This window comes from Gasterosteus aculeatus, chromosome 20 (genome assembly GCF_964276395.1).
Source record: "Gasterosteus aculeatus chromosome 20, fGasAcu3.hap1.1, whole genome shotgun sequence".
NCBI lineage: Eukaryota > Metazoa > Chordata > Actinopteri > Perciformes > Gasterosteidae > Gasterosteus > Gasterosteus aculeatus.
Window position 1 is genome coordinate 16,438,470 of NC_135707.1, and position 143,565 is coordinate 16,582,034.

The 143,565-nt window shown below is 43.2% G+C and overlaps 5 protein-coding genes and 1 long non-coding RNA gene across 16 annotated transcripts; 3 read left to right on the forward strand and 3 right to left on the reverse strand.

The window, feature by feature from the left end:
* Positions 1-17,979: 17,979 nt before the first annotated feature.
* On the reverse strand, positions 17,980-24,966 carry gdf6a (growth differentiation factor 6a). Of its 2 annotated transcripts, none has more exons than XM_078094186.1 (2): positions 24,452-24,966; positions 17,980-20,401 (listed from the first exon to the last, which is right to left on the reverse strand). In XM_078094186.1, the coding sequence occupies exons 1-2, from the start codon at positions 24,810-24,812 to the stop codon at positions 19,401-19,403; spliced, it is 1,362 nt and encodes a 453-aa protein (XP_077950312.1). In that variant the 5' UTR covers positions 24,813-24,966; the 3' UTR covers positions 17,980-19,400. The 2 variants fall into 2 exon arrangements, with proteins under 2 accessions (XP_077950312.1, XP_077950313.1); XM_078094187.1 differs by having other exon boundaries at positions 17,980-20,338; positions 24,452-24,958.
* Positions 24,967-27,028: 2,062 nt separating this feature from the next.
* On the forward strand, positions 27,029-36,910 carry sybu (syntabulin (syntaxin-interacting)). Of its 7 annotated transcripts, none has more exons than XM_040165031.2 (8): positions 27,029-27,322; positions 31,004-31,050; positions 31,243-31,429; positions 31,762-31,962; positions 33,005-33,104; positions 33,189-33,332; positions 34,597-34,752; positions 35,058-36,910. In XM_040165031.2, exons 2-8 carry the CDS (start codon positions 31,027-31,029, stop codon positions 36,247-36,249), a joined length of 2,004 nt encoding a protein of 667 aa, XP_040020965.2. In that variant the 5' UTR covers positions 27,029-27,322; positions 31,004-31,026; the 3' UTR covers positions 36,250-36,910. The 7 variants fall into 7 exon arrangements, with proteins under 7 accessions (XP_040020965.2, XP_040020966.2, XP_077951539.1 ...); XM_040165032.2 differs by having other exon boundaries at positions 27,108-27,322; positions 31,816-31,962; XM_078095413.1 differs by having other exon boundaries at positions 27,171-27,322; positions 34,600-34,752.
* Positions 36,911-39,497: 2,587 nt separating this feature from the next.
* On the reverse strand, positions 39,498-44,689 carry ebag9 (estrogen receptor binding site associated antigen 9). Of its 2 annotated transcripts, none has more exons than XM_040165034.2 (7): positions 44,304-44,689; positions 43,645-43,739; positions 43,163-43,244; positions 42,831-42,986; positions 42,143-42,253; positions 41,475-41,566; positions 39,498-40,885 (listed from the first exon to the last, which is right to left on the reverse strand). In XM_040165034.2, the coding sequence occupies exons 2-7, from the start codon at positions 43,725-43,727 to the stop codon at positions 40,768-40,770; spliced, it is 642 nt and encodes a 213-aa protein (XP_040020968.1). In that variant the 5' UTR covers positions 43,728-43,739; positions 44,304-44,689; the 3' UTR covers positions 39,498-40,767. The 2 variants fall into 2 exon arrangements, with proteins under 2 accessions (XP_040020968.1, XP_040020969.1); XM_040165035.2 differs by having other exon boundaries at positions 44,284-44,689.
* A 692-nt stretch (positions 44,690-45,381) lies between these two features.
* On the forward strand, positions 45,382-53,131 carry ttk (ttk protein kinase). Its single transcript, XM_040166205.2, has 25 exons — positions 45,382-45,552; positions 46,039-46,126; positions 46,223-46,445; positions 46,572-46,678; positions 46,769-46,912; positions 47,027-47,141; positions 47,225-47,306; positions 47,492-47,607; positions 47,890-47,977; positions 48,087-48,195; positions 48,295-48,517; positions 48,928-49,034; positions 49,284-49,427; positions 49,507-49,679; positions 49,841-49,986; positions 50,106-50,232; positions 50,410-50,502; positions 50,586-50,743; positions 50,863-51,014; positions 51,134-51,258; positions 51,529-51,603; positions 51,698-51,874; positions 52,498-52,594; positions 52,685-52,770; positions 52,854-53,131. The coding sequence occupies exons 2-25, from the start codon at positions 46,039-46,041 to the stop codon at positions 52,920-52,922; spliced, it is 3,024 nt and encodes a 1,007-aa protein (XP_040022139.2). The 5' UTR covers positions 45,382-45,552; the 3' UTR covers positions 52,923-53,131.
* A 3,103-nt stretch (positions 53,132-56,234) lies between these two features.
* On the forward strand, positions 56,235-105,110 carry bckdhb (branched chain keto acid dehydrogenase E1 subunit beta). Of its 3 annotated transcripts, none has more exons than XM_040165625.2 (11): positions 56,235-56,468; positions 57,312-57,389; positions 58,499-58,567; positions 62,071-62,204; positions 63,413-63,568; positions 65,173-65,281; positions 67,672-67,769; positions 69,345-69,455; positions 98,019-98,105; positions 102,957-103,115; positions 104,688-105,110. In XM_040165625.2, the coding sequence occupies exons 1-10, from the start codon at positions 56,279-56,281 to the stop codon at positions 103,095-103,097; spliced, it is 1,173 nt and encodes a 390-aa protein (XP_040021559.1). In that variant the 5' UTR covers positions 56,235-56,278; the 3' UTR covers positions 103,098-103,115; positions 104,688-105,110. The 3 variants fall into 3 exon arrangements, with proteins under 3 accessions (XP_040021559.1, XP_040021557.1, XP_040021558.1); XM_040165623.2 differs by having other exon boundaries at positions 102,957-103,106; XM_040165624.2 differs by having other exon boundaries at positions 102,957-103,106; positions 104,625-104,770.
* On the reverse strand, positions 60,101-60,496 carry LOC144389750 (uncharacterized). The gene is made up of 2 exons (XR_013453900.1): positions 60,386-60,496; positions 60,101-60,140 (listed from the first exon to the last, which is right to left on the reverse strand). It is a non-coding gene; the product is annotated as an uncharacterized LOC144389750 (long non-coding RNA).
* Positions 105,111-143,565: the final 38,455 nt, after the last annotated feature.

Genomic DNA, 143,565 nt, shown 5'->3' on the forward strand with positions numbered 1-143,565 from the left:
CTCCCGCAGCAAACATTGGCGGAGGATAATTAGAAGGCAAGATCTTGTCATGCAATGCGTCTACTCAATTCCTGTGATATCCCTGAGAAGCTTCAAGCAGCCCACCCTATAATCCAAAGCTTAGCCAAAGGACACTACAGAGGAAGAGGACAGCATAGGAAAGAGACAGACACAACGAGAGAGTTCACAACGTCAGCAGTAAATCATGACTAGAAGAGGATTTTGTCTCATGTTTTGACACACAATTACATAGTTACACCTCAATCACCACAGAAAATAGAGCATACGGCTCTATGTATGCTCTATAATGCTGGGCATTATATTAAGTCAATATTTAACAGGAAGATACAAACCAAAAATGTGTTCAGTGCATGACTCATATTGCCCGGGGCAGTGTGGGTGTATAAACTTTATTAGGAGCCCTGTAAACCCGGGGCACCCTTTGATTATTAATTACCCAAAAAGAAGCCATCTATTACTGAAACCACGTCATCCTGCTGTTGGCGGAGAAGCCAGCCAGTGATTCAGAATGGTGAAGCACAGGAAACAGCTCTGGCAAATTACACTGAGGGCAGAAGGAGAGTGAAGCGGAGAAAAACATTGTTGAGCCTGCAGGAGCACAGAATGAGTGAAGTGGTGACATAGAATAATATCCATTGCAAAATAAAAAGGCCCAGAATGATACAAAAACGCAGATGTGTTATGAATACTATTGTAGCGTTGTCCTGTCATTTAAAATAATACCACTGTAATAAATGCTGGTGTTTGGTAAAAACCAAACCTGCCTCATGTAAAAGCACAATAAGTAGTTTTGAGGATATATTCCTCTTTTTGTTACATATTTGCATTCATAGATTTTCTTTTATGCTATAGAGGTTTTTACATGTTTGCATATATTTGTTATTTTATGTTTTAATATTTTTCATAGCTGTTTATGTATTTCATGTTTCTGGTTCTCTTTTTATACATTACTGTCAAGGGTAGGAACAATGCATTTTTTTGTATGTATGTATGTGACAAATAATAAGAAAGTAAAATAAATGTCACTTAAATGATCAGTTGACACCTGCAGTACTTTTGTATGAGAACAAATAAAGAAAAAAATAGCCCCGTTCACTTCTGGTTTGATCTAGAACTTTTCAACCTCAGTCGATTCATTAGCACTTTCCCTGAGTAGCTGCATCCGCTCCGTCTGCCTGGAGATTTATGCCTGAAAGTGCAAAAGACAGCGAGGGAAAGCACTCTCTGATTTCAGACTCTCTTTTTTCTTTTTCCTTTCCGCTTCCTCCTCGCAGACCCAATCCCACCTCCTCTACCCTCCTACTGCCGCCCATAACGGCACTGATCTATGAAAACATACAAACATGACACTGAGCCTATGATAAACACCAGGTCTGTATTTGGGGAGTGGAGGAAATTGACTCCAGTTCAGGATGTGACCACTACCTCTGCCCAGATCAATCATACTCCAACAGACCTGCGTGTGGGGGGCAACCATATCAGAACAGGGGGGTTGGGTGGCGTACACACACATACACACACACACACACAATAGACACACTCACACAACAAAAGCCCTGGACATTTCTGTGCAGTACAATGCGCACATGGGCACAGCACACACAAAGTTAAGTCCCCCCGGCAGGCAGGTAAAGAATGAGCCCGCTGCAACTGGATTCCAGGGCAGCGGTGCTGGGTTTACACTTTCAACTCCCCCTGCCTTATCTCTCAGATTAGCTCGATAAGAGAATTATGAAGCCAGACGGACATCTAAAGCTTCCTGGGGGGTCAACGGTGTGATGAGAGACAGCCCGCGAGGGGAGACCGCCGCCTCTGAACCGCTTAACTCTCCCACAACATATGAGCGCACACGTGCACTTACGTGCACAGACCCCGACCCCGGGGCTCAACTTTTTCATTGCTCCATCATCCCTCCTGCCCTTTATCGGAAAGAGAAGGAGCGGGAAAGAAAGGAGGAGGGAAGAAAAGGACGGGGCTCAGTACAGATAGCCTTGCTTCTGCAACTTCCTTCCTGTGCATTCCAGGTTTTGTGAGCCTCTTTCAAGGACAAAGAGCTGAAACTCACTTCCCTCCTTCTTCTGAAGATTCTGAGGAAAAAAAATGAGAGTTCCTCCACGAGTCGCAGGAAGCAGCAAGAGTGATAAATTATGGTGGTCAGGAAGTCACCTGGTCACAGGAGCAACTCAGCACTGTGCAGGTACGAACATCTGGTCATGAAATGTGTTCATGAACATGAACAGTGGGGGTGAAATATTCCTACAGGTGTTTAAAATAGACATATATATGTATATATAATGCAATTATTTAATTGTAATTTGAAATTATAATTTGCAAAATTCCAACTTCTGAAAAATTCAGCCCAAATCTCAAAACTATTGGATGGCAGCCCTCTTGTGCTACTAACAAGTTGTAAAAATGAAAGAAATGTCAATAACTGTTCAATCTGAGGACAACATGGAGAATTATATTTACCATATGTTGGATGCTGTTCCCTACCACCTAGCACTAAAAACAAGTCTAGGGATTTGCTGTTAGCAGAAGGGAATGTGTGCCCTCACCAATCACACATCGTCCCCAAACCCAACACGATTCCAGACCCTAAAACCCTTTAAAGGAGCAACAAGCACTGCACCAACCGCGCCCCAAACCTGTACGCGTTTCCCTCGCATCCAGAGAGAAACAGCAAATTCTCGGCGTCCCTCCATCCCATGATTCATCCTCCAGCGCTGTCATCTGTGACCGGTGACGCGCCGTGCTGCCATAATGAAACCTTTTTGCGGGGACTGCAGCTGCGCCGACACTTCTAATCTAATCCCGAGCTCTGGTATCCTCTTCACCTATGAACCGCGCAAAAATGCCCCTACGGACCCCTTAATGCAGACGCCGTTCACACTCGTGCCCTCACCCTTGGCTGCAACCAGCCAGCCTCTCATGCCATGTTAATTTAATCCTAAAACACTTCCTATGGCAGCCTGTTAATGTCAGGGTAGATTTCCTCCGCCTGCTGGGTAACCCAGAAAAGAGCACCACCCTGCCACTTTGCCAGGAACCTTCCTCGGTTTAGTCCTTCCCAACAAACAGCAAATATGCTTCAAAAACCAATAAACCCACCTCTGATATTTATTAGGCCGTGATTCAAGTATTCCCCGCCTACTCGGCCAAATGGAGACGCACACGCATGCGAGTATATGCACACACTCATACACACAAACACACGCAGGCGGTCACACGCCTTTCGTCAGCTGCAGACGTATTAGTAATTCTAATGAGGAGCAGGAGATTAAAGGGTTGCGTTGTCTTGGGTGTTACACTACACGTCGAGCTCTACCAGGGGGACCAGAGGTCAAGAAGAGGAACACGGATGAAGGAAGTTGAGAACATTTCTTGATTAAAGGCCTCTGTAACATCTAACCTTTGACAGACTCGTCGGTGCTCCGACAGCATATGCTGCCCGGCCCAGGTCGACGGGTTTGTTCCTGCTAAAGAAAAGAGGATAAAGGATCATATTCTGGGACTCGGACTTGGTGATCATAAATATTCTGAGGAGTATGTGATGCACTTACATCAAACACGTATTGAAAAGGTAGAACGCTGAGGCTGGATTCTAAAAATGCTGACCGAGATATCGAAAACAAAACAGTTCCCATGCTAAAAACAACTTTATGGGGCGCATCTCCACCTTTTCCTCTCATTCATTCATTCAAGCCACTGTTTCCTCAAGTCCCCTGACCTTACAACTGCCTCACCCCCACCCAGCAGTTTGCTTATCAATCCTCCCTCAGCTCCGTCATCAATCTCCCAGTGAAAATCTCCTTGTTTCTGCCAGTTGTTTCCTCGACTGCCCGCGTATTTGCTAAGACCCCGCAAAGGCTCCCCCTTTCCTGCCGAGTGAGTCGAAGGCTAATAAAACTGTCTTGGTCAGTCATAAGACACCAAGGGGGAGAGCGAGAGGGAGGGGAGGAGGGTGGGGTTGCTGGGGGGGTAGCAGGGTCACGGCTCAGAACAGCCTCAGTCGGACCTTACTGGCTCAGCCGAGGGGAGGTTCTCGCTTTTTAGACCTCCAAACCTTGAGGATGATAAATGGCATTTAAAGGAGACAGTAAAACACAACCATTGCATAAAGTCATCAGTTAAACTTAATTACAAAATATATGGGGGTTTGATTGAATGGGTCTCAGGGGAGTGATCGGGGAGAGAAGCTGCAGGCCGGCCGTAGAAAGTCGCCCGACGAGCGGCCACATATTCCCTTGAAGTGGAACCTGGTCTGTGTAAAGGACGTCAGTGATGATTCATCCTGGGCCGCCATTAAAGCAAACGTTGGTCACCACCACACCATGCCTTCCTTAAGAAGAAACCTGAAAACATCCAGGCAATTCATTTAAAATCATGTTCTTAGACTCCCAAGAGCAACATCCTACGCTTGTTTGTAAGAACCAGTGTGAGAATGACTGTACCTGCTTCTTCAACATCAACCCAATCAACTGCAAAATGTGGTCCAGTAACATGCAATTTACAGACCTAACACATTTCATCAGGTATCAGTGTAGGATCTCATTCCCCAGACAAGAACCTTGAAAAAAAACACAGAATTAGAAAATTCTGCCAAACCACCGATTACAATCAGTAACTGACTTTTCTAAACTAATTTGTTCCTGACTGTTATCTGGTGTTTTAAATTGCAAATCAGGTGACTTTTAAGTTTTGGCGTGCGGGACATAAACATAATGAACAATCTAATGAAGCTTTGAAGTTGATTGAAAATCTGGATTCATTGTTTCCTTGTAATGCACACGAGGCCAATATTGTTCAATTATCATAAATAAAGTGACCAATGTGTATAACTTTATAGCACTTAATCACAAGTGTGTTTGGTAAACCTGGGGAACAAGAGATTGTTTATTAACAGCCATTCATCATATATACATATGGCAAACATGGCAGCAGTGCCATAGAGATTAGAATGCATGCTTTATGTAAGTTACCACGTCTGGTTTTCCTTGTAGGTGTGTAGGTGTGTGTGTGTGTGTGTGTGTGTGTGTGTGTGTGTGTGTGTGTGTGTGTGTGTGTGTGTGTGTGTGTGTGTGTGTGTGTGTGTGTTTCGGCAGACCTGTTACGTTTCTGTCTGAGGACTTTGTTACTGCTTCTGAGTGTTGGGGTGCAGCCGTGCATGCAATCAGTCTGGTTTTAAATATTTTTTTAAATGTTGGACCTCCTATAACTCAAAAAAACACAATCACATATTCCCCAAAACGCACACACACATAAATGCAAAGACGTTTGTACATAATTTCAAGCAAAATGATTCATGCCTCTTTCTTATTGAACACGATTTGTTTCTCCTGCTGCTCTGACGGTCCCTGACATCGTCATGTTTGAAGTCAGAGTAAAAGTGACTGAAAGTCTATTCTCTGTTTGCCATGTTGTAAAGTACAAATCACTTTGAAAGGGAAATGCTACAAGAGAGAAGAATTAGAAGTGTGCGGGGGGAGGTGGTGGAGGTTGGGGAGGTGGTGGGGGTTTGGGGGGCGGTTGGGGGGGCGGAGTGGGCCGGGCCGCTGCTGGTTGTTGCGATGGTGGTGTATAAATCTTGGTGGGGTTTTGCAGGGAAGGAAACTCTTATGCTGAGGAACAAGAAGCACATGTAGTGAGCAAGCTACCAGGAAATTGGTATAGTCCTGTATGATTTTATAGGGATCTTGGGCATGCCCTTCACATTAATTAGGATGTGGAGTGCTGGGGTATTTTTTACAGGAAACTAAGTATGGAACCCCTGCTGTCTGCCTCGGGGCTCCTGAGTCTAAAAAGGACTCTGTAACCAAAGTAAAGCAGGATAATGCAGGTCATATGCACACAAACACGATGCCACACACACCAACAGGCACAAACACACATGCACACCGAAACACAGTCCATGCACGCAGGAGAGAAACAAAAGAGAAGAGAAGCATTGGAGGTTTTGGATACTGTTGAAATGTCAAGTAAATTATTAATTTTCTAACAGCAAGCATTTATTGTTATAGCAAGTTTGTGAAACTCCACAAGCCCGCAGTGGCAACAAATACTTTCATTTGGGTTTGCTTATTTTATAGTCTTTTTTTTTTTATTCTGTTGACATTGTGGGGGCTATGTTTGCCGAGCCACATTGTGTGAACAAAACTATGATCGACACAAGCCGAACTTATTCTAAAGCAGAAACACTTACGGCAGATCTGCATTCCCCTTCTTTTCCTTTTGCCTCGCATTTAGCCCAGCGTGTGTGTAAGTGTGTGAGTGCTGACTGCCCACTAGCAGACTCCTCTACGCTGCCCACCCAGGTAGTTCTTCAAAAGTACACCGTGGTAACTTCATCCTCTGTCTACTCAAATATGGTACTGCTGAAATGCCTAAACGAAGACCAAAGGGAACTCTACAATATGCACCCAAATTGCATCCTGCACACCGACCTATGTGCATACGTATAGATCCACGTACAATGTTTTCTGTCGTCATTAACAACACTTGTTATTTCCACCAATAACCACAGATGTCAACAGCTCGACCAGGAATACAATCTTAATGATTAGAGCTGCCAGGTGAAAGAATCGTGTGGTGCACTGGAATTATTCAAAGTGATAAGTGAAATGACTGCAGCCTCTGTAGGCAACAGAACTATTGGGTTAGGGTTAGGGTGATACGTAGCTTTTTTGCATTTTAAATGACTCAATCTTTGGTTTCACACAGGAAACAAATATCTGACTCCTAAGTAACAGTCCTGTGTTTACCGACCTGTTCCCTCCAACCTCCATACATTGATCTGATCAATACAAATGTATGTTGAACAACCTGGGAATTTATGAATCCATAAAGATGATTTTAACTTGTTATGTTAACAGCCTAATGTGCTGTTCGTTGTTGTGGTCATTTCCCCCTATTTCTGTACAACCTAACAACTAAATTGTAACTCCAACTGAAAGTAAATCTAAAAAAAACAGATTTTATGACATACAAACATAAGATTTTATGAAATGATTTTTCTGACTTGTTTCGTTGAATTTGTGCAGTGACATTCTCTTTTTATCCTTTAGGATTTCCGTCTTGTGTTATTTTATTATTGGACACGGCTTGAATTATTCAACCTCCTTTGTTGCTTAAACTTACTAAACAATATTTTGAGGCTGAATTTCAAAATAAGATACGCATATTTAGCATCATAGCTGCATAAATTCCTACAAAAAAACAATGCACCATTGGTGCCCACCATGGTAATTATACTCGACAAGAGTCATCTGATGTTAAACTAGATAACTAAATGCTTATTAATTCAGCAAAAACTGAAGGGAGATTGTACCACTCCTAATCCTCTAAATACTTTGCTAATGCTTTTATTCCTGACCATTTGCAGTCCCAGACCAGAAGTAAGACCTGCAATTGCAGGGGAGTGTGTAGCACAGTCCGAGGGACAAGCTGTGTCTAAACGTCTCGATGTATGTTTACACAATCTAATGCACAAGTTCAAAGGTGAAGGGGAAAAGGCCTTTTAATGTTTCCGGGTTTATTTATTCAGCCTAGTGTCTGGCTAAGAACTAACTCCCTCCCACCCTCCCATCAGGCCCTCCTACAACGGTTCCCACCTCGAATGACATGGTGAAGTTTGCGATATGATTGGTGACGAGCACAATGTGGTCTGTGTGAGAGAGAGCAAAAAAAAAAAGGAAGGAGCTGTAACTTCCATCCACATGTTTTCCAAGGCAAGTTAAGTACACACAGTAGTATATAAGGGCGATAAATCAGCAACAGTCCTGCTCATTTCTACAGAGGGACAAGGGAGGTGTGTGTGTGTGTGTGTGTGTGTGTGTGTGTGTGTGTGTGTGTGTGTGTGTGTGTGTGTGTGTGTGTGTGTGTGTGTGTGTGTGCCTGTGTGTGTGTGTGTGTGTGTGTGTGTGTGTGTGTGCCTGTGTGTGTGTGTGTGTTTCTGTGAGTGTGGGGGGCCAATGTTATCAATTTCAAATAGCTCATGTAATTGTCTTTACAAGCAAAGGTCCCTTGCTTCAATGATAACTTGTTTCATTTTGTCGAGAGAAGTGAAATCTGAATTTTCCGTGGAAACTTGTGTAAAAAAAGAAAGAATCTGCAGCTCTCATTCTGAGCAGATGTTCAAACTACTATTAAATGGGCACATGCACACGCACACACAATAAAAAATTGCGTCAGGTAGGTAGACGCACTGTGCCAAACTTTAACTGTTGTTCCGTTGAGCAGTCAATCATGAACAGTTGAGCCATTTTATTTGGCCAACTCGCTGTTCGTGGAAAGTGTTGGCACTCCGGCCAGAGGCTCATAAAATTGACATGTCTGTAAATTCATAAATTTATTGACACAAATTAATAGATGCAAGGCCTTTCCCTGCTTTTTCACTACATTCTCAACCATTCGGACAGTTTTTGGAAGAGGTTCCCAAGTCCAAAGGAAGTGCTTTTTCTTCTTATTTCTTTTTTTTTTTTCTTCTTTAAAAAAAAAAAGCAAGTTTGAAAATGTTTTAGTAGAATGTCGTGGCCAGACTAAACAGAAAACAGAAAAGTTTACTGTGCACAGATGCACTCAAGTTCAGTTTGAGTCCAAGAACTCAAGCCAAAGAGTCATGGCTGACTGTATATTATGGCTATCAGGGGGCTCTCTTCTTCAGACAAGGACAAACCATTACATTATGCAGGGGAGAGAATATTTTTTGAGTGGGACAGTTTGATGTTGTCAATGTTGCTTTCTGTGTTTCTATGTGTTTCCCACAGTCTGGTTACATGCAGGTGAACTCTAAACTCAAAAAGTGTTTCAATGGATGTGAGGGAATTTTCTAATCTCTGGTGACTTCATGTATATATGTATGTAACCTATTTCATTTGTGCACCTGCTCGCATTAGCTTTAACAGCTTAAAATATCTGGTTCATGAGTTTTATAGGAGAACTTTTAATAAAAATTATTTTGTTCTGAAGACACGCTTCAACACTGTTTGTGGCCTCAGAGATACAATGGATCCCGTTCTCTTGGTTTTCATTGTTTTTATGAAGCATGACCAACTGTTTTGATTTATGTTATTGAACTTTGGAAAGCGTGTATTTGAAATATGTTTTGAATCAAACATAGGTTATGTGCCAGGTCATGCAGATGAAAAATAGCCCTTTGGCCAACTCTGGAACATTTACAGCAATATTTTTATCATCGTGCACTGTCCCATATCAAATAAATCAATAAATACTAAAATATGGGCATTCAAACCAGACAATTACTGGTCAATCGTATATTTGTATACATTCAGCAATATGCAAGCTCGAACTTTTCAGTACTTGTTGAGTATGAGTTGCTTGAAGAAAAATGAAACATTATCAACAGAAAAAATATATTAAAAAATGTTTATAAGAACAAAAGTACGGCACGACCCAAACCAATGGAGACGCTCCATGTCCACAAAACGTGAGGATTAGTAAGCAGTAAGTAAGTACGCATTTTTTATATCACAGATGGGCAATGACGAAAAAATGCACGCTGCCCCCCCCCCCTCCTCGCTCCATGGGCCGGGCACGGGACACCCTGCTGGCCACAGACAGCATTGCCTCTGGGGGGGGGGGGCAGGTGAGGAGCGGGCTTTTGCCGATCAGCCTGGCTGGAAACCAGGAATGCCCTCCTCCTCTTCCTCCTGCACCTCCTCCTCCTCCGCCTCGTCCTCCTCCTCCTCCTCTTCCTCCTCCTCCTCCCTCCCTAATGGATCACACCAACCTCACCGGGACATCTGTGACCGCACCATCCCCAGAGTAGGAGAAGACTGCCACCAACTCCCCCCGTAGTTCAGAGGATTATGAGCGCAAATGCGTTGCATCTGTGCGCTCTCTGCGCACGCCAGACTGCTGCTTCTACAAATGCTAAATGTAATGATAGGCGGATGCTTGTTTCCAGAGGATGAAGCTTAATGCGGACAGCACCGATGTTTCCGATTTGCAAACAAAACAAGACACTCGTGGTATTCATCTTTTACACCACATCTGGCTTTTGTCTTTATAAACTATTGGCGCAATTTGAATGGCTTCATAGACAAGTGAATGGCACTCTGTCATGAAACTGTATCCATCAATGCGTGCGCTTGTTACGGTATTTTTTATTTTAAAAAGCTGAAAAGATGTTTCACTACTGTTCTGGTATTTTCATGATTTGATTTTTATGAGAGCATATTTCTTCCTCCCTTTTCCGTTTTGCTTCTTTGCCTCGGTTTACATTCTCTCCTCTTCTCCGGAGTTCAGCTGGATGCGCTCCGTTTTCTCCTCAAGCACTTTATGACTCTCTAACAGCATGAGACACAAAACACTTGAGCAGAGCCGGAGGAGACGACGGGACGGGACTGTCAAACAGGGACACAATGCCTTGGAGGGAGGATGAGGAGAGGAGGGATGGAGGCATGCATGGAGAGCGCGCGCGTTGCTGTGCGCGCGCCTGCAGCCGACATTTTGCAGCCTGATGACCGAGCGTTTCGACTTCATCGTTTCAATTTTCACAGGAAGCATGCAATCTGGCTTTTCAGAGGACACGTGGTGGTAAATGTACCTGCTCGGCCCGGTTGTGCTCCAATTTGACGTTGATGAGCTACATCTCACATGTTTAATGGTTCACAGCCCTGCAGCATCTGTTCAATGTCCGTCTGATGGTGGATATGCACCGTTAGGGCCAGTGAGTCCACAAGTGACAGGGGTGGATGGGATAGTCCGCCCCAGATTAATCGGAATTCAGTGCAAGAACCCCTGCAATCCTAGAAGTCTGGCTCTTAATTCAGACTTTTTGGAACTCCTCTGAAGTAGACAAAGGGGTACTTTGCAAAAGCATCTGGATCCGGTGGCGGAGCCGGGCCGAGCAGCGGAGTGCACGCTCCCATCCACAGCCCCTCCAACCACCACCCTCGTCTGTTTATCATAGGATCTCCAACACGCAATCAAACATGAAAGGATGAGTGCTCGCAAGAGCCTTTTTAGATTTTGTGGAAATGTGACATCTCTGGAAACATTTAGCCTGTCATAGCTGCTGCTGCTCTTCAAAGAGTGCAGAGAGGAGTAGATTAATGTCACTTCTGTAACAAACCTTCTTCCTGTCTGTCCTTTCCTACTAAACACACCGACTCTACAGTAACCATTCACAGAGAGTTCTGACTAATACTAATAAGGCAGCAAATCATGTAAAGATGCGTGTGTATATCAACATTGTGCCGGCTGAGATTTCAAACTGATAAGCCTCTGAGCTTAATTGTCATATCACAAAATGCTTTTCCAACCATTCAAATGCTCTGAGAAGGTTCTCATCAGACAGTGAGGCCTATAAGGAGGAGAGTGGAAATGAGACGGACTGGGGAGAAACCATAGGAAGAACTTTTAGTTTACACACTGTTTGCGGACATTCTTGTTATATAGGGATAGAATATGAGTTTTAGTTTTACTTTCACGTGGTTTGAGGCCGCACAACTTTATTGATTGAATTGAAATATTTAGACATCCTCGTATTCAACAAACCAAATGATGGTTTGATTTAAACCAAAGGATGTGAGAGTGGCAAAACACATATACTAAAACACATTTTAGTATTTTAGTTTTACTGTGTCACCATCAGACATTGACATGGGAAAATCTCAAATAGCAGCCCATGATGTTTTTTTTCTTATTCATTGGATGAGTGTAATTCCCCAAAAGATCCTGATCTATCTTGAGCGGAATCCCTTTGCCGCCACCAGCCAACAAAAAAAAAAACACATTTTGATTCTTGGCTTGGTGAGAAAAGTAACAGAATTCCACGTAAGACACTTTTTAACCAGTAGACTCACACAAGCAGTGTGTTGTTCTCACAACATCTGTATTTTTGAAAAACGCTGCGGACTGCCCTTGATTTGAATTCTCTTGATGAACACGTTTGCCCATCAAATGTACCTGAAATAGGTAGTGGGTCATTTTTTTTAATGAGAAAGCTCGTGGTCGGTCAGAGCTCAGATGAAGAGTGTAAATCAGGCAGCAGATCCAGACCAGGAGGTAAAGTGCTTCTACTAATAGACACACTATAAGAAAGACGAAAGGGGGAGAAAGAGAGAGAGAAAATAGCGGGCAGAGAGGGTCAAACAGAAAGAAAGGAATGCTGTTTACTCATTGCACTCGTCCATAAGAGGACTCCATCTCAACAGTCAGTCAGCCGGACGTTGCCTTGAGTTCAGCAACACATCCAGACAACGGCCCCCACTTCTATTACCCAATACCCCCCCAACTCTAAACCGCCACCACTTTACCAACACAAAAAGATGCGGCCCGGCACTTTCCTTTTCACCCTAGCATGCAACTGCCCCCTCCCCACCCAACACACACACACACACACCCCTGGCCTCCCCCTTTCCCACCTTTGTATCAGTTGAAAGGCGTATGGTTACTGCCATCCGATTCCTCTCGACTGAAAGTGCCTTTCACTTTAGCGCAGTTCACAAAGGGGTCAGACTACGGCAAACAGAAATATTGTGTGAGAGCTCACTTTTTCGGCCTGAGCTGAGAGATGTGAGAGACACGCAAGACTAAAGGAGAGAGGGTCCCCGATAAAGTTACATCTGGTCAAACAAACCTCACTCCATCCCTCATGCCAGAGCGAGAGAATTTACGTCGCCGTGAATAAAGAGCGGTATTCAAGCGAATTGACAGGGGCCGACAGCGGACATGGTCGCCCACATCATTCATTTCCCGACGCGGCTCAAACCAGCTGCAGAAGTTTGCTGTTTGGAGCCACAACAGTGGGTTTCTACAAAATAGTCAAACAACGAGACAAGGGGCAACTTGTCCGAGGCGAGCGTCACAATGAGAAAGTCAATCATTCTTGGGCAGGTAGGGCTGATAGGAGCGAGGTGTCAGAGATGTCACAGTGGTCGGTGTGTGCGACATGATGAAGCAGCGTTTCATCACAAACCCCCGGGTTCTTTGGGCTATCTCGTTCTCTCCAGCTATCTTTGTGCTCCTCAGGTAAATCATTAACAATCGGTGTTCTACTGTTGACCTTGTTTGTTAAAATGACTTGTACCAAAAAAACTCTCGACAGTTTGTGCACGGAATGAAAAATGTTTGTGAAACAAACACAGACCTACTCCTGTTTTACCAAGCCAGTCATTGAATAAGTTGAGCTCTTTGAAGCTTTGCTTTTTCTAGCCCACTGTCCCGGTATTGTTAACCTTAATAATGTAGCCATGAGTTGAGCATTCATTTTCAGTCCGCAGCCCTGTAATTAGGCTGCCTATTCAGCCACCAATTTATGGCTGATATTTTTCTTGGCCCAAAAGCCATCAAGCTTAAGTTTTGATTTCCAAACGAGGACTCTGGGTAACCACACAAAAACAGCCTCTGGAAGGAAGCCGCGCAGCCCAACAGTCTTCAGCACTTCAAACACTCTACTGACAGCTAAACGATATTAATTCTGAAAAGCTAACTGTTGTTTATTGTGCCCTTTATCATTGTCCCTTTTAGGAGGATAACATTGGTTGAGAAAGTGTCAGACTCAGTTTTACTCGAGGCCAGTCGCTCTCCCCGAAGCCCTGGGGCACTTCGAGGAGATCTTCCTCCAGCAACCCCCCCACTTCGTGTAACAGACTCACGGCCTGGAAGTGTGCCTGGTTCCGCTGGGCCATCAAACATTTATTCATCACATAAGCTGCTGCCAACGGCCTCACTCACAGACGTGGGCACTCCAGTGAAGTGAAGTGAGGGCAGGTCAGGCTTGTCATGTAAAAGATAATGCAGTGAAGTTATGTGCATTTCTGCTCTAGGTGTGTGTGTGTGTGTGTGTGTGTGTGTGTGTGTGTGTGTGTGTGTGTGTGTGTGTGTGTGTGTGTGTGTGTGTGTGTGTGTGTGTGTGTCTGAATCTTTGTGTGTATTAGGGAATGTGGTGGAGAGAGGGGGTTTTTTTTACCCCTGAATGGAAGGCACCATGAATCTGTCCCTCATGGGGAAGACAAAACGAAAATGGCCCCGTCATAAAACATCTGTAATGGCTCCATCCACCACCAACACATAATGGGGCAATTACCAAGAAGGGGGCTGGGACAGCATGAAGCCGTTAGCTCTCTTTGGTACACCACACAATGCTTTGGAGTATGTGTTTGTGTCTCACATGCATATGCTTGGGTGGATCCGTTTTTCCGGATCATTGAACCACTCCGTCCATTCTGCACACCGACAGACGGGCACATCTAATCTGAAATTGCATTATTGATGCTTGATCTTTTGCACCGGGCCCTGCGTCTTCCACACCTTGTAATCAAGCACAATTGAGGTTAACTGTACGGCACGGCTGAAACGCTAGACAGGTAAGCCGCAGCCTCTGGTGATTAATGTAGTGTGGTAGTGTTCTGGGCTCTGACCTTTTGAGATAGGCCAGGCACCATTTTTAAGTGAAAGCTCTGCCTCTGCCGAGCTGTGGAGTTGTCCATCAAGTCCTCCTGCAATCCGCAGCCCTCCACCCCAACGTCATTCCTCCTTCTCAAGTCAGATCCTTGTCCTGCTGCCTCATTGCCCCCAACCCATGTTTGTTTACATGTCTCGCTTTACAATAAAGAACCGAAACCTAATTTTACCAGCCAGGTCCCTCTTCGGATTTGGGAAAAGCTTAATGGACATTGATTGAGGCCACTGAGATTCTTGGTTTTCCTCACCTTAGAGCCGATTCCTGTCTTTCCCTTTGACACTACGAGGCAAAGCGTTCCCTTGAGTCCTAATTTGTCCTCCTACGGGTCGGGTGTTCAGACCGGCGAATACCATTGTCTGGCCCCTGTTGGTCAACGACCCTCCCTCTCCTCTCCACAAGCCTTCGCGGATGTGAATGGGCAGCGAGGTCATGTCCTCGCCTTGCTCCCAAACACAAGCATTGTCAGAGTTGGCTGAGCAAATTTACTTTTGACTCGAGCTCATTCAGACCTTCACACAAACACACAAAAAGATGAACTGTGAGCATACAAAAAGACAAGCTTCCTTTCTGCGCAGATTTGCAGGAGAATCCCAAGGTGTACTTGTTAATCAGGGACAGCGAGGACCCGGGTCACCATCTGTAACATAGACCAGGGGCAGTAAATGGATGAGGAGAGGTGAAAGGGCAGCCTCAGACATTCCTTTAGAAAATAAACAGAACAAAAGCAGGCTTCTCTAGACAGATATTCCAAGTAGATCTATCAAGTTGACTTTCGTCTTTGCTGTTTTTCCAAGTTTATAAGCGCATTCAAAAGCATGTTTTCCCAATTACAAAATGCAACTTACGGTTGTGTTGTATGGGAAGAAAGCAAAATGGCTTCATCGTCCCTCTTCAAGCGCCCAGTTGGGAGTGAGTATAATGCAATTAGCAGGTTATCTGTGGTGAAGTGGAGGTGTCCGCTCCCTTCCGGTTCCCATATGGTCTGTTGGAGGGAGGGATGACTTTCTGTGGGAGCACAGAGGAAGAGACGGGCAGATGCCCTGTGAGAGGAAACACCCTGATCCTTTGTTACCCTATGGCTTTATTATCTGCCTCTGCTTAAACAGCAGCTGCCAAGTGCAACCAACCGCCACCCTGTCGAACATTCGGAAAGGTATCTTTAAAAAACATTCTACAAAACACATCTCTGATTTTTTTTAATATGATTTTGAAAATTGGACCTCAGAAAAAAAAGAAAAAAGGCAGTGACCTCTGGCATCACGGCACAAGCAAGTGTATTTAATGTTTGGGGCCGCCCCTGCCTTTGTGTTGAAGCCAGTGGTTCAATGAAAGGCGGCAGGAAGGGTCACTTCAGGCATCTGCTGCTCTCCTGCACCACTCATCTGTCCATCTGTGTATGGTGCTGCCCTTCTGTCCACTCATACGTGCAAACGTACAGAAGGAGAGACACTCCTTAATGTTGCATGTGAATGCATACAGTATGAGCTGTAGACACGCACGTGTGTTTTTATACTGCATCTGTTCAACGCAAAGAAGCACCACGTTGGATTGGCCCGTGTACTTGGCCGGAGGAAGGTGTCAAGCTTTATTACGAAGGGAACTGCAGTATCTGCAAACCATAACGGTGGGAACTAGAAGAAACCGGAGAAGGAGGGACCCCTCTAGAGGCAAAAAAATAAAAGAATCTGTGAGGAGAGAAACAGTCAATGAAAAACAAATAAGATCTTGCTGGACTGTATCAGTAGCAGTTTGAAAGCCAGCCTTGGCAGCGGCCAAGGCTTCTTTTTTCTCTACCTTCTCTACATTTAAATATACATTCAACGAATCAAAACGCAAGATGTAAGACTTGCGATAACTTCTCTAATGGTCCTTAATGCAGGTTAAACAAATTTCTGCATGCTTAGAGATCTTCGCCTTCTGAAAAATCAGTGTGATTTATGCCTTCCCCGCCGCTGATGAGGACATCACTGATAACGGAGCGGTTAAGTGGGAGGAACAGTCGTGCCGCCATACAAGCCAAGGCGTTCTACATCTAGGAGAGGCTCCTGGGACCTTCCTCTCGGAGCAACACCTAGTAGATCTTCACTCATGCTGCCTTGCTGATATCCAAAGAGGAGCCTCCACGCACAGATGTGGGGTGTCAGGACTATTTGTGTTTCTGAAGAAAAGGGGCCGTCTCTTTGCCAACTTCGGTCTGCTTAGACTAATATATTAGAGCCAAGTTTCAAATAAACACAACTCTCTGCTTTTGCTCTCTCTGCCTCGGCGCGGAGCGGAGGGACAATAAGGCGGTTGTGATGAAGAACTTTATAGGAACATTTAACTTGAGAGTGAAGGATTGAAGCGCGTAAACAAAGCATTCCTTTCCCTTTCATCACCATTTAACTGTTCCCTTCACATTTGGTCTCACCTCCAGGCCAGTGCCTACCAGACCGGGGAACTTGTCAAATAAATATAAATCAGCAAGGAAAAGGTTTATCCCACAAGATACACGAAGCTGCTTAAAAATGCAGCCTACGTTGCGCAATGTTACAGTATTTCTGATCCAACCTCTGAAGTGGTGCAGAATATCTGCCATGGTGCACTCGTGAGAAGCAGGCATAACGTGGCTCGCAACAGCACCCCGGCAGTGGTGCTCCAGACACGTAGCCTGGAGGGCAATTTGGTTGGACCCAGGGGAATGGTCGTTGTGTCAGTCATTTTTGGCGGCCGCTAAAGAGTGCACTTAGCATCCTCAGTTTCCCCCTTAGCAAGCATGTGGGGAGTGACATGATACTGTACAAGAGCCTGCACAACATATAACATTTCAAAGCTACTTCCTAATTGTTTCCAGGCCAAGGTCGATAGACGATATGAAAGCAATCCTTTCTTTCAAATCTTTTTCTTTTTTCATCCACAGATTGGGAAACATTAAAGTGTTAAGTAAACTTGACCCAGGCAGGGTAATTCATTGGGAAATAGGTGGGGTTTGTACATTTGCTCCCATATCAATGACAGTCAGTCAGTGGTTTCCTTCCACTGGGATGGTCACCATATGTTTATATGGCGCAATCCCCAGTCATCCACTGAATGATGACATTTGTTGTCTATTATGAGAAACTTACAAAGGGGAAGCATAGATTAGCGTTCTCACCTGAAGGCAAAGGTATATGTGCTCCATATGCGCTTAAGACATTCTATAGGGAATTATGGTGTAAGGGTTGATGAAACCTTAGATTAGTATTGGTATAACCTTAAATAACATTTTTCCTGAAAGGCTGCTCCGTATCATTTTAAAAACACAGATTTTGAAATTGTGTTTGTAAGTCAAGCGTGTGTAATCATCCAGGAAGAAAAGAAATATGATAACGTTTATTTTATTTTGACCGACATGATGTATTTATAAATCAATTGATAAAAAGACAACTTTTTGGCCTCTTTCCATCATGAAGAAACAAAGATATTTCTGTGCTTTCTGGTCGGCCTCTGCACTTCTGCACTCAATGTATGAAATGAATGCGGAAAAAAGAACTGCATGGATCATCAGAGGCTGCAGACTTTGTTTTGAATTTTATTTGTACAGTAATGGTGTGGAATATTATTCAGTAATATATGTGTATAAATGATCTTATATATCATTGTAAAAGCTCTTTACACTCTAACTGAATGCACCTCAAAACTCAGATCCTATATGCAATTATGAGGTAGACATTAATAATGGTATTTTCCATCCTCTGCAAAAATATTGAATACACCTTAAATTATTCTTATCAATGTAAGAAATATATGATTATCATGGAACTCTGTACATCACAAATAATAAAATAATTATAGAATAGAAATCATACCGATTTGAGTGCATTTTGTATATTTACAAGAAATGCATTTTTCTCATTTCTTCATTCGTTGCACTTTGTAAAGTTTTCGACTGTACAAATATTTACAGCTTAAACAAAGTAATGAACAGCAGTGCATTGAAAGCTAATGTGCATTTAAATATCGTCTCGTTGGCGAGTCTTTTGTTTTTCTTAAATGTTCGTCGTCAGTGAAGACAAACTCTCTCGGTGACCGACTGCGTGTCCTGGGCGCAGGCAGTTGCGGAAGTGCATTTCGTAAAGATGCAAAAGTTCGCCTCAGTTATGTGTGCTTTTTCTTGTTCTTCTTCTTGTTGTTCTTCTTCTTCCTCCTCTTCTTCTTTCTTTTTTTTTAACAAGAGGGCCCCAGTCTGGCACAAGGTTGGTGTCCTTTCTGTCCACTGGTCTCCAGGTTTAAAAAAAAAAGGAATCTCTTGAAGGCATTACCGCCACCACCTTTTCTCCTCTCCTGAGTCCAGTACGTGTGCGCGTGTGTGCGTGTGTGCGTGCGTGCGTGCGCGATGTTTGGTGGATTAGACGTTCACCCCCCCTTGATTCGGACAACAGGGCACTGGTTCTGGCCTGTAATGACTCCAGCTGGACGGTGGCAATTACGGCCTGGCTGCACATACCCAAAAGGAGTCCGGCCCGGCTGGCGTGCACGATCACACGGCAGAGCTGCAACAAAGCCCACTGTCCCGGCACGAACAGGTGCGCGGACGGACTCGATGTGCCCGCATCCTCTCGCCTTGTAGGAATCCAGCCCCCCTCCCCCCCCCCCCCCCCCCCCCCCCCTCCTCGTACCACCTCGCCGGGGCGAACAAAAAAAGAAAAGCCTGTTTGACGATCGATGACTCCTTGCGTGGACGGGACCGAAGGACTAACACGTTAAGGCAGAGAGTGTGAATTGGTGTGACTGTAATAGTCTGAATAAAGAGCAGGCATCGCCTCCGTGTGCGTCCCTTTAAGACGCAAAGAAGAGGCGCGTCACGAGGTCAAGAATGTCACACCTGCGAGGGCCGCACGTCTTCAATCTGGGACCCGTCGAGGCTCATCTTTGATTTTTGTTTTGTTTTTTAAAGTTGTTGTTTTGTGTTGCTCGTGCATCCGGACCGCTACCTGCACCCGCACTGCTCCACCACCATGTCCTCGTACTGTTTGTACACCACGTTGTTGCCGGAGTCTATGTACAGGATGCTGATGGGGCTGAGTTTGGTGGGGACGCAGCAGCTGGGCGGGGTGCTGTTGGGGTCCATGGAGTTCATGAGCGTCTGTATGATGGCGTGGTTGGTCGGCTCGAGGTGCGACCTCAGGGGGAAGTCGCACACCCCCTCGCAGTGGTACGCCTCGTAATCCAAGGGCGCGATGATCCAGTCGTCCCAGCCCAGCTCCTTGAAATTCACGTGCAGCGCCTTTTTGCTGCACCTAGATTTGGACTTCTTCCCGTGCCTCTTGCCGTGCCGGTTGCCCAGCGCGGTCCTCCGCCGCCGCCGGGGACCCTCCCCTTTGGCCCCCTTCAGCGATACCCCGTCCTCCTCTGTGGCCCCTGCCGCCTTCGCTGCCGCCCCCTCCTCCTTCTCGCCCGTCGTCCTCCGCGACTTTATCTTCTCCTTCATCTCATTGAACAGGTTCTCCCTCTTCTTGGAGCGCGTGTAGGCCACCAGGATGGCCTTCTCCTGCTGGGACCGGCCGCTCCGGTCCAGCCCCAGCTGCCTCAGGTCCACCTCGGTGTCCGACTTGCGCAGAGTGACGCGGAGCTGGAAGCAGAGCTGGTTGCCCTGCTGGAAGTGTTGCTGCTGCTGATGCTGATGCTGATGATGATGGGGGTGGTGGTAATGATGCTGGTTCGCTTTGAACATGTCCCAGGCGTCCAACACTTCCCAGCCGGCCTTGGTGGAGTCCAGCGGGTCCAGGGACCGGGAGTCCAGCAATCTGTCCGAGCTGCAGGGGTAGAGCTGGATGTCGTAGAGGCCCGTCGTCTGCGAGGAGGTCTGCAGATTCCCGGGCGCTCTCCTAAATATCCTTAATTCCGCCCCGACCAGCTCCTCTTTGTCTGAAAGGGTTGAGACATCAAACAGATACTTTTGTCTTCGCAGAGGAGAGTGCAAAAGATCGTCTGCAAGGATAAAAGCAGAAAATAATTGCAGTCAGATTCACTTAGGGTGTACAATGTTCAGAAAGGGTGGGGGGAGGGAGGGGGGGGAGGGCGCATTCTCCCACAGAGGCATCTCTCTCTCTCTCTCTGTCTGTCTGTCTGTCTGTCTGTTTCTCTCTCTCTCTGCCTCTTGTTCTTCAAGTATTCACCCTGAATTCTCCTGAAACAAACTACAGCTGACGTGCTTTAATTTAGGATTCGAATATTTGTTAAAAAAAAAAACCAAATCCTGCTCTCTAATTCATTTAACTCCATTCAAGCAGAACTATCTTAATAATAATAACACAATATATTGCTTAATGTTAAAGGAACAATTGACAATAACATGCTTTACACTCATAATTTCATTCCATGCACATTTTTTGCAGTTGAACAGGTTGAGAATGTTTTGTGACGCAAGTACACGAGGCTTCATGTTGTACACAGGGTCTATCCTTTTATGTTTTATCCACCTGTTATTCCAAGGCGTAAATTCTTTTTTTCCTATTGCAGTACCAATAATCCAATAAAATCTAGTTGAAATGTAACGCCACGCCACTTTTAATCAAGGCCAGGACCTTTTAATGAAAACGGCTCTGCTTTCATTCCGCTCGATGACAGATTGATTACTTGATTCAAGCTCTTTGACATTGGAAGTAAAATGTTCCTTCTGCACGCTCTAAAACGCTCGTAAGAAGCAGTTAGAACATCAACAAAAAAAAATGCAATGAGTATTCTGTGGTAGTGTCGGGAGGCGAGGAGAGAAGCAGGGGCCGAGTGGTGGGGAGGCCCCTGGGTGCTGCCAGACATAACGGGCCAAAGGCGACATACTGTACTCAACCGAACAATACACAATTAATGCATTATTCCCTGCCGGAGACCCAGGAGGCCTGCAAATATCCCATTAATGAGATTAGAACAAACACCGTGGGACAATGCGTGAAAACGCCTCTCCGTTAAAGAAGAGAGATTTTTAAATGTTCTTTTTAGAGATGTTTTAGATAAATAATTTATATTTGGCGTGTGCTGTTGTGCATATTAAGCCGTAGCTTATTGAAATATTGACACATTAAAAATGTTCTTAGTTTCGATCTAATATCACCCATAAGAATATTTATATTTTTTTGGATTATCTTCTGTTTAGGTTGTTCTCACGTAACGGAAACAATTTGGCAAATAGTTTATATTTCCTTCTTTTTTCCGATATTTTAATTGAGATGTAGAACCCGTGACAGAACTTATTTATCAAAATAAATCTCATAAAACAAACACTTGGTTTATTTAATTTTTAGTTGCGATATCATTCATTTTAAATGTCATATTTTCCACTTATAAAAATAAACAGCTTTCAATCCTAAAATCTGAATCAAATTGCTTGTTGAGATGAATGATTCTTGCCAAATGAAATCATTGATTGTTTCCGTTTCTATCTCAAATTCAAACAAACAAAGATTGCCTACATTTAAGAACTATTGTCATATAAGTTGTAAAATCTGCTTTAAAGGGATATTTAAGTATATTTGTTAGTTTCCCTTCGTGAATCTTGCCAAGTCAAACCATAAAAGCAGATTGGAACCGTGTGCTCGTTTCAGTGACTTCGCGCGTATGGTCTGCATTAGGATTCTTTCTTTTTTTTTATAAGACCTCAAACAAATCGAATGCAAGTTCACCAAACAATTAACAGTTGTGAATTCCCAACTTCCCCATTAAAGCACTTCCCCTCTTATATTTCCTCTCATCCTGCCAACGTCAACATTCCCCTTAAAACGCGCCTGCACGGACGGACTGAGTGACTGCACATACTGTTGGAACCATTGAGAGATATTCGTGTTGACAGTTAAAAAAATGTCGAGGGTTTTCTTAATTTCATTACTATGTAAAAAGCCAATTTTTTCCATTACGCGTGAGATGCTTGACGGTGGATAATTGGGGGGGGGGGGGGGGGGGCTTTATTGCATGGTTAGAACGGCATCCTGTGCACTTTAGTTTGACCTTGTTGCTTGAATTTGATCCAATGCAAAACATATTTTGTCATCTATGCCTCTGTTTTGAGAGAGAGAGCGAGAGAGAGAGGGGGCGATGGGGGGGGGGGGGGGGGGGTGGAGGGGAGGCCGGGTCCTTTAATGAGTTACCCCCAAGTGCCAAAACGAGTTTTCGAATGTGGGTTATTATTTTCTAATCGTGCCTTTTTCTGAACCTCGAGAAACATCCCACCTGGGTTCAGGTCATATACCTTCATACGGGCGAGAGCCCAAGAAGCCGTAGATCACTTTGTGAAACCCGTTTCTGCTTGGATAAACAACGCGTAAAGGACGTAGAACCTGTTACTTTACGCGTCAAAAGCGGCCCCGTATGGATTTATTCCCTGAATGAAATAAGCAGGGGTCTGCAGGTTAATGCAAAGTAACATTTTAGGGATGCTGTGAGGAATTCCGCCAGAAACCAAAGGCAGTTAAGCTGAAAAAACAAGAAGGAAAAAAATAATTTTCCGTGATTAAAGGGGCGCTCGCAAAGGGAGGTTCAACAGTAAAAAAAAAAAAGAGAAAAAAGAAAAAGAGAAAGAAAACACCTCACAGTGGAGGAAGTGCTCTTTCATTTTTCGCTCCTCATCTCTTTTTTTTGGTGATGTGCCCACCGTGGCCGAGCTGGGTCGTTATGGAAGAATAGACAGTGTTGGATATGTTATGACATGAACACTCAATTAGATCACCGAGTTCAAATACTCCAATCAGCCGTTCAATGGCAAGCAGCTCTCTGAGGGTCCAGCTCGGGGTCAGAGCCAGTGACACATCACATCAGAATCATGGGAGAAAGTGAGGCATTTTCCTATCACATCCGCTCACACTGCAAAAAAAAAAAATGGCCACACGGACGAGCCTTTTATCTTCATAATTAGTCCTTTAACTCTTTTCCCCCGTCTCAAAAAGAGCGTGTGAAAAAACACAACGTATTATATTTCAATGAGGTTTTTTTTTAAAGCAAAACGCATTAAATATTGAAATCAACTGTTATAATTTCCAAGCATTTCCTTGTCTTGAAAAAGAAGTCGATTTGCTGAGCAGACTACTTCCATGTATGTAGCTATCAACGGGGTTTACGCAGCAGACTCTGGACCAAATAAGTTGATGATGGATATTTTTTGCAGGGCACATTCTCGGAGCGTGAGGGGGGTTAGTGGGGAAAGGGGGGGGGGGGGGCGCAAACAAAGATATATTTTATTTCTCCTACAAAGATTAACTCGGTTTATGTCCCTTTGTGTTCATAAGATGTTTGCTCTCGCAGGCCGGTCGAATCACCTGGTTACAACATGTTAAACTGGCCCAAACACCTGCTTCTCACACCAACAAGCTCTGCCTTGGCCCCCCGGCTCCCTTTGTCAGCACAAGTTGGCCAAACTGGGCAGCATAATGTCCACTGACTGGATTTTCAGAGGAGTTTGGGGAGGTTAGCCCCTGCTCGTAATTTCAAAAGTCAAAAAAAAATGTTTTCAATGTTTGCGTGTAGTGATTCATTTAAAAAAAAATCGGATATGAAACAACCACTGAAGTGAAAAAAGCTGCTTCTCTGTATTCACGTGGAGGGAGCGGAGTCGTTTTTGCTGCCGTTTGCTGACAGTGATTTACTGCCTTCGTTTAGATAGCGCCTTCATTAGTGTTTTACTGTCGTGTAACCCAGAGGTTATTTAAGTGTAATATAAGTTAATACTTGGGGAAAGATACCGGTTCCGTCAGCTGTTCGGTCAATTTAACCCAACACAATCACATAACTACTGAATGTGCAACATACAATCCTGCAGCTTTCTGACGTTTCTTTTGAAAAACGTGTTAATATTTCTTATGGGTGTTTGTAACTATTCGCTTGATTTAAATCGTGCGTAAAAACCGCCGCCGCGGGCTTCTGTTTCTGTACTATGCACGTCTGTCATTTTAAGCCACATTTCACGAAGGGGAATATTACACCAGTCTTTTGAGAAAACCCCGCGTCACTGAATTATGCAAGAACGGGCAGAGCCGGCAACGGACTGAAACCAACCTGTTCCTCTGTCCACAAAACTTGTTATGGTGTTGGCAGATTTAGAGGAGCGGAAAAAGCTTGCGTTTAGTCCGAGCTTCTCTGCAGCCGAGTATGTCCTGTATATGGAGAGCATGTATTCATGGGGCACAATAGCGTCCTTTAGGTCGTCCTTGTGATGGCCCACGACCGGGTGCGTAGACGCGAGGATGTCTTTTAGGATCTTGGATGACCTTTGTCCGTCCCGATGAGAGATCCGGGCCCCCCGGACTCTCCTCGGCGCAGAGGGGGAGATGATAGCAGCAGACTGGAAACACGGTATATTCCCAAGGAAAGAAAGGAGCAGCCCCAAATAGAGCGTTAAGAGTCTTGATGCGTCCATGGCTGAATGAGTCCCAGGAAGATAGAAACTCCCGCTCAGTAAAGTTGGATTCGAGGGGCAGCCGCAGTTGGGGAGGGGTGTTTCGCGTAAAGGGTTGGAGAAGTGCTGCTTTTGCGCCCTCCAGTCGCATCAGAAGAAGTGCGTTTTGCGCTCTGGACTGCACAGAAGAGCGGAGGCTGTCGGGCTGAGGGAAACACGCCCACACGGTCGGTCGGTGCAGGAGTTCTCAAACGATTTCATGTCACAGACGCGCTCGAGAGCCAACGGACACAGACACTTTAGTCCATGTGGGAAAGTTATTGTTGGAGGTGGAGGTTTAGCAGCCACTTGCTAATCTCATCTAAACTTTCCAGATAGTTGAGGTTTTCTTTTTTTTGATGACAATAGATGTGGACAACTAGTACTAGATAAAGCAATGCAATTAAACTGCTCCTTCCTTGGAAAGATATTTTAGAGAAATGGTTAAGACAACAATTCGTATACTTCTGAGCTGCAGATACTTCCACTACTGCAGCGGTCCAAAGTTTACCAAAGTAGATGCGGGTCCAAAACAAAGAGTTAACGTCCTTATCACAGGTACGAAAGTGTATAGCGACACGTCAAATCAGATTAGATAAGATTTACGCGCAGATAAACTGAAAAGATGCACACATCGTGTCTTGGGTGATCATAAAGCAATGGCATTATTTTTGAAGAAATATACATTATTTAAATGGATTTAACAGTAATGAGTAACAAGCAATGAGGAATTTAAGGAATGATTATGTGTGGGGCGGATAGCATTTTAAGAGGAGAAGGATAATAAACGGAAGGGAAAAGGTCTGCATTTTATTTATTTATTATCACTTCGATGTAATCACAATACCCCCCCCTCACACACACACACACACACCACACAACACTCGCACACAAACTATTTATTTTTAATGTTGAGTCACTCGAAATCACCAAACATGTTTTAAATTACACGGGTGACCTCTAGCGGACATTAGTAGTTATTACAACCCAATGTCCAAATGCTACGTTCACGTCCTCCAAGACAATCTGCCTGTGTGTACGAGCCTCTAATGTTTGTTTCACAGCAGTGAAAACATGCTAGTTAAATACACATATAGAGAATATAACAACGACTTACAAGGTTGTCAAACAAAAAGTCAAAATAATGTGCAATGAAGTCAAGGTGACGGTTGTTTAACTTCTGTTAAACATCTGTTAAACAACCAGTTCTGCCAATGGCAGAAAACATCAAGTTGGAACATGTTATCTCCATGTTACCTGAAAGTGTCATCAAAGCAAGCGAACACGTGCCACCACCCATCAGATTTGTACTTTCCTAATGTCCTAATGATGAATCGATGATGTTTTTGTCTGACTCTTTGAAGCAACCGGAGCTCACCATGTCAAACATACATCTTGTACCACGTGCAGTTACTTGCCATATTACAAAGGCACGTGTTCACGTGTGTTTAATCTGCTCCGGAACAATTGAACCGGCGAACGGTATACGGTGGACGGGGGAGGGGGGTGCGCCAAAGTTGGTACCCCCAACTGCGGGCCGGATATGGCCCGCGGGCCGGAGTTTGAGACCCCCTGCTCTACTCCTTAAAAACAGCTGTGAGTTGCAGTAATACAAGCCATAGTGATGGGGGTCTTATGTCAATCCATGCAGAACCCAGTCTAACTTACTTTTAATGGTGGATGTCTCTGCAGACACTATGTTCACGTCTGTTCAAAATGCTGTACACAGAGATCCATGGCACCACGTGCTTCCTTAGGACTATGGTGACTGACAATCTACCACTGCATTCCCAAACTCATTCATTATTAATGTTTACTTTACAGAATGGGTACGTGTCACCGCGATAAATTTGCATTTAATGCGCATGCGCTGAACGGGAGTATCGCGCGCCTCCAGGATTTCAGCACCACGGAGAGCAAACACGCGCATCACTGTATACATAGTTAGACCCCCTGCGTACGTTCAACACAAACTATATGAAACATGGTTGCATCTGACATCACATTACGTCACTCAGTCAAAATAATAACATTTAAGAAATACGACATTCCACAAATCTAGAGCCGTTACGACAAACATTCGGTATAATATGAAATTAGGACATTTTCATGTCACGTGTGTCATGTGGAAACATAGATATTTCGCTTTCTATGAAGTGTTTCCATTGCATGTTGATCACATGCCAGGTTGCCATATAAACACGTCGCGTGCGTTGCAGCCTGCGTACCAGCCCGTGGGCTGTGAGTGGTTGAGTCGAGCCTCTCGCGTTATGTAACGCGCTCGGGATGGTACGGTCGTGTCGCGCGTGCACCGTCAGTGGTCTCGCTTCCTGTCCAATTGCGTGAGTCCTCAGTGTGCACGCAGCTCTCTCCCCCAGCGAGCAGCAGATCGGAGGCTGCCACCGCCGGAGCACCAGCAGCGGAACGACCCCTTTGTGCTTCACCGACTGACGCGCGTCTCCTCTGCAAGGAAAACACCGTCACACATCCAGGCAAGCATGGCAATCTTTTCAAGATCATTTCAAAGCAACTCATCATCACCGTTGGTCGAAAAAATCGAAGAAAATAAAATAAACTATTGGAAGGGTGGGAGGAGGTGGGGTGAATGTTGTTTTGAAGTTCAAGAACGATTCTTTCGTCGAATCAACCACACACACCAGCATCCATGTTTTGGGTGAAATGAGGACGCGTGACGTATGAAGTTGGATGTTTACGGCATCTTCATTGCTCAGAATCACAAGTCAAATTCGAATGCCTTTTTTTTCTATAGAGGGGAAGAAACAAACATTCCCAGCAGCGTCATCGTCAGATGAAACAAAACCAAATTCCCCATCGTTGCATGCACCATAGTAGAATACAACAGTAAGTTATTTCAAGGCAGGGCGGAAGAAAACGCTTCATTGTAAGAGGATGTCAAGAGTGGGAAGTCAGATCCGGCTTATATTTTAAAATGGCTTTGAAGTGAGCTGTGGAAAAGAAAAGGGAGAGATGTAAACATGTGGGAGGGGCTTTTCAATAGAGGACTGTGTCTTTGTTTGGTTTGATATCAATTTAGTTCGTTATTTTAAATTTTCACGTTAAATCTGAAATATTAGGAGAGCGTTATGTATTTGTAAATGGGTGCTAAAACAGAGAATTGATGCCATAGAAGTTTGTCATCTTGTCAACAGTCGTCTTTTTTTGTATGATTGAAAAACTAATAAACATCTAAGACTCCAATCGAATCAGTGTTGGAATTGGCTTCAATAAGATTTATGCTCCCTAGGATGATCACTGAAAATCAATGATCATCACAATGATGACGCAATCTCAAGTGATGCAAACAATGTGCTCAAAAGAATGAAATCGGTCCATTTTCAGAGAACAGGTTTCCTTTGTTTGGAAATAGATGGTAAGTTAAGATCACACAGCATCGAATGTCGTCATCGCTGAAATTACACAATTTAACAGATGGACTGAGGGGGTTGATATCAAAAACGAATAAACAGCTTTCACATTAGTGAGTTATCAACATTAAAAAGCTCAAAGACTGGGATGGATTTAGGGAATTCATCATTCACGCCCACGCCATGCTGTTTTGAGAGCAGACCATCTGGATATGGGAAACGGCCTCAGCGGAGGCTTAAAGACTTGTTTACCCGTCATGTACGCATGATGTCAGCATCCCACCCGCTTTATCCGCCTTCCCCCGTCCATCTACTTCCTGATCCAGCCACTTTTACCCGTGGTTGAGTTTTTGGAGTGAGTGTGTATCGCAGGTAGATGGGAGGACTTATGTCATGCTCAAGTGAGCTGAAAATCCGGTGTTTGCAAGTTAGATAATGCTTAGCCCGTCGCCCAGTGGGGAGCCAATCAACGTGGTCTGGAGTCATGCAGAGAATCTGGGTGCATAATCCTTCTATACATGGGCTAGTTGTGGACAAGAAAAATTGGCAAAAAAATGCCCCCAAAGCTCAGATAAAAACCAATTATTAATTACAGTGCATGGGCAGGCGTCTGTATCCAAATACCTGACAGGGTGTGATGTTACAAGCTGCCGCCCGTGGACAGTCTGATTTCTGACGTATGATTCTTCATGTTCCAATGAAGCCTCATGCATTTCCTGCAAAGTGTGCATGCATGGATTTATAAAAATCACTTCCTAAAATAGAAAAATGTCACTCTCCCCTCATGTTTAACATGTTTATTTAATTATGTCAGCCCGTGATCGTTCATTAGCTTTCTACCAGCGCACATAATCCTGAATAACTCTTTGGAAGAATTATTTTGACAACCAGCATCGTGTCCTTTTTAGAACCTGTTGTCTGCACTGTTTGTTTCTTTTCTTTAGGCTGCAAACGCTGGCTCAAGGACACAATGTTCACGCTGAAAAACACTGTGCAGCTGAATGGCAAACACCCCCACATCACTCCGCTACATTCTATTATTTTTCTTAGTGAAGGACAGCGTCTCCGGATGCGTAGAAGAAGGCTTCACTGTTCGCAGATTTGCACAAAATAAATCCCATGTAGCTGGATTTGTTTTTTGGAGCTCTTCGCCCTCGGTTGCTAAGGCTGTTGCTAGGGCACGGCTGTGGTTGCTCTGCCCTGCTTGGTGCCTATAATCTGATGCTGCTGTGCCAGTGCTTCAGGCAGCCGTGCAATGCCACAGTGTGATGATGCTGTCGATGCCTGAAAATAAAAATGAAACTGCGGGCAAGGTGTTCTTGGCCACACAGCACGCAAATCTATTTTCAAGGCTGATGAAAAAAAAACAGGTTTGAGTTTGACTCCCAGGAGTCTCTGATCTATTTTTGCAATCCTCTTTTTGAGGATTTAGCACAAGTCTCCTGCTTATATTGGGTCAGGTGTATCATTATGTTAGAACATTGTTCCAGATAATCAAGGAAAAATGTTTAAAAAGTAAACCATCTGGATGAAGCAAGTGCTCGGGTTCACCCATGCGGCTGCAGCACACGGGCCTTGGGGTCAATTACATCATTCCCTATGAAAACCCCCCCATATGTATGCTCTTACGCAACTGACCCCTTTAGGCAGTGACGCTGAGAGAAAATCAAAAGACGAAAGGACGTGAACTGATTGTATGAAGTTTATTCAAGCGTGAGGGCAATTCTGCATTATTTAGCTTCAAAGCATTAATAAAATATAGTTATTCCTTGTTTAAATGTGCATTTACAAAAAGTTTGGACTAGAATTCCAAACTACTCTTGTCTCATTCTGTGACCTTTCTTCTTTGTAAGAGAGTATCCTTTTATATTGCTTTATTTCCTTATATATCTCAATGATAGAAGCACTTGCAGCCCCACAGTTTGGGCTCAGAGGGAGAGTTAGTGCGGTGCGCTGACATCTAACACCTTTCATCTAATACTGTCCTGCATTTAATCATGTGAATCCAAGATGACTTTGACAAAAAGCAAATCTAGAACATGTGCATTAGTCTCTTGCACTGTTTTTAGCCACACTCATGGCATCATAGGTATATGGAAATCCATTGACCCAAATCTTTGGTCCAGACAGAACATCTCAGTAACTTGAGCTATTAGCTTTTATCACTCTAGAACGTCAACGAAATCACCGTATTCAGGAATATACCTCAAAATATACATATGGATCGATTGCATTTGTGGGTTTTTTTGTTGACACATGTCAACAACTAACCAACTATGTGCAAAGGTGATGACTTTCAACCAGCCTCAGCTGATTGACTATTATTAGCATTATAACAAGCCAAACTAAATATTAACTGCTAAAGGTTAAAATTCTAGCATTATCATCAATGAGAGCATGCCGTCATTAGCATTTAGCTCATTGCACCACTAGCATTGCTACTGACATGTTATCTCATATCTGTTAACATTTGTTAGATGCATCTATCTTCAGTCGCCTGTTTGAGAGTATCGTTCTGATTCAAAAAGGTGCATGGCTGTTTGTTTTGAGGGTCAACGTGTATAATTTCTCCTGCGTCTTTTATAGCTGGTTCCGGGCTTCTTGTGCCATCTGTACCAGGCAAGGTGTGTGTGTGTGTGTGTGTGTGTGTGTGTGTGTGATCTGGTGGAGAGAGTTCAGACAGAGGGCTCTTGTCTGCAAAGGGTTTGAGCGCCACGTCAAAACGCTGACGCATACGCACAGAAAAAGCACCTTTGCTGATACTCTCCCTCGTTTTTCATTTCACAGAGGAAAAGACTGAGTGAAGCACAATGGGACCGTTCCAAGAATATGAGGTAAGTCTCATCAATTACCCCTAGTCACTGGTTTCTGTATGTTGAATGCTATTTTTTAAAAGCAATGCAATAAAAAAAATGGCCGGCCCAACTATTTGAACAAAATCCAGTCTTTTAAAAATATGCCATCCTAAAAAAAGAAGGTGCACCGAGTGAAGGTGGGTGGCTTCATGCTGATGTTGCTTCGAGCAGGAAAAGAAGTCGCCGGAGAAAGGAAGCCCGCGCAGCCGCATCCCGCGTTTGGTTCTCCATCCCTTCAGACCAAAGGACAAAGGTTCGCCTCTGTCTGACTCACCGTTCTCAGAGGAGGAAGGGAAGGAGTGTGACATCAGCTCAGACCATTCCAAAAGGACCATCAGCACCAACAGCTTTTGCTCTGGTAAGAAGTTTGGCTCCGGTCTGAGGACACCAAATTGGTTTGATAGGATCGTGTTACCTAAAATGTCTTTCCTGAGTAAATTAACTTTCCATGCATGCTCGATTATACGACTACTTTTATGTTCACCTCTTTCACAAATCTTTGCAAATGTGCATGTGTGTGCGTCGGTGTGTGATCACTGTTAAAACCCACCACCCACCAAGTACTCAACAACTTTCTTAAATTGAACAGCTGTAATCAGTCAGATAGCACCCTGACTGCCTGTATTGGCTGCCTGCCCCGCCGCACTGCCGTTCTTGGCTATTACTGTCTGTGTTGCCTGTCTACAATAGATGACACCGGCTGCCCCACTAGTCAGTCTGTGTCCCCCTCCAAAACCCCGTCAGGCTCAGAGCAGAGTGCCCACGGCTCGCCCGCACTGCCGGAGCGCAAGACCAAGGTGAAGAGGGTGCGCGTGGTGGACGAGCGCAGCGGCGAAACACGCAGCGCCCCGAAGCACAAGAGGGAGCTGAGGTCGGCCATGAAGGCCAGAGGTAAAGGAGAACACACAAAAAAGCAGAACGAGTATCAGGATTTGAACCTGTCATTGGGCCAGCACCACCATGGTCTGACACTATGGAGATGCTGCAGGGAATAGTGAAGGGAAACACAAACAGTGCGGTTTTTATCTCAAAATCTTCCCCCTGTTAATTCGAGGCGGGAACCAGGAAACTGCTTGAACACGAGTCAAAATGAGGAGGACAGCTGATTGGTTGAAGGGACAGTTTGGGAGCTTAGCCAATTAGGCTGATTAGCAGGTGGTTAGTTCACTGGTTCAACGCGCACAGACCAGTAGACGACTCACAAGTGGTGGTGCAACACGTGGTTTTTGAAATATTTCCTTTGTCACAGTAATTCCCGGACACAGTATTATGGTTTTGTTTGAAGGTAAAAGATGCTGCTCAGGTACAGCTTTGAATTTCTTCTTAAATCATTTCTGCACATCATTCAGAATAGCTGGAAATAGGCTTCTGTATTGTGCCGTGGCCTCATGCCCTCACACACTGACTGTTAATGGCTGATTTTGCAGCGTAAATGGTGTTTGTATTTAATGTGAGCTGGTTTAACCGTATGTCCTCCTCTTGTAAGGTTATATATTAGCGGTTCAGGCCATCCAAAAGCTGCTGAGGTTGTGTGTGTGTGTGTGTGTGTGTGTCAGGCTGTGCTATCTAGTTGCTTCCTTCATGAGAGTGAAATGGTTGAATTGCAGTTCAGAGGCAATGAAACGAGTCCCGCTTTAATCGAGACTTGACTGTAACAGAGCTGGATGGAAATTAAAAAAAAGAGTAAATGATGATTAAGAAAAATCGCATTAGTGTTCATGTTAGGCCACTGCCACACCTCCAAGCAGGCCCCTTCTTTGCTTCATGCATGTTTAGATACCTGAGTCACACCAGACCAGGTGATGTAGCTGGAAAAATGTGTTGATCTGTTTTAATTTCTCATGAATTCCACTTTTCATTTAAAGACTCTACATCCCATTTTCTAAATGGTCTCTTTGTACTAAAACACTGGTGGTTCTCTTTTTTTTTTTAGGTAGTGAGGCCGACTTCAGCTCCTCAGGCAGCACAGGCAGCCTGAAGACCAAGGAGAGCCTGGCCTCTGTCTCAGCTGGGAGGAAAGCTCCTTCGCGCAGGTTTGAGCTTCCTCCATATGGTCTGCTAGAATAAGGCACACTTTATAACTTTAAACATCATCTCAAATGCTTTCTTTTATCCAGTCGCAGACCACTCCCTGTGTTCAGACCCCCTGGCAGCCCGGCGGCTAACCGCGGTGCAGAGCTCTACGCTCCCTACAGGACTCCTCCCAGAGCTGCCTCCTCCACCACCAACAGCAGCAGCTGCAACTCCAGCCCCACCTCCAGGTATACCAAGCCCATATCACCTTATTAATGCTCTGAGTCGGTATCCTGGCTTTTAGAGTGGACTCCTGGTCATGTATAACCTTCCCACATTTCTCCAATTTTTTGTTGCATCCATTTCAAATGCAACATCGACTAGATGATGGAGAAACAAAGATTTTGGAGACCTGAGAGATTTGGGCTGTGGTGAATACGTGGGTGGCTGGTTTAAGCTTGGATCGTTATCATTTCCTCTTCCAGCTGTATAGGATTATATCGCTCATGATCTGGCTGTAGTTGGGATTAATTTAGATTTAATAGAGAAAATGTCTGAATGTTACCCAGGCATTGACCTTACAGACTGCATTGGTTTCGTAACAGTTGGCGGGGAGAACACAGTCATAAATATTAAAAAAATGGTAGAATAGCCTGCAACTAAAAACCCACATGGATTTCTGACATGGTGCTCTAGGCCTTGTATTTGAAGGTTTTCTACTTTGGTTTGGCAGCAGCGCCACCCTGCATGCGGTTCAACCTAAACTTCTTCCCTCAGCAGCATAAACGACAAAACCTTCAACTCACAGCTGAGTTTTTAAGCAGCGGTGAAATCTGCCCTCTTCTGATTACAGCTCCAATAACGGCATGCTAGCCCTCCACTTGGATGCTCGCAGCTGTCATGTGACCTCTTTTCTTCTGGCATGCTACAGTCTCCTGGTCTGTTTCTATTCCTGGCAGGGATGCAGGGACTCGAGTATCCCAGGTTGCTAGGATATCGTGCTGCTCAAAGAGGGGCTTACATGCTGCTTTGCATATTGTGCAAATCCACCCACACATCCTCTATCGAAAAGAAAGACGCAACTTGTAATTTCTGATAAGATTAAACACAGATCAAGGAATGCCATGGCCAATTTAAATGCTAATGATAGCATCTGATTTGGGGTTCTTTTTATTTATTTTTATTTTTTTAAGTAAGGTGAAGTCTTTCCTTGGCAACTGTGCTTGTACATTTGGATAAACCTGTATTCCCCCCCCGCCCCCCTTCTCCTACATGCAAGTAATCCTGTGTCAGACACTAATTCCAGGCTTCAGGGAGTATCTGCCCAGATAGCACTCTTTCGGACAGACAACTTAACTGTCTGCAGTGAGCGATTTTACTTCGAGCCAAATTGGGGGTCTTTTTCTGCAGAGACGTCAAAATGTCCGGTTGGAGAACTGACTGGGGAAGACATTTGTTTCAAAAGACGTAAACGTTGCCTTTAATCAGCCAAATGGTCTTTTTCACCAACAGAAGAGTGAACCCGGGCCGTTTCCACTCCTGCGGGGATAACCATGGCATCAGACCGCCGAACCCCGAGCAGTATCTCACCCCGCTACAGCAGAAGGAAGTGGCCATCAGACACCTGAAGACCAAACTGTTGGAGTCTGAGAACACAGTCCGGGACAGGTCAGTTCAGATTTAGCAGCACAGAAGATTATTTATTATTAATTTTCTTTCCTGTCTACATACAGCAAGTTACTAGTACACCATACGATACTTTTTCCTGATACATTGTATGAAACATTCTTTGTACGTAAAACATTATTTTGTAAACTGAATTGCTTTCCCTCAGTTAGATGAAACGGTCAATAACTTCACTAACTTCCAGCTGAATCAAATCTCCAACTCCCGGCACTTTTTTTCTTTTTTTCTTTTTTTTTAAACATCAAAATATTTGTTAATTTTCTGTGGACGTTATCTTCCCTCATTAGAGAAACTGAGGTCGGGGAGCTAAAGTCTCAGCTTGGCAGAATGAGGGAAGACTGGATCGAAGAAGAGTGTCACCGGGTGGAGGCTCAGTTGTCTCTCAAAGAGGCTCGCAAAGAGATCAAGCAGCTGCGCCAGGTGGTGGAAACGATGAAGAGCAGCCTGATGGAGAAGGATAAAGGAATACAGAAGTATTTCATCGACATCAACATCCAAAACAGGAAGTTGGAGTCCCTGCTGCAAAGCATGGAGCTGGCCCAGAGCGGCACTAGCCTCCAAGACGACAACACCTTGGACTGCATCTGCGACGGCCCCGGCCCCTGTGGGAAGAAGATGGTCGGGGATGAGGAGGGTGGACTGGAGCTGGGAACCCAGGGGGCGGAGGCGATGGCGGACAGCGGGCTGCTGGCAAACGACGAGATGGCCAACAGAGCGGACATTTTGGAGCAGGTCTTCATGTCCACTGCTGTGGATTTTAGTCAGGACTGCAGCGGCAAGCTGATTGCGGGGACAGCGGAGTCTGTGCCTGGGGAGTCGGCGCTGTCAGAAGAGGGGCGGTTGATTGAGGAATCCATCGCGCCCCCACCGGCTCTACCAAACAACATGGCTTCCATCACCATATCCATGAGCGCACCCTCCCAGCAGGACACTGAGGACAAAGGAATGCAGACAGACATGTTGCCCGTGGGGCCAGACTTGCAGGCCGTGCTCTTCCAGCTGCTCAAGTTCCATGGAGCAACAGGGGGGGAAGCGGCTCTGTCAGCCTGCAGCGGTCTCCCGATCCCGCCAGACTCTCCCTCCGCCAATGCCGCCATCCCCGACTCGAAACCCCACCGACCCAGCATTCTCGCTCCTGATCCCCCGCAGAGCCCCGACGACTCTGCCGATTCCGGCCTGGGCTGCTCGGAACCTGCAGTGAGCCGACGGTTCATGGAAGAGCTGGATTTCAGCGTCGGCGAGGAGGAACCCGGTGTGTCTCCGCGGCTGGATGTGGACGGCAAGCGTTACTGGAGCAACAGCTTCCTGGTGGACCTGGTTGCCGTGGCAGCCCCTGTGCTGCCCACGGTGGCTTGGCTGTACTCGCGGCACGGCGTGGACGGGAGTGCTCCAGTGTACAACATCTCAGCTCTCATCAGGGGCTGTTGCATCGTGGGATTGCACTCTCTCCGTCACGTCACTCGCAGGCCGGATGCGTGAAGGCCTTCACCCCGCATGCACGCGCCTGACCTCTAACTTAAAAGCACTTAAGCATCTGTTTCAGGAGTATTTTGCAAGATCTCTTGCGGGTGTTTTTTTTCTTTTTGTTAAACACACTTAAGTTTGTCTCTGCACGCACTTTGCACTGTGCTGTTACCATGGATTGAAGCAAAATGGTGACAAGAAAGGCTTTATTTATAAACGGGGTTATTTATGTATTTATAATTGACCTGTAGAAACTGATCATCTGGGTAGATGGTTTTGTGTTATTGTCGTGTGGTGTCCCTTACCAGTGTTTATAAAAATTAATTTTCTAAAAATTATAGTTTTGGGGGGGGGGTGAAAGATTGAATGTTTCTATTTGATAGGTTTGATATGTCCAGTGTGGAGTTTTTTTTTTTCTTTTTTTTTTTTTTTCTTCGTTCAAAAAGAAACCTTCAGCCAAAGCTTTAATGTGAGTTCACTGCGTTTCGTGAAGTGTATTTTATTTTCCCTGCTTGGAGTAGAGCTTTATTTGGCGCAGCCTGTGCATTGTTAGAAATAAAGCAATGCTTAAGAGCAATTGACACTTGTTATGTGCCTGAACTATGTGCAATACTGGTAATTTACATCAAATGTACTTGTATATTTATTATTAAAGCATGATAAAATCCTGGCAAAACATTGTGAAATCTTTTTGTGGTGTACCTAATAAGGGGGGCGGGGGGGTGACTAAATGGGAACAATTGATGAAACTTTGGCTTGTGTAAAAATGCAAGCAAAGATGAGCAGAGGAAATGTTGTTGTTTTTTCCCCATTTGCACAAGATGTTCACATGAAATAATAAAGGGGAAATTACTGCCTCTGTAACTGAGTGCAACCAAGCAGTGTTCTCATGACTGCTCGGCTGATGTAAAAGCTTTCCCGGCCTCTGCAGACTTCCCTTGGGTTGTGCAGTTGACAATGAAGTGCATTAGATCCACTTAACTGGGATCTCTCAGAAGCCGTAAAAATGTCATCTGTGCCTGTTTTATAGCAGTAAAAACTGGGTCAGGGCACATGTTTGCCTAGAAGAACCGTCTGTAATTGCATAACATTTTTACCCATTTTTCCCTGGAAATGGGGAAAAAATAAAGCTGATTAAGTCCAAAAGAACTTGACGTCTTTGCCAGGATTACTCCATGTCCCCTCTGCCATATGGTGATGTGTCTTAAATTGCATAAGCAGGACCTCTCGATTCATAAAGCATCCGACTAGTAAGTGATTAGATTCTGTAATCGCCAAACAACGTAGACTGCATGCTGGATTAAAAAGAGTGGGAAGCAATGGTTAAATCCAACCGGGTGACAATTAGTTAGCCATTTAGCTCATCTCTTTTTCAAAACTAAGGATGTGCATTAAACGTTTTTGAAAGTGGGTTATTCTCAGAGGATTTGGTCAGGCAGTTTCTCCTAACTGATGAGAGTGATGGAAGACAGGAGATGTTTGGAGAGCAAATTTCTTGCATTGAAAACAAAAGTTTAAGTAAAAATATATTAACTGAGAATACATTTTGTTAGTTTTGCTTATCACACAACCGCTGTGTAAATACACATGTATTAAAACGTAAATCGTATAAGACATAAGAAAAGTCAATTGTATAAGTTGATTGGTGATCCCTCAGACTAAATCCCATTGCGTCTACTCATTCTACTGCTTGTGTGCTTTTCTTTGTCAACAGGAAATACGGGCCAATAGATTGTTCTGTTATTTTTTCAAATGTCACGTCGTCTCGAATGCAATTCTCACCAATGACGCACGCGCGTACAACGTCAATCGGGTGCAGTACCGTTTTCAGCCACAATGACGTGCCATTGGACTGGTGGCGCTCTTTGTCGATAGATGGACAGGTAAATAGAAAGATACATGGACGCAAGTAGTCATCATTTCCTTGACACACACTCACCCGCACACGGACAAAAACTATTTTAAGTGTTGAGAGGATAGCATGATATGCAACATTGTTTGTTGTAGTGTGACCTTTTAAGGACGAAGAACTATTAAGGGTTTATGATAGGAAAAGGGGACACATAAATCCGTTAAAACAAGTGCCTATGTTTTAACCTTATAAGACCACCACCCTTTTGATAATATAATCAGACATATTATGGAGTACATAGAAAAGAGATGCTCTGTAGTTTTACCTCGGTTTAACCACGGTATTATAAGAGACGCACCTAAATATGTGCAGGTGTCCTTTGTTTTTCTTATTTTATATGTGCGTGACATCTAAAACTGTAAAATGCTAAATATATATGTTGGTGTTGCGATATGTTTGTGTAATGTTATGGACAGAAGTGACTGCGGGGAGATGTGATGCTTAGTGTTTGCTTCTGCTGCTCCTGCGTTGACGGGCGAAGCGCGACCCGAATCCTGAGTGTCATCCACTTCTCAGGAGTTCTACTGGGAGATCTCGCGAGAAGTGTTTCCCCTTACGAGAGGTTGAAGGAAAACACCGCCCGTCCCGTCCGAACTCAAATCGCAAGTTTTTGAAAGCCAAAGTTTTTGTTTTGCAGCCAAAAATGGTAGTTTCTTAAGCAAAACATGTTATATTTTTTAAATATATTTTTACTTACAAACTTGATGTTTGCCGTAATGCAAGAAATTTAGTCTCAATGTTTTTTTGTTTGCATAATAAAGAGACAAACATACCTTTAAACAACATCCCATCTATCCTCATGCTCATTTTTGTGTACCAAATTTTCACGGCACACCACCAAAATATTCCAGTGACAGACTGATATCAGTGGAGCCACATTTAGTACAGCTAATAAAAAGATACACATCCTTATGATGTACCAAAAGCAAAGTTCAATAATTTAATATGTCCGTTTTCTAGAATACTTCATCTTGTGTTTCCCAAATTGCACATGGCAGCAGACTCAAGACCAACCAGGTTTCACCTCTAAGAGGTATGAATCAAATCAATTTATTAAAAACCTTTGTAGGACCAATACAGCAAGTGTACAATCTGCCAAATCCTTCTGGATTAATTTAATGTATGTACCTTGTTTTTTCTTAATCATGACAGTTATTTTAACAAGAAGTCTTACACATGAATGAGAAATAAAATGGGCGAGAAACGAGTGATTCTCTGACTCATTTTTGGGAAAATGTCCAAGCAGAACAACCCACAGCTTTTCTCGATGAAGAATGAAATAAAGTTTGACAAACTTAAAAACTTAACTTAAAAAATACACCTGCTTCAAAATAAAGCTGATAACGCAATCGTTATTTCATCATTTTAATTGCAACAGAGTATGTTATCATTTCATTCCTCGATAACAACCTATCAATTAGCTCACAAAAAATGTACTCTTGGTTACCTCATCCAGTCCGTTTTCAGGTAACAGAACAGAGATGTGTGTATCCCGTCTGTAGATTTCAATTAATTAAAAAAAGCCTTTTTCACCATCTAATGTTTCAATGACAAAAGCTCCCCTATTGGAAATGGTGCAGATGTTTTTCCAACACTGATTGGTTAATTCAACATGACAATGCATTGCGGGATGCTCGGTGCTGAGCCCATTTCATCTTATCGAGCACGTTCTTATCCAACAGGTTGGAGATGACACTGTGATGGGGATACGGGTGTATGCAGTGAGACTAACAACCATTAAGGAGCAACGCAATATTACCATTCCCTTAAAAAAAATGAACGCCCTGATAACAGAAGTAGTTCCTTCAAAGTCACAAGCTGACAGAGGAGGAGAATGAATGGCAGATCAATAGCCATGTGATTACCATAGGAACCCACAGCTAACATTCACGGTTGGGCTAGATTCTAGTCTATGGTCATTCATCCTTACATATAATTAAAATCGTCAGCAGTCATTTCATAAGAGGTTTTACAGTGTAGGAAGGGCTGCACAGGAAAGGGGGCTAGTGAAAAATATCAAGCATTATTCATTAGAGAGAAAAAAAGATTTAGACAATGGATATAAAAGCACAACAATCAAGCAAACCAAGGGATGTCACTGGTAGACAGTGATGCTTGAAATTAATAAAACTCCTTTGTGATTATAAATAAGACAAAAAAATGGAAATATACTCCCTTGTAGGGTTTCAAAAATGTTGGTACCTATTTATTTACAAATGTTCCTGGAAAAAAAACCAAATTGCTTGTGTTCTACGTTACCCGAGAGACAGACAGATCTAAATCTAAATGGTACCCTCTAATGCCGCATCTGACCTTTAACCTCAGATGAACTAGATCCCAAAGACACAGCTCCCTCGCAGAGCACAATGACCTCGGCACATGAATAGGGAGTACAAGAGCATTATCTGGCTTCGACAATGATGCGTTTCAAGCCGCTGCAGCTGGAAAATGGACTAAAATGACTGCTGGTGGAAACCGGGGGAAGTAGGACAGATTGCTGACTGATAAGTAGTGAAGTAATCCTGTTTGGTATGTTGACTTCAAAGACAGAGTGACAATTGATTCAGTGTCCTTGCCCCCTCCCATTCCTTTGGCTCAAAAACCGAGCATCTCTGAAAAGGTTACGAAAGCTTGACGGCGATCTTCTGCTCCTTCTTCGTCAGCCTCTGAACATCTTTCTCCATCTTCTTCCTTTGCTGCTCCATGGACCGCTTTTCCCTCTCTGCCATCTTCTGTTGCCTGCGGGATAGAGCAAAGGGCGAATGTACGTCTGCAAGCAATGTCACTAAGCCCCACGTCACCAGAAGTGAGGCCCGCTGGCAGAGGGCACAGCGGGATCTCACTCCGCGCTGTGTGGTTTTGTCAGCCTACACGGCCCCCTGCTGGCCAGTAGGTGGACCTACACCCCGCCGACACCAAACGGAGAGGGACTTTACGCTATTATCGCCATCATTAGAAAGGTGGTGACGACGCCTATTTAAAGTGTTTTTTAAAACAATACAAAAGGAGAAGAGGAGCCCATGTCCTGTGTGTTATGGTACGCTGATACCAATAATATATGTTTGCAGACTGCTTTATATGAGTGATTAATAGTTATATTATAGTTATATCTCCTCTGTCTTACATACAGTACCAGTCAAAAGACAAGTGTACAAACTTTTGACTGGTACTGTACAAAACAAACAAATGATGCAACTGTTCCTTTAACTGACTGGTACATTATTAATGATAAAAAAAAAAAAAGTAAAATATGAAAATACCTTGACAAAGTGGTATTAGTGCATGTAAACGCACCGCGTATCGGCACAAAAACTTCTCGAAATATTACCTGAGCACCACCTCTGCCTCCCATGCAGCTTCCGATCCATCCTCCCAGGCGTTGGAGTTCTCCTGCCAGGTATCCATTTCTCCCAGCTCAGCCTGCACAGAAGCGTTTACACGTATGTCCACGACTACCGCACTTCTATTACACATCCGTAGCTTTCTGAATCAAGCCCAAACCAAGTGTGTCCTAACCAAACCATTGTTTTGGAGGTCTCCTCTAGCTTTACTGGCGATGAACTGTATGGAGAAAAATCTAAATCTTCTACTTGTTTTCAATCTAATATCCTGATTTAGTGAAATACCCCTTAAAACACCAAAAAAAAGGTGCAAACGCGCAAACATGACAGAGACAAGTTAGTGATTGTTCTACTTTAAATGTGTATGTCTTAACACATCTGTCAAGATTTAGTTGCTCATAAAAATAAAAGGATATTTAAATATCATGTCCATTAAATAAGTAACCTACGTTTTTATTTATTTTAAAGGTCTGACTTGTTGTTTACTACTGCCTGGAAAATATCTTTAAATGAGCAACAGAGTGAATAGAAAGTGACTCGATGCTCTTTACTGGAGGCGCTCAGTCACTTTGACTAATAACCATAATTTATTGTTGGATGTTTTGCCAACAGAGAACCTTCCTGAGGCTTCTTGTGGTATAAAGCTGTAACTTACCGAAGGTGGATTGAAGGACATCATATCCTGAGAGGCTGCCAGCCTGCTGGAGAAACCTGCTGAGCCGTCAGGTACCAGGTAGTTTAAAGGTTCCCTTTTCTTCAGCACTATCTACAACGGAGACAAGGGAGACAGCGGCTAAAACATAAACAGAAGCACGATGTGACAGATTGCAATCCCACTCAGATTCATTGAATACATCGGCTAAACAAATTACAATGTTAATAGGTGTGATTGCAAGTACATTATATCATGTCCTTGTATGTTCATATTATATAATGTATTGTTATTATATCTCTAGAAGCAACAAGTGAGGACAAGTTTCAAATAAATAAATTATCCATGATTTCATTTAATCCATTGTTGCAGGATCATCTACGTTTACCATTTACTTGTTTAGTGATGGGGTTTTTTAACAATTCCATCTTGGGAAATGTATTTGCTGCTTAGCAGTGTCTTACAGGTCACGCCTGAAGCCAAAACCAACTCCACCAAAAACATAAAATGAAGACACTTCTGAAATAAAAATGTCACGGTGAGAAAGAACATGCACATGCAATGTTTCAAACAGACAACGTGGCAAATGTAGGGAGCGTGGTTGTTGTGTTCAAGCTATTGAAGCTACAGTTGGTGATTCATTTTGAGTTGTTTGGGTAAGACTGGACATTGTCACTGTGTGTGGACGCACCTTCTGTGTTTTCCTGATGGTGGGGGTCATGTCTTTGAAGTAGTCGGGCTCTCCGTCCATCTCGTTGCCAGTAGGAGAAACATTTCCGTTGCCACCTTCAATCTTAATGCTCGTGGGAGCCTCTTCATCCCAAGAGCTCCATTCTTCGATCTCTGGCTGTGCAGAATAGACAAAAAAAAACACTAAGTAAAATGTGATGAGTGTTAATGTGCGAATCCATGAAAGTCTCCATGCAATTTCTGTCGAATGATTATATCTGTGGTTTGCATTGCCTCAATATTGAACAATAGGCCCTGGACTTCTAGGGGCAAGTTGACGGACATAATACTGACCTGCTTTGGTACAGAGGATGAGAAATCCACCGTTGTCGGAAGAGTTATTTGATCACCGCTGAGCTTGCGACCCCTTCCGCTCCTGAAGGTCGAAATGAACTAATTTAACCAATTTAACAGCAGACCAAACCAGACAACTTTAGTGTAGCAAGATTGATAAAGTGACAGGGATTTCAATTCTGCTAACTTAACGTTGAGCATGAATTCTCATGTTTCATTCCATTTGTCAACCATGTACGTGAACCACAAATGATGTACAGAGTTTGTGTACTAAACATTCAAGTTAATTAAAAAATAAAACAGCTATTCAACTGTGTTTCAGATGTGTGTGACAATAATTAGTGTATCCTGTTAATTGTTCAAAAGGCATTCCGTTAAAAGGGTTTTCAGGCATCTTTAAGTTTGACATGAATGCGCATTAGCAAGATGATCATAGAAAAAAGAATAGTGTGCATCAGGAGTACGTGTTCAGTTGTTCTCACCTGCATATCAACCTTTTAAAGAAGGAAAGTATGGTGGATAGACACGTGCAGATCTTGAAAAGGCGGAACTGAGTGATGGCCATGATGAAACGGAGCTGTTGGGAGATGAGAGAGAAAATATTAGCATTTGGATTCTAAATAATAACCAGGACTTGTTAAGCGCCAGAGAACCAGGGTGTGTAGTAAGGCAAGCTTTCAGTACCGTTGGCCCGATTACCGTGCAGGTTAGCACAACATTTAAAACAGTTTGCTAAGAATCGGTCCTTCAAAATAAATCAATTGGCGAAATGAACATTCATTGACGTATCAACAAACGTGGCATTCTTAATCTGGAGAGCCGTGACATTAGCATCTTATTTAAATGCTGCTGGCGGGCAAACAGATACGCTTAGCTAGCAAGTGGACTGTACGTAAGTGTTAACGATAGATGACTTTGAACATGGTTAACACGATTTATTGACGCTATATTGACAAGATACGCGATTGTCACCGTACAACAAAGGGCAGACCGGAGGTTAAGGTTAAGATAGAAGACAATTTCTTCCAGCAATAATGCTAAATAGCACAATAGCTGCCACGTTATAGCTTAACAATAGATGTTTGCATCAACGTTGGATTAGCCAAAATACAAACGCGCACCTTGCAAATGGTCAACGCACCGTATACAGAGCAGCTGCTTTCTTCTTGTATGGCAGAAGAGGCAAGCTCGTGTATTTGCTAAACGTAGCTCGCTAGCGTAGCACACAGAAAAACATCATGTTTCGAATTCCTTAAATGGATTAAGTAAAACAACACATCGGCAGAGATTAATTATATCCCTGTCATTTTAAAGCCATGCATGTAACAGCTGTACACTCCAATGCGGTTTCATGACAAAACTCCTAAATTCGTGTCGTCTCTGATCTGTGTCCCACGGCTGCCATCTTTGAGTGGGGAGGAGCAGGAACCAAGGAAACCAGAACAGGGAAGTGCAGCGTGCATCCGCTGCGTTCAGGTACTGTCGGAAAGCGAGCCTTCCACTCTCCTTAACCGGTAAACCGATTACATTTGTGTCTCGTTTAACGTTCCGTATTCTCGTGTATTTAATACAATTAATTGTCCGAATGGCTGTTAGAATAAATATAGAAATTATAGTGTTATTGAAAAATGATGAATGTGATAATTATCAATAATAGTAATACTTTTGTTATTGTTGTTAATACAATTCGATTGAAATCAGAATTATGGAGGGAGATTAAATACAAATCAAAGCAAAGGTTACTCTTGTCATTTTTTTAATCAAAAACAAAATGACACTTCTGAAATACAAAACCTGAAGAAACGATGGTGTTCTCTAAATATACTCTAAATAGGCAGAGAGCCTTCACATCTTCCGCCGCAAACTAAAGACACACCCCTTCAGACTCTACCTCGACTAAAAGACTAACAGATTGTAGCACTTAAATTGTACTTATAACGCCACTCATCTATAGAAAATTATAAATTGGCTTATTTGAGGAAAATGCACTTTCTTGTTTCTTGTTCTTTCTTCTGAGTTTGTACCCCTATGGTTGAATGCACTTATTGTAAGACGCTTTGGATAAAAGCGTCAGCTAAATGATATGTAATGTAGTGTAAATATTATAGAAGGCATTCTGATGGTTAATTGTAAACGATTTATTGCACATATTAACATGACTGTATGGAAAGTTGTAAAGGGGATGCTCAAAATGTGGCACAGCGAGATGCCTTCGTGGCCGAATGCTGAATGCTAGTTCTGGTTTGTAAACATAACCGGTGCTGACGTCACTAAAAACTATCCAATCAACACGCGACTGGTACGGAAGTGGCATATTTGAAAACTTTCAGTTGACGCGATCCTTTTCGTGCTCTATTACGTATAACTGGATTAATGATATAAAAATCAAGGTGAGATATTTTAGAATAATGTTTCTTTAACGTCAATGCAAACGTTTAATGCATGTTTCTTTATACTTATTGGCTTTGTGTGGTGGAGCAAAGTCGCTTCCTCCGAACACGCTAATCGAACAAAAGCGTTGACAAGTAGCTAGCTAGCTAGTTAGCTGGCCGAGCTAACGTTAATTCAGACTGTAAACACTAATACGTTCGGTAGATCTTGGTCTAATAATATAACGTTATCTTGAATATGTCAGTGGATTCCTTCCTCCCTTCGCAGCTCTCATAAATACAATCTTTCTTTCAAGTTAGTGAACGTTAATAAATAAACCGTCGTCAAAGCTTCACGTCATTGTGATAACGTGAAGTTTATTTATTTTAGTTCTCTTGACGTTACTCCATCAACCACCTCCTGGCTGATAACCTCAAAAGTTCTAATAGTTTTACAGGCTTGTCTTGTTGGAGGAAGTTCTATTAAATGTTGCTAATTCATTGCAGATGGAAGAAGAGGAGCACACCGACAGGAAGCAGCAGCTGGCCATGCTTTATCAAAAGATCAATAAAATTAAACAGTATTTCGATGAAGGTAATGAGTAGTCCCGCCACTGTGAGCGCCATATACACCAGTATCCATAGTTACATTATTCTTAAAGTAATAACACCACCTCTGCATTTGTTACAGATGACACGGACCAAATTAACCATGTTATCGACTCTAACTCGCCCGAATACTGCCTCTCCTATTTAATGGACCTGGAGAAGAAAGGGGATCCTCACCTAAATCATAACCACCTCAACAGACTTATTGACTTTCATACCAGAGTGTTCTCCAACATGCCGCTGGGAAAACACTGTCAGAATGAGAGCTACGCCAGGCTGCTGGTCAGATTTGCAGAGCTGAAAGCGTGAGTAACCAAGTTATTACTTCATTATAAAATACCCTTTATTCTCCTTCTGCTTTTAATTCAGTATTAATCACTAGATTGAGTAGGACAGATTGTTCACACATTTAACACCCTGTTTTTGAATAGAATTCAAGATGTCAATGAGGCGGAAGCCAACTTCAACGTGGCAAGATCTCACAGCCAGAACTTTGCATTTGTGCACATCGCACATGCACAGTTTGAACATTCTCAAGGTAGGTTCGGTTGTTGGTATTGTACATATGAGTACATTCTCATAAGAGGTTATTTGGGGTATTGCAGTGTCTGCTATGTCATCTGACCAGGCAACACAAAGAGGGCCATTCACATAGTGCAGAATGCCATAGAACTGGGCGCCAAACCCAAGGAGCTGCTCGAGGCGGCCTTGCAAAGCATGCAGTCGGGGAAACCCCATTTCTTCTTTTCAGAGGATAAGGAAAATGTACTTCGTGAGTCTTTTTTTTAATTCCAAGGAATTGTTTGTGATACTGTTAACGTGTAATATTATCAAATGTCAACATGATTTTTTGTCTTCTGATTTTATTGTGGTTTCTCCTTGACAGAGTCGTCGAACAGTGATCCGCACAGTTCTGTCAAAAAGCGCTCTGTGTTCCAAAAAGTGTGCAGAACATCGGACGGCAGCAGTGATTTGCAGCTCTCCAGTATTTTTGGTTCAGGGTAGGAATAAAACGTCCCTTTCAATTATTTAATATGATAGTTTGATCTAGGAAATATTCAATCTTTTGAATTCTGGCCTGCAGGCCAGAGCCTCTGGGTAGATCATCAGATGAACAACTATCGGGCTGGAGATCTGAATCTCACTGCAAGAGAGTACTTGGCATGGTGAGAGTTGCAGTTTCATCCTACTTGTTTTCACACCTGCTTTTCTTTGTGATTCTTTTACTCTTTTTTTCTTTTTTTTTCTTTTTTTTTTTACCATTTCTCTTATTCTTTCAAAGATTCTATGACATGAACTATGAAATAGCCCTTGAACTTTTGAGGTGGCATTCTGTACTTTTGTATTGCAGCCGGGGAGAGTTCCTGTTGTACGTTTCCCCATCCCAGAAAAAGATGATGATGACGACGACATTAATGAGAAGCCCTCAAAGAGAAACGATTCATCAATCCACACACGCTTGTCCAGGTAATTCTTCATATCAACATTTGTTTCTTTTTTTCTCTTAACGTAGTTTCCAGTGTTTCCCCGGGGTATACAGCTTTTGGCGGGGCGTTCTTTAATATAGCCAGCAGTGGCCCACTCATCTTGTTGGAAAAATAATATAATAATAAAAATATTATAGAATTATAGTATAGAATTCTTGGAGAAACACAATATTGTAGATAGCAAAATCTAGATTCTGAAATATTATATCAAAGGCGTACTTTCATGTGTTGCTGATGCTTCATTTGTTTAATTCTCCCACAGGCAGACATCTGGTTCTAACGCAAACCTGGCGTTCGGGCTGTCCTCTACAAAGAAAAAAGATGTCGATGTAGATCGATTGTACCATCGAGTGAGTAGAAAAGGGGAGCCGCGGAGGTTTGGGTCGAGCTACGTCAGAATAGTCAGAACCATGAGTTAAAGAAGCCAAGTGTCACGTGGTTGTGTCACTGTGTTCTCAGCCGCCAGCTGTCAGTCCACCGCATTGCCCTTGGGAGGAGCAGGCCGCCGTGGACTCCACCACCGCGCTCCTCAACACGCACGACGCAAGGGACGCCCCGAGAATGGAGGGTACGAGACTGCCTGTCGCGTGCCGTCACGTCTTTCACTGCCCTGGGAACAACGTGCATTTGGGGTTTTGCCGGTGACGTTCCGTTTCTCCCCTCGCAGATGTGACGTTCACCTTCGACCAGGTCGTCAACACAAATTCCCCGGAGTCGTGTTGGACGTATCTGATGAACCTGGAGAAAAGAGGCAGCCCCCACACAGACATGAACCTGCTGAATAAGCTCATGGACTGTTATTCTAAAATCTTCTCCAGGCTGCCGATAAGGCAGTTCAGCAAAAATGCCAGCTATGCCAGAATACTGGTCCGATATGCAGAACTCAGGGGGTGAGTTTCACTGCATTCTCTATCCATGTGTGCATCTTTAGTACTTAAAATGTACAGTAAAACCTTTTTTTAAGCTCAGCCTTTACTTTTAGTTATGTATTTAATTTGGAAAAACCATTGTTGTAAACAGTTTTATGGGAGTTTTTTCACACTACTACTGTTCTGCAATTCAATGGAGATAAGGCCAACAATATTATTTAATTAATTCCCCAGTCCAAATGTGGCGTGGTGTTGTTATAGAACATGAATAGACTGGTGCTCCTGTATGATATTAATCAAATGTTACCATCGTCATGCATCGTGTGTGAAAGCATGTGTGACTGTTCTTGCTTCTCTGAGATAAAATCAGTACATACAGCCCTCCAACCGTCTCCAAAAAGTGTTTGAAGATTTCTTTTATTCTCTTGCAGGATTGAGGATCCAGATGAAGCCCAGGACCACTTCATAGTTGCAAGATCCAACTGTAAAGGCTTTGCCTTTGTCCACATAGCACATGCACAGTTTGAGGTTTCGCAAGGTAAAATAGCTTTGTATTTTAGTTTCTATAAATATCATCTGACTGATGAATACAGCTAAAAAATACTATATTATTTATAGATAGAGGCAGGGTTACTTTTGGCACATTCAGATTGAGAACTTCAAAACAAACGACTTGATTGTACAGATGTGTCTTACATGCTCTGACTTTATTTTAGAGAGCCTGACTGTTCATTTCACTGATTAAACATAGGAAATTACAATTTCTTTTTCTTTCTATCCTTTTAAGGTAATGTTATCAAAGCAACTTCCATTCTGCACAAAGCCCAGGCCTTAAACGCCCGGCCCGCACAGCTGCTGGAGATGGCCGTACGTAACCTGAAGGCTGGAGAGAAACAGCTTGTAGTCACCAGGGAGGAGGAGCCTCCCACAGGTAGAGATTAACCGAGGAGAGCTGTTGAAGCACTTAGTTGGAGATGGTCCGTCACTGAAATCGTTTTTTTTTCTTTTAGATTGGCAAACCGTTGCCGCAGTGAGTGCTTCTACTGGCGGGAGGAACCAGGAGCTGCAGCTCCCTGCTCGGGTCCCCGTGCGCCGGTCAACTGAGCAGCCGAAAGCTGCCAGCAAGGAGCCGGCATCCGAGTGGAAGATGCCAGCTGTCACCAACCGGCACGTTTCCCCAGAGGTGTGAGGACATCCGTTAGTAGTAGTTAGTTAGTAATGTACAATGTTTCATAAGCTGCTTTCTCAATGTCCGATTTGAGGACTGATTACTACGTTCCCCTTTTCTGTCAGTATTTTTTATATTAGTGCTGATCAGATGGTTCAAAATCCTTTTCCTCCCAGGATAAGCAAACTACACCTCCTGAGCCCAGACCCGGCCCCTTTATGCTGGAGCCCCTTCCTACTCCATCCCTCAACCCTCCTTCAAGAATGAACCCACAGTCGGTCTGTCAGACTCCCAACGGCTACAGGAACCGCTGTGCTAGCAGGTATTTTCTTGACTGTAGTCAGTGGGCATTTTATTTGCTTTATCTATCTTCTTCACGTGCTGCTTTTTTACAATGAAACAATTGTGAGCATTAACACCCCTTCCACCCCCTCCCCGAAGCTTTATTACCCCTGTTGTAAAGAGAGGCCCTGAGGTGCCCTCCTCTGCGGTAGCAGCGCACAGAGCTGCACCCGTTCAGCAGCCGTGCACGCCGCTCAACCAAGCGTCGGGCTTCCAAACCCCACAGGTACGTCATGTTCTCTCCCCGCTTCTGCTCTCCTCTTGGATACTGAATCCGTGTTTTAGACCCGCAGCACATGCTGCACGGGTACATTGGGGTTTTTTCTTCTTCTTTTTTTCTCATGTGACTACATTGGCAGTAAGTTATTAGGCTGCAATAACTTTTGTTTTAATTCAATTCCAGTCGTCCTTCTCTGCGTTGTCAAATGAAACTATTACCATCAAGGGAAAGCAGTTCTTCATACTTAAGATGATTGGACGTGGCGGGTCTAGCAAGGTAAAAACATCGGTTGGAAACTCCTGTTAAAGGGATCATAGACGTGGCTTTTTGTCATCAGCGAGCGTTGTGTTCTGTTTCAGGTCTATCAGGTCCTCGATCACAAAAAGCAGCTGTTCGCTGTGAAATACGTCGACCTCGAGGAGGCTGACGCTCAGACAATAGAAAGCTACAAAAATGAGATTGTGCATCTGAATCGCTTGCAGCAGTACAGCGATCAAATCATCAAGCTGTACGACTAGTAAGCACATTGGTTTCTGAAGCCATCGTCGCGTCCCCTTCAAACTGATTAGAAGTACTTTTTGTATACGAAATGAAGAATGATAGCAGGTTGAATGACCATAACCGATGTGTTTACAGTGAAATAACCACCAGCTACATCTACATGCTGATGGAGTGCGGTAACTTGGATCTGAACACTTGGCTGCGAAACCGCAAGACTGTGAATCCGCTGGAGAGGAAGTTCTACTGGAAGAACATGCTGGAGGCCGTCGACACCATCCACAAACACGGTCCGCCTCTTTTCCTCCCACTCACTGCGGCTCCCTCGGTCTCAGGGCTGTCTGCTCAGATGAACTTCATTTCCAACAAGTCCGATTGTCCTAAATGTCCTCCGTGTGTCCTCGTGCAGGGATCGTCCACAGTGACTTGAAGCCAGCAAATTTTGTCATTGTCAATGCTTCGCTGAAGTTGATTGACTTTGGCATCGCCAACAGAATCCAGCCAGACGTCACGAGCATCATGAAGGATTCACAGGTACGTGAACGATGTTGCGTTAACGTGCAGCACCAAGGACGACAATGTTGGTGCTTTGATGAAAAACAGAAACCCCAGAGTAAGTGCTTGAAATGCATTGATCTACACTTCACCATTGCTAAATGAAAGTAAGTTTCACAGCCAGTGGACATGCAGAGCACAGCCCCTCTCATGAAAGTGCCACAACCAAACCAGATGTTCTGAAATGTGGGAAGAAGAAACCAATGGTCCTGTACACCTAAGGCTATTTTCTTTCTTTTTTAAACACAGGTTGGAACCTTGAACTACATGCCCCCCGAGGCCATCAAAGACACCTCATCCCAGGCAGGGAAAGCCCGCTCAAAGGTACCGAGCCCACCCAGGGGGATAAACATGCAGAGCTGTCATTTCTGGTTGCAGAGCTGTTTGTGAAGACGGTCTCTCTTCGTTTCTCCCAAAGATCAGTCCCAAAGGTGACGTGTGGTCCCTCGGCTGCATCCTGTACTGCATGACTTATGGGAAAACTCCGTTCCAAAGCATCGTCAATCAGATTGCCAAGCTGCACGCCATCATCGACCCTTCTCATGGGATGGAATTCCCTGACATCGCCGAGAAGGATTTGCTGGATGTGTTGAAGGTGCGAGACCATGACTGAACTGTATTAGTGTAGAATGATTTTGCCATGATGGAGGCTCTCGTGCTGGTAGAAAACCTTAATTATTACTTGGTCTATAAATGTGTGTCGGGTATTTTAACTCTTAATTATATTTATGTAGTACCGTTTGAGTGTTGCAAAATGTTTTTTGCAAAAAAACTACAGTGTTGAACAGCGCTACTTCAGGATGACCAGCAAACGGTTTGATGGTCTGTTGTTTCGGCCCGGTGCCAGCGTCTCTCGGTTAGACGCCATCTTACTTACAGCCGTTCAGTCTCAGCTTCATAATGTGTATTCACGCTTTGGCAGCAGAACGGGCGAATTTTTTGCCGAAAGTTGAAATATTTCTACTTTGGTGAAAAGGCGATTTACTCGCTTTGCTTTTTCGCGTCCTGCGCACCGCCCATTGAAAATGTGCTTCCTCCGCAACCAGTTACGTGTCTGCATTGACTTTGCGTGGAATCTACTTGTGTGAATGCTTCGCTTTTGGTATGAACGCAGCATTACAGGTTTAACTAAGATATTAACGTCCACATCCGTTTAAAATGTGGCTACTTTTGAAGTGGTGTGAACTACTAATCCGTTTTTCCGTCGGGTTCTTGCAGAGGTGCTTGGTACGAAACCCACGAGAGCGAATCTCTATCGCAGAGCTGCTGGAGCATCCATACCTGCAGCTGAAGAACCAAACAACACCTGGACCAGGTACACACACGCACATCAAACTGTATACTTGGAAGCCAGCCTTGCGGTTCACCACCTGATGCTTAGCCGTACTCTCCTCACATCTCTCAGAACGTTGCAGTAACGGTGATCTCCAGAGGATCCTAACAGACCTCGCAGCCCTGCAGTCTCCAAAGAGCATCGTCCGAGCTGCTAATGTAAGATTTACGAGGGACAACGTTCGACTTTGACTCGATTCAGGAGTTTCTTAAATAGTAACTCTGCCTTCTGCTCTTCACAGAATCTGGCCAGAATGTGCAGCAGCGGCAGGAAGTTGGATGTTGCAGAGTGCGCAAAGCCATCCACCTAATTGTCCTGGATTGTTATTTACATTATTCCCTTTCTCTTTTTTAACTCCTTAACCACTTCAGTGGAGTAACAGTATTTTCTGTAGAATTTACAAGTCTATTTTTTGTGGCTTTTGAAACAAAATTATTAGATTTCTTCATTTTACTCTAATCCTCTGATAATAAATGTAAGCATACAGCATAGTCAAATAAAAGTACTGTATTCTTAGGACTTGTGGATCTGTTTCAAAATGTTGTGTTTATCAAGATATTATCTAAAAAAAAAAATTATTGTCAATAAGTAAATTTTGTAGTGCTTTGATTTTTGTATTAAATCCTTTCTACAGGCCTCTAGTGACAATAATAGAAATTGAAGATCTCATTTAAGTTTCATAGCATCCTTGACTTCCCCCTGAAATTTGTGCATTTAAATCGTTTTGAGGATATCATTTTCCCGAACTGTTAGATTGGAAAGGCAATAGGGGATCATTTTTTCTATTTTCACATGTTTTTTTCTTATAATGGAATTAAAATGGATAATGCCATCCTCTTAGAGCTTCTGATTAATCCAGTTCTCAAATATATTGCCGCAAAGGATGATAAACTAAATATTAAAGCTGCAAGCAACGCTGGACGGGCCTCGCTATTCCGCACGTCGGGGGACTGGCCGGACGCTAGAAACAAAAACTCCTGTGGCCGTGGGACAGAGTGTCCGACAGTCAGTCGTTGTTAACCGTGTGGAGAGACGCAAAATGGCATACGTTACCAAACCTTTTCTTAAATCTCTCTCACCAGCCTTCTAATCAATTTCAGATGGTATTTAAAAAGGAAGCGATCAATAGTTACATGATAATTCCACTTAAGGCAGAGAGTACACATCCCCACGGTGTCACTCAGCGATAACCAGGACATTCTGATGTACTTTTCCAAAATGAAAGCCTCTCGAAATACCATATATGAACCAATTTCCTTCAAATTCTCAATCACGAGACTACTTTTGGTCAATTTCAGTTTAGAATTAAAAGAAAACTATCAATAGTTACATTATCATTTCACTTCAGACGGATAGTAAACATCCCCAAGGTGTCACTCAGCGATAAACAGGACATTCTGATGTACTTTTCCAAAATAAAAGCCTCTCAAAATACCATACATGAGCCAAAATATCAAAAGACTACATCTGGTCAATTTCAGATTAGATTTAAAAGAAAACAATGAATAGTTACACAGTAATTCCACTTCAGGGAGAGAGTACACCTCCCCAAGGTGTCACTCAGTGATAACCAGGACATTCATATATACAATTTTAGAAAATTAAAGCCTCTCGAAATGCCACCTTTGTTTTTTACTGGATACTAGAAAATTTGACTTCCTGCTACCAGTATGTGACGCTTTGACTTGATTGAACTTTACATCTCTTCAGGCCAAGAGTCTCATCAAACATGTGTAAATTGAAAAGAATCCGATGATGTGGAGTAAAGTTACAATGATTTAGTTGTTCTTGGCGAAGGACCAATTTTGCCAATGCACCCTCTCGCCACAGATTATCGGATTCTTATAATATTCAAAGTGAAGCATTATCACGGTCTTACCTCCCTGCTGAGAAATTTTGAGAGGGATCAGATTGACCTTTGAAGAGCATAACCTGTGAGGAGCAGGGTGTAAAAAAATAAATACATTCATCTTCCTGTTGTCACCAGGTGGGTTAAAAATGATCATATGGATGTCTACAGGGTGAGAAGTTCATGCTATATGAGAAATATGGAGCAGATTAGATAAAGTATGGTCGAGTTAAAACCACTTCAATTTTCATGGCGAATGGTGTTTTTTTGAAAACGCTCCCTACACACACAGTTTGGAATTTCTTCCTGCAAAATGCAATTTTTAGAGCCTAGGTCCTCAAGATCACACTGCACGAATTTGAAAAGAATCGAGTTTAATCCCTGGGAGAGTTTGGTCTTTTACACCGTAGGAAATCATTAGGCAAAAGGCAGATTTTCAATGATTAATTGCAGCGCTACCTATTCTTCAAATATTCTCAAAAAAAAAGGGTCTGTTCAGGGGTTCAATGTTCACATGTGTTACAAGTTTGGTGAGGGCAGGCCAAATCATTTGGAAGTTATGAGTCTTGCCAGATTAAGCCACACCCCTTGCGAAGTTCAGTACCCCATATCTTCTCAGGACAATGAGATATCAACATGATCTGGTGTGGTGTGGTGGGGGGATAGTGACCCAATAATGATCCACAGAAAATGTCATGACAATCGGACAAAATGATCAGTTCTGATATGCATGCCAAATTTAACAACTTTTTGAATATGATAAAAGGCCTCAAAAGGGGAAAATTCCTTAGAGAAAATAATAATTCCATGAAATACAATAGGTTCCTCTACGACTAGACTAGTCGTAGCGAGGACCCTAATTATATGCTCAAAGGAATGTGATATGATACTGTTTATTCAGTTATTCAGGTTTATTTTCTTTAGAAAATTAGATTAATTGAATTCTATTATATATTTTTTTTATCCTTCACTTTTTTGTCTTTCAAATGTTAACGTACTCTTGTAAATAACAAACCCTAAAGGGAACGTTTTCTCCGGGTTGAATGTCAATGTGTTGCAATGTCCTTAAGGGGTCTTCCAAGGAACTAGAAAAATATTTTGTTTCATATTAATTTTCCTTCCAAGCAAAGCTGTTATATAAACACGTGTATAGTATTTGGACCCTTGCAAAGCTCTTGGATTTAGAGTGAAAGGTGGTGGTGACGCTGCCATGTCTATGTAAATACCCAATATTTAAAATGCTGCTCGACCGTGACGTCATTTGGTCGTCGCTATTAGCGTGTGCTGTGACGCTTACACCGCCCTCCCTTTCGACCAATCATAACCTCCGCATGCAGACTGGCTGCCACCGAGAAAGAGAAACAGGAAGTCTCACTCTGCCACTATTCTAAGGTATCAGAGAGTGCCGTCCTTCCGTTTCTTCCTAGACTTCTTGTTGATTTTCTCAACACAAGATAAAAGCGATGTATAACACCATTCCACGCAAAAATTACGTTTCAAACATATACTTACATAGCCCGTAAAAACGTTTTTTTTAAGTCGCAAATAAGCATAACAGGGGTTTCCTGTCCGTGCGACATCCTCTCTCCTTGAACCCCCCAAAAGATGTTGACGGTATAAAAAAATATCTATTTTTTTTCACCCTTTGCTGAAACTATATTATGGAAATTAACTCTAGAGTAGTGATGGAAAACCTGCATTTCATGTGTGAAAAAAAAGATCAATCGTGGGATTACAGCTCGATAGAAAGTGTGATCTCCTCGCACGAATACACGATCTTCGCGCTTTGCCCTTCCTGGATAACTGTAACAACAGCGATGGCGGCTGCTGCACGGTTCTTCGTCCGTGGTGCCCGCTCCAAACTTCCCATCTCTGGCGTTGTCCCCGGTCCTCGGAGCTCCTTTGCTGCCGCTCTGCTCAAGTTGTCCCCGGGCTCCAGCTCCCGGACACAACGGAGACATGCAGCGCACTTTACCTTCCAGGCTGACCCCGAGCCGACGCAGTACGGTGAGTGGCTGGTTAGCAGGCTAACGATAGCTAGCGTTAATAGTTAACTTACATTAACAGGAAACAATTGTGTAGCACATGTACACAACTGTTAGAAAGTAAAGTGACTCACCAGCATTGGCAGCAGCTTCTTTTTAGTCGAACCGAAAGGGGTTGTAATTGCGACAGCTGTTCAGCTGTCACGTCATCACGCCGTATGACAAATGCTTTTTATTTTAAGTTGTGTACTAAGTTAATGTTACAGTAAGTTCCCTTTTTAATCTGTATTTTAGGCTTTAATTGTCCTCAATCGTCACACCTGTGTAACCTGCACGTTAGACCGCGGCTGTCTCCAAACTAGTCGTGATGTCACACACAAATCCTCACGTTTGAGGCGAGTAACTTTCTCCTTGATGAACGTGAAAACATCCTTCTGCTGCTGATTGTTTATAACAATATAAGCTCCAAACACGACGCATGCTGCCCCAGTAATGCGGATCAACTGTGGCTGATGTGAACGCCAAAAGTATTTCCTAATCCGAGACGGTCCCACGAGCTCATTGTTTCTGCCCTCAGCTCAGTCAACCAGGATGTTGGCACCCAATAAAGAGTCATTGTTACTGGTTCCAGTAGAACAACCTGCAGGGAGGATCTCATGTTCCGGTTTTACGTCAAACGGATTCTTTGATTGGAGGCAGTTTGTCAACTTTCCTCACCGTGGTTTCTTTTCCTGCAGCAACCGATATGTCGCTCAAATGTTTGTTCGACGGTGTACTTTTTAGTCTAATTGCATAAGAATGAATTGTTGCTTGTGTTGAGTCTTTTGTTTCATTCATTCTTTTTTTTTTTTTTACAAACTTTTAGGCCCCACAACGAAGATGAACATGTTCCAGTCGGTTACAAGCGCTTTGGACCACACTCTGGCCAGTGACCCAACAGCAGGTACGTTTTATAGCTTTCATTAGTTGGCCATCTGCAAAGGGTCAACCTCATTTGACCTCATCTATCATCACGCTGTATTTTGAAATTGCTTTTAAATCGTCCTCTTAACCTTGTAAGACTAGACATGAAGTGTTGCACCGCAGTATGTAGCAGTTCACATTTGAAGGATTTAAAGCGATATTGTCACTAATGGAGGGTATATTATATTACTTTAAAGCCATTTTGCATTGCAATTACACTTCATAATGATGTTGTCGTCATGCTGTTAGAATCTGCAGTTCTACATATAATATTATTAAACAACAGACTATTAATGTTATCGTATGACACCAATGTAACAATATGAACGCTGTAAAACAACTTCAGTAGTTGAGGGTTTGTTGCTGTATATAATGAGGTGTTCTTTTGGATGCCTCATCTGGACGTCTTTCGACAGCATCCTGATGTTGTCAGAGACTGATGGTTTCTTCATACGCAGGTTTACCCCTGTTGTATACGCAGTGGACCATCACCTGTTCTTTAGACCATCTCCGTGATGGAAACGATCCCTTTTTCAACCTCCCGTGGCAGTCGTCGATGGCCCTCATGTGGCGAGACATTTTTCTTTTTTCTCAAAGCCTTTTTAAAACAAATGTAACTAATAGTGCAACCTTTACGGGATGTAGCACTAGATATTTTTCCCATTCCTTGAATTTAACAGGAACGTTCGTTTCTCTTTATGGATCTTCGAAATCACTGCTAAAATATATGTTTTTGTGCCACACATCATACGTCTAGACATATAGGACAGGACACGTATATGGTATTATTGACAATTATGCGAATTGAACACTCATTCATGCATTCATAATGTTCAGGCTGGTCCTTTACACAGTTGTCTTAACTGAGGAGCGTTTCATGAGTCCTTTGTGGCAAGCTTGCACAATACCGCCGTATGAAGGGGAACAATGTGTTATGAGTTCTTCATGAAGGGTAGACTTGTATGTCTATCTCCTCTCTTTGTATGATCATAATTTTCTTTATTTAGTCAGTTGTGACTTTTAATCTTGACTTACTTATTCTGACACACCTTGACTCCCTGTGTTGTGTGTGTGTGTGTTTCCCTGCAGTCATCTTTGGGGAAGATGTTGCCTTCGGGGGAGTGTTCCGATGCACAGTGGGTCTGCGAGACAAATACGGTAAGATGTTCCTCTTCTGTCCGCATCGAACCACGTACCCACAAGGTGGCAGCAGAGGACTGTGAATCTCGCCACCTCCTGTCTTGCAAGGTCATATTACTGCTCAGTGTTCACCTAGAGGACCAGAAGGATCCCTTTGCACTCATTTTGTAGCAGCCGGACAAGCGACACATGAACGAGCTGATAAAGAATGTCAGTAGCTTCTTGTCTTAAATAGTGTATCAGGCCCCTCAAACTAGCTTGCACATATCAAGCGGTCCTTTTAATATGCCCCATGTCCACAGGTAGCAGTCGTAGCACGCATTGGCTTATTAAGGATAAATCAGAATTGGCGCATGTGTCCGCTAAAGAGCAGCTGGATACAGCAGTGCAGACGTGCCAGAGATGAGTTTGTTTCGTTGAAAGGCCTTTTTATCAGCAGACATTTTCACTTGTCATAGTAGCAACGGCACAGGCGCTACTTTTAGATGTGACAATGGCTCCGATCTATTCAAGTGGCCCGAGTTAGCGGTGACATTGAGTCACCACCTCGCCACCGGGACCCTGAAGCCCAAGCAGCCAAATGGCATTTGGCCGTATGTGCTGTGCCTTTCCCATCGTAACATGTTAAAATGCCTCCTGTGAAAAATATGTACGGGGATTTATCTGCTTTGAGAGAGATCTGCAGCCACCGTCCGTTCCATTAGTGGCTTATATGCCCTCCTGGTTTTAGTAGCTGAGGCTTTTCGCTTCTAAATAAACTGACGCTTTATTCTAGTTCTGGATAGGGATGCACTGACACCAATTTTTTCAGACCAAGGACTGAGAATATGAGTACTTTTAGAACAGGTTTTCATTTTCACCAGATGTTCCTCACTTTCTGAGTTTTACAAATGAAATTGAAAACACAATGCTGTTGCCAACATTTTAACATTGATTTATCCCGGCAAAAAACAAATAGTAGCTCTTTGTTAATTATGAACCGCTGCCGTCAGGAAAAAGTGAAAATAAGAAATAAAGGTCTCTTTTGAGAGCTGTGCAAAGCTCAAAGTGGAGGCATGTCTCAGAAAGAATAACACCGGCCCACTTTAAGGGCGCCTGAGGTGGCGTTGTTGCTAACGTCTCTAATAACTCCCTACACTTTAATCATCAGGTGACGGACAAGCAAGACACGGAACTTGTCTTGGTCTCCTCACAGGACTTGAAGAGTAGTCTCATTTATTGCGCGTACACACACACACACACACCCACCCCTGTGGGGGTGTATTAGTAGTAGTAGTAGTAGTAGTAACCTGCAGCTGTCAATAAATACTGGCTGATTCCTGTTTGTGCATCAGGTAAAAGTTCCAGCTGGGAGGCTTATGGGGCTCGAGTGACGAGAGGTTGTGGTCACGTTGACGAAGTGGTATCTGATGCGGTCGTCTCGGACGTAGTCTTTGAACCCAACGCGGGTGCTGGTCTATCACTAACTATGCCGCCCTCGGTATATGCGCTCCGATACACCTTGGCAGTTAGACGAACTCTTTTCTGACATCACGACTCTGAAGACAATGGTCCGTTGTCCACAGGTTTATTGACATGAGAAAGAGTAAAACTAAAACACACAAAAGACATAATAAATACAAATGAAGTGCATTGTCTTCGACCGCTACTTTATATATTTATGCTTATTTACTTTGTTATTTATTAAGTCATATGGACTTTAATGACAGCCATAGCAGTGCAGTTACCAACCCGAATGACTCAATAGGCCATGTGCACAAAAATATCCAAACTAAACATTGTCACAAAAATAATCACCTGAGATGATAATGGACAATAAAACAAATCAATACGTACCAACGATGCTATCAAAAAGGTATAGGATGCAGGCAGACTCAACTGAATTGAAAAGCTACCAATACAAACAGCAGTTCTGAGCCATATTCTTCATCGACTTCCTGGTTCCTGTCACCTGACAAATTACAGCACATTTCCTGTTTTCAAAATAAAACATAGCATTGATTTAACGTTTGTGACAAAACACTAACTCTGCAGTTCAGTCGGCCAATGAAAAGTAAATCTTCTGGGAGCCGAAAGGACGGGCGTCATGGCAACAGCATTAAGCTATTTTCCGTCTGCAGCAGGTTATGTTTCAAGATCGATGCAGAGTAGAATTGATGAGTTTTTAACCAAAGTGTTGGTAACTAATTTCCTGTGGATTTATTAAAAAAGCTATTACATTTCGACCCAAATCATTTTCTTTTTTACAGTAAATCTGGAAACAACCAATTTGCAAAATTCAGATCCTCTAAAAGCTGGTGGAATAAAGGGAGTACAGAAACTCTGCTTTGTTCTTGTATTGTTTAACAAGGTGCACAAGTAGGATTACCTACATGTCAGCAGGTTGACGTTTCCTATTTTGAGTTCATCTCTATTTCTTCCTTTTCAATAACATGCCTTTTTGTTTTCATTGACGTCAGGAGTGTTGACCTTTTTACAGAGAGGGATCATTATTTTCCATCTCATCTTTGCGCACAGCGACTGGAGCAAATCTGTTTACATCCCTCTCTCGATTGAAAGGGACGGCGCACACCTTTGCCGCTCACCATCATTATCCACAGCAGAGGTTAATGCCGGGTGAACCTTGAATGGCTTTTCACGAGGCGGACGCATTCTCCTCGCTGACAATGGAAACAACGAGCGCATGTGTGTGTGCGTCCACTAAAAGCAACGTTGGCACACAGCCCTGGCTATAAAGTGTACCCTAACATTTACAACTATTAAAATGTCTATTCTAGACCAGCGTCGACCCAAGGTGCATGTGGTCACACGTGGTGTTATTGGTATACAGGTTTTTCTCTAATTCAGTTTCCATAGAAACTTATTTGGGATGCTTTTTTTTTCTTTTTTTTTTACATTCAGGTGACTTTTAATAATTATTTTTAGAATCCTATTAAGTGCATAGGATACGTTTGACTTTCCCACTTTTCGTTCTGGGTGAAGGAATCTTGTTTACAAAATGTTGCTTGAATAATTCCCAAAACGTTTCTGGAAACTATATATAGCATTGCTTTGGTGACCCACAGAATCTGTTTCACAGAAGCTGTATTTTTGAGGCAGAGCACAGGATTATGATCACTTTATTGTTCATGCATCTGAGGGTTTGGGTTGCTGATCAAACTCTGAGTGAGGGCAGAGTTGCACTGCTGAGAAGACCAAATCTTCCCAGGAGAACTGAAAAAGACTGGATTAGCAAATGAGATGCAAGCAAAAAATAACAACTCTCGACCAAAATTTAGAGTCCCACTCTTGCGGCTCCTCTTTAGATTACAGGGTGGAGGACGTTGGATGTTGTGTGTGCGCATCATGGTTCGCTACAGCTGATGAGGAGTCATCATTGGTCACTCCATTTGTTTTAGGGCTGTATGGCATTTTAAGGATGGTGTTCTTTGCAATGTCTGTAAGTGTGCTGCCCGGTTCTGTTTCAACTCTGTTCTCCCTCATCCAGTAGCCACTTCAACTGTTTTCCTCCTCTCCCCCAGGTAAGGACCGAGTCTTCAACACGCCCCTCTGTGAGCAGGGGATTGTGGGATTCGGCATCGGTGCGGCTGTTGCTGGTGCCACAGCAATTGCAGAGATCCAGTTTGCCGACTACATCTACCCGGCCTTTGACCAGGTACTTCGGGAGATTTTCTTCTTTTTGTTCATCTCTCGCTTTGTCCATCACATGTCCGTGCTAACAAACTGTGGAAGGTGATTTCTTGGAGCCAGAGGTGACGTCTTTCAATGTCCGCAGTCCAAACATTGAGGATCATTACTTGAGACGATGACGGAACAAGTTCCTCACATCCACATATTCTTTCACATCTGGGAGAGAGACAAACTATGTTCAATGAGCAACGGTTTTAAGTCGTCTAATTTTGTCAGTGTCGCACACAGAACTGTGACGAGAAGTCTCCTAGACATTGTTACACGCTGCAAAGAAACACCTGGAAACAGAAACCGTAATTTACAGCCGTTTTATACTTGTGTAAATATAGATGTGGTCCAGGAAGAAGCGATCCCTCTTTTCCTTTGTTGAAGGGCTGGAAAGTACGCTGACCCAACTCCTGCTACAGCCGGCCTTGTGCATCAAAAAGCTTCTTCGTCAAAGCCTGGAACCAATATGAAGGAGCCTATAAAAACCTCACATTATTCCTCAAAATCACCACATTCAAAGTAGAACATACTCAAAGGAGCTTTGATGTACACATCCCGTTGGCGTTCTCCAAAGCATGATGACCACTGCATTGGCAAAAATAAAGATACGAGTCACTAATGGAGAAACCTACGTGGGGTAAAAACACTGAACAAATTTGCAACAAAATCAACATTGTTTTTACAGTCTCCCATGATAGATGATCGCACACCTGAGTGTCAAAACAATTCCTATAAAATAAGTGCGTATGGCTGGTCAACACACATGAGTCAAGACATTAAGCGACTGAACCACATATTTCAAACTCGCGGGGCAAATCCGGCCCGCCGGGGCGTCTAGTGGGTCCCGAAGCCACTGCAGCCCGCCGGATGACTTTACCCAGTAAATAACATGATTATGTAATACCTCTTTGGTGTGCATCCATGTGACTCGTACGAGAACAGCTGTCTTTAAAAGTAATACGGTTTGTAAAAGCTTTAAGAGTATTCACAGGTGTGTCGTTATTCATTAAAACAATAGAAAGTCCTTTTGCTCAACCGATTTGCGATCGCCTAACGCGTCGTACTCTTTTGAACCTTGTAATGTTTACAACACAGCTGTCCCACGAGGACCCGTAACGTTTTCCTCCTCCTGTCAACTAATAACCTGCGGTTGTGTTAACCTCAATTCCATTGGTCTCTCTCCAGATTGTAAACGAGGCAGCCAAGTACCGCTACCGGTCCGGCAACTTGTTTGACTGCGGCAGCCTCACCATCCGGGCGCCGTGGGGCTGCGTCGGCCACGGGTCGCTTTACCACTCGCAGAGCCCCGAGGCCTTCTTCGCTCACTGCCCCGGCATCAAGGTCAGCCCCGGGGTTCATCGCTGGTGCTCCTCTGTGTGTTTGATTCATTTTTACAGATCCGGTCTTGACGTCTTGGCCCAGCACTTGTGAAAGAATGTATTCCAGGAGAACATCTGGACGGCCACGTCTGATTACATTTGTGAAGCGCAGTTCCAATTGGACCATCATTATAGTCATGCTAATACAACCACAATACTGAACGTTACTCCAGAGTAAATACAGAATAAGGAAAATAAACACTTGTCGCCTAATGTTTGCAGAAAGGCAACTTATCCCGGTCAGTTTTAATGATTCTACTCGTTGACCTTTGGATGAATTTGCTTTGTTGCGAAGCTCAAAGTGTGTCATTTAATATGTTGAGTGATTCTCTTGCAACCTTATCATTTACAAACAAATGCAGGCACAACAATTATATTTCAAAGTATTGCATTACTTATTGGATCCTGCATCATACAATTATTTCAGAGGGAGACAAAACAAAACCACTATCTGATCGTTCTTCACATCAAGTCTCCCCAATAAATGTTGCTCCTGCTCTCTGATCAAAAATACTTAAGTTCCTGTGTTTTGGGTGGAAAAGCACCGTGGCTTCAATGCTATTCACAAAAACCTTCAAAGAATATTCTGGCAACAACAGTAGCTTCCAGGTTCAACAAATCTAATCTAGAGACAACCTATCGTGTCTGTTTTCACTTGGTAAGGGAAGCACAGCTGTGTTCTGCTCGACCTCGACAAAGTCAAAGATCCTATAAACAAACTCTGGGATTTGCCGATTTCCCTTTTCTTTACGAGGTAACAAGCTAAAAGGACTCGAATGAGCGGAACAAAGACAGTTAGTGACAGATCACCATGGAGACAACGGAGTTGTGCAAAATTGTTGTGGCAACTGTAGAACATAAATGTCCAGTAACATAAATACAGCGTTATCTGAACTATGCTCAACACTAAACACACATGCCTCAGGCTCGTTGGAGTCCAGGGGGAGGATGCTACTTTGATTTTGTGAGAGAACAAAAAAAAAAAAAAAAAAGTGGAAAATGACTCCCTTGGACACAGACGTAACGATTTGATGAAGTTTGCTGCTCAAAGATTGTAATTCCCTTCTAAAAATAAAAGCGGAACAAAAAACAATCATACGTGTAACCGTCATTAAAGTGTCTGACGCGGCGCAGAGCAGAAATGACTGTGGTTTACAGCTCTGGTCCATCCGCTGTGAGCAACCACCGCTGAGAGCAATAAACATGTTGTCTGGCAGCAAATGTCAGGCTGATGAATGTTAATATTTGTGCAAACAAGCATCTCCGTTTGCTCCCACTTAGAGTCCGTCTCACCACCCGGTCTTACAGGCTCGATTCAGCTTTGGCCCGATTTGGATCTAAATCCCTTTTTTTTAATTTTTTTTTTTTTTAAAAGAGGTTTAACATACAGAGACAGCGCCAGAGAGACCCACGTTGATATGAAGGGTTGAGCCTGAGTGCATTAAGCAGTTTGGTCTTAAAGGTGGGAATTACAGGAAATGAAATGTGAACAAGTTTAAATATTGTAAACTTATGACCTGCATGGCAGTGTTTGATTGTTGGCATTGTATCGGATGTGCCCTTCAGGTGGTAATACCTCGTAGTCCGGTGCAGGCGAAGGGACTGCTCCTCTCCTGCATCGCTGACCAGAACCCCTGCATATTCTTTGAGCCCAAGATCCTGTACAGAGCTGCAGGTAAGCAAACGGGAATCAAATTTAACCTCGGTGCAGTTGTTGGTCAAATTACACCGCTGCAATTTGAAGAGCTGTGAAACTTGAGTTTCTCGACAAAGAACAGCATGAAAGCAGCTCAAGTATTGTAGCAGAGACACGCTCCCGGCTTTCTTGGAAAGCCGGCGTTCCTCGGTGGACTTTGATCTGTTTGCGCGGCCCTCTTGAAATGCTCCCCCGCGCAGTGTGAGGCAGGAAAACCATCGATACGTCCGACTGCAGACCATGCCAGCAGCATCAGCGGGACGCCGCCTGTGAAGCAGATGACCCAAATGGGCTGTGAAGTGTTGACGGTGCCCGACTCGATCCTGGCACAGCGCTTCGGGCAGGCTGCAAAAGGGCGCCCAGACGTGGTGATGAACTCATAACCGCTGTCGGTAGTTGTTGCAAATTGTGCTGTCTTGGCAACGGGGTGTTTGATACGGAATGTCTGGGCCTAATTTGGAAATGACGGGCGAACTAGAGTGAATTGGAAATACCAGGTTCAAGGCAAAATCTGTTTCAGTTATGGCACTATGATCATTGTCAACGGCATCTGTCATGTCACCGTGCAGTCTAGATATTGAAACCACTCCTCGGCACAAAGGGATTTCCTTATAAGTCAAAAGGCCACAGCCACACCCCCCAAACGTTGCACCTGCAAGCAAATACTAATTGCTGTGAGTTTGTTGGAATAAAGACCGAAGCTTGATGTGAGTATTTTATTAATATTTGTAATACCTCACAGCGGCAGTGGACTAATACACTGACTAATCTGCTGAAGCTGTATGATGCAGAGAAGTGGAAACCAATGAGGTGACATTTTATTGGTAAATGTGCAGCGCTGTGTCATTGTCATTGTGTACGATAATATGAGACCAGGATGATGCCGGAGTCCGACGTGGTTCAACGAGGAAGCAAAGAGCGGGTGTGAGTTCTTGGCTGATGTTTCGTTCGTATTGGCGCTCAATGGATTTGGATCTCCCTTGATTAGCCTCTCGGGAAGTGAAAAGATAGTACAAGAGTAATGGATTGTATGTAAGAGACTGTTACATGCCAGTTAATTTATTGCAGCGTAGACAGAACATACCACTCAACATGTGGTCATCATTTCTTTTGTTTCGTTGTTTCGTTTCTGTATATGTTCTGTATTTGAAAGATTTGTGTTCTGAAAGCGGCATGATAAATCGCTTGTTGGGGGGGGGGGGGGGGGTGGCGTTTCAGGAGTTACTTTGATATTTTATAAAGGGCCTCTTGTGCCAGGTCCACATGCCTCTAATGATCTACCTCGTTTATGAAGTCATGCTCCTAGTCACAGCGGCCTCTCTCATCTTGCAGGAGAGGATAAAAAGCACACATTTGTCTCATCAAGGCCACACTGTTTTGCAGCGCCCAAGGTTCCACTTATTAAACGGTAACCTAGTTGTCATAATTCAATTTTGAATATTCCGCTAAATGCCATTATTCCACCCCGAGGGCCTATTTTCTGTATGGTCTGCAAGCTTAGATCCGGACTTGAGCCCTTGATGTTGTTTTAATATAGTCCGTAGCATCTGCAAGGTTTTCTTTACGGCCTCTGGAGTCATTCAAGGTTTCCAGAAAGTTCTCAAACCGCAGAGTCTCCCTGGAGTACCATTTACACTGCTTAATTGTAAATTTGACTTCATGCATCGCCATGTAGGAATGCCACAGTCCTTTTTTTAGATCCCTTTATAGAACACTTATTAGATCCCATGTTCAGTGTGTTTTTGCAGCCATAATGGTGAGCGAGATTCAAAGATGGTTAAAACGTCACTTTCAGTGACAATGTGCTGTTGTGCGCTGATGGGCTGCATGTTCAGAAGTGATGGCTGTTTGAGTTCATGATACGTTTTTGCATGGTAATTTTTTCCATGACCGGGCTTCGGTTTTCCAAGACATAGTTGCTATTATTGAAACGGTATACTCGCGTGCACTTTGTCTTGGACTTTGGATCAAAGAGAGGTTTGCTGCAAGCCCTCCACCGCCCCCTCCCTCTTTGGAGGGACGCCCCGTCTATGTGGCCACTTTTCTGATTGATACCCCATTGCACCGATGTTCTGTTGTCGGGATGAATCAGGGTTAGCTGCTCGCAGCTGGTGGGGCTTGTCATTCAGTTGTGCATTAGATTGTGCTGATAAAAGCACACTCTGTCCCTGGGGAGAGCTGAGGTTCTGGTAAAAAAGCCTGAAAAGGCATTTGTTATGGGCCAAATATAGTGTTGTATAGTGGGAAATGTGTTCTTTGACATTATTTCAACTCACTAGTCCATCAGGCATTTGAATATTTTAGAAAGACCAGATGGTGCGTAGTGATTTGCATGTGGGCTTGCATGTCATTTGGTTGTGTTTCTGCAGTGGAGCAGGTTCCCGTGGAGTCCTACACCATCCCTCTCTCGCAGGCCGAGGTCCTTCAGGAAGGAAGTGATGTCACGCTGGTTGCCTGGGGGACACAGGTAGGCGTTCTCTTGCCCCCACTGAAAGTATTGCATTGTCCTCTATCTTTGGATCTCTTCCCATGGCCACAGGAAAGAGGGGGTCCAGTCTCGTCTCCACTAAATGCCATTTAAAGCCACAGAGGCGAGGGTGGATTAACTTTAAGTCCATCACGAGCCTCTTCTGTCCCGGTGAGGGGTCTCAGCCGGCAGCCTGTGGCCGTATCGGCTCAGACATCTCCACATCACCAAGGCTGTTTGTCGTCTTTCTTTCCGCGTCGGCGGCACACTTTCCATTGTCGCCCTTTCATCCATGAGCCTTTTATTCTGTGCAGCTCCGCATCAAGCTTCCTGCAACTCACCAGGTGCCGTCCCCGACTCTGATTGAACATTGCCACTTTGACAGGCTTATCCAGGCCGCCATGTACCAGCCACGCGGGAGGGGGGGGTAGCAGGACACTGAAGGAAATGTTCTCCGTCAAAGCCAGTGTTATTGTTGAAGGGGGTGGGGGGCCACTGAAGTGGCGGAAAGCACGGCTCTCCTTTTTTGAAATAGCACTCTTCTCCCCCATCGCCTCGTTACTCCCCTCGCAGTCAGGCCTCCGCACATGAGAGGAAAGAAAACAACTTTCAAGGATCTGACTTCCCCGTAGTCGTAACAGCTCCTCCATTAAAGCTTTCTCAGAAAGATTCTCTTCATCGGCAGGACGTGATGTGATTGCAGCACTGTGGGTTCATGAATCTAAATGAACTAATACCATTGTTGAGTTTAAATTTGTTAGCTTGAGGCCAGTGGCTGTAATCGTTCTCTTTTGGACTGTTGACACTGGTTGCAAGATTTATCACAGTGATTGTTATTTAGAAGTTACAGTAATGCATGGCAGTAAATATAGACTCACTGAACTCAAGTTCTTTATTCAACAAGTTATTCCCATATGAATTAATGGGAATACATTTGCCGAATTGATCTAAAGGTTGTTTTCAACTTTCAGTTTGAGCTGAATTATGAGCCCAAAGAGTAATAACTTTATGTCTTAGGTTGTGCCAAATACTTTAACGTTGACATTTTGAGCCATTTTGCAGCATTTCTGCTCGTTACAACTTCATAATTGGCTATTTGTGTTTTGGGTTCAAAAAAATATCCAGCTGTGCAGCATCTGGAGGTAATTAATCCGACTAGATATTTTAGTGCTCATTACAAGTGAAACACATTTTATGTGCAATAAATGTATAAATGTTGGACTGTAGAGATGTTGGAGCAGCCATCAAACCCTTGCTGAACTGAAAAGGTGCATTAGCTCATTGATTTTTCTTTTATGTATGTATTAATTTTGTCTTGATTTAAGCATGTTAACATTGTACAGTGATACATAAGTACAAATAATACATTTGTCAGTAAGAAAATAAACATCCTCCCAAAGACACACCAAAAAGGAATTAACAATTACAAATAAATATATAATTAAATGACTAATTATACGTGTATATATAAGTATTTTTTTTTCTGTAACTAACGACAGCTATTTCATATTTTTTACATCTGCATACAGCTTATTAGATTCAAAGGTATTCCTCCTTCTCTTTTCTTCCATGTAGATCCATGTATTGAGAGAGGTGGCCAATATGGCTCAAGAGAAACTGGGAGTGTCCTGCGAGCTCATCGATCTACAGACCATCCTGCCCTGGGATGTTGAAACTGTTTGTAAGGTAAGAAAAACATGCATGCAATCACAAACATTGCAGATGACGCAGCAAAAATGCCTCCTCAGAAGCAAAGCACCACTGAACGCAAAACCCTCAGAATCATTCGCTTTCCTTTTTTGTGGCCTCTCCTGCTGTTGCCTATCAACCAATATTCTAGGAATAGTTTGGTGTCGTAGGCTGCTTACATCTCTGTGTAGCCATGTGCCGCACGGAGGGAGCCGGTTGGAAGTGATGGCAGCGGCTGTAGCATCGAGCCAGAGTGACCAGTCATCCGTTACAGAGTGAATGTGGTGATTTATTATTTTCACCCTTCGTTGTAGTCCCTCATTAAAACCTCTGCCGTGAAATTGAATAGAGTGTTTATGTGTTGAGTGGGTCTGATGCCAGGCCTGCCACCTCGGGCTTGTCAACAGCATCGTTCCTTCTCATTTCCTCCAACCAAATGCCCTCTTTAAGTCTGTCCATGTCAAACCCATAAAGCACTTCCTTCACAACCCTGCTACACACACACACACACACACACACACACACACACACACTCACCCTGTGCCCTCTTACCTGCCTCTTTGGCAGTTAGGTAGGTGCATTACACTGGTATCCCTACAGGATTCATCAAGCTGTTCTAAGATCTCGGTGAAGGCTAAATCATGATTCTCATCACCGCAGCTAATGTAAAAGAATACACATTAAAGGGCTTATCTTTTAATTGATCTGTAGAGAGTAGACAAATGTAACCAGACGAGTATGAGTCACAGTGAAAACCGACGTGAATGCTACGGCGCTGTGGAGCTCACGCAAGACCTGTCAAAGAAAGGTGTCTGATCGACACCGGTGTGATGCTCAAAATGTCGATACGATATCTCAGTGTTTCCTGTGTAAAATTGGCAAACGGGACATTTATTAAACAATACTTGCACGCAGGAGACTCGTACATGCAGTGTTATGCTTTGAGGCTACTCAAAGGTTTTCTTCTTCGGAGTGGGAATATATAGTTAGATGTAGATGATCATTTTAGGCATCACGAGGTTAACTGGACATTGACGCACAAACATCGTATCATTTCACTCGAAATGTACATATATATTCCCTAACAGTTAATTGATCTTTTATTTGTACCTTCTTTTCAAATGTTAAGCATTCTGTTTCTCTTATTACTGAGGCAGTTAATTGTCAAAAATGTATGTATTTATTTATTTTTAATTGACTTACCTCATCAATCCTGCAGAGTTTGTGTGTTCGGTTAAGACATCCATTGTCTTCATGCTCAATACTGGCCATGCCCTGTCTCATCACTGATGGTCACACATTGTAATATATATAACAAAGTATTGCCGGCATTGATCTCTGCAAGTGTAGTCCCAAGGCATGGTGCGGTGTAAAAACACTAGTTTAGCTTACTATCCCCTGATAAATATATATCTTATTGCTATTCTGAGCTGTGGAAAGGCAGCAGTCAAAACTCCTTAATTCAAAAGAATGCACGGCTTGAGAAGGTGTCCTGTTTTCGTACCGCTTACTTACTGGACGGCACAGACCCACACATCCCGCCGCTGGCAGCCAATTCGTCTTCCACGCATGTGACATTTACCCCGTGCACCTTGCACTCAGCGGCGTGTGTGCGTGTTCTGTAACGACCGGATTTTGCCACTGTGTTTTTGAGCCTATTTTATGTAGAACAATAAATGAAGCGTGGCGCTTCGGAGGAAACCTGCCATGTTTCTGTCTCCTGGACAAGCCACCGGCTATACTTGGATCTGAAGCTTGTATTTGACCCTCTTGTTGACAGGGGGAATCATGGGCTGAAATTGCTGTAAGCGTTGAGACAAAGTGAGTGAATTCCCTTTCTGACCCGCTGTCTAGAGCTGGGCCGACCAGTAAATGTAATAACTATTCTTTATGGGATGAACAAAATGGCCGGTTTACCTCTGCCAGACCAATGGCTCAGATGAGAGGCTGTGGAAAGTCTCCCTGCAGCGCCGGGACGGAGATGCAGCTGTGTAAAGAAGCTCTTAGGCGCACACGGCCGCATTGGAGCTCTTTGATTTCTCGCTAAGCGGTGTGCTTCCCTCCCTGTTGTGTAAGGCTCTTATTGTTGGTCAGATGGACAGTTATTAGTTGACATTTCTGTCCGTTCTTGCATGTAACCACGTTTTGTAAGGGTTGCTGCCAGTCAGCAGTATAAAAACGTGTCATTGTCGAATCAGTCCGTCGTTGCTGATTCAGCCTCATTCTCTGGCTTTCTAAAGGTTGCCTGTCAAAGACTGTTAGCTGATGGAGCCCAAATGAAGTTGTGGTGCTTGGGAACGCCCCACAGAAGGGCTCCAAAGTCCTTGTGCTTGTGTCATAATTAAAACCACATTTAGTGTTCTTTGATTTCACCAGAGGCTTATGGGGGAATCTGTTTCCCACCTTTTATCCCTCATGGGCGTATTTACATTAAAAAAAGTACAGTTCAAACTTCAACCAAGAGTTTGGTTGTTTGTATTTGAATGAAACCTATATAGCAATTGCTGAGGAGGGTCCTGGGGATGAGTGGCTGAAGGTTGATGGAAGAAGCACAGTAAACGGCCCTGCGCTCATCTCCCCTGCCGGCAGCTGGCAGCTGAGTTGTCCCATTTGTTGTCTTTGTAGAGGAAGGCAGCTGCTCTTCTTCACACAGGCTTCCACACAGCCTGCACAACTCCTCAGTTGTTTTGCTGTCGTAGTTATCCGATCAGCATGGAATTCTTTGGTGTCCTCCATTTTCCATGCAGTCGTCTTCTTCACTGAGGACTGAGGTCATGCTGTGTGTGTGTGTGTGTGTGTGTGTGTACACAGTGGTGGCCAAAATCATTAGCACACCTGTCGGATCTGAAAATATGTACCTTTTTCTTGCCTTCAAAACATGATTTCATTTCATAATGTTCATGAAACCTGCAGATGGGTCCTCCGAGCACAAAATAACAGATGAAGTGAGTCCTACTGTTTGTATCCAGATTCCTTCTGTCGCAGGTAGTTCCGGCAATAGTTAGAGAATGTTTAGGGTCATTGTCCTCTTAGAAAATAAATCCAGGCGCAATAAGACTGGATCCCAGATGGTACTTCGTGCCTCACCAGAATGTTGTGGCATACTTTCTAATCCATGATGCCGTCAATTTTCACTACGCATCACAACTAATTTGGCTTCTTCTGTGAAGGAACATGATTGTGTGACATTGACGGTTAAATAGGCCTAGCTTGTTTTTTGTAAGGAAAATGACCCAGATTTCCTTATGGTTTATAAAGCATAATGAGGACTTTGTAGATGTTACATTCGTTTAATGGCCAATTCAACAAAAACAACTGAAATCCCCCAAGTGTTCTATTCTATCATTTTGGCCGCCACTGTGTATATATCTTAGGGCTGTCAATAGGTGAATGAATTTCAAAATGTGTGCTTAATTAATTTTGATTAATGACGATTAATGAATATTGTTGTTGCTGTTACAATGTTTTAATTGAATGAATGTTTGTTTTAAGACTACATCTTACAATTTATGAGTAATCACTTTATAAATCGTGTATTTTACACACTGTTGTTTAATTGTTAATGTTATTTTAAACACAAAAAAAAAAAATGGAACATGTAGAACGAGCAACTCTTTAGTGTCTGTTTTTCTTGCAATGCAAAAAGCTCTCTCCATCTTGAGCTACCGTCGTTCTTTCTCCGATGTAACAGACTGCAGCTGGCGGCCGTTTTTTTTCCGTGGTTTACTTCCGGTTCACTTCCAGAAGTAAACAAAGGTACGTTAACTACGTAAAAAAATAACGTAATATTTGAAGATTAATGTATTCTCCCGTGTTCAAATAAAAATTGTGATATCGAATAGGTGACAGCCCTAATCCATCTTGATCAATATCTGACAGTGCTGAGAATTGGCTATAAACTGCATTTATGCATCCTTCTACAGCAACCTTCCCATAGATAGATGAAAGCATACATTTGTTTCTTCCTTCTATTATGATTACTAAGTCACCTCACAGTGATGCACTGAGTCAAGGGGCTGTTTGCAGCAGTGGGTACAGAAATCTGTTTTTATAGCCTTTGTTGTGTTGGTGTCTCTTAGTTACTCACTGAGCACGACGCTCCACCTGTCTTTGTTTCTTCTTCATTATATCTGCCTTTTCTCCCTCTTGGTATTATTGGACTCATCCCTCAAACGTTCAGTTAATTTTGATCCAGAGGAAGTCTGAGCATGTCCTTGCTAGCCTGCAAATATGCGAGTCCCATCTGCAGCCCTTTTTAAAAAAAAAAAAACACAATGCATGAAAAATCCGTCTTGAGGATCACACACACTCTATTACCCTGCGGGCCTGAAGGGTGGATGAGGAATCATTTTGTATCCTACACCTCAGCACAGCAATCCTCCAGTATGTAAACTAAAACTCACCAAGACACATTTTGCAAACAATTGCTGCTCTGCGTAGGAGCTGCAGCTGTTAGGAACCTCTCAGAACGTATTAGGACGTCTCGATTTTCCGAAACCCACTGCTGTGCACATATGTTTGTAAGCAGGACTTGCGCTGGTCAACCGCTCTGACTCACTGTCTTCTCTTAAATGTGTGTGGAGCGGCGCTTCTCTTGAGGCGGATCCAGAAGGGAGTCCAAAGGGACTGTGCCGCGGCATCTGTTCCGATTCTCCGAAGTGATGCAGGTTGCAACGTCTGCATGTTCTGAGTGCCCCGGAGTCTGTTGACTCACCGTGTAGATAAGACCTCCTTATCAAGGCTGCCCTTCCACCCCCGTCCCTTCTGTCCCGGGTTCAAGCTGTAATCTGTGTCCCGAGCTGGTAAATAGTTGCTTTTGGAAGCAGGAACGTGTTTGTTTGTCACGAGCCGAGGTGGAAACGGACGGAGCCTCCAGCTTCTTGTGCTCGCCGTCAACTTCAACCTGTTGTTTCAGTCGTGACGGCCTACCTGCCATAATCATGTGAGGGACATGAGGTTTCCTTTAAGAGATTTTTGCGGAGAAACGGGCCATGGGGCGATCATACCAAAACGCTTGAAAGATGTTACTTTAGAATTTAATGTATTTATGTGAAAGCGATTCAGGCTTCTACAGATGGAAACAATCTTTTGATAATAAATAAGAACTTGCTTTTAACATTCAAACCACCACGAGGGGTTTAATATTTATAAAAAATGAAGTAGGCTGGCTGTTGCTTTCAGAAGGAAAATGAAATGGGTAATAATGATGCGTTTTACCCCCCCGGAGTTAACATTACTCAACCTCGTCTGAACATGTTTTGGAGAATCTTATTCAATAACGAAATGTTAAAGTGTCTGAATTATTGTGGTTAGGGAGCTTTCAATTCAATAATCAGTTTTCCGTCAGGAACCAATCTGCCATGCATCGCGGTTTTCAATAGTAATCAATAGTTTCGTTTTAGAGTAAATGATGACGTGAGCTGCAACTTGAACCATTTATCTTTTGGCAAATGGTCACGTTCTGTATTTTTTTTTCTTTTGAGAAAAGGGGGAAAAATGTATGTTCTTTTCCTCATCGCACTATTCTGCTTTGCCATCTGCCTCATAGAAACCTCATTATCCCTGTGATTCAGCTACAAACACGTGACGCGGAACCACCGAACCCTGACCCATCGAATCCACTGGAAAACGCTGCTTCAGGGCGCACCTCCAGACTCTCATGTTAACATGGCACAGCAGTTTTTTTTATTCAAGATGTGACCAGATCAAACTTTTGAACTTGCGAGCGCTGCGGTAGATGACTTGTGTCGCACGTCTTGTCTTTTGGATTTCAACTGGTAATTTTTGAACAATTTTATCAAGTGGTCTTCGATTTAATTGATAGACTTTATTCAATAGTTCCATACACGATTTGTTCCAACCCAATTCCAAAGCTGGAAAGAAGTTGTGGAAGAGTTGGATGAGGAAGGCGAGCTGTTTTTGCCTAGAATTAATAAGATGGCGGTTGTTTTTGAACAGGATGTGAGGTACTTATATCTGCAGCGCTGTGAAAGCTTTTCCACAGATGTACGACTTCGGCCGTAGCGTTTAACAACTGCTCTCGGGGTTGACTGATGCCACGTCGAAAGATCGCAAATTCAACCGACGAGGATCCCAGATAGGTCACGTCATCGCTCCGTAGGATGTTGGAAATAAAAAGGACGCATATTTCGGGAAAGTGATGGGAACCCCCGCCGTGTAGGATCGCTCCCAGGAAAAAACGGACCACACGCTGCTTGTTATGGACCGCATTAACCACCTGAACGTGCCATGCAAAATATGTATTCTTATTACAAAAATTCTATTGTGCGCCTACATACTATTCCCATCCCTGATGTGACACCCAGCACGTTGCCTTCGTCTGAGTCCGCGGCCTGCAGGCGGGTTAGGGATGGAGCAGACAAGCTGCTAGTGATTAGCACACAGACGGCCTGGGCTCCCTCAGTGGTGTCCTCTCTGCCAGGATCTGCTCACTGACCCACCGCAACGGTCCTATTGTCTTTGGCGAGCTGTCTCTCTCTCACACACACACACTGAAAACAATCTAAAGCGGCAGATAATGGCACAGGAAGAAAGTGGCCAGAGGTTTGGCCCACACCCGTCGCATTCTTATTATTGTAGCCCACGGCTGTAATTACAGTGTTAACACCGAGTCCTTTTCGACCAGACCAGCAGGACTGTGGAGAGAAAGTAAGAAAACATGGGAAAGTGAAAGCCGGTTCAAGAATGGAGAACATGAAGTCATGGAGGGGGGATCGTTGGGCAACGGAGGGGTTTGGGGCGGGGGGGTATATCAGTGGCTTTTGGCAAGTGAGTACATGTATGTCATAACTGTTGTGCCGCAGGGCAGTGTTTCAATGGTTGTATCTGGAAAATGACTCATGGTTTGTTTTCCTGCGATGGGTCCAGCTCCTCTTTCTCCGGGTGTCGCTGGTGAAAAGTTGAACAGTTTGCCATAATGCGACGCTGCGACCTTGGCCAGCGCTTCAGTTTCCAGCCATTTATCCATAAGCTGTTTACATCACCAAGTTAGGGGTTGATGGAGCCCATTTGTGCTTTGTCCTAATGTAAGGTAGAGAAATCTCCCCTCTGACACGCACACGCAGACCGACAGACACACACTTGACTGTCTGCTACTGACTTCTTTTCCATCCTTCGTCCTGGCGGTAGCCATCACTCACATTCCAGCGTTAGGCACTGGAGATTTCTCAGATTCTTCCCGCTGTCACTCACTAGAGAAATGTGGCCGCCCACGCGCAGTGAAAGATAACATTGTTAATATTAGCCGGGGTTGTTCTGTTGGTTTTGTAAGAGACCCACTGGCTATTGATCACCACAGGTCAGCACACTGTCACTCCTCCCACATCTACCTTAGAGATCACACGGAAAAGCTGTTGAGCGGCCTGAAACATCGAAATGAGGAAGAGAAATCACACGCTGCCATTTCTCTCACGACGTGGTGATTGCCGAACCCAGTTGTTGGTACCACATCATGATGATGATGCTGATGATGATTACGGCAGGAGCAATTTTTGTGATGAATCAGTCGATCGATTGATTCGCTGACAGCAATAAGGGCCTTTGGACGGGACCGGATTGGGTTTCCAGTTTCCCACCTGAGAGGACTGGTTTGTTAGGGAGCCTTGGTCGGAGGTCCGCAGACATCCAACCAGTGTTTGAGAGTAACGGAATGAATGTACCGGCGTTACGTATTTAGAATAAAAACGATGAGTAACTGTATTCCAATAGTTACAATTTAAATAGAAGATGGTATTCAGAATATTTACATGTTGAAATCAATGGATTACAGGACTGTACTTCTGTTTCACGAGTTTATTCACTCTCTCTAAATAAATGAAGGCTACTTGATTTCCCAGAAGCCCCCCTACATGAAAACAAATGAAAAAATTCTATTTGTGCGATCAGTAGCGGCTAACGGAGTCTGAAGAGTAGCAGGTGCCAGAGCACAACAGAGCCGGGGAAGGAATGCTTTTCTATCCTGGAAATCCATTAATTCAATAAGCATTTCATGTTAAACAAAGCGAAGGGAGAACGGAATATAACTGCAGTGCGTCCTCTGCTTGCCAGCGACAACCTTCTTTTAGCGTCCAAAAGTAGGTTTATTTTTTAATTAGCCAATTGTAGTCATCTGCTGTGTGCGTCGACCAATTCTTCTAGACTTGCGTGAAAAGCGATGCGAGCCTCCTGCAGCCCGCAAGCCTGTGATTGGTCTGCTAACTGCATCCTTTACAGAGTCTCACATTTCCGGTTTTGTAGCACAATACCGCCATTATTAAAACAAAGAGAATTGATCAGATTGAAGAGCTTTTGTCGAAATATAACCAAATTCTTACCCTAGTAACCTCTGCCCGTCCGACCACCTGCCCTCTTGACCCCATTTCATCACATCTTCTACAAATTCTGGACCTCTCTGCTGCATTTGACACGGTCAACCACCAGATCCTTATTTCCTTCCTTCAGAAGGCAGCGCAGGTACTGATTCAGGCTCTTGTCATCTCCCGCCTGGACTACTGCAACTCCCTCCTGGCTGGTCTCCCTGCCACCGCCATTTGACCTCTGCAGCTCATTCAGAATGCAGCAGCTCGACTTCAACCTTACGAAATTCTCCCACACTACTCCACTCCTCCGCTCTCTTCACTGGCTACCGGTGGCTGCCCGCATCCAGTTCAAAACATTGGTGCTCACGTACCATGCTGTGAATGGATCGGGTCCAGCTTACATCCAGGACATGGTCAAACCCTACATCCCGACCCGCACTCTCCGCTCTGCATCTGCAAAACTACTCGTCCCTCCCTCACTGAGAGCAAAACACTCGACTAGATCTCGACTCTTTGCTGTCCTTGCGCCGAAATGGTGGAACGAGCTGTCTGAAGACACCAGGACCACAGAGAGCCTTCACATCTTCCGCCGCAAACTAAAGACACACCTCTTCAGACTCTAACAAATTATAGCACTTAAATTGTACTTGTAACGTCACTCATCTATAGCAAATTGTAAATTGGCTTATTTGCGGAAATTGCACTTTCTTGCTTCTTGTTCTCCTGAGTTTGTACCTTATGGTTGAATGCACTTATTGTACGTCGCTTTGGATAAAAGCGTCAGCTAAATGACATGTAATGTATCTCTGCAAACGTTGGTTTGCCGGTCGATGTGAACAAAGTTGTGGAGGAAAATACGAGACAAATGTGGCCGCGATGAAAAGCAGCAGTGGCGATGCACGGGGCAATAAAGTCTATGGTAAATAAATAACTGACTCTCTCTAGGTAGTCTTCGACAAAACACGTTACTCCACCTATTGCTCTGCAACACGCGCAAGCCTTCTAGAACCATGAATTAAAACAAGTGCGTCGTCACGACTGCGCAACACAACAAGATGCAGACGTACGCGTCTGCCTTGAGTAGCCCTGTTTGACATGCGAGATAACGTTAGCTAAAATGAGCTTGTGTTCGCTTAAACTGAGGTTAGATTTTTGCAGTATGCAGTTGCAGGACTACAAACACAAAAATGCATCTGCGAGTTCAGGTACTTGTTAACACTACTGTGGAAGCTTTTATATGTTTAAATGCTTCCATGTGGTTTTAGTTGCATGTTGCCCCGGTTGTTTTAGCAAACTCATACAAAATGCAATTCAATGTGGAAGTAATCAAAGTATTCAGAATACTATTACTTCCCAACACTGCTTACAACACACACCAGTTGATAAAAGTCCCTTTATAAATCATGCATCTGTTGCATAACCTGAAATCGAACCAAAAAGTATTAAAACATGTCATCAATCTAAAGGGAGGTTTTAATGTTGATCTTTTCCCAGCAGCTTTTGAAGTGAATATGAAACACATTTTCTTATGCGTTGTGCTTTTCTTTTCATGCAACAATTTAAAATCTGTGATCGGGAATTATTTAACAATAATTACAATTATCTGATCAGTTCTTTGTCATGTTTTCATTAGACTTGCATAGGCTGTGTTGCACTTAGAGGTTTAGATTGTATGATTGCTCAGTTTGGCCCTTTGACAGCACTCTGATCATGCTGTTCTCAGGTTGGAAGCATATTCTTCCAAAAAAGAAAATACCTGTGCCTGAAGTTCGGTGGTCTTAAGTGTTTTACACAGCATATGGCGGCTGATGGTTTTAAGAAGGTGTTACACTACCTCCGGTCCGCTAGCAGGGCGGCTCGGCTCTGTTTGCTTTTGTCTCCTATTTACACACACATGACATTTGTCCTTTTTAACAAGATTTTATATTTAGCCAATGTTTGGATAGTTTTTGTTTTCCACTCAAAGTGGAAGTCTACTCGGAAAGATGAAGCAATTCTGCAGAAGGCGAAAAAAATACAGAGGCAACAAATAAGTGTTGGCAACTTTTTCTGGAAAGAGTAGTGTGTTTTTAAAAGCTTTGAAAAGCACATTATGGGATTCTGCACCAGTCCCAGAGGAAGTCTACTCGGAAAGATGAAGCAATTCTGCAGAACTTTGCAGAACTGCAAACATTTGCACTGATTTCAACCAGATGTTTATATTCAAAGAAAACGAGAGGTGGGAAGGGGGGGGACTACACAAATAATGCTCTCATGGCTCAGGGAGTGAAATGTGGCGTTGGGCTGAATTGACCTGGTGTAGCACCTGGCGCTCTGCAGCTCCTGCATTGTGCTAAATTGTAGTCTGCACTTATTAGACCACTGTGTGTCGCTCAGGGTTTGTATTGAATTTTGGCACTGTGGTCCCGCGAGCCAGTCGGCTGCATAACGCCACGGTTGTTTTATCCTTTTCTCCCAGTCCATCACATATGGACACAGCCGTTGGATGGCAAAAATAGCAGAGAATACTCTGTACGAGCGCTCAACACACGTATGAATCAGCTGTCTAACATACTGTGTGTGCACACTGGCAATTGGCAATTATTCCACAAATATTATGGTAAATTATGTTGACAGTTTTGCATGTGTCCCAACTGAATTTATTATCCATCACTGTTATCAAAGGGACAAATAGTTTTGGGTCCAATTTTCTTTTCCCCCCTAAACCTCTCTTTGCACAGTGTTGATGCGAGCCAGATGCAGGCGCATCTGTGGTGTCTTTATGGTCCTGTGGGAATGTCATGTGCATTGGGAGCCATTAACGCCAAACACTCAAGCAATCAATTTTTCTGACATTCTCAAGTAATGAAAATTGGCTTTAAGAGAGAATTGGAATATAGTAGAATGAAAGTTGATATGTTCCCAGAGTAAACGTTGCTGCAATAGATATTAAAAGCCAGACAAGCAGTAAATGGTTATTACCATGGGGGATGTATCAAGCAATATTATCTATGACATTTCTTCTAGAAAAAACTGATAAATGAATCCCAAAGGCAGCCATGTCAGAGGCGTGTACAAGATTTAAACCTGGCAAACTCAACTGCCACTTTTGACTTAACCTCACAACGTATTTGCTTATTTAATTGCTCATTGTTCTTTTTTTTTTTTAAAAGAAGTCGGTTCAGTCATAACTTTGCTGGTTTATTTTTCTTTTTTGGTACTAAATGGTGCTTTGTTGTTCTGCAGTTCAGTGTATCTTACACAAAATACTCTCTCTCTTGTTCCATTCTGAGTTCATTAGAAATGTTTATGTAAATTACAAATATATGCAGTGTGGCCCACACGTTTTGTCGTACATCGGTTTTATTTATGCAGTGTCACTTGGAGGTGGCCCACGGGCCACAAATTAACAGGCATGGTACGGACCCCTTTTATAGCACCTGTGAAAGTTGAATTATTAGAGCGGATGAGGTTGTGCGGTTCAAGGGCCATAAAGGTAGACAGCTAGGCGAGTGCCGTGTGTGCGCGTTAGATCAGTTGAATTGAGATGAATTGCGTTTAATGTGACTTTATGGGATGTTTTGGAGTTATTTCTGTGAGGTCTCCTTTGGCTCCTCTGGAGTACGGCTTGGCCCTCCGCCCAGAGCCGACCCTTTCTCCTTTCCCACTCACTCCCTGGTTCTCACTTTCCTCCTCTGTCGTGAGAGCGCGGGAGTGATTGTGAGTGGGGGGGCCTCTGGTTCGCTGAGGCTAATCGCAGCGTGCCACTTTAAAAGCCCCAGGCAGTAGTTGGGCCTCGTCTCAGCTCTCATTTGTCAGTGAGATCACACGGTGGCGCTTGAGTTCGGACCCTGCGGCGGCCGCGCAATTACAGGGCCGGCGGAGAGGAGGCGAAGCAGCGGCGAGGACGACTCCTCGGCGGCGGCACAGAGCTTAGACTTCCTCCTCCTGTTGCGTTTTTGATGGACTGTGCGGAGAAAGAGGAGGCGTACTATATGGGAGTCTGTACTTTCATTCAACTTTTTTGTCATCACCGCTATTTTTATTTTATTTTAGACCAATTTAGTGGTGAAAAAAATACAGAGGCAACAAATAGGTGTTGGCAACTTTTTCTGGAAAGAGTAGTGTGTTTTTAAAAGCTTTGAAAAGCACATTATGGGATTCTGCACCAGTCCCAGAGGAAGTCTACTCTGAATGATGAAACAATTCTGCAGAACTTTGCAAAACTGCAAACATTTGCACTGATTCCAACCAGATGTTAACATTCAAAGAAAACGAGAGGGGGGACTACACAAATAATGCTCTCATGGCTCAGGGAGTGAAATGTGGCGTTGAGCTGAATTGGCCTGGTGTAGCACCTGGCGCTCTGCAGCTCCTGCATTGTGCTAAATTGTAGTCTGCACTTATTAGACCACTGTGTGTCGCTCAGGGTTTGTATTGAATTTTGGCACTGTGGTCCCGCGAGCCAGTCGGCTGCATAACGCCACGGTTGTTTTATCATTTTCTCCCAGTCCATCACATATGGACACAGCCGTTGGATGGCAAAACTAGCAGAGAATACTCTGTACGAGCGCTCAACACACGTATGAATCGGCTGTCTAACATACTGTGTGTGCACACTGCCAATTGTTCCAATTATTCCACAAATGTTATGGTAAATTATGTTGACAGTTTTGCATGTGTCCCAACTGAATTTACTATCCATCACTGTTATCAAAGGGACAAATAGTTTTGGGTCCAATTTTCTTTTCCCCCCTAAACCTCTCTTTGCACAGTATTGATGCGAGCCAGATGCAGGCGCATCTGTGGGGTCTATACAAATATATGCAGTGTGGCCCACACGTTTTGTCGTACATCGGTTTTATTTATGCAGTGTCACTTGGAGGTGGCCCACGGGCCACAAATTAACAGGCATGGTACGGACCCCTTTTATAGCACCTGTGAAAGTTGAATTATTAGAGCGGATGAGGCTGTGCGGTTCAAGGGGCATAAAGGTACAGGACAGCTAGGCGAGTGCCGTGTGTGCGCGTTAGATCAATTGAATTGAGATGAATTGCGTTTAATGTGACTTTATGGGATGTTTCGGAGTTATTTCTGTGAGGTCTCTTTTGGCTCCTCTGGAGTACGGCTTGGCCCTCCGCCCAGCGCCGACCCTTTCTCCTCTCCCACTCACTCCCTTTTATTGTATTTTTTTACTCTGAAAAAAATACAGAGCCAACAAATAAGTGTTGGCAACTTTTTCTGGAAAGAGTAGTGTGTTTTTAAAAGCTTTGAAAATCACATTATGGGAGTCTGCACCAGTCCAACCACAGCCCAGTTTAGCCCCAATTATGGACTGTTTTTATTCATTTCTCATCCCCATAGTCTGTACACTCTACAATAAATTAGTGGTCTGTGTATTATATACTCTTTTTCTGCTCTATATTTCCGTGTTTTCTATTTTGCAAAGATGACACTTCAATGACAAAATCCCACAACTGCATCGGAAGCTGAAGGCAACCTGGGAAAGTAACTCTCTGTCGTGTGTGTGTGTGTGTGTGTGTGTGTGTGTGTGTGTGTGTGTGTGTGTGTGTGTGTGTGTGTGTGTGTGTGTGTGTGTGTGTGTGTGTGTGTGTGTGTGTGTGTGTGTGTGTGTGTGTGTGTGTTTGAGAGTAACGGAATGAATGTACCGGCGTTACGTATTTAGAATAAAAACGATGAGTAACTGTATTCCAATAGTTACAATTTAAATAGAAGATGGTATTCAGAATATTTACATGTTGAAATCAATGGATTACAGGACTGTACTTCTGTTTCACGAGTTTATTCACTCTCTCTAAATAAATGAAGGCTACTTGATTTCCCAGAAGCCCCCCTACATGAAAACAAATGAAAAAATTCTATTTGTGCGATCAGTAGCGGCTAACGGAGTCTGAAGAGGAGCAGGTGCCAGAGCACAACAGAGCCGGGGAAGGAATGCTTTTCTATCCTGGAAATCCATTAATTCAATAAGCATTTCATGTTAAACAAAGCGAAGGGAGAACGGAATATAACTGCAGTGCGTCCTCTGCTTGCCAGCGACAACCTTCTTTTAGCGTCCAAAAGTAGGTTTATTTTTTAATTAGCCAATTGTAGTCATCTGCTGTGTGCGTCGACCAATTCTTCTAGACTTGCGTGAAACGCGATGCGAGCCTCCTGCAGCCCGCAAGCCTGTGATTGGTCTGCTAACTGCATCCTTTACAGAGTCTCACATTTCCGGTTTTGTAGCACAATACCGCCATTATTAAAACAAAGAGAATTGATCAGATTGAAGAGCTTTTGTCGAAATATAACCAAATTCTTACCCTAGTAACCTCTGCCCGTCCGACCACCTGCCCTCTTGACCCCATTTCATCACATCTTCTACAAATTCTGGACCTCTCTGCTGCATTTGACACGGTCAACCACCAGATCCTTATTTCCTCCCTTCAGAAGGCAGCGCAGGTACTGATTCAGGCTCTTGTCATCTCCCGCCTGGACTACTGCAACTCCCTCCTGGCTGGTCTCCCTGCCACCGCCATTTGACCTCTGCAGCTCATTCAGAATGCAGCAGCTCGACTTCAACCTTACGAAATTCTCCCACACTACTCCACTCCTCCGCTCTCTTCACTGGCTACCGGTGGCTGCCCGCATCCAGTTCAAAACATTGGTGCTCACGTACCATGCTGTGAATGGATCGGGTCCAGCTTACATCCAGGACATGGTCAAACCCTACATCCCGACCCGCACTCTCCGCTCTGCATCTGCAAAACTACTCGTCCCTCCCTCACTGAGAGCAAAACACTCGACTAGATCTCGACTCTTTGCTGTCCTTGCGCCGAAATGGTGGAACGAGCTGTCTGAAGACACCAGGACCACAGAGAGCCTTCACATCTTCCGCCGCAAACTAAAGACACACCTCTTCAGACTCTAACAAATTATAGCACTTAAATTGTACTTGTAACGTCACTCATCTATAGCAAATTGTAAATTGGCTTATTTGCGGAAATTGCACTTTCTTGCTTCTTGTTCTCCTGAGTTTGTACCTTATGGTTGAATGCACTTATTGTACGTCGCTTTGGATAAAAGCGTCAGCTAAATGACATGTAATGTATCTCTGCAAACGTTGGTTTGCCGGTCGATGTGAACAAAGTTGTGGAGGAAAATACGAGACAAATGTGTCCGCGATGAAAAGCAGCAGTGGCGATGCACGGGGCAATAAAGTCTATGGTAAATAAATAACTGACTCTCTCTAGGTAGTCTTCGACAAAACACGTTACTCCACCTATTGCTCTGCAACACGCGCAAGCCTTCTAGAACCATGAATTAAAACAAGTGCGTCGTCACGACTGCGCAACACAACAAGATGCAGACGTACGCGTCTGCCTTGAGTAGCCCTGTTTGACATGCGAGATAACGTTAGCTAAAATGAGCTTGTGTTCGCTTAAACTGAGGTTAGATTTTTGCAGTATGCAGTTGCAGGACTACAAACACAAAAATGCATCTGCGAGTTCAGGTACTTGTTAACACTACTGTGGAAGCTTTTATATGTTTAAATGCTTCCATGTGGTTTTAGTTGCATGTTGCCCCGGTTGTTTTAGCAAACTCATACAAAATGCAATTCAATGTGGAAGTAATCAAAGTATTCAGAATACTATTACTTCCCAACACTGCTTACAACACACACCAGTTGATAAAAGTCCCTTTATAAATCATGCATCTGTTGCATAACCTGAAATCGAACCAAAAAGTATTAAAACATGTCATCAATCTAAAGGGAGGTTTTAATGTTGATCTTTTCCCAGCAGCTTTTGAAGTGAATATGAAACACATTTTCTTATGCGTTGTGCTTTTCTTTTCATGCAACAATTTAAAATCTGTGATCGGGAATTATTTAACAATAATTACAATTATCTGATCAGTTCTTTGTCATGTTTTCATTAGACTTGCATAGGCTGTGTTGCACTTAGAGGTTTAGATTGTATGATTGCTCAGTTTGGCCCTTTGACAGCACTCTGATCATGCTGTTCTCAGGTTGGAAGCATATTCTTCCAAAAAAGAAAATACCTGTGCCTGAAGTTCGGTGGTCTTAAGTGTTTTACACAGCATATGGCGGCTGATGGTTTTAAGAAGGTGTTACACTACCTCCGGTCCGCTAGCAGGGCGGCTCGGCTCTGTTTGCTTTTGTCTCCTATTTACACACACATGACATTTGTCCTTTTTAACAAGATTTTATATTTAGCCAATGTTTGGATAGTTTTTGTTTTCCACTCAAAGTGGAAGTCTACTCGGAAAGATGAAGCAATTCTGCAGAAGGCGAAAAAAATACAGAGGCAACAAATAAGTGTTGGCAACTTTTTCTGGAAAGAGTAGTGTGTTTTTAAAAGCTTTGAAAAGCACATTATGGGATTCTGCACCAGTCCCAGAGGAAGTCTACTCGGAAAGATGAAGCAATTCTGCAGAACTTTGCAGAACTGCAAACATTTGCACTGATTTCAACCAGATGTTTATATTCAAAGAAAACGAGAGGTGGGAAGGGGGGGGACTACACAAATAATGCTCTCATGGCTCAGGGAGTGAAATGTGGCGTTGGGCTGAATTGACCTGGTGTAGCACCTGGCGCTCTGCAGCTCCTGCATTGTGCTAAATTGTAGTCTGCACTTATTAGACCACTGTGTGTCGCTCAGGGTTTGTATTGAATTTTGGCACTGTGGTCCCGCGAGCCAGTCGGCTGCATAACGCCACGGTTGTTTTATCCTTTTCTCCCAGTCCATCACATATGGACACAGCCGTTGGATGGCAAAAATAGCAGAGAATACTCTGTACGAGCGCTCAACACACGTATGAATCAGCTGTCTAACATACTGTGTGTGCACACTGGCAATTGGCAATTATTCCACAAATATTATGGTAAATTATGTTGACAGTTTTGCATGTGTCCCAACTGAATTTATTATCCATCACTGTTATCAAAGGGACAAATAGTTTTGGGTCCAATTTTCTTTTCCCCCCTAAACCTCTCTTTGCACAGTGTTGATGCGAGCCAGATGCAGGCGCATCTGTGGTGTCTTTATGGTCCTGTGGGAATGTCATGTGCATTGGGAGCCATTAACGCCAAACACTCAAGCAATCAATTTTTCTGACATTCTCAAGTAATGAAAATTGGCTTTAAGAGAGAATTGGAATATAGTAGAATGAAAGTTGATATGTTCCCAGAGTAAACGTTGCTGCAATAGATATTAAAAGCCAGACAAGCAGTAAATGGTTATTACCATGGGGGATGTATCAAGCAATATTATCTATGACATTTCTTCTAGAAAAAACTGATAAATGAATCCCAAAGGCAGCCATGTCAGAGGCGTGTACAAGATTTAAACCTGGCAAACTCAACTGCCACTTTTGACTTAACCTCACAACGTATTTGCTTATTTAATTGCTCATTGTTCTTTTTTTTTTTTAAAAGAAGTCGGTTCAGTCATAACTTTGCTGGTTTATTTTTCTTTTTTGGTACTAAATGGTGCTTTGTTGTTCTGCAGTTCAGTGTATCTTACACAAAATACTCTCTCTCTTGTTCCATTCTGAGTTCATTAGAAATGTTTATGTAAATTACAAATATATGCAGTGTGGCCCACACGTTTTGTCGTACATCGGTTTTATTTATGCAGTGTCACTTGGAGGTGGCCCACGGGCCACAAATTAACAGGCATGGTACGGACCCCTTTTATAGCACCTGTGAAAGTTGAATTATTAGAGCGGATGAGGTTGTGCGGTTCAAGGGCCATAAAGGTAGACAGCTAGGCGAGTGCCGTGTGTGCGCGTTAGATCAGTTGAATTGAGATGAATTGCGTTTAATGTGACTTTATGGGATGTTTTGGAGTTATTTCTGTGAGGTCTCCTTTGGCTCCTCTGGAGTACGGCTTGGCCCTCCGCCCAGAGCCGACCCTTTCTCCTTTCCCACTCACTCCCTGGTTCTCACTTTCCTCCTCTGTCGTGAGAGCGCGGGAGTGATTGTGAGTGGGGGGGCCTCTGGTTCGCTGAGGCTAATCGCAGCGTGCCACTTTAAAAGCCCCAGGCAGTAGTTGGGCCTCGTCTCAGCTCTCATTTGTCAGTGAGATCACACGGTGGCGCTTGAGTTCGGACCCTGCGGCGGCCGCGCAATTACAGGGCCGGCGGAGAGGAGGCGAAGCAGCGGCGAGGACGACTCCTCGGCGGCGGCACAGAGCTTAGACTTCCTCCTCCTGTTGCGTTTTTGATGGACTGTGCGGAGAAAGAGGAGGCGTACTATATGGGAGTCTGTACTTTCATTCAACTTTTTTGTCATCACCGCTATTTTTATTTTATTTTAGACCAATTTAGTGGTGAAAAAAATACAGAGGCAACAAATAGGTGTTGGCAACTTTTTCTGGAAAGAGTAGTGTGTTTTTAAAAGCTTTGAAAAGCACATTATGGGATTCTGCACCAGTCCCAGAGGAAGTCTACTCGGAATGATGAAACAATTCTGCAGAACTTTGCAAAACTGCAAACATTTGCACTGATTCCAACCAGATGTTAACATTCAAAGAAAACGAGAGGGGGGACTACACAAATAATGCTCTCATGGCTCAGGGAGTGAAATGTGGCGTTGAGCTGAATTGGCCTGGTGTAGCACCTGGCGCTCTGCAGCTCCTGCATTGTGCTAAATTGTAGTCTGCACTTATTAGACCACTGTGTGTCGCTCAGGGTTTGTATTGAATTTTGGCACTGTGGTCCCGCGAGCCAGTCGGCTGCATAACGCCACGGTTGTTTTATCATTTTCTCCCAGTCCATCACATATGGACACAGCCGTTGGATGGCAAAACTAGCAGAGAATACTCTGTACGAGCGCTCAACACACGTATGAATCGGCTGTCTAACATACTGTGTGTGCACACTGCCAATTGTTCCAATTATTCCACAAATGTTATGGTAAATTATGTTGACAGTTTTGCATGTGTCCCAACTGAATTTACTATCCATCACTGTTATCAAAGGGACAAATAGTTTTGGGTCCAATTTTCTTTTCCCCCCTAAACCTCTCTTTGCACAGTATTGATGCGAGCCAGATGCAGGCGCATCTGTGGGGTCTATACAAATATATGCAGTGTGGCCCACACGTTTTGTCGTACATCGGTTTTATTTATGCAGTGTCACTTGGAGGTGGCCCACGGGCCACAAATTAACAGGCATGGTACGGACCCCTTTTATAGCACCTGTGAAAGTTGAATTATTAGAGCGGATGAGGCTGTGCGGTTCAAGGGGCATAAAGGTACAGGACAGCTAGGCGAGTGCCGTGTGTGCGCGTTAGATCAATTGAATTGAGATGAATTGCGTTTAATGTGACTTTATGGGATGTTTCGGAGTTATTTCTGTGAGGTCTCTTTTGGCTCCTCTGGAGTACGGCTTGGCCCTCCGCCCAGCGCCGACCCTTTCTCCTCTCCCACTCACTCCCTTTTATTGTATTTTTTTACTCTGAAAAAAATACAGAGCCAACAAATAAGTGTTGGCAACTTTTTCTGGAAAGAGTAGTGTGTTTTTAAAAGCTTTGAAAATCACATTATGGGAGTCTGCACCAGTCCAACCACAGCCCAGTTTAGCCCCAATTATGGACTGTTTTTATTCATTTCTCATCCCCATAGTCTGTACACTCTACAATAAATTAGTGGTCTGTGTATTATATACTCTTTTTCTGCTCTATATTTCCGTGTTTTCTATTTTGCAAAGATGACACTTCAATGACAAAATCCCACAACTGCATCGGAAGCTGAAGGCAACCTGGGAAAGTAACTCTCTGTCGTGTGTGTGTGTGTGTGTGTGTGTGTGTGTGTGTGTGTGTGTGTGTGTGTGTGTGTGTGTGTGTGTGTGTGTGTGTGTGTGTGTGTGTGTGTGTGTGTGTGTGTGTGTGTGTGTGTGTGTGTGTGTGTGTGTGTTTGAGAGTAACGGAATGAATGTACCGGCGTTACGTATTTAGAATAAAAACGATGAGTAACTGTATTCCAATAGTTACAATTTAAATAGAAGATGGTATTCAGAATATTTACATGTTGAAATCAATGGATTACAGGACTGTACTTCTGTTTCACGAGTTTATTCACTCTCTCTAAATAAATGAAGGCTACTTGATTTCCCAGAAGCCCCCCTACATGAAAACAAATGAAAAAATTCTATTTGTGCGATCAGTAGCGGCTAACGGAGTCTGAAGAGGAGCAGGTGCCAGAGCACAACAGAGCCGGGGAAGGAATGCTTTTCTATCCTGGAAATCCATTAATTCAATAAGCATTTCATGTTAAACAAAGCGAAGGGAGAACGGAATATAACTGCAGTGCGTCCTCTGCTTGCCAGCGACAACCTTCTTTTAGCGTCCAAAAGTAGGTTTATTTTTTAATTAGCCAATTGTAGTCATCTGCTGTGTGCGTCGACCAATTCTTCTAGACTTGCGTGAAACGCGATGCGAGCCTCCTGCAGCCCGCAAGCCTGTGATTGGTCTGCTAACTGCATCCTTTACAGAGTCTCACATTTCCGGTTTTGTAGCACAATACCGCCATTATTAAAACAAAGAGAATTGATCAGATTGAAGAGCTTTTGTCGAAATATAACCAAATTCTTACCCTAGTAACCTCTGCCCGTCCGACCACCTGCCCTCTTGACCCCATTTCATCACATCTTCTACAAATTCTGGACCTCTCTGCTGCATTTGACACGGTCAACCACCAGATCCTTATTTCCTCCCTTCAGAAGGCAGCGCAGGTACTGATTCAGGCTCTTGTCATCTCCCGCCTGGACTACTGCAACTCCCTCCTGGCTGGTCTCCCTGCCACCGCCATTTGACCTCTGCAGCTCATTCAGAATGCAGCAGCTCGACTTCAACCTTACGAAATTCTCCCACACTACTCCACTCCTCCGCTCTCTTCACTGGCTACCGGTGGCTGCCCGCATCCAGTTCAAAACATTGGTGCTCACGTACCATGCTGTGAATGGATCGGGTCCAGCTTACATCCAGGACATGGTCAAACCCTACATCCCGACCCGCACTCTCCGCTCTGCATCTGCAAAACTACTCGTCCCTCCCTCACTGAGAGCAAAACACTCGACTAGATCTCGACTCTTTGCTGTCCTTGCGCCGAAATGGTGGAACGAGCTGTCTGAAGACACCAGGACCACAGAGAGCCTTCACATCTTCCGCCGCAAACTAAAGACACACCTCTTCAGACTCTAACAAATTATAGCACTTAAATTGTACTTGTAACGTCACTCATCTATAGCAAATTGTAAATTGGCTTATTTGCGGAAATTGCACTTTCTTGCTTCTTGTTCTCCTGAGTTTGTACCTTATGGTTGAATGCACTTATTGTACGTCGCTTTGGATAAAAGCGTCAGCTAAATGACATGTAATGTATCTCTGCAAACGTTGGTTTGCCGGTCGATGTGAACAAAGTTGTGGAGGAAAATACGAGACAAATGTGTCCGCGATGAAAAGCAGCAGTGGCGATGCACGGGGCAATAAAGTCTATGGTAAATAAATAACTGACTCTCTCTAGGTAGTCTTCGACAAAACACGTTACTCCACCTATTGCTCTGCAACACGCGCAAGCCTTCTAGAACCATGAATTAAAACAAGTGCGTCGTCACGACTGCGCAACACAACAAGATGCAGACGTACGCGTCTGCCTTGAGTAGCCCTGTTTGACATGCGAGATAACGTTAGCTAAAATGAGCTTGTGTTCGCTTAAACTGAGGTTAGATTTTTGCAGTATGCAGTTGCAGGACTACAAACACAAAAATGCATCTGCGAGTTCAGGTACTTGTTAACACTACTGTGGAAGCTTTTATATGTTTAAATGCTTCCATGTGGTTTTAGTTGCATGTTGCCCCGGTTGTTTTAGCAAACTCATACAAAATGCAATTCAATGTGGAAGTAATCAAAGTATTCAGAATACTATTACTTCCCAACACTGCTTACAACACACACCAGTTGATAAAAGTCCCTTTATAAATCATGCATCTGTTGCATAACCTGAAATCGAACCAAAAAGTATTAAAACATGTCATCAATCTAAAGGGAGGTTTTAATGTTGATCTTTTCCCAGCAGCTTTTGAAGTGAATATGAAACACATTTTCTTATGCGTTGTGCTTTTCTTTTCATGCAACAATTTAAAATCTGTGATCGGGAATTATTTAACAATAATTACAATTATCTGATCAGTTCTTTGTCATGTTTTCATTAGACTTGCATAGGCTGTGTTGCACTTAGAGGTTTAGATTGTATGATTGCTCAGTTTGGCCCTTTGACAGCACTCTGATCATGCTGTTCTCAGGTTGGAAGCATATTCTTCCAAAAAAGAAAATACCTGTGCCTGAAGTTCGGTGGTCTTAAGTGTTTTACACAGCATATGGCGGCTGATGGTTTTAAGAAGGTGTTACACTACCTCCGGTCCGCTAGCAGGGCGGCTCGGCTCTGTTTGCTTTTGTCTCCTATTTACACACACATGACATTTGTCCTTTTTAACAAGATTTTATATTTAGCCAATGTTTGGATAGTTTTTGTTTTCCACTCAAAGTGGAAGTCTACTCGGAAAGATGAAGCAATTCTGCAGAAGGCGAAAAAAATACAGAGGCAACAAATAAGTGTTGGCAACTTTTTCTGGAAAGAGTAGTGTGTTTTTAAAAGCTTTGAAAAGCACATTATGGGATTCTGCACCAGTCCCAGAGGAAGTCTACTCGGAAAGATGAAGCAATTCTGCAGAACTTTGCAGAACTGCAAACATTTGCACTGATTTCAACCAGATGTTTATATTCAAAGAAAACGAGAGGTGGGAAGGGGGGGGACTACACAAATAATGCTCTCATGGCTCAGGGAGTGAAATGTGGCGTTGGGCTGAATTGACCTGGTGTAGCACCTGGCGCTCTGCAGCTCCTGCATTGTGCTAAATTGTAGTCTGCACTTATTAGACCACTGTGTGTCGCTCAGGGTTTGTATTGAATTTTGGCACTGTGGTCCCGCGAGCCAGTCGGCTGCATAACGCCACGGTTGTTTTATCCTTTTCTCCCAGTCCATCACATATGGACACAGCCGTTGGATGGCAAAAATAGCAGAGAATACTCTGTACGAGCGCTCAACACACGTATGAATCAGCTGTCTAACATACTGTGTGTGCACACTGGCAATTGGCAATTATTCCACAAATATTATGGTAAATTATGTTGACAGTTTTGCATGTGTCCCAACTGAATTTATTATCCATCACTGTTATCAAAGGGACAAATAGTTTTGGGTCCAATTTTCTTTTCCCCCCTAAACCTCTCTTTGCACAGTGTTGATGCGAGCCAGATGCAGGCGCATCTGTGGTGTCTTTATGGTCCTGTGGGAATGTCATGTGCATTGGGAGCCATTAACGCCAAACACTCAAGCAATCAATTTTTCTGACATTCTCAAGTAATGAAAATTGGCTTTAAGAGAGAATTGGAATATAGTAGAATGAAAGTTGATATGTTCCCAGAGTAAACGTTGCTGCAATAGATATTAAAAGCCAGACAAGCAGTAAATGGTTATTACCATGGGGGATGTATCAAGCAATATTATCTATGACATTTCTTCTAGAAAAAACTGATAAATGAATCCCAAAGGCAGCCATGTCAGAGGCGTGTACAAGATTTAAACCTGGCAAACTCAACTGCCACTTTTGACTTAACCTCACAACGTATTTGCTTATTTAATTGCTCATTGTTCTTTTTTTTTTTTTTAAAAGAAGTCGGTTCAGTCATAACTTTGCTGGTTTATTTTTCTTTTTTGGTACTAAATGGTGCTTTGTTGTTCTGCAGTTCAGTGTATCTTACACAAAATACTCTCTCTCTTGTTCCATTCTGAGTTCATTAGAAATGTTTATGTAAATTACAAATATATGCAGTGTGGCCCACACGTTTTGTCGTACATCGGTTTTATTTATGCAGTGTCACTTGGAGGTGGCCCACGGGCCACAAATTAACAGGCATGGTACGGACCCCTTTTATAGCACCTGTGAAAGTTGAATTATTAGAGCGGATGAGGTTGTGCGGTTCAAGGGCCATAAAGGTAGACAGCTAGGCGAGTGCCGTGTGTGCGCGTTAGATCAGTTGAATTGAGATGAATTGCGTTTAATGTGACTTTATGGGATGTTTTGGAGTTATTTCTGTGAGGTCTCCTTTGGCTCCTCTGGAGTACGGCTTGGCCCTCCGCCCAGAGCCGACCCTTTCTCCTTTCCCACTCACTCCCTGGTTCTCACTTTCCTCCTCTGTCGTGAGAGCGCGGGAGTGATTGTGAGTGGGGGGGCCTCTGGTTCGCTGAGGCTAATCGCAGCGTGCCACTTTAAAAGCCCCAGGCAGTAGTTGGGCCTCGTCTCAGCTCTCATTTGTCAGTGAGATCACACGGTGGCGCTTGAGTTCGGACCCTGCGGCGGCCGCGCAATTACAGGGCCGGCGGAGAGGAGGCGAAGCAGCGGCGAGGACGACTCCTCGGCGGCGGCACAGAGCTTAGACTTCCTCCTCCTGTTGCGTTTTTGATGGACTGCGTGGAGAAAGAGGAGGCGTACTATATGGGAGTCTGTACTTTCATTCAACTTTTTTGTCATCACCGCTATTTTTATTTTATTTTAGACCAATTTAGTGGCGAAAAAAATACAGAGCCAACAAATAAGTGTTGGCAACTTTTTCTGGAAAGAGTAGTGTGTTTTTAAAAGCTTTGAAAAGCACGTTATGGGATTCAGCCCCAGTCCAACCACAGCCCAGTTTAGCCACAATTATGGACTGTTTTTATTCATTTCTCATCCCCATAGTCTGTACACTCTACAATGAATTAGTGGTCTGTGTATTATATACTCTTTTTCTGCTGTATATTTCCGTGTTTTCTATTTTGCGAAGATGACACTTCAATGCCAAAATCCCACAACTGCATCGGAAGCTGAAGGCAACCTGGGAAAGTAACTCTGTCGTGTGTGTGTGTGTGTGTTTCATGGGAGAGTGACAGCTCTCTGAGGTTATGCGAGGTCTTTGGCCTCCTAGTGGTGAGGAAGCATAGCGGGGCGCACCGGGTGCTTTAGGGTTGACGGTGAAATGGAAAGTTTTAGGGATGGAGGGAGGAAAAGAAAAAAGCTATTGATGGAGATTAAACGACCGGCCAGAAGGAGGCAAATGGTGGAAGAGACGGTTAGAAGTAGGTGAGGGCCGAGTGAGCGCAGGAGGACGAGCTCTACGCTGCTCGTTAGGCATATGGGTGCGTATGGCAGTAAACATGACGTGCCCTCTGCCGCCAGCGGAACAACTCTGGCATGTAATGGGAGGAGGATAGTAAGTGACAAGTTGACGAATTTATTGCCTGTCTACCTTGGGTTTTGTCATTCTGGTGAAGTACAGTTCCAGCAAAGAGGTTGGACACAATTCCAGTTGTGTTCCAGTCTCCAACCCTTTGACAGGTACTGTACATCAGATGAATCAAATCTAAGTAAAGAGAAGTCAATTAAAGAAACCAATTGATTTCCAACACAATTAGAACGTTGAAATAACATATTTTCTAGTGAATTTGACAATAAGGTTACTTTGTTTTTACACAATATTGCACCGCTTCTCTTTTGCACCTAAGTAAATCCCACTGTGGTCCATTGTCATTGCCCACCTTTCATTTTGGTGCAATGTTTGCTATTTTCTCTAAACAACGCCTAAACAACACACTGCTCCAATTTGAGCAAAAGACTTCTGGACTCCCGGGACACGAGTCGCTGTGTGATAATCTCATGAGGCACAACATGGAGATCCCCTCCCAGCACTTCCCCAGGCAGCATTGAAATGTTCAAGACATCTTGAATTGTTCAGTTCTCCCTCAAATAGTTTCATTTCTCTCCTTGGATGAACCTGACTGATCATCTTTTAGGAGTCCGATGGATTTTATTTGGCTGCATCGCTGTCCTGAAAGTGATTTCTGAGCCTCTGTTCCAAGTTCACTGTCATGACAGGTTTCCGTTGGAGGATGTCTCCTGAAAACCCACAAAGCAACCTACAGCAACTGGTTAGAAGACGACCGCTACTTTTAATGTGTAAAAGATCACCTCAGAAAGTTTCTTTGTCTCCAGTGTGTAGTTTAACTGTTGGCAGTGAGGTGAGTTGAATGAGTCGAACAGTTTTGGCTGTGAGTAGTTTGCAATCTGACAACAGGAGCCGTTACGACTCTCCTTTCTGTTCGGGTGGAGGTGCACTGATGTGGACTGACAAATGTCTTCCCACAATACTAAATCCCATAGCTTTGACCTGTGTGGTGTTTCGACACTGTGGATCACCATGACATTTTCCTGTTGATAATTATTCCGTCTCCAAGTCCTGAGTATTTAGGTGAAACCCAGACTCTCCATCAAGCGCCATCACCAGGTCAAAACCATTATGTCCCCGAGTCAAATATCTGCAAAGTACCCGACGGTCTCATCCGCCAACCCTGCACGTGGTATTGGGTTCTCATCAGCTAATGTTCACATGCTGCATAAACTAAATGCACATCCACCTAATGCACTTCAGCATCTTATTAGTTTCTCTCTGAGCATGTTGACATTAGCATTTCCTTGTTTTAAATTAATATTAAAGCGTGTTGCCACCACTTGGCAGGCCACAAATCTGAACACCATGGTTTCCTTTCCTCCTGGAGGACGCCATCGTTCCCCACAACATGACAAGTGGATTGCGTTTCACGTTTTTGCCGCAGCAATTTCATTGAAAGTTCATTTAATATGTCCACCTTGCGCCCAATTTGACACTGCGCGGCTTCCAGCCCGTGATGTTGAGATCAGTGAAGGACATACACGAGCAGACTCCTCGCTTTATTGCTCACCTGTTATATTATGCAGTACATATAATAGCCTACTGAACTAATGCACACAAGTGGGCACCCTGCCACAGACTTATCTTTGTCTATTAACTGGGTCACAAGCTTTCCCCAGGACCCAGAGTCTGAAATTCTACCCCCCCGGTTGTAAAAACAGTGGCAGGCTCCCTTGTTTTTAATGCGTCTTAAAGAATGCAATTGTGATGCAGTGATTAAAGTGTTGATATCCTACAGTGCAGAGCGTGTTTTATGTGTGGAGTGTGCGTACGATGCAGAGTGGAGGAGAGCGCTGCACCTGTATGAGTCATCTTAACAGCAACATGTCACATCAAGACATCGCCCTGCTCTCAACCCATCGCTCTATTCCTCCCCACTGTGCCGACTGTTGTTTTTGTCTTCCGGTGTTATTAACACGGACATTCCTGAAGATGGTGTCATGTAATCAGTGTTTTTTTAAATATTTTTTTCACGTGAACCCATTCAACTCAACTGATTGCTAAATATGTAGCTTTTGCAAACTGACATGAGCTTTTCAAACAATAGTGTTTCCTGGGAAAAGCTTTAAGTATCGCTGCATTCCAGCTTCTAACGACGACACTTTGCCATTTGTGAGTGCTGATCTACAAGTGGACCTGTGCTTGTTTTCAGTGGGTTCTTTAGTTCTGAGCTGCTACGCTTTGTGGTCTGAGTGTATGGAGAGATATTGGATAACCAACCCGCTGTGTTCACACAAACAGCGTTTTTTCTTTAGTGCCGTAAACTAAACTTAGACAACCGACTTTAAACACACTTATCAGTCTCCTCGCACGTGACGTACCCTAGATGGAAATAGAGTAGAAAACATGTACATATTGGCAAGTATGCTGAGCCGAGTTGAAGAGGTGTTTTACCAAAATTATTGTTGGTACCAAACAAAGCTGACGTGTGGGCAGAGGAAGGGAAAAGCTGCTGAATTGGCACTGAACTGACATAGCTTTGGTCTAGATTATAGTATAATACTGGTTTTATGCTGTTTAACGGGTGGAGCAGCAAGAGGCATCCTTCTCCTATAATGTCAAGTTGCAAAAAACCCAAATGCAAATGCAGAAGATCGTCCCGTTGGCGCCGTTTACCAGCCTCCAACTCACACTCTGGTGTTGCGTCCATTTCATACGTGCACACACAGCGACACCGAGGATACCACAGTATGAACCATCGTCACCTCCACCAAGTTACCGGTCTGAATGTATCAAATCTATTTGGGTGATTGTTGGTGACGTTCACCCATCCAGCTTAGCATTACTGGCGCCTCTAACGATGTTGAGTCTGTTGCCCTGTTTCATTTGAGCAGATTATGTCTGTCCCGTCTGTTAGAGGTGCTGCTGCTTTGAAACCGTGGAGAACCTTCTTCAATCTGTCTTTTTGTTTTTCAGTCAGTGGTGAAAACCGGACGCCTTGTCATCAGCCATGAAGCGCCAATAACCGGAGGCTTTGCTGCTGAAATTAGCTCTACAGTTCAGGTAAGTGTGTGCCATCGGTGCGTCAGAACACAGCGTGTCTCCATGGGGGTTTATTAGGATCTGCAGCCCCCAGCGATGGGAGGTTCAAAGCGACTGCTCTTAATAGGTTGCAATGGCTTTAGCAAAGTCCCACTTCAATAAAGCTCAAATAGCCTTTCACTGAGCTCCCCAAAGCAGTGGTTTTAAACCTGGCGTGAGGTAGAAATCATCCCCCGCTACAATCACTATAGATACGATATTTGCCAAAGCACCTTCATTTTTGCCAATCTCTGATACATTTGGAATAGCGAGCTAGCAGCATGAAGCAAATGAAGCACCCCACTAGGGTGACCATATCATAACACCAAAAAGGAGGACACCATGCGGCATTTCATGTCAAACTCCGTTCAGGTTTGAGGGCAGGTGGCGAGGACGCTACGGCCGACAGGGCTCTTTTGTCCCAGCCCAACTACAAAGAGGACAAATATGCGTCCGGCTGGACAGGGCATTGAAATGCCAGACGCCTAAATCCGGACATCTGGTCATCCTAATCCGCACAGATCCGTATACAACATCCGGTAGCTACGTGAGCAACAGCTAGGCGAGCGCATCTCGTGGAGGGAGGAAGGGAGGAAGGGAGGAGGGAGGAAGGATGGCTCATTAGCATTTAAAGGAACACGCAGTCAAAACGGGTCACTCTGTGGACGGCTGTTTTAGACGGGGTAAAAAGGGTGCTGTTTTAAATGATCCTTGTGGTATTTTGACCAAAGTATGTTAGACATTTCATTAAGACGCTAAGGAACCATATGAACTTGTGGGTGTGTGTTGGTACAGTGGGTCTAAACTGAAATATCGCTGTTTCCTGGCAGAACAAGAGGCACTTTAACCAACAGCTGACAGCTGTTGACAGATTACTTACATGTGCTGCATGACTAAATGAGAAGTCTTCCTGTATTTGCTTTTTCTTTCTGACATCCTGGCTGTGTGTGTGAGAGAGGGGGGGGGGGGGGGGTTCTTCCTGAGAGGCTCTTAGGACTGGATACGTCTCTTCAACTGTTACCTTGGTACCCGTGTCCTCTCCAGTCATTGGACTGATTGAATGCACGCATGTTACCTGGTCCATGCTCAGAGTGTAAGCACTAAAATAAATCAATCCTCTCCACTTTTACTGATCTCGCCCCCGTCAGTGAGGTCTCAAATGGCCGATGACTCATCGCCCTCGTCTCCATGTTTTCACATTGTGTTTGGGGATCTAAGTTGTTTGTGTGTTCACTGATTCCCTTGATCTGCAGTTTTGTCATGGCCTCAGAAGGTTTGGCTGCACTGTGAAAAGAAAAACCTACACTGGTTCTTAGTTCTGTTCTGAAAGGATGCAGCCTCAGTCACGCTTTTAAACCCTACTTTATATTGCAGATGTTAACGATAAAGGAATATGCTTGTTTTGGCTTGATGGCCACTATCCTATAATGCCTGATAAGATGAGGCAAAGTCTCCCCGCTTTGGGGCCGACTGCTGTACCGCACCGTAAACCTTTTCATCTGTTCGAGTAACTACCTAGTAGCGAACAACCTTACTTAATCCCGTCATGGTTGTTTTTCTTTCTGTGAGGAACCGGGGGGGTCAGCTGGGCTATGCAGGTTTCCTATGTCGAGCTCTGGCTTCAGCCCCAGTGATATAATAATGTGTCATTGGCTGGCCCTGTCTCCAGTGTTTGGCAGATGTCCGGACGGAGAAGTGATGAGATGTGGAGGCAGACGATGCTTTCATGGACCTCAGGGATGCACAGAGAGAAACGGTGAATCACTGTCCTTCCCTGAACTCCAAACCACGAAAGACTTGACTCTTAGTACTGAGATTCCAAAAAGGACAAACTGGAGGAATTCCTCCACGTGTCAAACAGAAGGGGGGATGAGCGGCCAACGGACCACTTTAGGACCGATAGGGCCTGGAACATGTTGGTAGCTGCTAGGTTACTTCCATCTCAACATACAGGTGCTGGTCATATAATTAGAATATCATCAATTTTATTTCACCAATTTCATTCAAAAAGTGAAACTTATTTTATATTTGTAATTATATTCATTCATTCATTAATTACACCCAGACTGATATATTGCACATGTTTATTTGTTTTTATTTTGATGAATGCTTGACTAAGGAAAATTCAAAATTCAGTATCTCAGACAATTAGAATATTAAGACCAATACAAAGAAAGGATTTTTAGAAATCTTGGCCAACTGAAAAGTATGTAAATGAAAAGTATGAGCATGTACAGCACTCAATACCTAGTTGGGGCTCCTTTTGCCTGAATGACTGCAGCAATGCGGCGAGTCTGTCAGTCTGTGGCACTGCGCAGGTGTTATGAGAGCCCAGGTTGCTCTGATAGTGGCCTTCAGCTCTTCTGCATCATCCTCTTCAGAATACCCCATCGATTTTCTACGGCTTTACGGTCCGGTGAGTTTGCTGGACAATTAAGAACGGGGATACCATGGTCCTTAAACCAGGTACTGGTTGCTTTGGCACTGTGTGCAGCTGCCATGTCCTGTTGCAAAATTAAATCTCCATATTCTAATTATATGACCAGCACCTGCACATCCTGCGTGACGCACAGTCTGCAGAGGAAAGACAGTGGTTTGGAAATGTCCGTGCTAAATGCCTGCTGGATTATTAAACAACTAATTAAACAGTGTTTAAAATCCCCATTTTCTAAAACGATTACTCGTTCATCTGGGATGTGGTGGACGTCCTAGATGTGCAGCCGACAAATCTGCAACAACTGTGTGATGTTGAAAGTATGCCACAAGAGGTGTGCGTGTGCATACCCACCCTATACAAGCACACTTCATTTCAAATGGGTGTGTTTTCACTCTGAACATGCCAACAGAAATCACATGAGGTTAACATTTGTTCGCTAGTGTCCAGTTACATCATGCATTCATTTCACGTTTAAATGAACACCCCTGAACTGTTTTAGTGAGCTTATGGGCACGGAATCAGTCCCTTTTTAATAATTTGAATATCCATATTCTTTGACCCAAAAAAAACCCATGACGTAGTCACAGGACATTGGGTTTCTTGGCTGGAGGCCGTGTGAGGCTTATAGAAGGGTTATGCTACAGCATGTCTCAAAGAAACGTCTAATACAGAACCACTAGCTTCTTTTATTCTCTACTCACACGTACGTTTAATACACAACTGACTTTTACTGCGCTTCATAAACCCTGAGGCCATGGACATTTGTCAGCACATGAAAGCGATCAGCTTTCATTTTAAGTAGCTGCTGCCAGAGAGAATTACTCCGATTTTTCTGAAGTCCACAGGGAAGGAGGTTGAGAGAATCTTTACCGTATATATTATTTATTTATTTACCGGTTTGCATGTTTTGGCCATCCATTCATCAATTACCTCAAGTTATTTTCATTCCTGCGCTGGATTTAAATTTAATTAAAATAAAACAATATACGTAATGTAATTTTATCTTATTAACATTAGCCTGACCTTATTTGGCTGTAAATGTTTTTTTACAGCCAAAAATGTAAAAAAAAAAAAAAATCCTGTGAAAAAGAAATGGTCAAATGTCTCAAAATAGTGCTTAATATGTCATGGGCTGGTCTGTTGTGTAAATGCACCATGAATTGTCAGAACAGCCCTTTTCAAATCATTGGCAGCGCGAATGAATAAACGCTATTTCTTTTTTTTTTTTCTTTTTTTTTTTTTCCAATGGTCCGGTTGAAAGTAAATCACATTAAGAAGAGCGTACTGCTGATTGAACTGAAATTGATAAGTGTTGTTTAATCTTATCCCCATTGAGGTTTTATAAAATTCTAGACCTAGAACTAATAATGCGGGTTGGGATGCCTAATTTAAACTTTCATACAACAAGTGATGACACTTTCTTGACCCATCTGACAGCAACCTCAAATCTGTGGGTGTTCTGTCTTCGCTTTGCGCGTGACAAGAGACACAATATTGCCACGGCAACGCAAAGCCCCTGCTGCAACGTTTTTAAATAAGCGTTTTGGCACTGCCAGGTTGACATATTTTTATTCTGACATTTAAGTGTATTATATATAATGATGCACTTCCCAAAAGATAAACAACGATTTGAAGTAAATCTTGAGTTGTGTGGCCGTTCTCCGTCCAGCTGTGGTGGAGGCAGTCAGACTCCTGTACTTTTCTCCCACTTCCAGTGAATATATTTAGAGGAGATTACAGATGTGATCCAGACAAAAGAACCAACTCCCTGCTGCTGTCTGACTGGTTGACTCTAGACGAGAAGATGAAACACTTCAGGCTTTAATCTCAACTCGATCTCTCACTTTGATCAATAAACTACTTTTTTTTTTTTTATTCAGGGTTAGCAGTGAGAGTTTCCATTGTAAATGTTTCCCTGATTCAGTCACTGCATGTCAGGTTAGCAAATGAATCAGTTTAAAAAAAAAAAAAAACATTTTCTTATTAATGACAATGCGCCACTAAGTGGTTGTTTTCAGTTGCTCTTGAAGAGAATCAGTCTCAGGTTTGTTTATTTAGACTATGTTGTCCCCGTTCTGTGTGCATTAAATGAAGCTTACTGGTTTGTGAACATGCCAGGATGCTGACATTTCTATTTTATTTAGCTCAAAGCACCACTATGTCGAAGTACCAGGCCTTTTGTGAGAACCCTGAAACTCTAAGCAAATTTGGAATAAAACGGTGGAATTGCAACATAGATGCACTGAAAAAATACTTTTATTTTGTTTGCAACTAAGCCTTTGTCATTGTGCACTAATTTTCTTTATATGTCCATGGTTAGTAGCTTGGCTTCCCTGCCTGAACAATGTCAGCATTCAGCCAATAACGAGTATTTGTGCTCCTCTTTTTCCTTGCAGGAGCAGTGCTTCCTTAACCTGGAGGCTCCCATCAGCAGGGTCTGCGGTTATGACACGCCCTTCCCTCACATCTTTGAACCCTTCTACATCCCAGACAAGTGGAAGTGCTTTGATGCGATTAAGAAGATGATCAACTACTGAACCCGTCAGGTAGGAAAGGTCTGCAATCTCCTTTTTAAAGGACTGTGTGGTGTAATTTTCCAACAGTTCATGTATATAAAGGCCTGTCAACCATGACCATATATTCAAGTAAAGTAGTTGGATATGAAAACAAATGACCACTTTCCATCAGTAACAACCATCATTAGAGAAAATTAAATTGCATTTCATATATTTTCCTACACAGGCTTTTACTTAGTTGTCTAATCTAATCCTCTGCCAGACATATAGTTGTAGTAGTTTGTTCTTTCCCAGACATCACAAGCTAATGCACGTTCCAGGGCCCTGGTTAGACATCGTGTCATTCACATCTGAAATGCAGCTACAGCAACCAAGAGGCATTTTATTTCCCAGCTCACGTGGAATTTGATCAGATGGCTTCATTATTTCACTAAAAAAAAAAAGCAATCATAGGGGCATTTTGCGTACAGGCGATGACAAAAATGAACAAATGTGCTTCAAATGCAAAAGGTGCTTCAAAGCGTTTTAAAGATCTAATTATGCTGGTTCCTGTTCATCCATCTTAAAGAAATGACCTGGTAGTCATGAAACATGTTCATGTCCAGCATAATGCGCTTAAGTACGACATTTAAGGATTCATGCAAGATGAAAACAAAGAATATTAAAAAAAAATAAGTAGTGCAGCACAAAACATGTTTCTGTATTTTTAGAATACAATTTTACATAATTTCAAATAATAGGGTAAAGAGTCAACCCGGTGCTATCAAAAAATAGAATGTGCACATTCACATTGTTTAACTCAATAGAGTAAGTAATGGAAAAAAATCCAGAAGAATCGATACAGATTGTTGGTTGTAACCCTAAGCCTTACGATTAAAGATACGGAGGCACATAAATCATTACGACTGTTAATCCAAAACAGACCTCGTCCGACTCTTCCAGTGACTGCGAATAATGATTAACGGCCGAATAAAGCTTGCCAATTCAAGTCCACAGTTGAGTTTGGATACAGTAAGTCATTTCTCACAGAGAAAGTGTGTCCAAACTTTTGACTGGTTCTGTCTCTTGGTGGCCCAGCAGGAGACACACGGCCGTCTCCTTATAAGCACAACTGGGGACGTTGTGGTTTTGGGTGTATTTCCAGCCGTATTTAGAGCTGCATGTACCTGTACTCAGACCACCCAAGAATTTTTGTAGTAACAAGTGTTTACAGGGGCCACGTTTCGTGGATCAGCCCAATTTACTTGCATAACCACATGGTGCTTGCTAGCACTGTAGATATGTTGTTGTCTTTCCTTGGTTGCAGAAGTGTTGGAAAATCCTTTGATAGGACCGATTCCTTTGTAATGAGAGTTTAATTGTTGGTCATCTTTGTGTATAGGCATTCAAATATTGGCCTTGATTAATAAGCTATAAGGAGAAATTAATCAAATATTTGTTTGAATCTTACACGTCGCGTCGTCTCCATCCAGCTTTACTTTTTCATCTCATCTGACGTCTATTGTGAAGTTATTCCCTTTAACTTATTGAACCTCTCTCCTCTTCCATGGCTACCTTCTGGTATTCCTGAACTTCACGTTCTTTCTTTTTCCTCTTCATTTATCACATCAGTGGAGCGCCGCCAGGAAAAGACACTTAGTTGACCATCTGATCGGGAAGCAGCATCCAGATGGTCTCCATGTCCTCCAGTGTCTTCCAGCTAAAAGACTGTTACAGCACCTCTGCATTTGGGAACTTCATTCTTTTGCAAGGGAAAAAATTACAAGATCCACTCTATATGGTGAAATACTTGCTTTGGCATCGTCACAATGCACATCATTTGACTTCCTCTTTATAAGTGTTGGATGCTGTGGGGAATATTGTCAACGTATTTGATTGAACTTATTGTGTTTGACTTCCTCTCTGTGCTGTTACCTTACATTGAATGTGTGTAGCTCTGCTCTAATCTTTATTTTGTTGGACCTTAGCTGACCTGTACTGTATTAATATAGTTGATCTGTGGTTTTTATGGAAAATAAATCAATTTGGTGAAAACATTTGGTTTGTTCATTTGCAGTTGCTGTTGATTTGTCAGCTTACATTTAAACAACCTCCTTGAAAATATTTACCACAATCGTAAGGTTAACAAATTTGATGAATGATCTGATGAAGTTCAGGGATTTTTGTAAAACCTGCATATATTTGACAACTTTGCACATATTTGTTGCATTGCATTTAGATGTTTAGGCAGAACAAAAGAACTAAAGTGTTGTGGGTTGGAGTAACATTTTGATTTGTCTTATTACCTAAAAAGCATAGAATGTTTAATCATGGCCACGAACGTTTGTTCTGCTCCAGAGTTTAAAAACTTTTCCATTAAATCAGTGCTTAAAGTTCTTTCCCATTACTTACCATCTAAAACATGATATGGAATAAATCCGCGGCAATGATGGACCTCTTTCTAATGCACATTTGACAAATTGTGATTCATTGCTGGAGGATTATATTAACAACGATAAACTCAGAAGTTGGAAATCAGCCCATGACTTCATCTGGATACGGAAAAAAAGATTTTGTCAACCTCTAGAGTTCACCACATGGTGACAGACTTTGATGGAATGACTACGTACTGACATGCACACTGAGTTATGGTATTATTATACACTGGGTTTTAAAGTTTGACCTCAGGGCGGATATTCAGAGCTAACGGAATCCTAAAGGAATCTAACTACTTTGGCTGCAGTGAGATCTCACAATGACTTGTGTACAAAAAGTTTTGGTTTACAATTTGTCTAAAATACCAAAACCCAGTAAGCCGCCTCCTTTTTAGATCACGATTATTAATACGCTTTACATCCTTTAAAATCCTCCATTAGTAGCCAGGTGTAGAAGGTCAGAATTTGGACCAATTCTCAAATTGCAGTGTTCTTCTGGGAATCCAGAGCTGTTGAATCTGCCAAATCCATTTTCAGGCGTGTTAAGTTTGCATGACCAAGTAAACCAAAAGCAAAATTGTATGTACAACATTGACCATCACCTGATGGTGTTGCTGCAAAGAGGTTCAAAACATTGAGCTAAAAGAGGCAAAACAAGTTGCATGTAGCAGCGTTTTCTTTTCGCTTTGACGTATATAGCAAAGAAAAAAAGAGCTGTAGACACATCGATGTCCGGAGTTCTCGCGTCATAATGTCGCCATGGCTATGTGGGCCAACTGGTAAAAGCTCCACCAGCTCATCAGTTTACCTCCCAGCCTGACGATAGCTCCCTGCTACAGCTGGAGATGGTGTTGATAAAAGTAAAACCCTCAACATAAGATCGAAAAATGCAACGCTAATTTACGGCCTAATTGAGACAAAGCACCCTTCAACCACTCAATGCTGCAGCGATGTCATATTTACGAGTGTCTCCTGCACTTTTCAACCTCAAACCACATGACGGCATACAAGAAAACACTATCGTGTTAGTGCCCAATTTATTTGCCATTTTTTTCCCAAAGCTTGATAGTTGTTGATGTTGTAATTTTACTACTATGCACGGTATTTCTGCCTTATGGTCGTTAGTTCCTCCAGCAGCCTGCGGGGAACGAGCGATCAGGCGCTGGTGAAACGTTTACAGTTGAGCCAGGAGACGGACTCGAGCAGATGGACCCCCGTGCCTCAGGGTCTTTGCTCTTAATTTGGGTCTCTAGCCGCTTAACTCAACCCATCGGTTGATTAATGGAGTACGGTGTGAACGTCCTGACAGGATGACTCAACCTCTAATCCGTCTCGTGGTTTGATCCTGTGTTAAAGAGCCATCTGGAAAAACTGATCAAATAAAAAAAAAAAAAAAACATAAGACAAAAAGTTCAAAAGTTTGTACTTCTGGCTGTTTCTCCTGGCTGCAGGAAGGATTTGAGACATGTAAGAATAAATACATCTGGAGTGGCTGTAGAGATTCATGGTAACAATGACCTGACCGTTTTTTTTTGCTGACCGCGCAATCATAACCTTCAAAGGGACTAACACAATGTAAAAAAACAGAAAACAACACTAATCAGCGTGGGTCTGCTAAATCCTCCTGATTCTCAGCACTCTTCCCCCCCCCCCTCTTCCCCTGGTCAAAATGCAAAGATAAAACCCCGTCTGTCATTTTGGTCAGGGCGAAAGCAGAGCCTTAAACCGCGGTGGTGAGGCGGCCCCTCTTTTGGGCGGGGTGGCGGAGGTGACCTCTGCTCGGGAGGACGGCCATAATAGCATCTGTGTTCTGACAGTGTGTCATTACACACTATATTTACATGAAACGCACAAACCAGGGGTGGCAGGTCACGACGCAGAGCATCGGGGGATGAAGGTGCTCTGCTGCGTGTCCAACCGTACAACGGGAGACGGCTACAGAGCCGCTTGGCCTGTGATGCGGCCGCTTGTGATTGTTTAATGTCGGCCGGGGGGCACGTTTCACATCGTTACACATTTGTGGGATTTGTATTCATCCATCTGATGTTTTATTTTGATAATAAGCACAGCCTGGGATTAGTTCATCCTGTGGTTAAAGTTGGAAATGATGATTCTGGTAAAACAAACGACCTGTGGTGGACACAACGGTTCATTTTAGTTCAGCATTAGTGAGGCGTGTTTGCGTCCTACAGGCATGGTTGCAGTAATTGAATTGGGAACGTGGGTCAGGAAAACTCTTCTGCGTGTATTGAAATGAACGGGTGAGGTGCACACCGTATCACACGCCCAAGCTTTGGATTTGCCCTGATTTGCCTTAACAAATTTGTGTTCAGCATACCTGCAATAATCACTGCTGGCCCTGGCGTTGTCTGTCATTTACAAAACAAAAAGCACACAGCGCCATGGCCTTGCAGGGAAAGCCTTTTTTTCTTTAGTAGCCCGGTTCTTCACAAGTGCAAATGTATCCTCAAGTGTTTTCCAGCCAGCGATTTCAAGCTGGTGAGAGTGATGGATGTAACTGTTTCCCGGCTAACTGAGCCAGCTGACGAAGGTTATTTTAACTTGTCAGTTATTACATGAGCCCGTGCAAGAGAGAGGATGATGGGATTACAATTGTTCTGTGGTTATCTCTTAAGTCGTTGTATGGCTGATGTAGACGGCAGACCGAGAGCAAAGTCCAGTTCCATGTGTCAGTTTCTCACAAACCGGTTCTGATCTGGTGGTTTGTGGAACCAAAGCAGAATATTTGTTTTAATACGTCCTTGTGATGAGGAGGTGCTCAGTCTTACTTGGATATTCATAAAGGCATTTTTGTTCAATACCATGTGCTGTTTTCTGTTTTTCCATTGTGTGTTTTGCAAAGAAAGAAAATGATGATGTGTTAATACTTTGAATCTTGAACCCCGATTCGCCAGATGTTTCTTGTACTGAGAACCATCTGAGATGCCTTCATTGGAGGCTGTTTGGAAAAGGGCACTTTTCCAAAGCAAATATGCAGCAGGGAATTGGACGAACCATCTGTCAATCAAACTCCTACCAAGCAAGTTTGGAGAAAACATCAAGCTTCTTTTAGATGGAGAAAGAGTTCATTGCTCCTCTCTGCTTTCTGACATCCCTGATGCTAGTAGAGCAGCTACGCTAACCACAGAGGCAGCCACACAAAGGCATTTGTGCATAAAGCTCGACCACATGGTTTTTAATGTCTTTTAACATTGCGAGAATCCAGCTGCCGTTCAAGAAAACCAATCAGGGAAAAATGTAAATCTCTCGGAAACATCTAAGATGATGTCACGGTGAATGTACATGTTTTCAAACTACTGCTGTTATATAATGTGCATTTTCCTTTAAAAACACAGACTGCAGTGTTTGTCTACTAGAATCACGAGGGGCGGATGGAGAAACGGTCTGTTTTTCTTCCGTTTACTGAAAGCCTCATTACCCCATCAAACATTTACCTTTCACGAGTTCACTCGCACATCCACACACATAAAGTATGCGTTATACATTAGTTCATTGATGCCATAATATTGAAAGAGCTCACTGCACGACTCATACGCCATCCAAGCCCACATAGAGCACTCAAAACAGCTCTCAAACACATGTTGGCTACATCTGCCTGTCTGACCTCCGCCTGAAATCAGCTGAATATAATAAATATTAAGCATTCTTCTTCTTTACAAATACCAAAATGGTATTCAGACTGATGGGGGTCGACAAATGGTCGCTAAGGCAAGAGGTCCGGGGTTACAAAAACACTCCAACGGAGGTCAGTTTGTAAAAGCCCACGCTTGCAGTTGACTTTTGTAGACCCCGAAGAGCTTTGTGGTGAAGGAAACATCGGTTATTTGGTGAGAGTATGTCTTCATGTGGAACAGAGGAACGGATTGTGTTTGTCCGGCGTTCTCTGGGAGAGATAATTGAGATGCTGATAGATTAGTCGGCAGAATGCCGTGCACTGTAGGCTACCTAGGAAGTAAAATGCAAAGCATCTGGCCGCATGCTTCTCCAAAGCAGCTTTCATTTCCTCTGCCCTGTTCTTTCAGAGAGCAGAAAAAAGGAGTTGGTGTGGAAAAAAAAGACGTTGTAGGTTAGTGAGGAAGTTAAACCAGAGAGAGATGACTGGGTGCTCAACCTGTTAGTTCTTGGTTAAATCTCACACCTAGTCGGTACAGTTAGTTTGGGCAGGTGTGACAGATGTTAATCGAAGTCTGGTGAAAAAAAAAATGAACTGACCGGCCTGAAAAGTTCCACTTCCAAGCAGTGCAGTTTGTTTGTGGTGTGAAAGCACCGTTGATCATAAAAAAGCTGTTTACAAAGTGTTTGTTTCATTCACTTCCAGCTACTTTCCCCGACAATATACAGTGTTTTATCCTTTGGGTTACTGATGAGCTGAACTCAGCAAAAAGCTGTTGTGAGGTTTTCCCATCGTGTGTTTGAACATACAGAATAATCCATGCTTGGATCTAGTTTCAGTTGGGTTAAGTGCTTGTGATTAAATGTTGTGTCATGCCACGCTTTAAGTATTTTAACATTGTCACGTGCAGAATCTGCTGTGTGTGGTTAGATGGTGCAAACAAGTTCAAGATGAAGGCCTAAAGAGTATGCGCACTCTGTCAAGTGGGTCTATTATGCTTCATCTCCACCCAACACAATGTGTATCTGTGGTTGGTCGCACACCGAGAAAGACAAGTGTGAACCACTTGTATTACTTCACAAAATGCGGTTTTGATTTCATTTGCTGAACCATGATTTATATTCGCGGATGAACAAAGCATCATCTGTCCTCAGTGTAAGTGACTCTTTTGAGAGTGTGCATCACTTGAATAGATGATTAAATTAAAAAAATAATAAATGAAAGTGGGTTTGGATGAAATCTGGCTGTTTCATTCAGCAACAGTGTCCTCACAGTAACACAACAGTTTGCTCACTATTTATAAGTAGCTGTTTGCCATCAACACAACCCTTTGAAGTCAAACTCAGAAATATGCTCATATGGTTTGTGTGACTGTTGCTGGTCACATATTTCCACAGCATTTGAACACGTCTGTGCAGGCCTGTGGCATGGCTTCCATTCTTCAGCCCCGTTGCACACTCTCATCTTTCAGAAACACTTGTATACACAGAGTACTTAATCCGCTCTTGGTTCTCAAATGTGTCAGATGTGCCTTTGAGCGGCGGTGCTGAAGGATCTCAAGGAGCACTATTTTGCCGGGAGTGAGGAGAGGAGTCATCTGAGTTCAGCAAAGGGGAAAAGTGTGAACAGTAAAACATTTCACCTTCCTCGAGGCAGAGTGCTTCTCTCTGAGCTGGGAGCGAGGTGGGAGCCCGTCGCCGTGAAACCTTGGAATCTGCTGACAATTGGCACCACTGAGACCACAATCTAGCGGCAAATGAGAATTTGACCCTTGAAAAATGTATTGTTTTAGGTAATAAAAGGTTGATGGCACAGTATGACGAAAAAAAAGTTATTGCAAGGTATGTGGAGAAAAGTATTAATAAAGTATGATACTATGACAAAAATGAATTGTATAATAGTTAGAATCAAAAAGTATATTGTATATAAAGAAAAAAATTGGAATTTTGAAAAACGTTAATACACACTCTTAACTGCCCTCTTTTTTGTAAACAGCTGTGATTGTTTCAGGTCTGTCAAACCCACACCGGGGTCAGCAGCATATGAACCTGATCCAGTGCTTCTGGCTTGTTCTCTCTTGGCCACCAGCTTTTGATTGGTCCTGACTACAGGTATGGTATGTAAAAGTTATATTATTCTATGTCTAAAAACATCTTAGATGATCACATCTTTTATTAAAGCCATGTTGTTTTCAATAGCATGAAATGAACATTTTTTATGGCACGCTACATTATTGATGTGATGGTTAGCAAATGCTTGTTCCCTGAACTGCACTTCTTGTGTCCTTAAGTTCCTTTGATCGTTCAGCAGTCAGGAGAGAAAACAGAGCGATTTAAACACAGATCTCCCAAATATTTAGTCTTCACCTTTCCAATAGGAAAAGCTTTTTCATCGCGCGAGCCATTTGCATCAAATTTCATGGAACAATGATTAAAACCGTATAAATTGAATGATAAATTGATAGTATTGTTAAGGTATTCACAATGTTTCACTCTAAATTTCCCAACAAGTAAATGAAGACCTACACGTTCTGTCAGTCCCATTATTTAGTTACAAAAAACTCATCATACAATTCCACGAATACTATTCAACTCCTGGGTTTTCATGCTTCAACATGTAGCTGGATAAACATATTCTAAAAAGAAATTAAAAAAAATCAAGAGAATATTTTATTTAGCTTTAGTGTTTGACTGAGTTAGCTGAGATTCTAGTCATGAGCCCCCATGAAGCTCTCCCGTTGCTTCCCCAGCGTTCTCTAGATGAACTATAAAGGCACACTGTAATTAAAATATAATGCTCTTTATTGGAAGATTGCAGTATCCAGCTGTGTTTAGAGGGGATTGATTTTCAGGTCCAATTCTCATCACCACAATTTCTTTGTCTTCCTCCCCCCAGTAAGCACCTCCTGCTTTTTCTCAGAGGACCAATAAAGAAGACAAATGTTCCTTAAATGGGCTGTCATATCAGCTTTGGGTATTTTAAAGTTTAAAGTTTAAAGACAAAAAAATATATATATTTTCCAAAGGTGTAAATGTACTGAATGATCAGAATGTCTATTCCAAACTATAATTTCAAGATTTCTGAAGAAGTTGATAGGGACCACTGAATGAAAAATGCTATCTGGACATTTTTTTTCTTTCAGGATAAAGAGGAATGCCCATGATTGTTCTAACGTGTAAAAATCTGTTTATAAGTTACTGGTGAGGAAATAAATCAATATAACATACAAAAATTCTGAGAATCAGAAGATAAATCAGCCGTGTAAAACATGGTAGAAACACATCTAGCTGCATCGAAAGCGTCACGTTGAGTACTGATAACTACTGTAGGAGAGGCCTTTGTGGAGAACACAATGTCTGTCTGGTAGTCCGGGGCAACTGGATTCTGGCAATGTAACGTGGGCAAAATATAAGATTACGTATCACATGAAAATCCATTATTTAATAGATGCTTTAATGTCCAGCATGCGAGGGCACGGGCCAATCAGCATCCTGCGAGCTGCTGGCAGCTGCAGGCTTGTTTGCACGAGATGACACAGAAAGGTCACCGATCAAACAACAACGGCGGCTCCTAAAGAGGTTTAGATGCTGAAATATGATCAGTTATGTCAGATCATAAAGGTTTTATTTCATTGAAACAAGAGCAAATGGAAGAAATGTTTTCGCTTATCTCACAACTGGCTTTGGCGGGAGTTGGATTGACAGATGTTTCATCCAAACACCTGTTTTATTTTTATTTCCCAAAAGTTTCCAATGACTATTTGTCAGATGATTCTGTGTAATAACAACACATTTGACGTACATTAAAAACAGAGAACTTTGAGGGCAAAAGGAAAAGGCTGAATCGTGAAAAGCGGTGTGCAATTCTAAATAATTGAATCATAATGAAATCGGTTGTATAGATATGAAGGGTGATGCTGACATCGCTGCAGACCCCCGACGCACTGAGGACATTTATTCTGTGACCAGGTATCAAACATGTATTTAAACCTCTTTTGAAATGGAAATAATCAAAATCAGGTCAAAAACGTAAAAAAAAGTATTGCACTTTTGACCCCAAAAGGTTCTTTAGTTGAATTAAATGACATGAACTTCAACCAGGACACGTTATTTATACTTAATGAAGTAGAGGCCGTCTATGAGCCGTTGAACAACAAGAGAAACATTGATTTCTTATATCTAATTTCTCCTAATTGCTTCAGTGACAGCGTGACCTTTCCTGCTTTTATATATAAAGGCTCCACAATCACGTTCTCTAAGCTTGTGACCTCCGACTCACGTCACGCCGCTCTACCGCTTCAATAAAACCAACACACAAAGGGTCACCTTTCCACATCCATTTACTTTTTTTCTCCTCTTGACTTTTTGTCTAAATCTTTATAATGTTCCGTTTGGACGCTTTGTTTTCGTTTTGGTATATTTAGCCATTCCTGGTCGTGGGCTCGGTGCCTGCTTGACAGTCTCTAATTAGCACAACAGAAATACATATTTAGAGCTGTGCGGTTTTGGTTTACTCTCTTTATTTAAGTCAACAGGGAGAACAATGGAGGCTAACAATGACCGCTTGCATCAGGCATGGTCTTCACCTCACTGAATCAGTGCAGATCGTTTCCATGTGACAGTCCAATTCTAATTGAGATACTGTAAAACAACCCACTCACTGCAGACGCTGAAATGTTTTCTCTTTTGACAGAGGGTTAATTGTAGTGCCGCGGGGCTTTACACACAATATAAATAGCTGTGGTAACATATCTGGTTGAGACCTAGTTGAAGCAAATTATTTTGGCACGGTTCTGCAATAAATAATAATAATCATAACTTAAATGCTGAATATTGTGGCTGCTCGTAATTAAGACAAGTGGTTGTTCCCCCTAATCATGGATAACACGGGTGATTTAAAGCTAAATAATCAGCATCTTGTGAACAAACTGTTTCAATCTCCCTCTGGCAGGAGGCTGGGTCTTAATTAATAGCAGTTGCTGTTTGGCAGCCTGGTGAGGGGGGGTGTGGGGGTCTGTGGGGGCGGCTGGCAGATATTTCCCTTGGAAAATCTTTAGAAGAAGAGTCTTCAGTGAAACTTGAATCAAAGCCTCCAAACATTGACTTCTTTGCTGCTCATAAACGAGTAAGCAGCAGGGGACTTCACTTCTACTGCTCTATAATTTGTGGAATATCCACATCCAACACCTGTAAATTATACCCCAAAATAAGAGCTTTTCGGCCTGAAATAAAAGGGTATCAAAATAAGCCAGATGAAGGTCCCATGACACTCTATTATTCAATTACTCTATAAAGAGAGACAGTGTAAAGTGTTTATTACATCCAAGCAAATAACAATGTTCTCTTGGAATAATGAAAGTAATATAGTTGTTAGAGGCCTGACAGGCAGTACGGAGACCAGGTTTTGAGAGAAGGCACATGCTTATTTATTGGACAGCAGGATGTCATAGACGGCTGATCAGTCCGGCCAAACGAGTCCGACAGCAAGCGGGCAGTAATCAAAGATCCATAAAAACAGGCCATGGTCCAGAATGAAGGGGGGCTTCTAATGCGCTTGAAAAACAACATCGAAAACAGGCACAATGTGACGGGAACAGGGGAAGCCTGCGGGGTCGATGGAGGGAAACACGAGGGGCTGGAGGTTGGATACAGGTGAGAAGAATGACTTATTGGCAGAAAACCCCACACGAGGTTAACGCTGCGTTACTATAAAGCCTTGTGAAAAGCATTTTCAAGACATCTGTGTCAGAGACTATTAGGAAGTCAACGTGGGCTGATCCTTAACGTCTGAATTGCTCACCTTTAAAGCTGAGTACGGTGAGAAATACTTGCTTTTCACGTACTTTAAGGGCTGAGATGAGGAGCTGGCGGTGGATTACTGGTGATTGCACTGAATGTAACGTCAGAAGGATTATTTGGATTCATCTTCTCCTCTATAAATAAGGGCCAAATGATGTTTCAGTCAATGTAACAGTTGTTGAGTTGTGACTTATAACCACGAAGGTGAACCCCGGGGTGGAAAACACGCAAAGGTCACGGAATCACCAGAGTTGGGCTTCCTTCTCTGGAAACCACAAAATAAATGTCAATGAATTTATTCAAATGAATCATCGCGAGGAGAATCTGTAACAGATTTCTTAGCAATGCTCCCACAGTTGTCGAGGCATTTCAGAAGAAGAAGAAAGCCCACGGGTAAAGCTAATGGTAGCGCAGGAGGAAAAGTCAAGGAGCTGCTAAAGTCATGAAGAGTAAGGCTTCGGAGACCAGGCCTGTCTGCACCAAATTTAATGTTGACGCATCAGACAGTTACGGGATTTCACTCTGAACAAAAGCGCTAACTGCAGTGACATTGCCATTCCAACAGAGCCAAAGAGAGAGGACACTGACTGTGGTGGAAGAATGATGCACCATCAATGAATTAGCAGTCAGGTATTGACACCCAAACTCTGTCCATATAATTCCTACGTGTCCACAAACGAGTGACTGATGGCTCTAGATGATGTCCAGTCCCAAACGATGCACATTAGGTGAAACAGCAGCAAAGATATTTTCTTTGAGCAGAGCCTTTTGCTTTAGTTCGATATAATGGAAAAGGGGGAGAGAGGTCAGACATCAAGCCGCAGAGGGCCAGAGGGGCGGATTCAAGTGAATGATGTGCCCACTTCCACGGTGAAGCTACCGGGACGCTCTGAAAGTAAAATCATTAGAATCAAAGAAGGGAGCAACATTCTCTCTGGGAGAGAGTAAACTTTCCTGTGTTGTGAAATATGGCGTCAATCATTGCTTGTTAGATTCATCTTCTATTTAAGTGTTTTCTATTCATCCAAACAAAAGCTGACTTCCCTCATAAATAACCCTGTGATATAAATAGATTTGAAAAACTAGACAGTATATATTTCACTGTGGCTGCTGCCCAGCTGCTCTACACGTTTGCATCCCTGACTGAATGAACTCGCCTGTATTGACCGGCTCCCGTTATATTCGTCCACGTCCCACCCGTCCCTCGGCACACTGCGGCGGGGTCCAGATGTGCAGGTGTAAACATTGCTGGTAATTAGGCCAGAACTCGCTGTGATCTCCTTTCAGAGGCACTGACTCGCGACAGACGCCCTCTCTCTCGCCGTGACCCCGACGCCCAGCCGCTGACCAGCCAATACACCCAAGGCAAATATTTGGGTAAACAGCAATGAACCCTGTGTTATAAACACATGCACGTACACACACTAGTACACTAAATACACTAAAGGTTTGAGAAACCTTCTCCTGAACAGCGCTGGAAGTTAGAGTACTGATTCAAAACACCCCATTATCCCTTAAACGTCATTATGAAGATTCTCAGTTAAATTATTGCATTGTAAGAATTATCAATTATAACTATGTGAGGCAAGATAGAAGAAAAAAAATAGTCATTATCATCATTATCGGCTCAGCAATATAGTGGCGGAGCTTTTTTATCCGTTGTTTAGTCAACTCCAACCATGTTAGTGATTAACATCACTAAAGCAAAGCACGGCTGAGAAGAAACGACAACAGGAAAATGTTTCCAATCTTACACTTTACTTTTGTTTTTGTTTTCTTATCTACTTTGGCTTTTTTGGTACCAGCAATATCAAAAATGTGCAATATTTTCCCACATTTTCTTCCCATTCTTCCACCGATGGGCCCAACTTTTTAATGGTGGTAATAATACCGATATATAGATCTAGATATGGCACTATACTGACGTTAGTATGTTAACACCATGCAATATTCAGCAGCATTTTAACAAGGTAGGTAGCATGTTTGCTAACTAAAATCTTAGCGGGCTTAGCATTGGCTCAGCGTTTGCATCAAAGCTCAGGGAAGATGTTCCGAATGTTTTCATTTACTCTGCAGCAGCGAGGATCGAAAAATGCAGCTACACCCCGAGTGAGGACAGAAGAAGAGCACTTTAGTCTGTGCGAGCTGCTCCTCGCTGAGGGGAATTATCCATGGTAGTAAGTGAGGCCTCGCAGTGTTTCCCCCAACAACGGGGAGGTTTGGTATCTCCGGAGATGGTTGCCAGTTGGACTGCTTGGTATTTATACCAGTTGAATGAGGACATCTTGTTAGTGATCATACATGGACGATGAAAAAAGAAAGGCCGAGCCAGGCAAAACAAACGCTGTAGGTGTTGAAAGAAGGAAAATAGAAGCAGATGAGAACTCTTGAAAGTGGATTTAAAAGCCCAACCAGGGATGAGGACTGCATCTTTTTTGCACTTTTTCTGAGATAACACTCGTTTGTATTGTCCCCGTGCTTGGAAAACGAGCACACCGTACCGCGAATCAGTGGACTGCGTTCACGAGATAAAAGCACGAATGTGCAGTCGGCCAAAGAACAATGAACACCGACCACCTCGTGGACCAGCCGTCCCTTAAACATTCACCGGATGCCCTCGCGCTCTCTTGCCAAAACTGCTGATCTGACGTCTCCTCCGACCTCCTAACCTGCATCTGCACTCAGCCATTCTCCGACATTATCAGATCAATGCAGTTTCTCTTGGAGTCGTTTGTGGTTTCGGACAGAAAGATCCCGTACTTGATCCATGACATCATTATTTACCCTCTGGTGGTCACTGGTGATGGAGGAAGTGTATCTGATATGCTCACTGGACAGATGATTCTGATAGAGTTGGGGGTGGGTTGGATTGTAGGATGAAAGCAGCAGAGAAAAGAACCATTCCATTCCGAAAGGAGCCAGATGATTGGTTCTCAAAGGTCTGATTGGTAGATCTGAAAAGTGTGAACATCTTCAGTCCAGATTGAGTTGGAAGCGGGAAAGGAAAAAGAAAATCTAAATAAATAGTAACCATGGACGCAGTCTTCAAGGTTTAACTTCAGGCTTCATTAACTACATCTGTGAAATATTTTCAACGAGATTAAAATAATTGAAAGGAAATAGGAAAACATTTTGACTGTTTTTACTATACACATATTTACACAAGCATAGCAAATTCTATTATTAGTCTTCCTAAAGTAATGTTAGTCTAAAATAAGAAGCACCACTGTTACCAAAGTCACAGCCACTGTGATTTACCAGTTTGGTCACACTTTGTTTCTTCTGTTATGAATTTTATATTTCAGAGCTCTTTGACACTTCTGTAACATTCTGGACCAGTAACATTTCTGTAGATGAACATTTCAAAATGTTAACCAACTCCTCTATCTGTCAACAATATAACAGTAAATTAAATCCTGGTTGTTCTTTCTGGAGCGTGACCCTGTTTCTGGATTCAATCGGCATTCTCTTGCTGCATGATCTCCTTCCATATGCCATCGTTTTGGGAGTCTTTGAAGTCTCTGTTGTAACGAAAACCATCCTTTCTCTGGCACATCACTTCTCCTGCTTGCTTATTCATCATCATTTTGGTCTGGACGGTCAGATTGTGTGCAGTGGTGCCCTTGTGTTGTACAGCACTGTTGCTTACAGGAAGCAGCCTTCTAAATATATGCACTCGTTTGATTCATGCCTTTTAAAAAAAAATCCCATCAGTCCCCCCATTCTGACTTTCAATGTATTCGTGTTTGTCTTTGTGTTTGGATGTTTATCCTCCCATTCACCAGGGTTACTTGCACTGAAGGCTGTTCCTCTTCTCCGCTTTCCCTGTTTGACACATGGCTAAACACGGCTGAACCCCCCCTGCACTTATAACTCAGTGCTTTGTCCATCCACTCTCTCCTCCCTCCTTTTTTTCTCCAAACGTCCTCTAACTTTGCCTAATCCTTTAAAGGATTTACGGGGAAGTGAAAGTTATTGAATCAAAATCCTTTGATTGTTTTCAGTTGCTGTTTAAAGTGCGATACCTGCGAACATACAACAGGACCCACGTCTGAAGGGATCCATACTGTGCATTAGCACTCCGTCATAATGAATGGCTTCATGCTGCTGTGTGACTGACTGGTTTGATTTCGTGGTGTTCTCAGAACTTTCCCAGCAATAAGCAACAAGCTGAAGGCTCTTTTCACACAACTTGATATCCTTATTGAAGCAGGAAAAGAAAAACACTGCTACCAACTTTCTCAGAACTCAGTCTTTACTACCAACTGAGAGGGGAATGGCAAACAATTTTGTAACATAATCTGTGATTAAATACTATTTTTTTTCCCCCTTTGCAGAAAACATTCCAAGTTTCCATTAATTGATTCTCCCTGTATTCCAGCGACCCGCATGCCGAGCAGCTGACGTGATTACGAGTGCAGATAAAAGTAAAGTAATTCTGTAGCTAGATTTGGACTGAAACTTTCAGGTGGAGCAGCAGAGGACCGTTCAGTATTAGCAGAAGAAAAACTAAATCAGAATTCAAAAAATAATCAGATATTTGTGTCACAAATTAAAGACAGCAACGGAGGAAATATTGACACCAGATGCCAAATCTGCTTGAAATTTTTTTTTTGCCACAAACGGGCCGGATTGATTCATCAACAATTGCATTCATAAATCACCAACCCTGTCAAAGCCAGTCTCCTGTGACTGCAGTACGTTCTCAAAAATGTGAGCATTATTCCAACGCTTAGGCTATTTCACGGAATAAACATATATAATGAATGTAATAATAAGAAGGGGGGGGGGATATATCTGCAGCAGGTTCCCTGACTCTGTATCATTCATTCCTATTACTCACAAGGCGCTCTGTGAGACACCACATCGCCTTTTACTTTCACTTCGCCTGGAGATCAATTGAACGAAGATATGAGGACGATATTTCATGTCACTAATATTACACTGGATGTGCTGCTGGAGCCCCTGGCGGTGAATTCAAAGATTTTGAAAGACGATTGGCAGACATTACCTGCAGACAGTTTGTCCCCGTAGACTCATCCCCGTCAAATGATTTTACGAGACCTTGAACGGCTCCGCGCTGATCCGGGCGATAGGCCTTCAAAGGGCAGAGCATTGAGGTAATTACACATCTGTTGGGTTTATTTTTCTATCCTCCTCTTATCCCTAATGCCCATTTTTGCCATGTGAAATATTTACTCAGGTCGGCCATAATCACAGTGTCAGTGGTGTGGACACTGACCTACATGCAGCTCACCACATCTCCGGAATTCGGCATATAATTTTCCCCCAAAGACGGAGTGAAGATACATCCATGTGTCGTCTTTAGCTTCGGTTTTTTGGATGAGTGAAAAACGTTATTTAACGGGAGGTTTAGATGTCATCTTCACTTCCCTATACTGAAGTTGTGCACCCTGTCATTAACCCCATTCCGGAGATTATATCATGTGAAGCTGAATGTAGCTGTCTCCTGTTCTGTGCAGTGTGTAACGATGTGCTACATCCTCTGAATATTGTGCTTGTGTTATGAGGCATTCAGGACCAAACCAGAAGAAAGCCCTCGTTTCATCGCCGTAACCTGCAGAAAACAGACAACGCTCCAGTGAAACCTCACGTGCTCCACCACCTTGCGTGTTGCTTGTTACCTCCACGTCGTCCCTCCCAACCAGACTGGCTTTGCTTTCTCTTTGATTCAACCCCAGGATTCGACCCTAAATTGGGTTCCCATTTGAAGGATAAGCGGCGTCCGCTCCGTGCTGAACCCCTAATTAAAATTGAAGTTTTTCCATGGATTCTGACCAAATTGTTTCAATGCAGTCCTTACAGATGAACAGTATGTGAGAGGCAACGACAATTTGCACCGCCGCAAATGTACCCGAAACTCTTATTTTTAACACGAATCCAGTCCCAGTAGAGGATATAATTGTCAATTGTATTGTACCACATTGGACTTTTGAGGAAATCTACATCCCGTCATCCACCTGTGTTCTAAGTTACAAACATCCAATTCATTGGCGTTTTAAATTGGGAAAAAAATTCTAAAAAGTTGTTTCAGTGGATTTACTTTCTCAATCCATAATTTGCCGAACCCTTTTAACCAAATCGTAAGCTGCACTAATCAAAAGTCTGTGTAGAAAATAGGGAAGTCATCATGCGTAATGTCAAAGAGTTTGCCGATTGACTTGTTTTGTGTACATATTAATTTTGGTTGTTTGTCACAGCTCTCATGAAACGTTCTTTCCATTGCAGCCGGCAGCTGCTTTCTGAAAACGCTCTGATAGAAACAGCAAGCATGGATGGCATGAAACAATGCATTAACTAGCAGAACAGGAAGTACTCTTCCCAAAACATACGGGAGCCAGAGGTCCGTGCAAAGCTACTGTGGAGCGATTGGTGGCCGTAAACGGACGTCATCAGGGCTGATCTTTGGCTGGCAGCGCAGAGCCACGGGTCGCATGTCTCTGACACGAGCAGCACCTACTCATTGCTGTCCCTGATCTTTCGCCCCTTGACTGACGTCTTGTGTCGCAGGCAGCGCTCTGGTGTCGACCGGCTCGGCGTCATGAATTTGTGATGACCTGAGTCACAGGAGCAGGGACACATCAGAGAGCTCTGTGGATTCAGATCATCGGACGCTGTTGTGTTGAAGGCCGAACCGAGGATTACTCACCGATGAGTGATGATGAAATGATTTTAATGTTCAAATTTGTCGCTGACAAAATCCTTTAATTAGTTTCATGTTAAAGAGGAAAAAATACTTTTTAATCGGTTTCCTGTCACCACTAACAATAAAAAGTGATGTATGATTCTGGGATTGTGCCTTGATGAAAAAATGACGTTAGACCAAAGCAACATATAAGAGCCATGTGCTTTTCACGTGTTTATGTCCACATGGATCTCACACCCCAAACAGCATTACGGAGTCATCTAACCTCACGCCTCTGTTGTAAGCATTTCACTCTGTTCTGTGGTAATAACCAAAGAAATAAACCAATATTGTGTCTTATTGAACAGGTATTCTTCTTGTTCTTGTTAGTTGATGTTGGTATTTCATGTTGAGGTAATAGTGACATTGATGGCAATATTAATGTCACGACTTCTCCAGTGAGAACCCAAAAGCAGACACAGATGTAGTCCAGGTGAATATTTATTGACAAGGGAAGTGGTATTGGCAACGTGCAGACAGGAGAATGCTGGTGATGTCGTGGTGAGGGAAAAGGTTCAGGTTGCCAGGCGGGGGTGACGGGAATCCAGGGGGTGAGTGACTGGAGATGGAGAAGAACAATGGGTCAGTACACAAGCGACTACTACACTTCATTGGCTGCAGACCTACAACATCAGATAAGATCTCACTATAAAATGCACCCAGTACCAGACCGTCAAGTATTTGCCACAAAAATATATTTGAAGAAAATCAAGCCTGAACCTAATTCATACACATTTGGTGGAAGTGATCACACAAACAAAGAAACCTCTAATATTTTGTCATTTATAACCTCAGCGACCCCCTTTCTCTCATGGGAGCACTAAATCCTAAACGAGAGACTCCCTGCCAGTGGAACAAAGCGCACCAGCAGCTATAGTGCCGATGAAACATCCAGAGAGTGTGACACACATGTGACAGGGGCCTGCAGCCAAACACAATAGAGATGTGCTGGCCCGAGCGGAGGCAATGGAGACAGCTTGTTCTGGTTAGATGCAGACCGACGCCTGCCCCTCCACCATTCAAGGCAGAACCGCAGAGAGATGACAGCGGTCGCAGCGCTCGCAATAGGACAATGAAACACTAGATCCGTCCCCTCTGTCTCCAGTCTCCAAAACGATAATCAAGCTCAGAGCTGCAGCAGCTGCAGAGTTTGCATGCATGGAAAGGCCCGAACAACAAAGCACACGACAGCTGGGCTGAATAAGACACAACAGTTCTGTTATGTTAAGTAGAATCATATCAGTGTTTTAGGTCACTTGGGGACAGAGTCAAGCACATCCGGTTTGGGGTCTTGAACCTTTTACACAAAAGCTTAAGGTAAATTAGATCTGGCATTACAGCATATGGACGATGACATGTTGCTTTACACAAGAATTAAAACTGCAGAAATGTTTAAATCCTTCCAACCCTGCAATGTTATTGCTTTGAAGAGATGTAGCATTAGGGAGCCATAAACCATATGGGCTCTACCAAACATAAATGTGTTTTTGTCCTTCCAAGTAAATTACTTCCACAATCCACAAGGTAAATACAGATTTTGCAATACCATTGCCTGTGTTACCAACAGGCGTTATCAGAGTATCAGAACTTTCTTTGGAATAGGAAATACAAGGAGTGGTATTTGTACCATTTATATAATCAACTAGCAGCCAATTGGAATAATGAAGCTGTTATCGGCTGTGAGGTGAAGTTCGAGGTACTTACAGTCCATATGCAGAAATATCTTTACCGTCTTGTTGAACGATACATAATAAACTTTTGAAGCAGGGTGCAGTGAGAGAGATGGATTCGCACCGTTTGGGATTGACTGGTTGGCATGCACACATGTAAAGGTGATCTCATTAAGTTCCCTGATTTGGAATTTTGATGAAGGTCGTGTTCAGAATAAATGAATGTTCCTTGTGTATCTAAATGAGACCACGGTGTGGAGGGAGAAGCATAAAAAGAGCCTGACTTGTGGGCAAAGATGGCCGGTCAAATACATGCAACCCCCGACTCCTGGTAGATGACTCTGTTAAATGATTATTATCACGGTTACTGATTGAATGATTGCATATTTCTCAATAATTTATTAAAAAAATACACTTGCCATATTTAGAAATGCAATGATGTTTGTTGGGTAATCTGGATGTTGAACTATAGTCCAACGTCAAATCCCTCTTTTCACAACAATGTAAGTTCTGGTGGCTTTTGTTTTTGTAAGCAGCCTTCTCTCTTCCCTCCTCAGTCCTCGGATTTAAAAAGTGAAGTATGAGCAGAGGTGGAAAAAGATAAGTGGAGTGTGGGAGAGACCCGCTTTTTTTGGCAGATTAAACGCGTCATTAGTCTTACATTTTAGCCACGGAGCAAATAATTCTCCTTCTATGTTGGCGTTTGCTTGGCAAAGATGCTGATAAGATGGAAATAGTCTTTGAACAGAAACGAAAACACTATTAAAACCTAAGAGGAGACGACAGCTTCTTCTGAGGCATGAACAGTGAGGAAGACATTTGAGAACATCACGGCTGTAAAGCGACAGTCGATTACGTTTGAAAGACAAACGTACAGCGACAGTGCAGAGATCGACTTGTACACTTTGCCACCAATGCATTTAATGTGATTCTTTTTTAGCAGATGTTGAAAATGAATTCATATAATGAAGATATACTATAGTGAGTTTAATTGGTGTAATTAGCTAAAGCAATCGTTGCCCAGTCCAACAGAACCGTAAAGCTAGAAGATGAATCTGATTGTGTTAAATATAAAGCGGGTTTTTGGTGAACAATTCTCTTGCACACACATGCACACAAGGAAAAGATTTAGATGGTTGACAGCCAAACCCTGGACTCATTCCTATACCAACAAACTTGAACGCTAGTCGACGGAAAGCAACGTCAACCCTGTTGTCCAGCTGTTCTGATGGAGTTTTTTCAAGATTTTCATTTGGATTTTAGGAGCATTTGCAGAAATATGAATAACAATATAGATCCATTTTCAAAGGATCCTACAATCAAGGATAAAGGAGAATCATTATAGAAAAATACGTATCCTGTTTGACAACTTTTTCTTATTATAGAAAAACCTTCTCCACACACACAAACATAACAATATTAGAAAAAGAAAGAAAAAATAAATTAAAATAACAAGAAGCATGTACATATAATATTGTGTTTAACAGATATTTAGTCATAATTATAGTATAAGGGCGTATTAAGACCCACATGCTAATATCTTTAGATCTCAGTCCATGGTATTCTGTAGAGATCCCTCCAATCGGCCTGGGCTCCGTCATCTTCACTATGGTCCAGAAAGAGGTCCTAACCTAATAGTTTGATCTTTAGCAAGAAGTGCAAAGCTTCTCTTTGTGAGGAAGCAAGGAATCAGTTCCATATCACCCAAAAACCAATGCAAATCCACTAATGAACAACACATGTACTTGCAGTAAAAAGTTTAAAGTTTAAAGCAGTTTAAGCTTCATTTAAAAATAATGCTGATGAGTGTATTCTGAGAAGGAAAATAGTAGTAGTAGAAAATAGTGTCGTCATGAACAAAATATCAATTTCATTATTCACTTTGACCCAGAATATAATCTTTCAGTAATGTTATACTATTATAGAATCTTGAAATCGGGAAATTGAAGGTGTTACATTGCACTGGGGTAATTTGAATCCTTTATATGCTGCATTGTACTTCACCACCTAAATCAGCTTCCCAGGGATATTTGGTTCAAGTCGTGCATTCATTGTTTGGGACTGGCTGGGCACTATGAAACATGTTGTTATTTTTATTGACATCTGCACTTCTCTTTCAGGGAAGAGTCTTCCCGGAAAAGATCTACCAAAGAGATGAGGAAAGCTTAGATGTGAAGAAGTTAATCCTTGTGACACTGCAATCAGCCATGAAATCTTTTCTCAAAACTGAAAACACAACATAGCAGGTCATAAATATCTCACCCAACGCCAAGGAGGGTGACTAAATAAAAGAGACACTTCCACTAACATTTTACAGCCTCCAAAATGACTTTAAAGTTGAAACAACATCGCTTTAATAAGCTTTACAACACATTTAAAATTATAATATGGATATATGAGGCACACGTTTGTTAATAAGTTTGTTATATTGTGTGTTTGTGAGTAAAAAGTGAGGAGCTGCTTGAGTCTGTATCTGGGTGAATAAAGTCTTGTTATCACCGTTTTCTGGGCTCCATCATCACCCAGGACTGAACATCAGCTCCATCACCAAGAAGGCTCAGCAGAGGTTGTTCTTCCTGAGGCAGCTGAAGAAATTCAACCTGCCAAAGACGATGATGGTCCACTTTTACACGGCCATCATCGAGTCCATCCTCTGCTCCTCCATCACCGTCTGGTACGCTGCAGCCACAGCCAAGGACAAGGGCAGGCTGCAGCGTGTCATCCGCTCTGCAGAGAGGGTGATCGGCTGCAATCTGCCGTCCCTGCAGGACTTGTTCGCTTCCAGGTCTCTGAAGCGAGCTAAAAAGATCGTGGCCGACCCCGCTCACCCCAGACAAAATCTGTTTGTGCCCCTTCCATCTGGCAGGAGGCTGAGGTCCATCAGGACTAAGACCTCCGCCACACGAACAGTTTCTGCCCGTCGGCACTCGGGCTCATCGACAGAGCCCGGTCCCCCACTGACTGACTCTGACATCCCTTTTTATATTGTAATGACTTTCAAAGACTAAGTGAAGAAGTCCTTTTTGTAAGCCATTGTATAACTAAATGCAGATTTTTCTTCAGATATGGAAAGGTGTGCTTTCACATAGAGGGCAGTGAAAGCTGACAGCAGCAGGTGTGTTTGATTCTGAACAAGTTTTCAAACTTAGATTTCCATCACCTCATCAATCTTCTGCCAACGACCTGCTTACCAAGAACACACCTCCCAACACATGCAAACGTGCCGGCACACACACAGATGCTCACATTCACAGATGTTCAACAACTTCCCATTTATGGTTTCCCCTCATCGGGCTGACAGTCCTCATTCCACACGGAACTTCCTCTTTAGCTTGGACATACTGTGTAATTATGTCAAAGATGCGTTCAGCGTGCTTCACAAGATGCCTCTAAAACATTTACACTCAGCAAAGGTACATATTAGAGTCCCGCCGCTTGCAACACTCACACACATTCTCACATAAACTTTAGAGTAAACCTCTGCCTCGAGCCAACCCTGTTCAGCCTACTTCCTGTCATCCTCTCCCCCGACGCAGGCAGACTCAAACACACTTGCAAATGTGTTGTTAATGTTCCATGGAATATTCTCCAAATTCTGCCCTTATGGGAATGTTTGATGTGCCCGTCCACAAGGAGCAATCTATCAGCCTCACACCTCACTGACCTGTTTCCCTTGGACTGAAATGTTAGTTTATCATGTGTGTGCAAGAGTGTACGTGAGTCTATTGTTGTATGTCAACGTAGACAATGATATGATAAGCATGTTAAAGCAAACGACCTGTGGACGTTGGCAACGGACGTTGCCGGCACAGTAAATGTGCAACCTCGAGATTGGCCGCATGGCTGGCGGTGAGCCTCCCTCCTCCAAATTCAAAGAATCGTTCCTCACAACTGCGCGTAAGATTGACTATGTTTTCAGTTATGGCCAAAGATTTTTATCGGTTTATCACTTACTGCAACCTGAGATTTTATTATTGTAGCTGCCAGGCGGACGGTGTTCATCTGACATTGAAAATACAAGAAAATATGAGAAAATCACATTCACATTTATTATGGTGTGATGCTAAGCAGTAACCTCCTGGCTGAACATTAAATCTACAACGTTTCTCCTCTTGAATGCGCTCTCATGTGGGTGGCCCTTTTAGTATAGGCTCGGGCAGTATTACGGTAGATAAGAGTATTCCTATGATGCTGTATTGACGTGATGAATTGTAGAGCACAGCGCCACCGCAAGAGGCCTGTCTCTCTGGTAGAACACAAAGCTGTGATTGGTAAATCGGCAAGTGATTGTTTTGATATAAAGCAGTTGAAATGTGCACAGTATTATTGAGCGTTGCACCACCGGCATATTATCTCCGTTAAAATGTCAGCTGTGTGTGGCGTCGAATGGGAGCGTGTGCGGCAGGAGATGGAGAGAGAGGGACAGAATTAAGTATTCAGCGGTGTCATAGATGCGGACGTATGCACACAGCAAAATTGTTAGAGTTAATTTTCCGGTATTCGGCAAAAGTGCTGAAGTGCAGAGTTGAAATCACACTGCAAAAAGTTGATTCAACTCTTACAGAGTCAATTGTACGAAAGAGCTGGAGTCATTATCCAGTGTAAAGAGCAGTAACTGTACAGTGTCACACTTCTTGGTGTTTGGTTTAACTCTATGTACTGTGGCGCGTGGAGTAGAGAGGGTGAGCCGGGAACCACAAGGTTGGCGGTTTGGACCCCGGTTGTCCCATGTCAAAGTGTCCCTGAGCAAGACACCTAAGCCCTAATTGCTCCCTAGGCTAAAATGTAAAAACCATGAGTTAAAAATGTAATGTGAGTTGCTTTGGATAAAAGAATCAGCTTAATGACATGTAATGTATTTTACACTGGGCAGATTTATTTTTGACACTTATTCCGAGTTAACTTGTTAACACTTCATTGAGTGTAAATTGAGTCTGAAATGTGCTGTGAGGCAGTGCAGTTTATGTACATGTTAGCCTCTGCAACAAATCCTATGATGTACTAGTTACCTGCAGCTTAGTAGATTTTTAAGTTACATAATGGCATCGTGCAAATCAGCATATGGTGCATTCTAGCGACTCCAAAGAAATCTCCATAAAAATATCTCTAATTGTAAAAAGTAATGAGGCAAAAGTAGATAAACAGTTGAACGTATGCTTAACGGATAAATTAATACATTTAAACATAGTTAAAGGGTAAATTAACCTGGTGGTATTTCTTTTTCTCAACCACCCGGCATTCGTCGAACATTGATAAAAGCTCTTGAGGGACACTAAGTAGTATTGTTTTGTTTGGCAGGCCTGACATTCAAGTCGCTTTACAGCAGCTGCCCACACACCCATATGCCTTAATATTAATTTGTCTCACAGGATTTGGTTCCTTTCCGCACAGGCGGTACACGCCAGTAAGGCCGGAACAGCAAAACCCCTCAAGGATCCACAGATACCCGATGACGTCCAACACCCTGTTGATCAGCAAGTGGCCATGAGAAAACGACAAGCTGAACATGATGTGCGGAACATCCTGCCATTTTTTATATGCCTGACAGAAATGATTAGAGGTACTTGCAGGGATGGAAACAAGTATGACTCCCAGAGCTGCTGGTCCTGGATACTTTGTAATAAAAGTGACAGAAGTAACAAGACAGTGTGTGACAGAGTGACAGAAAAAAAAAAAACTATTGACCCCGAAATATGGCCACAAATAATGGAGTGTGAGAAAGTATTGCCTCAGTCAAAACTGTGTAGACATGGAAATTATTTGTGATTTCATTTAGCATGAGCACAATGTGGTGTAACGCAACATATTCCACGATGAGTCATTATGTTCCTTACGTGAAACATTTAAAGCCACAAGCAGCGCAGTGGTCATTCCACATAGCCGCTCTCTTACACGTCACAACAAACATCTTGGATGCGTTTCTGCAGCTTCGTTATTGTTTTTTTCTTTGGGATGCTGCAATGGTAACAGCGATAAGTCGTGGGGTGTTTGTTAAAAAGCTCGAGGACTTTGAACTGTCGATACCAGTTTCTGCACAGGACATGGATGATATTCTTTGTAACTAGATATTCTTTTGTTTTTTATTCTTTTTCACCATGTGTAAGCCAAATGGTAAGACCAACAATCCAACCCAAGGAAGAGGCATGATTGCTCATTTACATCTGACAAGGGCTGAAAACGATTGAGATGCTCAGCAGGCCTGAAATCTGACATCCTGTGCTTATCTAGCGAACATCACGCAGCAGAGCTCATTCCTGCAGAGTTACAACATTTTGAGGTGAGCACAAATTACGTTAAGCTTATCAGCATATGCAAGTAGCTGCTCGTTATGCGAGCTGGTGAGCAGATGATGGAGGGGAAACGTTACAAATAGTGTAGGACCGCTGCGGTTTGGCGCACCCGGCACACGGTGGAATAATTACCTGACAATGGTAATTAGTCACTACAAGCCAGAGCTTGCAGTGCTGCATTTTTGTCATATCTTTGTTAATATTAAATCCTTGAGAAAATAATGATGGGAGACGACATACTTTGACCATTACTGGTTGTAGTGAATCAAAAACAAGCAGCAATGAGTGACATGAAAAATGGGCCTTTGATGTAATGAAGATGGTAAAGATGTAACTGGGAATTGAGAGAGGTGCTACGGCCTGCTCGGTGGGGAGCATCAACATCTGGACTCAAGCATTGTTTACATCTGGACTGTGCAGTAAATCTTATACTTTGTGTAGCATTTCCCTCTTATCATCCTACGCAGTTCCTTTTTTAGACTGGCTGCAGGGCATATTTACCATATAAATTGAACGCCTTCCCCCCAGGTGATGTACAATGTGTGTGTGTGTGTGCGCGTGTGCGTCTGTGTTTCCAAGCAGCGGAGAAGCGAAGCAGAGGCTGACGTCAAACGGCTGACCCGGGGTCTTAATGTGTTTCCTACTGTGTCGAGTGTCTTTCCCGGTGTGGAGTGACGCTTCCTCTGGGTCTGGAAAACGCTGCTGCACTTGTGCGAGGCCACATCGTCTCGACGTGCCAGGAAGGTGCAACACACACTGCCACCGGCCTTGTAGGGTGTTACAGTGACGGATAAATACGAGCAGACGGAAATAGAAACATGCAAAGCGATCTACACACACACACACACACACACACACAGACAGATTTCACACTTTCATCTGGAGTGCTAGTCACACGGACAACAGGCTTCCAATTAAACCTCCAGTTTTGTTTATCTGTTGATTATGAGGAGAGAGACGTCTTTCCTGCTGAGGCTCTCATTATTGATGACTTGCAGGGTTTTAAAGTTGACCACACTGCTCCCAGATCTGAGAGAAAAGAGGTCACATGAAAGTGCTTTTACTGAATTCAGTAAGTAGTAATGATAAAAAACCACATGTTTGATACTCAGTCAATCAGTCAGTGTTTTGGCAGAGCGATAAGTGCGTAGTTTCCCCGTGTTGTGACAGCAACATGTTCATGCCTCTGACGCGGAGATGCTCACACAATGAGAACCTCCCTCCACCCTCTGTCTTTCCCTCCCTGCAGTACATATTACCTCTTTGCACCGTCCCCTTCAACGCTCTGGTCCCTCCTGTGTTTACCATGAATCATCCTCCAAGAGCCCAACTCTGTTTGCAGTCCCTCGGCTCACGTGAGGAATCACACCTTCGAGAGGGGATAAACTGTTGCAAATCAAACGTAGGCAACTGCTAAACTTCACCGGTGAGTCAGGAGTGATTCCTCCTTCAAGCTGCACACCTCGACCAGACTAAACACACACACACACACACAGACGGAGAGGTTGGAAAGTATGAGGAACCCTGAGAAACGCTCTCTTCCTGTTGACTGTCTTTTTGCCAAAAGGAGTTTCCATGTTTCTGTGATGTCTGAGAAACAACTCAGTGTAGCCACATAAGGACAGCGTGGCCCACATCTGGACTCTAACTCACTATTAACAGTTCATAGCTTTGCCCAACGTCACCCTGAATAGGATTAGCTCTTACGGATAATGGATGCACTCAAGTAGAATTTTTAAACTACTTTTAGTGAGTATTTCCACTTTATCCAGCTTTATACTTCTATTGCGTCACGTCTTCTAACTTCACTGAATGTGAGCCTGCTTTTACATCCTGATTCTTAATAAAACATATAATCCAATAATATCGTGTAATGCTTCATTATTAAGTTCATAGGAAATCATTTAATCATAAACATATTGGTTGAATAGATGATGACAGAGCGAAAATTAGCTTTGGGAGCTCTCGAGAAGGTTAGTCAGCCGACCGGTAGAAGTATAAAAATTTTTTCATTTCATTAGTAAACTGTGGCCTTTCTCATAGACTTTGCAGGGCTGCCAGAGTCCAGGAAATAAATGGGGAACCCTGAAAAGGAACAGTTCCTGCAATGCTGTGACAGGCTGAAGATAATTTACAGGGAGTTTTGATGCTCCTTTGACCTAAAAACAGATTCAAACCAAATACGATACAAATACAATTTACAAGATCTGTTTGCCACAGATACAGTTTCAAAATCCATGCTGGTAAAACAAATATTTTCTTTTGTAGCTTCAAGAATTACGGACGAGCAATTGGTCATGAACCACAAACATCTATGTGACAGCGGTGGACTTTGTTGCTAAGCGTTTGAGTGTTTAGTCTTAACTTTCTGCTGGCGGCAGCACTGCAGCAGTCCTCAGCTGGACGCAGCGCCGTGTCCTCAGGGCCCAGAGAGCCGAGCTGCTAATGCCCCCCCCCCCACCATCACCTCATCACTCCGCTGCTGTGGGGAAAAAAAACAAGAAATGCTAAGATTGTATCATCCGCCTTCAATACAATACACACTCATGCCAATGTGTTGTGAGTCTGTTGACCAGAGAAGTGGTAGTTTTTGGGATATAAGTCAGTCGGCAAAAAACAACTACAAGTTCTTTGAAGTATTTATTTTATTTGCTCTCGCTCTCCCTCACACCGAAGTCTGAAAGCAAATAATTGATCTTCTCTTTAAATGCTGCTGTCTGCTTCTCTCCACTAACAACGGGGGACACATGAAGCTTTTACATGTTGTCTGCTTCTTCATGAGGCCACGTCTAAAAATGTAACCATGGCTGCTTTCATGTTGGCAAACACAGTCTTGTTATGCAGAAAAATAATACAGTACAGTGCTGGCGTCCCTTGATAAAAAAAAACAGAATAATCAACCAATTGCAATCTGGAATGAACTTTAAATTCACTGAGGGAACTTTTATGTATTGTCATGTGACAGTAAAATGAAGTGACCTTTCGAGACAGCAACGCAAATGGCACACAGGGGACTGACGGCAAAGTAAGCACAAAGATACCAGCGAGGCAGACGGAGAAAAGATTTGTGCAGACAAAGAGCCCTCTGCATGAATTTGCTCCTTCTCCTAACACAGTTTGGCCTCCCTACATAATGTAGTGTAGTGTATTTAGTATTTAGTGTCTCGTCAAAAGGAGTCTCATTCACAGGTTTTTCTTGCTACTTGGAAGAAAGCAGACGGTAGTAACTCTTATATTCAGGTTTGAGCATGGGCTTTTTATTGCTCCTTTCCTTCAGCAATTGACACCACTACATTTATCTTTTCCCCCGGGGCAGCCGCACCACGTGGAGGAGCGCATTCACTGACCCTGATGAAGTTGAGTAACCGTTTTACTGAAGGACTTCAGGTTTCCATGGCAGGTCCATGCAAGCTGCAAATAACTCATTCTAACTCAAAGGAATCAGGTGCTGCTCTCACAAAGATTTACGTTTTAACGGAGCACGTTTTGTATCTGAAGGGATGTTTTGGAAGACAGTATGTTCCACGACGCTCCAACCAAAAGTGTATTGAAGCTTTTCTTTTCATGTCCCAGTCGAGCTCAGCTTGTCGAGCGCCTCTGGCTAGAATAACCCGCCTCGTCCTCCTTGCTTTCTGGCAGCAGACGCTTGGAAATGCTTTAGTAAGTTGCTATTGATGTTGCTGTGTTTCCCTGGTGTCCACGGCTGTAAATGTTCTTCTTCCTTGACCTACTTCATCTTTATCAGCGAAGCGGTGCAGAGACTAAGTGTATTTACACTGTGGAGGAAATGCAATCATTAATTCTGTAGCATATGTTTAGTTTCACCGGCGCTAAAGGGGTATGTCACGTTATCGTATTTCATATTCGTATAACTAAAGATCAACCAAGGTTTCAGGCCTCTTGGTCACCATGCACATAAGAGCCGGCATACTGTGTACAGCGGTACCTTTAAAATGGGACCTGAGGAAGAAGTCATGACTTCTACGCGTGCTGCTCCAACAAATATATGTGAGGGGGATTTTCACTAATCTGTTTCGATGATGTTACTGGTTGTCTGAAATTTCTCCTGAAAGCGTCTCCACACATCAAGTCTCACAAGAAAACGCAGAGAAGCAACACAAAGTCGAAGCCGCTTTAAGTGTTCGCAGCATGGCCGGGACAGGCAGGTAAACACCTGATCCAGAGGTTGTAGAATAGTGACTGTGTGTGCACATGATGTTTGCGTATTCACGCCCACGGGGGCACGCCAGTGATGTAATACAGTGAATGAACTTGCAGTGTGGACATGTCCTATAAAAGTAGTTTGTGAACTTAACAGACTTTGGAAACCCAAAAAGAGAAGCCAAGTCCCCTGTACTAATAATCACGGAGCGTATTTAAGAAGTGGAAACTGTCACTGTGACATCACCCATTGGTTTGTGCTGCAGTCATGAATTACTTTCCTTTTCCTTCCTTAATTTTACTGCATCTGGCCTACTGCCGACCTGCTGGATTATTATAAAAAAAAGCCTTTCTTGATGAATTAATAATGTTCATGACGGCAGATGTGATGGATGAAAGGAAAACCCGGGGCTTTTTACCATTTGTTTTAAAATAGTTATAATTGCGTATTACAGAAACAAGCCATTTACTAATTTTCCTTCAAACAGAACACATTATTGCAAGAGAACGTTTTCCAAGCAGTAGGAATACATTTTGGGGTGATGGATTTTTGATAAAAGTGGATAGGAGGAGTGAAACTGAGGCAAAACCGTTATGTTATTGGCCGTAACAACCAAAACAATAAGCTGAAAGTAGCTTCATATTTCGTGTGGTCAGGTGATAATTCTTGGTTAGTTTGTCACAACAAGCTGTGCCTTTCACATTGTAGATTGTTATTTGACCCATTGTTAATCCAAAATATTCATCTTTTTCAGATCTTTATGAACTGATCTGATGTGGTTGTTTTTTTATTTGTGTTTTTATATTGCGATGGTCTTTGCTTAGTAGAAGACCTTCTCTCTAAAGATGGTTTAATTGATACTATTCTTATCGTGCCTATTGTTTTGATTTCTTATCGATGCTCTTATTGGTTCTTTTTGATTGTATAAATATTAAAAAAAAGATGAAAAAAAGCTTTATTCTTATTGTTGCATTTATGCAAATAGTCTTTCTCATACATGATGTTCCAAAATCTTTAAAACACATTTGCAGCTAAATGATGAGCTAAGTGATTAGCTTTAATTCCTTATTATTGTTATGATTAAATTCTGCATGGCATCGGTTAGTTTACCTGCAGAGAACGAGGGTGGACAGACGCTCGCCCAACAGTGGAAAACTGATCGTAGATTAATGTCCCGCTTGTTGTCCGTTATGATAAACTTCCAGTAAAACCTTTCTTACTTGTGAGTTCTCAGCCGCTGGAGCAAAATCAATACTCAGGTATTTTATTACTTTTATACCAGTTCCCATTTAGAAGAGCGGTTCAGGGGCATCCCTCCTCTACAGTCACCATTTTCATTACATTTTGTAAAAGAAAATGTTTTTGTAACTTCTTCAGTGACCCTCAAGCACTTGGCTTTCCCAGGGAACACCAACTCACCACGTTACTGTGACACCGTGCTATTTCCAAAATGTTTTGAAAGCTTATACTTTTCATTGCCTGGATTTTATTTCCAATTATCATTGATATATTTCTAGGGGCCAATCTGCAAAGTTACTGCCGTGTTTTACAGAATTTGATCTGTGAGACGTGTGAGGTTTGGGATCCTGAGCCGCGGACTCTGTATTGGTTGGCTGATGGTCGGTGATGGTGTTTCCTGTCGGGGGAAGGGACACGTTCGATAAGGCTTATGGCGTTGTGTTCATGCCAAATAAGAAGCATAATCGGATTCTGTGTGTGGAAAGGAGAAAGGTTGAGGGTAAATTAAAACAGGTCAGTTCAATGGCATGAACTTCGCTTCTTTGTCTCAGCAGAGGAGCCAGGAAAAGCTCTGTGGTAGAGCTAAATGTCGACAATTATGGCCCCCGGATAACTGAAAAGAGGTGAGAATTAGACATGGGTGGTTTACAGAAGTCAGGAGAGACGAGTACCGTGCAGCCTCCATCTGTCAGAGATATGTGCGGCCTTAGTTATTGCAGGTATTATCGCTGCAGTAGGAGGCAGTCAGTAGTGGTTAGCAGAGGGAGTGGTGTCCAGCAGCACCCTTTCAAAACACATACAAGATCAGTCGGTAGCCCGAGATCCTTTTCCAAGGAAAATGTACAGCCTGATATCTCAGAAGGCCCAATATTATCTTTTGTCAGGACTTTTTTTGTTAAACTTAATTCAATATCTTGGAAGCTTTAGGAAGCTGACGGAGTTTTAGGGTAAACTTAAATGTAAGCCAGCAGAAGCTTCACACACTGGGAACATTCTCACACACTGAAGCGTTGCAGTGATTTTGAGGAAGAAGCTCCAGACAGCAGAATAAATCTCAACCCCAGAAAGGAATAAAACTCTTGTTTAGCTGGCAACCAACTGGACAACACCGCTGACTTCCCCCCCTTTCTGTTCGCTGTCTTTGTCTCTCTGTTGAGTCTTGTAATCTCTTTCTCTCCCCCGCCCACACTCCCCTTTCCAGATTTTCCTCTGGAGTTGAAAACAGCGTCTGGATCCCAGAACAACAACAACAACAGACACATGAGGGCCTCAGCGTGAGCTGGACCGGCCCGTGACCCCGAGCCGACGGCATCAGATGACCTCATGAAGCACATAGATCGCCCGTTCTAAGGCAAATCCAACCACTGGGAGCACTACGCAGATGCTAATGTCATCTGAAAGAAGCTTTACAAGCAGGTAATGTTAGAAACATCCCTATGTTCCCTCAACTACATTTTCAAATTTGGAAAAGCTCTAATTATCCTCACTTGAAATTACTCAATTTACCTTAAAATTATTAACTATGCAGGATCCCTTTTCGTTCAACATAAAAAAACACAACAGTGCACATTTTCCATTATTTTCTGATACTGACCTGGAAAATTACACTTAAAATGAACAATATTGACTTAAAATATAGAAAAAACTCTTATGCCAATGAAGTTGTGTTGCAATAGTTTAAGAAGACTGGAACTGGCTTTAATGACCTTCATGCTCTTCTGCCAGAGGGCAGAGGACATGCTGCCAAACTAGAGCCACGTTGTTGTTTGGTCAGCATGGGCAAGGACCTCCTTACAGCACCCGTACCAAGAATTAAAACCATTCTCAAAAACAGTGCTCAGCTATTTCAACAATTCATCCACGCTGCGGAAGCATCTGTCATTTGAGTTAAAGAGTTGTTCCACTGCAGGAAGGTTGTATTTACCCGTGCTGGCGCAGGTGTGTGCTGTATGCTGGAGATATTCCGCTAGCACAGGTAGGACTATGAAAAATCGCATAATCACTGTCATCATTCTCGCAGGTAAGTATAGCTGTGGCTCAGCGGGTCTAAATCTGGAGTGTTGCTCCATCATCAGAGCATGTAGGCACGTCCAGAGAAACAGAAATGGCTTTCACTGTCAGGCCGCTGCGATATGGAGGTTTATAAGCCTTTAACCGGCATCATTTTAGCTTTAACGAGCACTTGAGGAGAGAGGTATGTTGAAAATTGGTAGTTTGTGCCAATAAAACATTTAAACAACGCTCCTAGCAGCTCTTATCTCTCAACGCCTCCGTCATCGCTCAACTTGTGAGGGTTTCAAGTGCAATTTCTTTGCTACGGTGGCTGCAAATGCACAGTTAAAGTTATTTCAGGATATAAGGGCTGAACATTTTTCAAACAGGCAAATTGACCCATAAATTCTTTGATTCCACGCTGGAGGGGAATTAAGGTTTGTAAAACAAGGGATGTGTTGTCAACGTTGGCTGTTAATGTGCAGCAAGACCTATCAATGAAAAATGGCATCTTCTTGTTTCACTGTCTTCTATTAAATGTTTACAGTTTCCTCAGCTACAGTAACGACCCAGAGCCAATTCAAAGCCTCTTCTGAGGGAAGCACTTGACCATGCGTCTCCAAAATATGAGCGTTTCAGCAGCTAAGAGAACGTTTTACGGGTTTCTTTTCAGCACCAATGAATCAAATGAGTGTTCCATGGGTCTAAGGCCAGAGAATTTCCCCTTCCCACAGGCGATCATGTAATCCTTCAGCTGCACCGAAAACAGCTTCACTTCAGCTGATTTCATGTTTTTTACACACAAACGTTGGAGAATGCGCAGACAGGGTGTCCAAGCTGAAGCGGGTTTATGATACGGATAACCTTCCACAGAGGTTCTGGGTCATCCAGAGAGGAAACGAAATGGAAAATGGATGTAAAACAAGTTCTGCACATGACTCATGGCTCTCGCTGGCTCGTCCCTCAGCTTGTTCTCACGCGGACTGTTTTGTGGTCCCATTACTTTAATTCAACCTCGTTTTAAGTTGGAGAACGTAAACTTCTGGGTAAGCAGAGAGTTCTTTTTGAGGAGCCGGAGGTTGCAAAGGCTCACGGTGGACCCAAAGCACACACGCCAAGTCTCAACAAAGTTTGTTGGCTGATCTACCACCAAAGGAAGCTTTGAAACATAACAGATCCATGCGAGTATAAAAGAATCAAATGTCACATGGATGTCTCCAAAATGACCACAGTGCCAGTCCGTCCATTAATAAAGCTTCCCATCTTTCTTTGATTGATTTTGTTGAAGGTGATTGTTCATGATAGTGTGATTAAAGCATTTATATAACAGAGAATAAATGGATGATATAAAACTGGCCTTTTTTATTACAAGCTGTATTACATTTGGACATTTGTCAGGTTCTCAAAAGTGTCACATTTGTATTGAAATTTACATTTAATACATCTTTTTCAGTCATTGACACATCAGTTCTTGGCAAAGGATAATAAGGAGATGATTAATTAACTAATGAATTCTTAAATGAGCTGAACAAGAACAAATCAGGTGCTTTATGAAGAGATAAAAAACACAGAATCAAAAGTTCAACTCAGTTATGACTGCTTGAGTTTATTTTAATGAATTTTTGACTTGAAACAGGTGCACACACACAGTAACATGAGCAGGCGTGGGTTGATTTCTGGACCAGTGATAATCTAATGATGCAAGTCCACAGCAGATTTGTCAGCACTGGCCTCAGGACCTGATTTTTTTATTTGTTTTGTTAATTCCTCTGTAAGCGAGATTTTGGCCTTTCTTTTGTTAACTATTCAGCTCGCTCACTTCTCCCGGAGCATTTCCCCGTTCATCTCTTTTCGGAGAAGTTTTATGTTTCCAGGGACTTCCCTGCGTTTTTTGTTAGACAATAAAAACGTCGACTGAACCTCAACTCTGGGTCCGAGTCTTCACCAATAGTTTCCGCCTTGACAGCATAGCATCCAAAACTTCAGTTCAACAGTAAGAAAAAAAGAAAAAATAGATTTTTTCTTTTTCTGGTGAGGTCTCTTAAAGGTCTGTTGGCTCAGCGTGGCTTTGCAATGTAAACAGCACACATCCTCACACTGACCCCTGTGGACCGAGCCGGCTGCTCCGCACAACAACCCCACAGCCCGCCAATCTCAAACCTGAGGCTTGTAGGAGTAACTAAACATCTCATGTATAAGGTGTCCGTCGTCTGTGTGCGTGTGTGTGTGTGTGTGTAGGAAATGCATTTTACTGTAATAATCACATCTGCGCTCAATCTCTGGCGACATCATCTATCTGCATTCAAAAGCTTTCAAAAGAAAAATCAATGTCTCCTGCCAGGGGGTTCTCTGCATTACTCACAAGGATCTCCTCCGAACCGATCACATTTAATTGGAAGGTAATGAAGTTTCCTTCAAGGGGCAACATACAAGTTTACAAGGAATCATCTCGTTGGGGAGACATAGGGTTGCCTTATCTCAGTTTGGTTTTAGGAGAAGTGTCTGGTCCTTTCACAATGCCCTAGTATGAAATTACCTGGCTTTTATATCAGCTCTGCCATCGGGGTCTCATTACCTCAGAGTGATGCGGCAACCGAAAAGGGGCTTCTAGGTTGTATTTCTCTCCTATTGTAAATGCAAGACTTAAGACTGATTCAAGACGTATGTTGATAGTAGAAATAGTAATTCAATTTGCAATATGTTACACAGTACGTCATGGTGATCCTGATCGGATGAGCGACGGGACCAAATCTGTGTTAAAATCCTTTTTAAAAGCCGCTCAAATCTTTGAAATCATAAACAAGGTTCGCTAAGAAGAAGATGGCATATTATTATCACTATTTGGGAATTTGCAGTTGAGTATCCAAAGACTTTAAAAGAGTTGAAGCCTACAATTAGTGGTCGGAAGAATACATTTTGACATCAAGCAGCCGGTTTCCTTGAAGCGCTGGCTTGTGCCAGGGCCGAGGATGCCCTTGGTTTCAGGGGACAGGCAGTTACGAACGAGGGGTCAAAGCCACAGCAGCAGGCCGGGCGATGCATGACAGCGAGTCACAGATGCTTTACTTGGCCTGATGGAGAGCCCTCTGGAGCCTCTGCAGTATAATGACAATAAAAAAAAGAACAAGTTAACCAAAGATAAACATTTGATATATGAGTTGTGCCAGCTTCTGTGGGACCGGGACAATAACCCGTGGAGCCTTTTGAGTTCAAACCAGCGAGGTCACATGGAGCAATGTGGGGTCTGTTGGTCAATCACTCTGGTCCAGCTTTAAATATTTATTGCATTGCACTTCAGATTTATTGCATTGCACTTCACCTTTTTACTGCATTACACTTCACTTGTGTGCTGTCCTGAAGGACGTGTGTGCCCCGGAAAGACAAAAATCATTTTAGAGAGGCAAAAAAAGGCTTTATTTTAACATGTTTAAAAATGCATCAGCAAATGTTTGCTATACTAAATAGTGAAGTTGAACAGTTTTTAAAATTGCATATTAACATGACTGCTTAGTATGTGGATTATTTTCTCCTGAGAGAAATGGTCAAATATTTAGTAGATTAGCAAGAAATTTCAAATTTGCGACATGGGCTTATTGGAAACAAAAAAAAGAAAATGCATAGCAGCTCTTCGAGCTGTCTGAGGCAGATGTTTTAAATAACTACCCGTTGAATAAGATATCTTCAAATGGTGGGCAGTTAATCGTAAATTACAGTCGAGGGGAAACCGCTGCTGCCCAGATATATAATAACACCGTTGGCAGGCACTTACGTCAAAGACAAAAGAAAGCAGACACCGGAGGGGAAACACAAACGTGGAGGTCAGCAGCAGGTGTCAGTGGGAGCGACACACTCCGCGAGGCTATCAGGCTGCTTTTCTATTGAACGTCGATGTTCCATTCAAGTGGCTTTGTGACGCATGCACATCCCATTTGTGCAGACCAAGAAGGCCGGCTCCCCGCCAGCAACATATCTCCTCACACCGCAAATTAGCTGACACCACAGGGCAATAGGGAAGGGAGACATTGAACGTCACACGAAGCTGCCTGACAGCCGACGTGTTTTTACTGTAAAACTGAAAAACTTCCACAGATAAACACACAGGTCATGCACAGATGCTCATGCTCATGTTTCGTGCTGATGTGTGTGTGTGTGCAATGTTGTTTACTCTGGTGGGAAGGAATCGTATGAGAGATGTGTGTAGTGGCGACTGCCTGCTTTCAACCACAACACACATAAAACACACATGCAACTTGTGCGTGAACACGCCCACTGCCGGCTCCACAGCCTATTCTCAGACTCATTATTATTAACGGATCAATTACTATTAATTCTCCTGTGAAATGTACAGCAGGATTACATAGAATGAAGTAATGTGACTTGTCAAAAAAGAGTAATAGTTGATGATAAATTACTGAAAATGATTGGGGGGCGACGTTATGCGACATTATGCAACATTATGTTTTTATTAGGTGGTTTAGTGGCATGGAGTTGAAAAGGGGATATATTGAGAGTAATTTACACCTAAGTGTAAGAAGATGTAATAATTAAAAGGTTTATCAGGAAATACTGCTGGTGTCGTTGCCTTAATAAAACAACTTTGGCTTCGCTTATTCCTTTTTCTTTCAATGCAGACGTCAGACTTCAGAGTTTCCGAGTAATGCTCCCAAAACGGGCTCATGCGTGTGTATGTGTGTCATTTAGATCCCTGACAAAGAATAGTTATTGAAACTCCACCAAGTACAGTGATTATTCAGCTGAACAATGTCGGAAATGGTTTTCTACGTTGCGTCTGATCCCCACATACGTGACATTGTCAGATTCGATTTCCATATAAAGAGAATAAAATGGGTTTTCAATGCATGTGGTTTATTAGGATGGACCCCCCCCCCCCCCCCCCCCAGTTTCTTATGAAGAGAGGACACTCATCTCTCCAGCCGGTTTTGAGACTTATAAAAGATAAAGCTGCTAACCTCAGTGACACTAATCTCTGAGAAGAGAGGATCATGTTCTCTCCCTGCATTGCCTCAGCTTCTCTCTCTCTCTCTCTCTCTCTCTCAATCTACACAAATGCCTCTTTAATCACTGACCCAACCAGTAGCCTCGTCCAGGAACCATGAATAACTGGACTCCATTCAGCCGTCGTTTCAGCTCTGCACCTCCTCATTGATGAAGCTGTAAGCTGAGGTGCTCTTTTGCAGGAGTCCATCAATCCCAAACATCAGGAACAACAGCAATCGGGTCTCGCCTCGCCCCCACCGACACCTGCTGTGCACCTCCAGGTCTGCGTGTCCCTTCCCGTGTCTGGTTTCCTGTACGTGGTCACCAACAGGTCAAGGCGATACAGAAGTCTTCTGTTATAATCTGTTTGACACGGCGTTTGCAACAAACACTTTCCACTTCGCTCCAAATCTGGCGCCGGGATTGTTTTGCAACCATATGCTGTGAACTCACATTCTTTTATGAAACTGTTTAGCACAAACTGAGCTTCTTTTAATTGCGGCCTATAGCTGATCGCTACTGCTGCTGCAGCGATAAATGATATCGCAATTCATTTGAAAATAATTGCACTGATTACAAAGTACGTCTGCACCCTCGTGTGAGGTTTTGTATGGCGTATACAATCTTATTGCCAATGCACAGCCAACATCCTGTCAGACAGATATGAGCCTTGCAGGGCCTGCAGAGCCTGAGGTGGATCTGCTCAGCTGAGGGAGTTGAATGTGTCCGAGGTTTATGAACAGCACCGTCTGGGCCCTGCAGCTGACTTTTCTCTTTCTCTTTATCGCGCTCACGGCTGTTAACATGTATGATGAATGTCCTCTTGCTGTTTCACCCCTTTGGAATTTGTTGACAACAACGCGTCCTGATGCGCGTGCACGCGCGTGTGTTTGCGTTCTAATCTCTCGCCATCTCATCTGTTATGACACACTCCTTGAACAAGTAAACAAATGTAATAATGAACAGTTCTTATTACTCAGACCAGGCCACATTGTAAATAAACTCGGTACATTAGCTTAGCTGCGGTCATTGTTGGGCTCTGAACCAGCACGCCCCCCCCGCTCTAAATATTTCCTGCTTATTCTGTTCTGGAAAAAATGGTTCGCAGTAATGCAGCGGGGGGAGCATCTGGAATCCTGACGCCTGCAGCCTGAGAGCCGTTACGAAGCTGCTAAGCCCCTGGAGGAGCAGGAGAGACGGGGAGCCGGAGGACGAGTGACAAGGGTCTCAGCTTTTACTCAAAAGGTAAACACGTTATTATAAGGACGTTCACGGGCTCGTGCAGGAGAGGATTCCCCTGTGTGGTCAGCCTCGGCTATCTGACACCCCTCTGCCAGCCGGCCTTTCACAACTTATCCTCTCAACTCAAAAAGTCAAAGCTCCTCTGAATTAAGAGGGACGTTTCAAATGGGATGTAAAATCACCCATGGAATGGAGACTGCGACTGTCTCAGCAAGGCGCAAGCAAAGGCGCTCCAGCTGGCGGCAGGTGAAGAGGACGGGTATGACGTATATCACCATGAGATAAGAACGTCCTGCTCATCGTCACCCATACTGGCAAATGCCGACGTCTGTCCTTGATTCGGT

What these genes read in the sequence shown, in the direction of transcription:
- gdf6a (XM_078094186.1), bottom strand. Translation starts at nt 24,812, where the DNA reads ATGGACGCATCAAGACTCTTAACGCTCTATTTGGGGCTGCTCCTTTCT. An exon ending in TTTTGTGGACAGAGGAACAG is followed by an intron (nt 20,402 to 24,451) that starts GTTGGTTTCAGT and finishes TTATCCTTGCAG; the next exon opens with ACGATCTTTTGCACTCTCCT.
- sybu (XM_040165031.2), top strand. Translation starts at nt 31,027, where the DNA reads ATGGGACCGTTCCAAGAATATGAG. An exon ending in GACCGTTCCAAGAATATGAG is followed by an intron (nt 31,051 to 31,242) that starts GTAAGTCTCATC and finishes TGCTTCGAGCAG; the next exon opens with GAAAAGAAGTCGCCGGAGAA. An exon ending in GAGAACACAGTCCGGGACAG is followed by an intron (nt 34,753 to 35,057) that starts GTCAGTTCAGAT and finishes TTCCCTCATTAG; the next exon opens with AGAAACTGAGGTCGGGGAGC.
- ebag9 (XM_040165034.2), bottom strand. Translation starts at nt 43,727, where the DNA reads ATGGCCATCACTCAGTTCCGCCTTTTCAAGATCTGCACGTGTCTATCC. An exon ending in TTTAAAAGGTTGATATGCAG is followed by an intron (nt 43,245 to 43,644) that starts GTGAGAACAACT and finishes TTCGACCTTCAG; the next exon opens with GAGCGGAAGGGGTCGCAAGC. An exon ending in TGTCCTTCAATCCACCTTCG is followed by an intron (nt 41,567 to 42,142) that starts GTAAGTTACAGC and finishes GCTTCTGTGCAG; the next exon opens with GCTGAGCTGGGAGAAATGGA.
- ttk (XM_040166205.2), top strand. Translation starts at nt 46,039, where the DNA reads ATGGAAGAAGAGGAGCACACCGACAGGAAGCAGCAGCTGGCCATGCTT. An exon ending in AGATTTGCAGAGCTGAAAGC is followed by an intron (nt 46,446 to 46,571) that starts GTGAGTAACCAA and finishes GTTTTTGAATAG; the next exon opens with AATTCAAGATGTCAATGAGG. An exon ending in GCATCGTCCGAGCTGCTAAT is followed by an intron (nt 52,771 to 52,853) that starts GTAAGATTTACG and finishes TGCTCTTCACAG; the next exon opens with AATCTGGCCAGAATGTGCAG.
- bckdhb (XM_040165625.2), top strand. Translation starts at nt 56,279, where the DNA reads ATGGCGGCTGCTGCACGGTTCTTCGTCCGTGGTGCCCGCTCCAAACTT. An exon ending in GGCCAGTGACCCAACAGCAG is followed by an intron (nt 57,390 to 58,498) that starts GTACGTTTTATA and finishes GTTTCCCTGCAG; the next exon opens with TCATCTTTGGGGAAGATGTT. An exon ending in GGGTCTGCGAGACAAATACG is followed by an intron (nt 58,568 to 62,070) that starts GTAAGATGTTCC and finishes CCTCTCCCCCAG; the next exon opens with GTAAGGACCGAGTCTTCAAC.